Consider the following 121864-nt stretch of genomic DNA (forward strand, 5'->3'; position numbering starts at 1 on the left):
AAACTGAGGAATGAATAACGATTATGCTGCTGAACAAACGAAGGTCTTCATTCCACTGGCCTGTCACAAGCTCTAACAAAGTTCAGTTTAATGAAATCTTTCCGTTTTTCCAGAATGCAATAGATTTGAACATTCATACTCATAGTCACAAGCAAAACGACCTTAAAAAGAGATAAATTTTAGCTAATGGTGTCCAAATAAATGTCAGGGAGAACAGGGAATGTTCAGAGCTGTCAGTAAACATGGAGAGATAGAATAAGACCAACAACTATTAATTCATTTAACATTAATGGGGTGAAAGATAAAGGAATCTTTATTCAAAGATGCAGTAGCAAAACATGTAGAAACAGAAAAATAACAAAAATATGAAGTACAGATTCCAAAATTAGATGTGTTTGATCAAAATGAATGAATAGTTTTGAAGTAAAAAAAGATATAGATAATGTAGTAGACATAATATACTTGGATCTCAACAAGTTATTTAATAAGGTATTGCATGGTAGACCCATGACTAAGGTCAGAATGTGTGTGGGTGTGTATGTAAAGAAAAACCTGAACTCAATATCTTCAAGAGGGTTTCTTGTGATATCGCCAATACTTGCTATTTAACTAGGGAAATAGCTTTAAAAAGTATGCATACCTCATGCACTTAGTACAGTTAATTATGACTTTGGTCATCTAATTAATCATAACTAATGAAATAGCTGCAATGGGTGGGGGGTGTTTGGAGTCAGAAATATAAAGTAGCCATTCATACTTTCAATGCAGACTTCAGAAGAAACTTCTTTCCTCATGGAGCTCTTTGAACGTTGAACTCAATACCTCAAGAGCAACTCAGGAAGATTGTAGAGATACAGTTAAGAGGAAGCCAGATAAACAATTGAGGGAAAATATAATAGAAGGTTTTGTTTGATGTGAATAAATGAGAAACAATTGGAAGAGGTTTAAGAATAATAATGGATCTGCTCAGTAGAAAAGCCTGTTTCTGCATTATGAATATGAAAAAGAAAACCTTTTAAAATCCATCTGGATGGTTAAGCTTTGTGAAGCTGTGTGAAGACCAACTGATCCAAGTTAATTCCAATTGCATATTGGAACAATACCAGTTTCATGGAAAAAAAAAGAACAATTTTGATATTTTTATTTTCAGGAAGTTCTCCGAATCATACTGAATCATATTCAAACTTTATTTTTTTTTAAACTACAGAAAATAAGGCAATGGGCAACATTAATATATTCAGCATGATCAACAGTATACAGCTAAATATCAAGCTTCAGCATTTTGTAAATTTCAAATGGCCATGGTAAACAAAACGTTTACCCAGTGGTAACATGGCAACTTAACCAATGAATTATTTCTGTTCGTAAACACTATATCACACTTTGGTTAACACTTATCCAGATGTAATGACAAAATAAACATATGGTTTCACTGCTGGCTTTTACATTCAACAAGCAGCTCAAACTGAGTGTCTTGAAACTTGTGCAGATTCTAATTGTAAACAAATGCTTGCTATTGTATTGCAAACGTTGGAACAGACCAGTTTCTTGTATGCCCAGAAAAGCAATACTTTGTTATATAACTAAATGTTTTTTGTTCTTTTTACAGCATATCCTTGCACTGAGCTGTTTTCCAAATTAAGCCATTATCTATTATTGTTATTTGGATTCTGCACAAAGTTGATGGAGTATGAGCCAGAGTTGGGATCCTTGTTTAACAGGAAGTTTTCAGTGGACAGACCAAAGGGTCGCAGAACCATGTTGCCAAGATCTTTCAGCTTGCCTACAATAAAAAAGAAAAAGGGTAGGGCAATATCTCAAATTAACATCAAAAGGACTTGGGTATAGACAATTTTAAAAAGTACAAGATCAGTGATAAGTCTTTTTTTGGAAACATACAAACCCTTAATCAAAACATCTCTATTTCAATATTCAGTATGTTAAATAGCCCAACTGCAAAATTATATTGCAGCAAACAGACTACAGGTACATTATGAATTCAAGATAATATAGTAGTCATGTTCTATAAAAGGGACACGACCTGTCAATTTTCTTCATTTCAAACCATAGCTATGAGACAAGACATATTGCCTCCCAAGCAAATTATATTGACATTAAAAGGTGAAATACTAACAGCTGGAGAAGAGATACTGCAACAAATTAAAAGGTGGTGATAAGGGCAGAAACAACTACATAGGAGTGAATAGGTGGAAGAAAATGGTTGAACTCAAGAGATAAAAGATTTCTATTCTCGTTTGTCCTCCACCTTTCAACCACCTAACCCACCACCATCAATACCAAATGATCCTTTCTCCAGATAATTTTTCTCTCCGATGTACTCAGAGTTGACTCCTTGACTGGATGTGGTCTTAAAGTATAGTGGTTTCTCTCCAGTGCAACAGCAAAGATACAATTCATTATGTTGGAGGTGTGCCTTAGTTTGCTGAGTAGGAAAAAATCTACAAACAAATAAACTATTTTTCTTTATTTATTGAATTTAGTTGTTTTCAATCACAAGTGTAATGTTATGGCTCTCTGCTGGCCACATTACAAACTGTGGTCCAACATGCAAATGGATCACATGGTGCAGATACTGAAGTGACCTTAAACTTACCGAAGTAATCAATAAGATCCTATTATAACAGGGTTATGAGGCTAAATGCATGGCCTGCAGTTAGGTGCAGTGGAGAAAACTGTATTAAAGTGCAAGGCTATGCAACCAGTCAGCCTGAGAAGGAAACTCAAAGGTGGGGGAGGCATTACTTTAGCAACCGTGATTTACAACACTGCCACATGGTTAGCAGAGAACAAAACAGATTTGTGGGCACAGATGGACAATTCTAGTCAAAATATATAGTGTCATTAACAATTTCAGGTGGATTGTTTAAAAAGAATTCACAGGCTCAAAGTCTTCTGCACTGTCATTAATTATTTCATGCACATCCATCAGCGTGTGTTAACGACAGAATTTTGAATCATCTATTTAAATGTTAAAATTGAAAAATGTAACATTCATAGAGGGGACATTATAGGCTTAAAAGCATTCTAACCATTGTGACTGCTACTGAGAATTTAATGTTGCAATTTATTTATTAAAAAAATAATTAACTTGCTGTGCTAAGTGATGATGCCCCTTGATCAACTAAATCTCTATTATCTTGGCATAGAAACCCTTACAAGTAAGGTGTTGGTAGGGTCAATCAGGGTAGGACTTATACACTTAATGGTAAGGTCCTAGGGAGTGCTGCCAAACAAAAGGGTCTTGGACCGCAGGTTCACTGTTCCTTCAAAATGGAGTTGCAGGTAGACAGGGTAGTGAAGACAGCATTTGGTCCACTTGCCTTCATTGGTCAGTGCATTGAGTACAGGAGTTAGGTGGTCATGTGCACAATATTAGGCCATTTTTGGAATACTGCATTCAATTCCATTTGCCTTGCTATAGGAAGAATATTGTTAAAAATTGAAAGGGTTCAGAAACGATTTACAAGGATGTTGCCAGGGTTGGAGAGCTTGAACTATAGGGAGAGGCTGAATAGGCCGTGGCTATTTTCTTTGGAGCATTGGAGACTGAGAGGTGACCTTAGAGAGGTTTATAAAATCATGAGGGGCATGGATAGGGTGAATAGACAAGATCCTTTCTCCAGGGCTGGGGAGTCCAAAATGAGAGGGCATAGGCATAAGGTGTGGCGGCGGGGGGAGGATTTAAAACTGACCTACAAAAGGTATTGTGTGTATGGAATGAGCTGCCAGAGGAAGTGGAGGAGGATGATACAATTACAACATTTAAAAGGCATCTGGATGGCTATATGAATAGGAAGAGGTAAGGGATCTGGGCCAAATGGCACGAGAGTGATTTAGGATATCTGGGTGGCATGGACTTGTTGGACTGAAAAGTCGGTTTCTGTGCTGTTTCCATAGAGGATGTACATCTCTATGACTCTCTAATTATAAATCGTTTGGGTAACAAAAGAAAGTCACAATTAAATTAATGCATTCAATCATCATCTGAGCCCTCAACAAACCGAGATAATTTTTTATTCATTCACTACCATCTGTTAGTTTGTAATATGTAAACATTTCTTCAGTAAAAGAATGAGAGCTAGGTCAAAATTATATTGATCAATGTTAGGTGAGGGATAATTATTTTACAGCATGCCTATGGTAGTGGTTAATCACTGTTATCATGTATATTCAAAAATACTGAAATGAACCGCCATAAACACCATTCTTTAATGACTACATTCCTCTAACAACTTTCAAAGGCTGAATCAGACTTTTGCTGGTGACTGTCTCCGCTTCAGTTCATTAAAATAGAATTACATTGGATATATAGGACAGAAATGGGCAATTTCATTCAACATCTATTGCTAAATCTTACCTACATGCCTTTGTCACCTCTGTACTTAGAGTCACAGAGTCATACTGCATGGAAACAGACCCTTTGGTCCATCTTATCCATGCCAATCTGACTTAGCCAGCTCGACTATTCCGTTTCACCCTTGGTGGGTCTGAAAAGCAACCATTCACCACAATCCTACTGATGAATCAACTTTATATCCATGCTACCATGTTGCAAGATGGTGATAGAGTAAGATGCTCCAACCGGAATTCATCCACTCGCTCTGCTTCTTTCTCTTCGCTTTTTCTACTTCCTGGTGCGATTTTCCTTCCCCTTCAATTCCCACCCTCTGGAGACCTCCAGTAAGTGACAAACCCCAGCCTTCGGCCAGCAAAAATTCCTAGCCTCTGGAGAAGACTCCTGGCCTTCCGCAGCAGCCTCATGGTGGGGTATGGCGACCATCCGGCCTCTTGCAGTGGCCTCCCAGCATTGTGTGCCGCTGGCACAGAGTGAAGCCAGGGCCCAGTGCCAGCGTGGTCTGCTATATTGAATGTTTTTCTGTGATGCTGGACATTTTACTTTTATATTGTCTAAAATCTTGTAACTAAAGAAGCTGTGCCTAGATACTTTTGTATCTTAAGTCGACACTGTAATTAGCGTTGTATAAACTTTTAACTATACTCATTGAGTTTGTGTGACAATAAATTCTACTGTACATTTAATCCTAGATTTCATCCATTTGTCCCTAATTTGCTGCTGCTTTGTACTTGCTAAATTTCTTCCTCAGCAAAGCAATTCTGGTCAACCCTGTAACCCCACATTTGCCATAGTTAAACCATCTAGCTGCGCATCCCTGAACAATAAGGGGCAATTTAGCATGGCCATTGTTCACCACCTAACCTACACATTTTTCGACATGCAAACTTCATACAGTCACCCAAGGCTGGAATCAAACCGAGGCTCCTCGCTTTGTGAAGCAGCAGTGCTAACCACTGTGCCACCATGCCACTCCAATACTATGACCACTATTCAGTCACTGACATCTTTCACTTGCCCCACTTCTCAAGGATTAGCTCAAGCTATACTTCATTCTCCAATGGATTGGAAACATACAGATTAAGTCTACTGAACATACATCAGAAATCTATTGGTTCATTCACCCATAACACAATCAATGCTTCCACTTAGTACTGGGGTGGTTGAAGGCTCCCATTATCATTACTCTGAGGTCCTACATTTGTCAGATATCATTACAAAATCTACTCCTTTTTCAAGTTCACACTGTTCTGAGGGGCATATAACATACATGAAGTTGCATAATAACCCATTTATTGTTTCTTAATTCCAACCAATTGGATTCTGTAACTGACCCTTCAAGACAATCTCTCTTTCTAACACTGTTGGTCAGTAAAATACTTCTCCAATTTTTTGATGTACTTTCTCACTTCGACCAGTACAATATTTTTAAACAATGAAAGCACAAATTAAACGTACAAATTAATCTGATGAAATTATCTGCCCCCATAATGAAAGAGAAAATTTTATAATAGCAAAATTACTGCTTAAAAAAAAAGAGAAATAATTTTAGCCAACACTGCAGAAAATCTCAGGCGTTCCCCTGGTAACCAAACTGGTACAGAATAGATGTAAAGCAACTAAAACCATCCCTGTTATTCACACCATGAAAACCAAATAAGTTTTTATTGCTGTTCTAAAAGAGATCACAGTTTCACATTTTCTACAAATCATCTTGACTTATATATATATATATATAAGAATGAAGGGTCTTGGTTGATATAATATTTAACAATTGCATGACCTTGACTGATAAATGATGTATTGCATCCACGAGTGTCATAGATGCTCTTAAGGCATAGTGATTGTGTCCTTGCCTCTGGACCAGGAGGCCTTGGTTCAAGCCCCACTTGCTTCATTGGTATGAAATAACATCTCTGAACAGGTTGATTAGAAAAAATAGGTTAAATATAAAGAAAATGTAGTGGATCCATCCATAAAGACATTGGTTTACTGGTTTAAAAAAAAGAAATTCATTTAACTGAAGGAAACGTCTGCTTGAGTGGAATATTGTTTTCCAATTAAAAACATTGTTATTCTTCCTGAAATATTTTCACTTTGCACAGATATTAAGAATATTATAGTTTCTGTTGTTCAGTTATGTGCACATAATATTGATGCAGACTTGTTGCATATTGAGGTGATATATATATATATATATATATATATCACCTCAATATGCAACAAGTCTGCATCAATATTATGTGCACATAACTGAACAACAGAAACTATAATATTCTTAATATCTGTGCAAAGTGAAAATATTTCAGGAAGAATAACAATGTTTTTAATTGGAAAACAATATTCCACTCAAGCAGACGTTTCCTTCAGTTAAATGAATTTCTTTTTTTTAAACCAGTAAACCAATGTCTTTATGGATGGATCCACTACATTTTCTTTATATTTAACCTATTTTTTCTAATCAACCTGTTCAGAGATGTTATTTCATACCAATGAAGCAAGTGGGGCTTGAACCAAGGCCTCCTGGTCCAGAGGCAAGGACACAATCACTATGCCTTAAGAGCATCTATGACACTCGTGGATGCAATACATCATTTATCAGTCAAGGTCATGCAATTGTTAAATATTATATCAACCAAGACCCTTCATTCTCTGTAAAATTTTGGAATAAGTTTTCTAATTAATTTGTTCTTCCCCCAGCATCCAGGAGTTTGGCAAATGAGATAACTCCAAGTTTCGGCTGTTACTGCCACTAACTGGAAGTGAAATGCAAGATCAAATCTACCAATAATCTTCTGAATGATTCAAATAGAAAAGGATTACTTTGTTAATAACACTTTAGTGACACAATCTACATACAATTTCATATCAACCCACACTTGGTTAGCCAAATATTTCACCCCCGATATATGCTGAAGACATATGTTGGACATTTATTGCAGCTACTTCTCTCAAAAGTCCACTATTGATGAAAAGATCTAATACAGAACTGTTGCGACATTCAGCCTTCCATAAACTGCCACAGCAAGTCAACTACAGCCCCCATCCACACAGCAGTTGTTGTTGCAATACTTGACTACCATGAGACCTGGGCTGTGCATTAGTGATACTTCGAGAAACTCCATCAGCAATGCCTCCACCACAATATTTGGATTTAATGGGAGGACTATCAAAGACTACTGTCCTTTCTGAACTCAGTTCCACAAGTATTCAGGCAAAATCAACTATGTTAGAAGAGACAGAATCTGGCAAGTATAAAAATTGCCTCTCCCCACCAGATCTTATCTCTCAAGTGGACAGCATTCGAGGGGAGGACTTCCACCGTCTTGTTTTAATACCTGGGAATTGTTCATGTCCGGTATGGCCATGAGGACTAACTTTTACAGATGCACCATAGAAAGCATTCTATCTGGTTGCATAACAATAGGGCAGCTGTCTGCCTAGGAACATAAGAAACTACAGAATATTGCATGCACAGCGCAGACCATCACAGAAGCCAACCTCCCATCCATGAACTCCGCTTACGCTTCTCGTTGCTGCAGAAAGGCTGCCATCATCAAAGACCTCTCCCACCCCAGTAATACACTTTTCCAATGTCTTGTCAGGCAGAACATACAGAAGCTTGAACACACACAACAGGTTCAAGAACAGCTTTTCCCCTGCTGGTATTAGACTGCTGAATTGACCTCTCTAAGATAGGACAATAAAAAATATTCTATATAAAGGATATTCTAATATCTAATCTAATGCTGATCTTGCTTTGTGCACCTCCTGTGCAGCTGTAACCTTGTATGCCTTGCTCTAGGCACCTGATGATCTGTATACCCTTGTTTGCTTTGATCTGCCTGTACTGCTTGCAAATCAGAACTTTTCACTGTACTTAGGCACATGTGACAACAACAAAAAAATCAAATCAAGCCTTTGGTGGACTGAAAAGGTTTTAAAGAGAAAATCACTGTCTTAAAATAGTCTCAACAATCACCTGGCCAAGTTTGGCCAGGTCATGAGGCCACAGTACAATAAACAAAGACAGGCATTGGTTAGCTCTGTTAGTTGGATGGCTGGTTTGATGTGACTGTTGAGTGATGCCAACAATGGGTTCCATTCACATACTGGCTGTGGCTGCCATGACGAAATCTCTTTCTCAACATCTCCCCTCAACTGATGCTTGGGCGGCACGGTGGCACAGTGATTAGCACTGCTGCCTCACAGTGCCAGAGACCTGGGTTCAATTCCCACCTCAGGCAACTGCTGTGTGGAGTTTGCACATTCTCTGTGTCTGCGTGGGTTTCCTCCGGATGCTCCGGTTTCTTCCCACAGTCCAAAAAACGTGCAGGTTAGGTGAATTGGCCATGCTAAATTGCCTGTAGTGTTAGGTGAAGGGGTAAATGTAGGGGAATGGGTTTGGGTGGGTTGTTCTTCGGAGGGTCGGTGTGGACTTGTTGGGCCAAACTGCCTGTTTCCACACTAAGTAATCTAATCTAAAGTAATCTAATCTAATCATTAGTCATCTCTATAATGAGAGTGTATCCCTATGGTCTGGTAAGGTTATTGTGTCTTTATTTAAAGTAAGGTAAAGTCAATGTGAACCAAAATGAGTAATTATCAAAAGGGTCTGCACAGAACCCAGTCTGATGTGTAAAAAGCCTCAGCATTTTTGATCATGCAAATTTCCACAGATTGAAGATGGAACCTCACATTTATCAAGTGTAGAAGAACATAATTCCCAAAAACAGAATATAAAAGACAAGCTGAAATTTCAAGGAAATGTTTTTGGCACAGAGGATTTTTAACTGTAACTAAAACAAAAAAAGCGATCACTTGACCACTCAAGGAAAAATGCCTGGTAACAAAACTGGTTAAGGACACTGTGAACTTAAAGAACAAATGAAATAATAGCTGGCTCTAAGATACAAAATATCAATAAAAATACAATGACCTTGTTAAAACTTTACATGCCAAGAATGCCATAAGTAGTTTAAACTTCAATATGTGGATGTACCTACAAGAGAAGGTGCAAAACCTGACCTACTCTTGGGAAATAAGGCAGGGCAGGAGACTGAGGGGGAGCACTTTGGGGCCAGTGACCATAATTCTATTAGTTTTGAAATAGTGATGGAAAAGGATAGACCAGATCTAAAAGTTGAAGTTCTAAATTCGTGAAAGGCCAATTTTGACGGTATTAGGCAAGAGCTTTCAAAAGCTGATTGGGTGCAGATGTTCGCAGGTAAAGGGACGGCTGGAAAATGGGAAGCCTTCAGAAATGAGATAACAAGACTCCAGAGAAAATATATTCCTGTTAGGGTGAAAGGAAAGGCTGGTAGATATAGGGAATGCTGAATGACTAAAGAAATTGAGAGTTTGGTTAAGAAAAAGAAGGAAGCTTATGTCAGGTATAGACAGAAGAGATCAAATGAATCCTTAAAAGGAATATAGAGGCAGTAGGAGTATACTTAAGAGGGAAATCAGGAGGGCAAAAAGGGGACAGGAGATAGCTTTGGCAAATAGAGTTAAGAAGAATCTAAAGGATTTTTACAAATATATTAAAGACAAAAGGATAACTAGGGAGAGAATAGGGCCACTCAAAGATCAGCAAGACGGCCTTTGTGTAGAGCCACTGGAGTTGGGGCAGATACTAAATGATTATTTTGCATCAGTATTTACTGTGGAAAAGGACATGGAAGATATAGAATGTAGGGAAATAGATGGTGACATCTTGAAAAATGTCCATATTACAGAGGAGGAAGTGCTGGATGTCTTGAAACACATAAAAGTGGATACATTCCCAGGACCTGATCAGGTGTACCCTAGAACTCTGTGGGAAGCTAGGGAAGTGATTGCTGGGTCTCTTACTGAGATATTTGTATCATCAATAGTCACAGGTGAGGTGTCGGAAGACTGAAGGTTGGCTAACGTGGTGCCACTGTTTAAGAAAAGGTGGTAAGGACGAGCCAAGGAACTATAGACCAGTGAGCCTGATGTCGGTGGTGGGCAAGTTGTTGGAGGGAATCCTGAGGGACAGGATTACATGTATTTGGAAAGACAAGGACTGATTAGAGATAGTCAACAAGGCTTTATGCGTGGGAAATCATGTCTCACAAAATTGAGTTTTTTTGAAGCAGTAACAAAGAGGATTAATGAGGGCAGAGTAGTAGATGTGATCTATATGGACTTCAGTAAGGTGTTCGACAAAGTTCCCCATGGGATGTTGGTGAGCAAGGTTAGATCTTATGAAATACAGGGAGAACTAGCCATTTGGATACAGAACTGGCTCAAAGGTAGAAGACAGAGGGTGGTGGTGGAGGGTTGTTGTTCAGACTGGAGGCTTGTGACCAGTGGAGTGCCACAAGGATCGGTGCTGGGTCCACTACTTTTCGTCATTTATATAAATGATTTGGATGTGAGCACAAGAGGTATAATTAGTAAGTTTGCAGATGACACCAAAATTGGAGGTGCAGTGGACAGTGAAGGTTACCTCAGATTACAACAGGATCTTGATCAGAGGGGCCAATGGGTTGAGAAGTGGCAGATTGAGTTTAATTTAGATAAACGTGAGGTGCTGCATTGTGGAAAAGCAAATCTTAGCAGAACTTACACACTTAATGGTAAGGTCCTATGGAGTGTCGCTGAGCAAAGCGATCTTGGGAGTGCAGGTTCAAAGTTCCTTAAAGTGGAGTCGCAGGTAGATAGGATAGTGAAGGCGATGTTTTCCATTATTGGTCAGAGTATTGAATACAGGAGTTGGGAGGTCATGTTGTGGCTATACAGGACATCGGTTAGGCCACTGTGGAATATTGCGTGCAATTCTGGTCTCTTTCCTATCGGAAAGATATTGTGAAATTTGCAAGGGTTCAGAAGAGATTTACGAGGATTTTGCCTGGGTTGGAGGATTTGATCTGTAGGGAGAGGTTGAATAGGCGAGGGCTGTTTTCTCTGGAGCGTCCGAGCTGAGGGTGACCTTATAGAGGTTTATAAAATTATGAGGGGCATGGATACGATAAATAGGCAAAGTCTTTTCCCTGGGATAGGGGAGTTCAGAACTAGAAGGCATAGGTTTAGAGTGAGAGGGGAAAGAGATAAAAGAGACCTAAGGGGCAAAATTTTCACTCAGAGGGTGGTACTTGTATGGAATGAGCTGCCAGAGGAAGTGGTGGAGGCTAGTACAATTGCAACATTTAAAAGGCATCTGGGTGGGTACATGAATAAGAAGGGTTTGGAGGGATATGGGCCAGGTGCTGGCAGGTGGGCCTAGATTGTGTTGGGATATCTGGTCGGCGTGGTTGAGTTGGACCAAAGGGTCTGTTTCCGTGCTGTACATCTGTATGACTCTATCTTCCTTTTGTACTGAACATTATCCCTTTTAATTAGATAGCTGTGTGTAAGCTTGCCTTCATGTCTTCAGCTTTCTTCTTGGGGTTAACAGATAATAAAATTGCTCTTTTTTCACTCTAGAAAATATTGTTTTTGATCCCTCATTAGGGAGAGACAACAGGCGATGGTTTAACCAGAGAGTAACCACGGCTCAGGTACGTGGAGAGATTGAGAAAGTAACCTCAGCTGGTGTGGGAACGAAACCCACATTATTGGCATCACTCAACAGTTACATCAAATCAACTGTTCAGCCAACTGAGCTAACCAATGCCCAACTTTACCTTTGCTTTCATGACCTGGCTAACCTGTGATCATGTGATTGCTGAGGCCATTTTAAGATAGAGATCTTCCTCTTTCAAATCATGTCAGGTCACTACAGTCCCAGGTATTCAAATAAGATGATTCAAGTCCTCTCCTAGAATACTGGCCACTTGATAGGTGTGAAAATGGGACCTTTTTTGAGGGAGGTGGAGGAGGGATAATTTCTAACTTCCCAGATTCAGTACCTTCTATAGTCATTGATTTTGCCTGAGTTTTGCTTCAATGCTTGTGGAGCGGAGTTTAAAAAGGACAGCAGCCTTTGATAGTTTTCCCATTAAATTTTTGAGGTTGCAGCAGAGGCATTGTTGTCATAATCTACGTATCACAGATGCACAATCCAGGTATCGCAACAGTCAACAAACATTGGATAACTACATATTATATCAGAGAGAGGTATATTTTAAACATTTGTTGATGCCAACTAAAGAGGGTGAAGAGAGGTGAGTCAGTTCATTCCTCCTTACATGGTTGCAATAAAAGCAAATAAAGTGTATTACACTACTAAATTACAACTCCCAAAACATATACATTTTTGGGTTGTTTCTCTCAAAGATTTGAAAGACCAACTTTGTTTCAAGTAAGCAGAAAGCCCAAGAAACCTCAGCTCTTCGACAAATCTTTGAAATGATGAGACTAAGAATCTAATTTGTGTTTTGAGGCGGAGACGAAATAGGTGCAAAAGCATACGTGTTAAGAAATTTGGTTTATAAAGTAATTGTGTTCATTGCAATTTTAATTCTAATGTTAATACCTAAGACAGTATAGTTATTCATAGAATAATAGAATCCTTGCTACGTGGAAGCAGGCCATTCAGTCCATCAAGCAAACACCAACCCTCGTGAGACCACCCCACCCAGACTCACGCCTCTACCTATCACTGTAGTCCTATTAGATTAGATTCCCCACACTGTGGAAACAGGCCCTTGGGCCCAACAAGTCCACACCAACCCTCTGAAGAGCGACCTGCCAAATGGCGACCCACCCAGACCCATTCCCCTAGATTTACTCCTGACTAATCCACCTAACACTACGGGCAATTTAGCATGGTTAAATTGCACATCTTTGGACTGTGGGAGGAAACCCACGCAGACACGGGGAGAATGTGCAAACTTCACACAGACAGTTGTCCAAGGCGGGAATTGAACCCGGGTCCCTGACGCTGTGAGGCAGCAGTGCTAACCACTGAGCCACTGTGCCGCCCTTTTTTTTGTATCAACCTTTTCGTAGTCCTGTATTTCCCAGGGCTAATCCACCTAGTCTGCACATCTTGGCCATCTTAGTCTGCAACCTTGTGACTTCATTCTTTTCGTAAATACCTGGATTTACCAACTTACAAACAAAAAAAATAAGTATTACTCATCTCTACCAAAATCCTAACATTACAGAGAACTATTGGATACAATTGCGTCAAAATGAAACATTGTACTTCTAGCAATATTATACTTTTGCATAAGTATTTACCTAGCATTTCTTCTTTCATTTTCTCATTTCTTTCTTCAATCTGTTGTGGTAATCGCTAGAAAGGAAAAGAGCAAATCGAGAGTAAAAGATAGCAAGTAACAGCATGCATAGTTGTACTTTCCCCAATAAACATTCAAACATAAATGCATATGGCCATTAGACACTGGGGCAGAATTGAACCATTCATGTCTGATCGCCATTGAAGCGTGCCAGATATGTTTCTCAACATGCTCCTACCTTTTTCCTGTAACCCTCCATTCCTTCCCAATCAAGAACCAGTTTTACTAATATTCAATGGCTTGGCCTCCACAGTCCTTAGGGCATTGAGTTCTGTAAATTATAACCACTCATTGGCTGAAGAAACTTCTCATCTCAATTCAAAAGAATTATGCCTTCATTCTGAGGCTATGCACTCAGGTCTTAGTCTGTCTGGCTGCTGGAAACACCTTCTCACATTCACTTCATTCAGGCCTCTCAGTATTCTGTAAGTTTCAATCAGATACCTCCCTCAACCTTCTAAATTTCGAGTATGGCCCAGAGTCCTCAACTGCTCCTCATATGACAAGCCTTTCAATTCTAGGATCAGTCTTGTGAAACTCCTTTGGACCCTCTCTAACGCCTTCCTTAGATACAAAACCAAAGCACCTCACAATGCTCCAAATGTGGACTGACTATAACATTTTAGATCCTCAGCAGTACATTTCTACTTTTGTATTATAGCCCTTTTGAAATGAATGCTAACATATCTTCTGCCAATTGACCTGCATACTAACCTTAAGAGAATTCTGAACTAGGACTGTGAAATCTCTTTGTGCTTAAATTTCTAAAGCCTTTCCCAGTTTAGAATATGGTCTACGCCTCTATTCTTCCTACCAAAGTGTATAACCTTAAAGTATCCCATATTGTATTCCATTTGCCACTTCTTTGCCCACTCTCCTAGCCTGTCCAAGTCCTTCTGCAGCTTCCCCATTCCTACCTATCCCTCTACCTATCTTTGCGTAATCTGAAAATTTAATGACAATGCCCTCAGTTCCTTTGCCCAGATGGTTAACTCCATTATCATGTGGAGTTAAAAGAACTAACAAAAGATCAAACATGACTGATTTGCAGATTATGGATTAGGAAAATAATGATTAAACTTCATTTGTTCATATTAAGATTTGGAATCTAATACAGGTGAAACAAATAATATAGACTTCACATCACAGTTCAGTTTGAGAATCTCTGCTTAGCATGCTCCCTGCAGTTGGTTCCATCTCAACAAACTATTTTAGATAAAGATTGCATTTCAAGACATCCATTTTATGCTCCAATGCCAAACTAGATCAGTGTGTAAGCAATGTGTCTTTTTTTAATAAATCATTTAGTTACTTCAAAATAACTGCAAGAAGTTGAACAAAGTGCTTTACTGCTGACTGCAAACTCAATTTGTGTTTTAAGAGCTACCATTATTTGTCTTGTTTAGTGCTACATCAAAATTAAAACGGAACTGATTTTGCTACTCAGAGATGGTTAAATTTGGAATAGCAGCATTACAACCATTACAATTGAGCAAATCACTTCAAAACAAGCTGCCAAGTATTGTTCCCTTCAAAGAGGAAGATTTGATGAGTGGAATGAGATAAATGCAACACCACATTGAACTGTGGGTTATGTTAGTCCAACACAAGCAACATGGTCAAATTTTTAACAGTTAATAAGGTTTTAATAGTGGTCAAAAGACAAAATATCAAAGCTGTTGGAAATCTGAACAACAAAAAATGCTGGAAAATAACTGAATTATCACTTGCCTGCTCTTCTATGAGCCTTTCTCCACATTGTTACATTTTTATAATTCAACCATGTTCCACTTTTCTGTGTTTACACATCCTCTTGATCTCATATGCATCTTTTGTTTCTTTTTGCTTTATTCTGTCATGCTGTTACAACTCTTTCGTTTACTTAAGTACATCCTATTATTGCATCAGCTTTGCTTCTTTTTGCACTGGCTTAGATCCTTCTTCTAACCTATTCATCTCTAATATTCCTCCAGTGTGGCAAAATGTTATAATGTGAAATATAAACTTAAGTCCTTGTTCCACAATATGACCAGACTGCACATTTCCAGGATTTACGCTTGTATCCAGCCATGAAGTGCTGATGCAATAAGTGCTAGATCTGGCATCACAATTCCCCATCCAGACTTCCAGCTCAAACCATTAACTCGTGTGAATTTTAGAGGGAAAGTGAGATTCTGGTTAATTGGAAGGAATAAAGGTAAGTCACCAACAATTACTTAAACAAATGTGAGGTGAACTGGAGCTTCAAGAAGGAAGTGAAGAACCTTGGATAGGTAAAGGATGGTAATGATGAGATGTTGAGAAAGACTGTATATGGATGATCTTTTCAAGTTCAGTGAAGCGACGAGGAAAGGTGTTTTGTGAAAAATGGTTGTGGAATTTGAAGCTGAGCAGGATGGGTGCTAAGGTAAAAATAACAATTTTGGTAAGCACGTGGATCACAAGATAACTGAACGATTAAGAACTGAGTGGAAATGCAGTGCGGTTAAATTGTACAAAACAACTAATATTCAAAGGGCTTTTGGATGGTGAGACCAAAAGTGACAGGGTTAAAGTAAAAATGGGCATATGGAAAACTTCGGACAGTAATAGAAGACAGGTAACACCAGAGGCAGCACAAATGGCATTAGCCAGAGAGTCATAGAGATGGACAGCATGGCAACAGACCCTTCTGTCCAATTCGTCCATGCCGACCAGATATCCCAACCCAATCAAGACCCATTTGCCAGCACTTGGCCTATATCCCTTCAAACCCTTCCTATTCATTTACCCACCCAGATGCCTTTTAAATGCTGCAATTGTACTAGCCTCCACCACATCCTCTGGCAGCTCATTCCATACACGTACCACTCTGTGTGTGAAAACATTGTCCCTTAGGTCTCTTTTATATCTTGCCCCCCTCACCCTAAACCTATGCCCTCTAATTCTGGATTCCCCCATCACAGGAAAAGAAGGACTTTGTCCATTTATCCTATCCATACCCCTCATGATTTTATAAACCTCTATAAGGTCACCCCTCAGCCTCCGATGCTCCAGGGAAAACAGCCCCAGCCTGTTCAACTTCTCCCTATAGCTCAAGCCCTGGCAACATCCTTGTAAATCTTTTCTGAACCATTTCAAGTTTCACAACATCCTTTCGATAGGAAGGAGACCAGAATTGCAAGCAATATTCCAAAAGTGGCCTAACCAATGTCCTGTACAGCCACATGACCTCCCAACTCATGTACTCAATACTTTGAAACAGTCTAAATTAACAGGTTCCTTGCAGCTGACGATACAAGAAACAGGTTTCAGAAGTCCTTACATTATGGCAAAACAGTTTTGTAGGTTTATTCTACCTTCAATGGTAGTCATGAAGTATTAAGGGGATTTGGTTGAGACAGTGAAGAACAACAGAGCTTGATTTAGTCTTGCCAGTTGTGTGCTAAGTGCATTTAAGTTTGTGGCCAGACTTAAGAAAAGTAACTACTGCATTCAGTTAACATCAGAAGTGGGAGACTAAGAACTGATGAAATATTAGAACTGAGAATATCACAGCAGCAAATTCTCCAATGTAGACCGTTTTCATATTAAAAACCAGGAATTCAAATATTTTATACTGATATTTTGCCTTCCTTGCCCCAAAGTGAAAGGATTGCTTTTGACACAATTTTTTACATTAATTAAAATTTTAGTTAGAATATGAATTTTTAATTTAGTTATTTCAATTTGAAATTTAATTTTTAATTGCAAAATCTTATTTTAATTTTCATATTAGTTCACATAACTGATTTTTAATTTGAGTGAAAATTTGCTGATATGCAATAACCTAATTAAGCATTAGAGCAATAATAAATTATTTAAATCAGTTTATAATCTAATTGATTTATAAAAAATATTCATTAATTCTAAATCAAGCACTCATGTCAATGGCAGCTTAACCATTTCACAAGAAACTGATGGCGTTAAAAAAACTAGGAACATATAGGACTTTGACAACTGACTTTAATTCTTATTAAAGGAATGTATCATGATAACATTATAAAATATTTATATTGAACAGAGGAGACAGGATATGGTCAATATCAGAATGATATTGACATGAACAGTGCCCATCATGAAATGGATTTTCCACCAGGCCGGAAGCAAAACATTTATGATGAGTCAAAAAAAATCAATAAAGGATAGGATAAGGTCTATAATAAGTACAGAACTACAATATAAATATTTCTTATCAAGCTGTCCAGACAAGAACCCCTCAGTAAAGGACAATATGCTCTTTCAAAACGAATGAGCAAACTTGGGTCAATAGTCTTATTTCTATCCATCTTGTGAAGTACCAGTGGTTACATGGTTCCAGGTTGGCTCTAAAACATCTGCAAAATGCAACGGGACACAGGTTAACTGATTTCCTGAAGAAGGGCTAATGCCCGAAACGTCGATTCTCCTGTTCCCTAGATGCTGCCTGACCTGCTGCATTTTTCCAGCAACACATTTGCATCTCTGATCTCCAGCATCTGCAGACCTCACTTTCTCCTCACAGGTTAACTACTTCCAAAGAAAAATATACAGATACTGATAACAATAAAACCTGGGTGCAATTTGAACATTTTTATGCTATTTATAAATGTTTGAAACATTTGTGTATATACTTGTAAAATTACAGTATATAATTTATAAATGTTCTCATATAAGGCTATGTGCACAATATTATCAATATACTTTACACTGCCTGTCCACTGACTCGCCTGCAAGCTAAGTATTCTTATGCACTGCAATATAATGAAACATAAACGCTGCTCCAGTGGGAACAGTTGAAATATTGCTCTTGTAATGATACTTCTAATTATGTTTCCATTTACAACCAATATACAACTGCTTCACCAAGCACTCTCCTTCACATCCATGTACTGATTGGACAATTTCTCATTGTCCCACTTCAGAATGAAACAAGATTGGTTCATAGAACATAGAAGAAGACAGCGCAGTACAGGCCCTTCGGCCCTCGATGTTGCGCCGATCCAAGCCCACCTAACCTACACTAGCCCACTATCCTCCATATGCCTATCCAATGCCCGCTTAAATGCCCATGAGGGAGAGTCCACCACTGCTACTGGCAGGGCATTCCATGAACTCACGACTCGTTGAGTAAAGAACCTACCCCTAACATCTGTCCTATACCTACCCTCCCTTAATTTAAAGCTATGCCCCCTTGTAATAGCTGACTCCATACGTGGAAAAAGATTCTCACTGTCAACCCTATCTAAACCCCTAATCATCTTATACACCTCTATCAAGTCACCCCTAAACCTTCTTTTCTCCAATGAAAACAACCCCAAGTGCCTCAGCCTTTCCTCATACGATCTTTCTGCCATACCAGGCAACATCCTGGTAAACCTCCTCTGCACCCGTTCCAGTGCCTCCACATCCTCCCTATAGTATGGTGACCAAAACTGCACACAATACTCCAGATGCGGCCGCACCAGAGTCTTATACAACTGCAACATGACCTCAGTACTCCGCAACTCAATTCCTCTACCAATAAAAGCCAGTACGCCATATGCCTTCTTCACCGCACTATTTACCTGGGTGGCAACTTTCAAAGATTTGTGTACATGGACACCAAGATCCCTCTGGTCATCCACACTACCAAGTATCCGACCATTAGCCCAGTACCCCATCTTTTTATTACTCTTACCAAAGTGAATCACCTCACACTTAGCTACATTGAACTCCATTTGCCACCTTTCTGCCCAGTTCTGCAGCTTATCTATATCCCGCTGTAACCTGCCACATCCTTCCTCACTGTCTACAACTCCTCCGACTTTCATATCATCCACAAACTTGCTCACCCAACCTTCTAACCCCTCCTCCAGGTCATTTATAAAAATGACAAACAGCAATGGTCCCAAAACAGATCCTTGCAGAACACCGCTAGTGACAGCACTCCAAGATGAACCTTTGCCATCAACTACTACCCTCTGTCTTCTTCCAGCCAGCCAACTCCTAATCCAAACCTCCAACTCACCCTCAATGCCATACCTCCGTATTTTTTGCAATAGTCTACCATGGGGAACCTTATCAAACGCCTTACTAAAATCCATATACACCACATCTACTGCTTTCCCCTTGTCCACCTCCTTAGTCACCTTCTCAAAGAATTCAACAAGGTTTGTGAGGCACGACCTGCCCTTCACAAAACCATGCTGACTTAATCTGATATTTTTACAATTATCAAACAAATCCTTTTTGCCCCTGAAAGGCTACAGAATAAGTGTTAAATTTGTAACAATTGCTCTGTGGTTCTAATTTCAAAGGATTTGACTGGGCGTGTAAGAAGATCGAGAGATCACAGATAATCCTTACTTTCTACACCAGCTGTTGAAATGCTGGAAGTACCACAGCTGGATTTCCCTTTACCCAACAAGAATACTGCACATACAGCTAGGGAGAAAAGTTAGAAGCAGCCATCGTGTATTACAAAGACTTTGTTGTTCTTAATGAACCTCAAAATTATTATAAGAATAAATTTTGGAAATACAGTGGATGTATTGACTTTAGAAAAGCATTTAACATAGGAGATCACTAGGGAAAGTTAAGGGATCTGGCAGAGCAAACCAGATTGTTAACTGGTTTGAAGGATGAAAGTTAGGAATTAAGACATATTCTCCAAGAGGGATTCTACATTTTCACTAGTGTTCTGTGTGTATTGATTATGTACATTGTGATTTGGATACAGACCAAGAAGGATTGATTCTGAAATTTGCAGACGATTACAAAGTAGAACATTGCTTGCTATTTAGTAATTCAAAGAAATTGCACAGGTATTGATAACAGAACAGACTACATGTGACGAGCAGTCTATAGTGTCATTGTGAGGTAATGCATTTTAGTTTAAAAAGAAAACAGTAATTATATGCTAAATTGAATTAAGAAATCAGATTTGGGTTACAGGTTCCATGAAATTAAGAACAGTATTTCCCGGTTGATAAGGATATTAAAAAAACTCCAATAGAATTCCAGGTTTGGTCTAAGGGATGCCACAGAAATGAAAAAAAAAACAAGGTAACAGTGAGCCTATAAAGAACCTTAATAAATGTTTTTCAGCTGCCAATGGTTCTCTAATAATTAATATGTCCTCTTTGGTATCAAGAGCAAAACAAACTCATTTTCAATGAAGTTATTGATATACATAGTGAACAGAAATAACAGTGAAATGAACCCATGTACAGTATTGAAACTTTAGAAAAGGGCATTAGGAAAATTCGTTTAATGTTAGAATTCAGACAGGGTGAGTGAAGTCAGTCAGATAATTTACACATATGGAAGGTTAACATTAATAGACTGATTGGGCTAAATAGCCTGCTGTCATATGGTGTTCCCATATATTACAATTGTCAGTTTGCTCACGTAAAAGTAAATAAACACCATTCACTATGAAAAACAGAATCATTTCCTACATTGCCAACATAATCATAATTAACAGACACTATTCAGTGTCTCATTTTTCCGAAATATTAAGACTTCAAATGATGGAATTTGTTTATTTGTTTGCATAATCTTAAGCGTATAACTCTACAGAGCTAGAATCTTTGAGTTAAAAGATCCAAACATACTGTAACCAAAATCCCTCATACCACCTCGTGGTTCTGACCTCCATAATTGCAAAGTGCTTCAAGAGGTTGGTCATGGTTCACATCAACTGCAACGGAGACTGTCCCCATCCCCACCCTCCTATTTATCTCTCAGTACCCTGGTTGCCCCCTCCACACTCCTGATGAAGGGCTTATGCCTGAAACATCGACTTTCCTGCTACTCAGATGCTGCCTGACCTGCTGTACATTTCCAGCACCACACTTGTCAACTCGCATCAACTGTAGACAACTTTATTGTCTTGATCCTTTGCAATTTACCTACCTGCACGACAGGCCAAAGGCAGATGCCATCTCCCTGGATCTACCTACATTGGAACATCTGGATAACAAGGATGCCCACATCAGGCACCTACTTATTGACAGCATCCCCGCCTTCAACATCATAATTCCAAATTAGCGCATCTCTAAACTCCGAGACCTAGGCCTCTGTTCCCCACTCTGTAACTGGATGCTTGACTTCTTGACCCATAGACCGCAATCAGTAAGAATAGGTGACATTTCCTCCACTGTCGTGTTCGTGACTAAACACTGGTGTCCCAGAAGGCTGCATAATCAGCCCCCTACTATATTCCTTATACACTCACGAGTATGTGAACAAATTCTGCACCAACTCCATTTACAAGACTGATGACACGACTACTGTAGGTAGCACCTCAAACAACGAGATAGAAGACAGGATAGAAATTTGAGTGCTTAGCGGCATTGCGTAAAGACAATAATCTCTCCATCACCGTCAGTAAAACAAAGGAGCTGGTCATTGACATCAAGAAGCAGAGTGGAGGGGACATCCCTGTCTGTATCAATGGTACTGAGGTGGAGATGGTCAAGACCATCAAGTTCCTGGTAGTGATTACCAATAAAGGCACAATGTCACTACTTCCTCAGCAAATATAAAACCCCGAGTGTGGAAGGAGGCTATTTTACCTAATGAGTGCGCACTGACCTTTCCGTATCCCATAGTCTCATGTTTATCAGTATTAATCCACCTGGCCTATACATCCCTAAATAATTGGACAATTTCAGTATGGCCATTTCAGCTAACCCGCACATCTTTCAACTGTGGGAGAAACCAGATCACCCGGAGGAAACCCACACAGACAAGGAGAGAATATGCAAACTCCACAGGCAGCCACCTGAGGCTGGCATCAAACCCAGGTCCCTGACACTGTGAGGCAGCAGTGCTAACCACTGGGCCATCATGCTGTCCTAAGACGAATAAGGAAATTCGGCATGTCCACAAGGACTCTTAGCAATTTTTATAGATGCACCACAGAAAGCATCCTATCTGGGTATATCACAGCGTGGAATGGGAACTACTCTTCCCAAGAGCGCAAGAAACTACAGACAGTCGTGAATGCAACCCAATTCATCACGCAAACAAGCCTTCCATCCACTGACTGCATCTATACTTTCTGTTACCTTGGAAAAGCAACCATTAGAATGCAAGAGCCCTCCCACCCCGGTTATACTCTCTTCCACCACGCAGAAGATACAGAAGTGTGAATACATGTACGAACAAATTCAAGAACAGCTTCTTCCTCACAGTTATCAGACTTCTGAACAGACCTCCCAAATGTTAATTCTGATCTCTCTTACTCTGCAGCTGTAATACTGCATTCTACATTCTGTTCTACTACCCTGATGCCTGTTTAAAAAGCAAAGCACTAATTTTCACTGCATCATGATACACGTGATAACAATAAATCAAATCAAAATCATAACTACCAGTTTTTGTGAATGACTGCTAGCTACAATTGATAATTGTAAACAGCTGCAAAACATTCTCAGTCTGAAGGCCATTATCCAAAGCATTCAGCTGAGTAAATGGAACAGAGCAGTAAGGCAACAAGATGCCACAGACTGCATCTTTGGATAATACACAGGGAATATTGACATTTGCATGTCACACCATCAAACTGTTCCCATCAAATAGAAAATCAGTCATAACTGGTTTTGTATCGCAACCAAAAGACAACAGGCTTTTAACGTTACATGTGTTATTTTGATGATGCAAAGTAAGTCCCAATTAAAATTGACATCCTTGTCAGATGCTATAGGACTGGAAAACAACTGGTCATGCAATCGTGGTGTTGTACATAACACCGACCAACATCTTCCCAGAAAGACAACATCGGATTTTCACAGAAGACAAACTTGAGGGAATAACAACAGCTTAACTTTTTGCACAGAGACATGGGAAGTGTGTATCACTGGCTGGGTTTACTGCTCTTCCTCATTGCCCTTCAGAAAGTTGTGATGAAGTTGCCTCCTTAAACCATTGCAGTCACGGAAACAGAAAATAGAAGCTATTTAGTCCTTCATTCCTGCTCTGCCATCTAATATGATCATAGCTGATCATCCAAATCAGTACCCTGTTCCTGCTTTCTTCTCAAACCTTTTGATTTCTTTAACTATATCTGTGTCTAGAAAACATTCAAGCTCTGTCTGTGGCAGAGGTTAAATAAAGATGGTAAAACGGAACCAGATGTGCATGGCCTAATTCAGTTGGATGACGGTGACAAAGCAAAGGATGCCATGGTCAACTGTATCAAATCCTGTAGGCAAGTGGACAAGCAAACGACAAGAATGCTTTTCACAGTAACATAGGTCACCATTCTCTCATTGGTAAGGCCAGTTTGAATCCCATGGCAGAAACCCAAAATCTGATTGGAAAGATGGACATCAATTTGGAGGTGATACACATTAAACGACTTTGAAGGGAAAAAATGAAGTGGGAGACGATAAGATGGTAGTTTGCAAAAACAGAAGGGAGCCAAGACAACATTTTCGGAGTTGGCTGATGGCAGATTGTAAAGAGATATGGACAGTATTGAGAACAAACCATTGACTGTATCAGGCAGCACTGAGGACGGGAAAGAAACTTATGTAGTCAGTGTTTTAGTTGAATAAGCTTCAGAACTAGGAGATGGATTGCACAAGGCAAGCTGAACTAGAGAGATAAAAGCACTAGAAAATGACGAGAGCTCAGGGATAGGAACAAAAATCAATACAAAGTATATTTGCTGAACCACTCAGACAAATATATCCTTCTTCAGATAGATAGCAAAATCATAGCAGTACTCTAGATGCTGTCATACCAAAGTTCTTTACAATTGCAGCAATATTTTTTAACCTCACAATAAAGTCTAATGGACAATTTGCCTTTCATCAAACCGTTTGCTGTTTTTGCATGTGAACTTTAAATTTCATGTGTCATTGTGGATCTAGCCTACAGCAAATTGACCACAGCTCACTACCCAGTCTTAAGAGTGACTGGAAATGAACAATACATGCTGGCCCGGCCAATGACGCCACATCCTGTGAATGAATATTTATAAAGTGCAAGAACCTGCAAATCCTTCTGCACATCGACATTTATAAGTCTCTCATTGCCTAGTTTCAGTTTCCATTTTGGAAGAAGGATATACTTGTTAAAGTGGGAGTTCAACAGAGGTTCACGAGATTAGACCCTGGGATGACAGGATTGTCTTATGAGGTCTGAATGAAGAAACTGGGTTGGTATGCTGTAGTGTTTCAAAGAAGGATAACTGATCTCATTGAAACTTCAAACTCTTATAGTATATAACAGATTGAATGCAGATCAAATGTTTTCCTTGGCTCGTGCGTCTAAAAGCAGGAGACATAATCTCAAGATAAACAGCAGGCCATTTAAGACTGCGATGAGTAATTTCTTCAGAGGGCAGTGAACCTAGGAACATAGGAACAGGAGTAGGCCACTGAACCCATTGAGAATGCTCCACCAGTTAATAACATCGAACACTATGCTTTTTATTCATACGATCCCCCTAACAGTTTATTCTATGGTAATCCAAAATCTGTCTCTACTTTCAACATACTCAAAGCCTGACTTTCCACAGCCCTTTGGGATAGAAATTTTCAAAGATTCACAATGCTCCAAGTTCAAAACAAAACTTTCTCATCTCAATCCTAAATGCCATTCCCTTATTTTTAAATTATGCCTTATCCTTGAATTTCCACCTAGGGAATACATTTTACCTGCATTCACCTGGTCTATCCCTTTAAGGATGTTGCAGGTTTCAATTAGATCACCTCTCATTCCTTGAAACTCTATAGAATACAGGCCTCCTTACCAATAGCACAGTCCTGCCGTCCTGGAACAGATTTGCTGAGCCTTCATTGTACTCACTCCATGGTTATATTATCTTTACTGATTTAAGGAGACCAAAACTGCACACAATATCCCCGGTATGGTCTGATCAATGTTCTAAGCAAGTGCAGCAAGATTTCACTATTTCAGTACTCAAAACCTCATCATAAAGAATCATAGAATTCGTATGGTGCAGAAAGAGACCATCTGGCCTATCGAGTCTGCACTGATCCTCCAAACAGCATCCTACCCACGTACACCCCCATTGCTAACCTACCTAATCTGCATATCCCTGGACAGTACTGGATAGTTTTATTTTAGCATGGTCAATCCACTTAAGCCGCACATCTTTAGATTGTGGGAGGAAACCGGAGCATCTCAAGTTAACCCACTCAGACATGGAGAGAATGTAAACTCCTCACACACAGTTGCCCAAGGCTGTAAATGAAAGTAGGTTCCCAGCAGCAGTGCTAACCACTGTGTCAGTGCATAACCCTTTCATAAGTCTTCTCAACATCTTGCTGAACCTGCATGTTAGCTTTCAGTGATTTATCATGAACTAGGTCACTCTATACATTCACACTTTCCAATCTATATTAACATTTAAGAAATACTCTGCACAAGTTTCTCCTACTAAAATGGATAACTTCACATCTTTCTACATTATATTCCATCTACCACATTTGTGCCCACCCATTCAGCCTACACAAATCCTCCTGAAGCTGCATTACATGTTTCTCACGTTACACATTTCTACCTTACTTTGTATCATCTGCAAATTTCAAAATGCTACATTTGGTCCCGATAACCAAATTATTGATATATATTGTAAACAGCGGAGCTCCAAATACTGATCCTTGCAGTATCCTACAAGTCACAGCCTGCCAACATAAGAATTATCCATTTATTCCTACTTCCCCGCCCCCCCCCCCCACCACCATTGTGTGAACCTTAGTTCATTGCCTTTTATCCCTTGTGCATTAACTGTGCTAACCAACCTCCAGTGGGGAACCTTGTCCAAATCCTTTTAAAAATCCAACTAATACACATCTCTTGACACCCCTGATCAATTTTGTTAGTAACATTATCAAAAAACTTCAAGTGTATCAGACATTCCCATGTGCAAATCCATGCTGATCAAGACCAATCCGATCACTATTACCCAAGCATCAATTTATCACATTCAATCTTTGGAATTCTAGTCCAAAGAGCTGTAAAATTTCGATCAGAGCATGTTCATGACACAAATTCATAGGGTAATGTAGACCAATAATACTGGAAGACATGGATACTATATAACGTGGGAAAGTGGCACTGAAGCAGACGTTCAAGCATTATATAATTGAATGGCAGAGCAGGATCAGTGGGCTTAACAGACTATTTCTGTTCCAATGTTCTAAACAACATATTACGCTTCTGATTTGAAGGCTTCCTTGCCTCAAGCACCATCCACCTATCTTTAGAAACAGTTATAACACAGCTTCAAATCAAGTTAACCTTAAACTATCCATCCTCTCCAACAAAATTGAAATTTTTTTAATCCCCATTTTTCCTCAAACAGTCCTTATACTACACTCTCCCAACCCAGTGCTAACTCTTGGAAATCTTTGTTTGAATCTCCCTGTCCAGTTCAGTATTTTTTTTAGAAACATAGCAACAGAAGCACGCCATTCAGACTTTCAAGTCTCCCCCCACCCATACCCTTCGATTCCTTTAGCGCCAAGTGCAACATCCAGCTCTTTCTTCAAATTGTACAATGTTTTGGCTTTGACTGCCTTGTGTGGTAGCGAATTCCACAGGTTCATTATCTGGGTGAAGAAATTCCTTATCTTTTAGAAGCAGCCAGCAAGAATGACGTTCTTGGTAACTGTGAATCTTTACCCCACTTTGACCACTTGTACAACATTCGACACAGCTCATCCGGCACCCTCCCCCGACACGCTCATCCGGCACCCTCCCCAGACACAGTTCTCGTTCTATTGAGCTGAATACTGCCAGAATATCCTCTTCAACTGCTGCTCAGCCAAATCTCAGTGCCCCCACCCACCATGACATCAGTCATTGCCAGATTTCCTCAAATGATTTATTTGCCTCTTTAGCTACAATGTTACCCTTCAGTGATACCATTTGCAGATACAGCTTCACCTTGCACATACATGTTGATAATATATTGCTTCTTCCTGAGAATGTGTATAGGTTATAAGCAGGCAGGGAAACAGTTAAATTCTGAGTTTTGTGAAACAAGAGGTTCAGCTGAGCATGCCTCAGATCAGATAAGAACTTGCAGTTAACAATGGGGTGCTGGAGGCGAGGGTAATGGGTTAACAAGGTGGAAAAGCAGTCATGTACAGCCATTTAACAATATTGGTAGCATTCAGTATGCAAGGTCAGCTAACAAGGGGAAAAGTATCCATTGTATGAATCCAGTTAACAAGGTTAACGACATTCATTCTATCACAGTAAAGGACTTGGTCTTGCTATTGACACTTGCTGATTGTAACGGTCACCCAATTACATGTTGCCTTATCTGGATGCGCCTCCCTGTAAACTGACTGTATAGTTCATTGAGAAACTGCTGTTCCAGAGAAGACTGAGGTTACAAGTGGAGTTCCGCAGGGATCAGTTCTGGGTCCTCTGCTGTTTGTAATTTTTATTAATGACTTAGATGAGGGAGTCGAAGGGTGGGTCAGTAAATTTGCAGATGATACGAAGATAGGTGGAGTTGTGGACAGTGAGGAGGGCTGTTGTCGGCTGCAGAGGGACTTAGATATGATGCAGAGCTGGGCTGCGGAGTGGCAGATGGAGTTCAACCCTGCCAAGTGTGAGGTTGTCCATTTTGGAAGAACAAATAAGAATGCGGAATACAGGGTTAATGGAAGGGTTCTTAGTCAGGTGGAGGAACAGAGGGATCTTGGGGTCTATGTACATAGATCTTTGAAGGTTGCCACTCAGGTGGATAGAGTTTGTAAGAAGGCCTATGGAGTATTATCGTTCATTAGCAGAGGGATTGAATTCAAGAGTCGTGAAGTGATGTTGCAGCTGTACAGGACTTTGGTTAGGCCACAGTTGGAGTACTGTGTGCAGTTCTGGTCGCCTCACTTTAGGAAAGATGTGGAAGCTTTGGAGAGGGTGCAGAGAAGATTTACCAGGATGTTGCCTGGAATGGAGAGGATGTCGTACGAGGATAGGTTGAGAGTTCTCGGCCTTTTCTCGTTGGAACGGCGAAGGATGAGGGGTGACTTGATAGAGGTTTATAAGATGATCAGAGGAATAGATAGAGTAGACAGTCAGAAACTTTTTCCCCGGGTACAACAGAGTGTTACAAGGGGACATAAATTTAAGGTGAAGGGTGGAAGGTATAGGGGAGATGTCAGGGGTGGGTTCTTTACCCAGAGAGTGGTGGGGGCATGGAATGCGCTGCCCGTGGGAGTGGTAGAGTCGGAATCATTGGCGACCTTTAAGCGGCATTTGGATAGGTACATGGATGGGTACTTAATCTAGGTTAGAAGTTCGGCACAACATCGTGGGCCGAAGGGCCTGTTCTGTGCTGTATTGTTCTATGTTCTATGTTCTATGTCTCTGTGCACATGGGCCATTGCTCTCTCTTCCTGCAGTACACAGAATAAAGATGAAGGAGGTAAACTATACTGTTTCTCTGAGTGTTTTGCTTTGACTGAGGAGGGGGGCAATGGTATGACATTCCAATCTTTTGACAGGCTTGCTGTTGTCAGATTGCCTTGTACATTAGCTTGAATTAGCATTTTTATTTTGCAGTTGAACAGATTAATAGCAGACCAGTTCAAATGACTGAATGGCTTATTCCTGCTCCAATTTAGCATGTTTCTAAGATTACACTGATATTTTAGGACAGAATCATAAAGCCTAATCTGATCACATTGATTTCATCACTCTCTCCAGCCACATAATCTCAACTTGACTTTAAACACATGCAAGTCATTGTTAATAAACTAACTTACACTACACTCCTTAACTCGATTCCAGACTACCAAAACACTCTCCTACAATTTAGTGACCTCCAGATTTGATTACTGTAGTACCAATCTTTATCCACCCTTTCAAATATCATCTTGGCTAAACTGTAAAGTCTCATGGGAGGCTGCAAGATCTCATTCACATCCAAATTAAGCCATACCATTCTCTCAAGACAGCACACATAAAATCCTTTTCATTTGCAAAGCTTTGCATGACTGTGTCACCATATCTCTGAACTCTCTTGGAACCCTGTGTTCTTTCCCAAAATGTGACACACTTTGAATGCTGACCTTGTGCACTTAGCCTTGTTTTGCCAAGTCATTGTTGGCAGGACTTCCACACACCTTAGCACTACTCTTGAAATTCTAAATCGAGACCTACAAACCCTAACAAGTTTTGAGAAGGCCAACAAATTCTCTTTCCTGCTCAGCAATGTTTCCTCTGAACTATGCGATAGTGCAACAAACCAGAACATATCCTGTATAGCAACGAACAGACTGTGCTCAACCAAATTTCCCTTTAAGATGCACATGTGCACAGAAATCTTAAAAGGATCATAACTGTATATGAATTAGTTGTATACAGCAAACATGAATTTAGGCGAAAAGTACTAGTCAGAGACCATTTGTGAAACATTCTTTTCTGCATTACCGAGGTGCGATATAAATGAAAGTATATTCAGGAAGAAATAGGTTTGCTAAAAATGTGTCCTTTTGATTATTTTAATTTGATACACCAAACTACCATTGGAGATGATAACTCTTTAAATTATTATATTTACTTTGGCTGAAAGACACCGATACTGGTCAAAGAGTTAAACAAAAGGGTGCTCAAGATTTTCATTTGATAAAACATACAATAAAAGCTGACAATTATTGTGGGGGAATAATGACACACACAGTTGATGTTATTGAGTCATCCAGAATGTTCAGCTCTTTTACCTGTCCCAAGTAACTATCCTATGTTACATAGTATGCACATTTTTTCTGATATAAAAATTACTGAAATAATTAAATATCTTTATTACTACTTTTATTTTACTTAGCTAATGGGAAGTTTGTTGCTAAATCAACAATTCTGTTAAGATGTGGAGATATGTTCAACGAACACACATCCATGCCACTGTTAACGGACCGTTCCCTCTTCCACTCTTCCTTCAGTCCCAACACCTCACCCCACCCCCCCAAAGCACCTTCCCCTACATCTACCAAAGGTGTAACACCTACCTATTTACCTCCTTCCCCCTCAGTATCCAAGGACCCAAACATACCTTCCAGATGAAGCAGTTTACCAGCACTTTTCACAATCTAGTCTACTGCATTCGCTGCTCACAATTACAATAGTCTCCTCTACATTGTGGAAACAAAGAGTACACTGGGTGACCATTTTGGAGAATACTTACGTTCTGTTCACAGAAAAGACCGCAAACTTCCAGTTGCCTGCCAAGTTACCACACCATCCTGTTCCCGCGGCCAACATCTGTCAGGCTTGCTGCAGTGCTCCAGCAAAGCTGAGTGCAAGCTGGAAGAACAGCTATTCACCCTCCTAGCCAGATTGTTATCGAATCCTTTGTCTGTCCAATTGCTCTTCTCTCTCTTCGGGCTCTGTTCCCACCTATCATTTACTTCCTACCCCCTCACCCCACCCTATCTTCTGCATGTAAACCGACATTTCCCTAGCAACCATCAGTTCTGAGGAAGGGTCACTGGACCCAAAAACGTGAATTTTGATTTCTCTTCACAAATTCTGCCAGACCTGCTGAGCTTTTCCAGCTACCTGTTTCTGTTACGGTTCATCCTGGATTAGTGATTACTCAGAGAAGTAGGGGGATAATTTGCTCGGGCCAGTGATTCACCTTAGTGTCTGCCCACCTACTGTTTCAAGGCTTCAGTGGCATAAGGTATCACGACAGTAAGGTCTAGGTGAGGACAATTACTACCATATCAAGGCTCGGGCATAAGGTGCAATGAAACGCTGCAACTGAGTATTCATGCCTTTACATCAGAAGCAAATTTCAGTTACTGGACTCTGTATGAATCAAATGGCCATGGGGGTCAAGCATGAAGTTAAAAATTCATAAAGACATAGGCAAATTTCATATGTTGATTTATTCTCTGGTTAATTTGTGGATGCTCCCTTGAAATATTCCTGCAGAAGCCCATTTGAAGACCCCTGATATATACAGAACTTGCACTCTGGACAAGAGACAACATAATTTGGCTTAAAGTATCTCCCACTATAATCCAATGTGCTAACATATGGCATTGCATATTCAGCATTTAGTGATTTACTAATGTCCTTCAGGGAAGGAGATCTGTTATTTTTACCTTGAACTCCTATATTCAATTCCAGACCCACAGCAATGTGTTTAGCATTCAACTGCACTAAAAACCCAGCAAACGACTCAGCTTTATCAAAACTGATATGAAGTCTAAAGAAAGAAATGAAACCGGACAGTCAACAAGACATGGCCTGGGCATCAAAATCAATAACAGTAAAAATCGCCCTGTTGACGCTGTGAAGTCGTCTTGTTAAACGTTTGAGACTTGTGTCAAAATTGCGAGAGCAGTCTCACAGACAATCAAGCAACAGTTGCACATGGTCATTCTCATTAAATTGTACTTTACGATAAATGCTGTAAATGTGTTGCTGGAAAAGCGCAGGTCAGGCAGCATCCAAGGAACAGGAGAATCGACGTTTCGGGCATAAGCCCTTCTTCAGGAATGATGCTCCGGTTTCCTCCCACAATCCAAAAATGTGCAGGTTAGGTGAATTGGCCATGCTAAATTGCCTGTAGTGTTAGGTGAAGGGGTAAATGTAGGGAAATGGGTTTGGGTGGGTTGCGCTTCGGTGGGTCGGTGTGGACTTGCTGGGCAAAAGGGCCTGTTTCCACACTAAGTAATCTAAAAAAATACCAAATCCAACCTTCACTACCCTATCTACCTGCAACTCTACTTTCAAGGAGCTATGAACCTGCACTCCAAGGTCTCATTCAGCAACACTCCCTAGGACCTTACTATTAAATGTAAAAGTCCTGCTAAGGTTTACTTTCCCAAAATGCAGCACCTCGCATTTATCTAAATTAAACTCCATCTGCCACTTCTCAGCCCATTGGCCTATCTGGTCAAGATCCCGTTATAATCTGAGGTAACCTTCTTTGGTATCCACTGCACCTCCAATTTTGGTGTAATCTGCAAATTGTACCTCTTACGCTCACATCAAAATCATTTATATTAATGATGAAAAGTAATGGACCCAGCACCGATCCTTCTGGCACTCCACTGGTCATAGGCCTCTAGTCTGAAAAACAACCCTCCACCCTCTGTCTTCTACATTTGACCCAGTTCTGTATCCAAATGGCTAGTTCTGCCTGTATTCCGTGAGATCTAATCTTGCTAACCAATCTCCTATGGGGAACCTCGTTAAACACCTTACTGAAGTTCACATAGATCACATCTACCACTCTGCCCTAATCAATTCTCTTTGTTACTTCTTCAAAAATTTCAATCAAGTTTGTGAGACATGATTTCCCACGCACAAAGCCATGTTGACTACCCCTAATCAGTCCTTGCCTTTCCAAATACATGTACACCCTGTCCCTCAGGATTCCCTCCAACAATTTGCCCACCACCGACTTCAAGCTCACTGGTCTATAGTTCCCTGGCTTGTCCTTACCACCTTTCTTAAACAGTGGCCACCACGTTAGCCAACCTCCAGTCTTCCAACACCTCACCTGTGACTATCGACGATACAAATATCTCAGCAAAAGGCCAGCAATCACTTCTCTAGCTCCCCACAGAGGTCTAGGGTACACACCTGATCAGGTCCTGGGGATTTATCCACCTTTATGCATTTCAAGACATCCAGCACTTCCTCCTCTGTAATATGGACATTTTTCAAGATGTCACCATCTATTTCCCTACATTCTATATCTTCCATGTCCTTTTCCACAGTAAATATTGTTGCAAAATACTTGTTTAGTATCTCCCCCATTTTCTGCAGCTCCACACAAAGGCCGTCTTGCTGATCTTTGAGGGGCCCTATCCTCTCCATGGTTACCCTTTTGTCCTTAATGTCAACCATGGGAATTGAAATTTTCTGCTTACCAACTAATGCACCTCACTTGGCTGAAAAATCAGTACTCCTCCATCATTTGGAGCAAACATTGAGGGCAGCAAGCAATCATAATGTACTCCGGATGGGGGACTTCAATTAAAAATCACTGATTATCACCTGTAGACCTCAACCCCACCCAATTCGCTCCACCCCAGCTAAGTCTATCCCCTCCTCTGAGCTAGCGAAGCATCAGTGTCCATATGCAGCATGATCATGAATAATATTCTTGCTTGGACTGTAAGTACCAAGTAAGATTCACGCCATCTAAGTGCCAGACAATGACCATCCCTAACAAGAGAGAATTTAACCATCACCCCTTGATATTCAGTGGCTTTATCCTTGCTGAATGTTCCACTGTCAACATTCTGGAGTTACTATCGACTAGAAAAAGAACCAGATCAGCCATATAAATACAGCAGCTCTAAAGCAAAGAATTCTGCAAGGAATAACTTACCTCCCATCGCTCCAGTGCCTGTCCACTACCAACAAAGCACAAGTCAGCGGTATGATGGGAGACTCTCCACTTGCCTGAATGAGTACAAATCCAACAACCCTCAAAAAAATTAACACAATCCAGGCCAAATCAACACACTTGACTGGCACCCCAACATCACCTTCAAGATTCACTCCATTCACTATCAAGGCACAATGGTAGTAGTACTATCTACAAGGTGCACTGCAGAAATTCACCAACACTCCTTCAACAGCACCTTCCAAACCCATGACCTCTAAAAATCAGAAGGACTAGGATAAAAGACACATTGAAGCACCACCACTTGCAAGTCTGGAACAATCTGGACGGCCTCCTCCTGTACCTGTGGTGACACAGGTGAATTAAGGCCATGAGATGCAGCAAACTGTTGATTGTAAAACTGAACTCAACCTGAATTTAAAAAAAACTCTGCAAAGGAAAGAATGTAACCAAAAGTAAATGACATTTAGGGGAAGCTTGTGCATTAAACTAGAATTTGAGAAATTATGATTGTTTTAAACACAGCTGTGAGATACACTGCACCACAGTGACTTACTAAAATTACTGATAGTTTATTTATTTTGTAAAAAAGCTTGCAATCTGATGCTGTCATTCATAGGACAAAATATTCTACACAATTGAAACAATAACATCTCATTTACAATGTTCAAAAAGGGTGTATTTGCAGCTTAAACTAATGGCAGTCTTAGAAAGAAACAAGTGGAAAATCTTCATTGGTTTATAAAGTTCTACTAGAAGTTTATTCTGTTCACATAAGTTACAAACAATAAGTGTAAAAATATTAGTGTACAATCTTTCACGAAGTTCAACCTAACATCTAACTGAATAGAAGCAAAATTAACCGTAGCTGCATATTATTAAAAAGTACTTTTTCCCTTGTTACAATTGTTAAATTCACTAAGAGTAAAAGGGTAATAGAAATTTTAATTCAGTGCCAGACTCTTAACAAGCCTGCAAGAAATAATTTCAATCAAGCTGGTTCTAGAGCACTCAATTGGTGTAGAAGAGTCTCCCCCCGACCCGCTGCTCAGGCAATCTTTTAATTCACTATATAGTATACTATATAACGTGGATTAACATTTGAAAAAAGTTACTATGAAATATCAAGAGCCAAGTAAAAGTTTATGCTTGCCTTGAACAGCTGAAGGAGGCAGCATGCAGCATTTCCACAAAGCGCCAAATACCTAGTCTACCCAAACTTAACAGATCCCATCTAAGAAGCCACTAGCATCATCACAATATGGACCTAAGCTACAAAATATAAGTGTGTGCATTCCTAATGGAAATGAAAACAATAGCATACTATACTTCCTGCATGCAACAAACTGCTCATAATACTTATGGAAGGAAAGTCCAACTGAGCACAGTTATGAGCCTCTACATGAATTAAGTAACATATCAACATACAACATCAAAAGATAATATTGAGAACTGTCATTACATATTGGAGAGCTGCTGGTGATCTTGGGTTGTAAGGCAGACATCCCATTCAGGAAATAAGGGAAAGGGAGCAAAAGCAATTATCTGCAGAGTTACCTCTGAACACAATGACCCTCACCACAGCAGAACTGCACCAGAACAACAATATTCAAGAAGCTTGACACCATCCATGAGAAAGCAGCCTGCTTGATTAACAGCATATCCATAAACATCTACTCCGTCCAGTGATGCTCAGTAACTGCAATGTGTACCATCTACAAGATTCACTGGAGAAATTCACCAAAACTCCTTTGACTGCCCCTTCCAGACTCTTTACCAGTTAGTAGGACAAAGGAAGCAAATACCTAGGAACACCACCAAGTACGTTCCCTTCCAAGCCACACTCTATCCTAACTTGGAAACAAATGCCATTGCTTCGGTGTCATTGGGTCAAAATCCTTGAATCCCCTCCTTAATGGAACTGTGGGTTTACTTACAACACATGGACTGCAGCTGCTCAAGACGTTCACCACCTTTTCAAGAGATGGGCAATAAATACTGGCCTAGCCAGCAACATCCACATTCTAGGAATGGATTAAAACGAAAACAAAAGCAGATTTGTATCTATTATTTGCAGAGCAGGACTTGGAATGGGTGGATGCGGATGATGAGTCAAGAGTACAATAGGAGATTTGAAGGAAAGGATTATGTTTGACGTTAAATTGTATCGACATGTCTAAAACTAATTCAATTTAGAAGTGATTGCCAGTTTGAATTTCAGAAGCTGAAGTAATCTATCAGGATTTTTAATCTGGCTGGCTTTATGGAAAATAGCTGAAGGGGCAGTCAAATTGCACTAGCTGCATAATCAGTTCATAGATAAATATCAAACATAATGTGATGTGCAGTATACAATCCTCGAAGTACTTATAGAATATAAGATAACCTCCTGCAGCATTGCAGTTTGGGAGGCAAGAACAAATGCATTCAGCCTTCTGGTAAAATGGGCTAGAGAGAAAGGATTAATTGGAATACGATATGCAAAGGTAATTTGGATCGTTACCTTAAAATCCTACATTCTGCATCATTTCGTGGTACTTTCATTTGTGATTATTTACAGTTAAATAACAAAATTTGCAATGATTTCTGAAGCAGACTTTCCAGGTGCACATTCCAGCTCAATAACTGACCCACAGGGATTGGTGCTGGGACCTTTGCTGTTTGTGGTGTACATTAATGAACAAGTGGGGATGTGATTAATAAGTCCATGGATGACACAGATTGGAAGGGTGGTAAACAGTGAAGACAATAGCTGTAAACTGCAGGAGGCGATTGACAGACTGGCTGATCAAAGAATTGTCAAATGGAGTTCGGTAAAGTGTGAGGTAATGCACTTAAAAAGGGCTAACAAAGCAAGAGTTACACTATGAATTGTAGGACTCTGAAAAGTAAAGATCACAGGAACATTGGTGTGCATACCCACAGATCTCTAAAGGTAGCAGGGCAGGAGATAAAATGATTAAGGTGGTAGATGGGATACTCGCCTTTAATAGCCGAGGCACAGAATACAAGAGGAGAGAGGTCATGCAACTGTACAAAACATTGGTTCGGCCAGCTAACTGTGTGCAGTTCTGGTCACCACATTACAGGAAAGATGTGACAGCATGAGAGGGTGCAGAAACGCTTTACCAGGATGCTGTCTAGGAGAGTCGCAGCTATGAGAAAAAGTTGGATAGGTTTTCTTGAAGTGGCAATGGTTAAGCAGGTACCTGACTGTACTGTATAAGACAGAGCAGCATAGATAGGTGGGGAAAGGAAAGCATTTTCCATTAATAAAGGGGTCAACAAACAAAGGGAATAAATTTAAGAGAAGGTTAAGAGGAGATCGATGAGAAATTGGTTTGATGCAGACAAAAAATTAGCTTACTATTATAAAGTCAGTTAAAGTTTGGCTTTCTTAATAAATTATGAGGAATTTAATATCAGTACAATACAAAATGGTAAGTTCTCATCAGTTCGTTCTCTCAATTATTTTTCCACTATATAGACCTCCAAGGTCCATACGCAAAGTGGTTTCCAGAAGTAATGCCTTTGAGTCGGCATGTGCAGTGTATGTGGAATCTCTGAGTAGCTGCACAGCATGCAGCTTAGAGGGAACCCTGCTCATTGATTTAATGATTTCTGAAAGATTGCCTGCTATCTGCAGGAACTTTAACAATGTACCATCTGGAGGAACAAAAAATTGCTGACTGCCAACTTCTGGATTTTGGTTTAACTTTGCACGTGCAAGGATCAGAACGTGATGACAGTTTCACACGATAATGACAGGAATCACTGACAATTCCAAGTCTAATGAAAAGCTTTACTGAAAGGCTTATATGACAATATACTGAATAAATTTAAAGTAATGAAAGACAATTTTCCATGATTTGTTAAATTCTTAATTGAGATATGTAGAATTTCATTCTCCATGGACAAAATTGCAATTAGAAATATTTTCCACAAAACAATTTGTGATGAAACCATGGTGCCACTCAGAGGCCAAAGCATGCAACTACAGAGGTCAGTCGCTTCTAAGTCAAAAAGTGAAATATACTTTTAAATGGAAATGCTGGTAGATACAGGTAGTTCTTCTGTAACACAATGGTTGCGTTCTTATGCAATCCTATGTTCCAGAAAAACAACATTTTAGAAACAGCAAGTAAAGTATCAGCGATCTAATCACGTTACAGCCAACACATACTTTAAAAGTCTGCACTTTAGATAGTGTCCTCAATTCGCCAATTGTGTTAGCAAAATGTGTGTCATAGCTAACAACCTGTATATTATTTATATTATTAGAAAGACCTCGGTTTTTGTTAGTATTTGACTTTATTATTGGAAATAACATTTATATCAGGATGCCATAAATGTTTTAAAATCTTTTTCTACAAGTTTGTTCAGGGCTTGCTTAGGATACATATGGATTTAGTTATAGACCACACACTGCCTTTTTTCATATAGAATATGATACTTTGTTCCAACTACAGATGTGCATATGTTTCTCAAGCACTCCATGCAATTCTGAAATAAAAACAGAAAAAGCTGGAAATATTTAAGCAGGCCTTGCAGCATCTGCAGAAGAGTATCAATGTTTTAGGATCACGAGTTCAGAATTGAGTTATCAACCTGACACTTTCTCTGCAGGGCTTGGAAGTTTCCAACAGATTTATTTCAGATATCCAATTTCCAAAGTATTTTGTAATTAGATAGAATGCTACTATATAATGTACAAATGGTCAGACTTGTAAATTCAAAACAAAAAGCAGGCAATACCATGGAGTTTGTCAATAGTAACAAGGACAATATCATTAAGTCAGCCAGAAACCAGGTTTGTTCCTTCATTTTTACTTTAAAACATTATATATTAAAACATCGTGTAGAAGGGAGATATATATGCCTGTTACAATTTCTTCCTTACATCATTTGGTAAAAACGATGTGATAAAATAAAGAGAAGCTTGAGAATAAAAACATCTGGCAGGTAACACCAAAATAACACATCCATTCTGACACACAAAGATAAAAGATGTTATAATTATAAAATCTTTGAATAACATCAGTGAAATAGTTCAAATCACAGGTGAAAGCAATAAGGAAAGAACCAAAAAAATGCAAAAAAAAATTAAGGAATTTCAGAATGAGGATTTTACAATCATTTAACCAAAACCTTGTTCGGATTTTAAAACAAATTTCTTCTTTTCTATTAAAATGCACAATTTTCAATGCACCATATTGGCTTTCTCCTAACGTGGACACTTAGAACATAGAACAATACAGCGCAGAACAGACCCTTGATGTTGTGCAGACCTGTGAACTAACCTAAGGCCATCCCCCGACACTGTCCCATCATCATCCATGTGCTTATCCAAGGATTGTTTAAATGCCCCCAATGTGGCTGAGTTAACCACACTGGCAGGCAGGGCATTTTACACCCTTACCACTCAGACTAAAGAACCTGCCTCAGACATCTGTCTTAAATCAATCACTCCTTAATTTGTAGCTATGCTCCCTCGTACAAGCTGATGTCATCATCCGAGGAAAAAGACTTTCACTGCCTACTCTATCTAATCCTCTGATGTCTCTATCAAATCCCCTCTTAGTCGTCTTCTTTCCAATGAGAACAGACCCAAGCGCCTCAGCCTTTCCTCATAAGATCTTCCCTCCAGACCAGACAACATCCTGGTAAATCTCCTCTGCACCTTTTCCAATACTTCAACATCCTTTCTGTAATGGGGCGATCAGAACTGTACACAATATTCCAAGTGCAGCCACACTAGGGTTTTGTTTAGTTGCAGCAGGACATTACAACTCTGCAACTCAATCCCTCTGCCAATAAAACCAAACACCGTGTGCCTTCTTAACAGCACTATCAACCTGGGTGGTAACTTTCAGGGATCTATGTACATGGACTCCAAGATCCCTCTGCACATCCACATTACCAAGAATCTTTCCATTGACCACGTATTCTGCCTTCTTGTTATTCTTCCCAAGTGAATCACTTCACATTTATCTGCATTGAACTCCATTTGCCACCTCTCAGCACAATTCTGCAGTTTATCTAAGACCCCATGCAACATTCTTCCATAGTGTCTACTACTCCATTGACTTTAGTGTCATCTGCAAACTTACTAACCCATCCACCTATGCCTGCGTCCAAGTCATTTATAAAAATGACAAACAGCAGTGATCCCAAAACAGATTCTTGTGGTACACCACTAGTAACCAGACTCCAAGCTGAATATTTTCCATCAATCACCACTTGCTGCCTTTTTACAGAAAGCCAGTTTCAAATCCAAACTGCTAAAGCACCTTCAATCTCATGCCTCTGCATTTTGTCCAAAAGCCTACTATGTAGAACCTTATCAAAGGCTTTACTGAAGTCCACATACACCACGTCAACTGCCCTACCCTCATCCACATGCTTGGTCACCTTCTCAAAAAAACTCAATGAGGTTTGTGAGACACGACCTGCCCTTGACGAAACCATGCTGACTATCTGAAATCAAATTGTTGCTTGCTAGATAGTTATAAATCCTCTCTCTTATAATCCTTTCCAAAACTTTTCCAACAACAGACATAAGGTTCCCTGGTCTATAATTACCTAGGTCATCTCTTCTCCCCTTCTTGAACAAGGGCACAAAATTGCAATCCTCCAGTCCTCTGGTACTAAACCTGCAGACAATAACAACCCAAAGATCAAGGTCAAAGGCTCCAGCATCTCCTCCCTAGCTTCCCAGAGAATCCTCAGATAAATCCCATCTGGGCCAGGGGACTCACTCCTTCCAGAATTGATAATACCTCCTCGTTACTAACCTCGATCCTTTCTAGTCTAATATCCCATATTTCATTCTTCTCCTATGTAATATTTTCCATTTCCTGAGTGAAAACAGATGAAAAATATTCGTTTAGCACCTCTCCAATCTCCAGTGTCCAGACACTTCTGTCTTTGATTGACCCTATTCCTACCCTAGTCATCCTTTTATTCCTCACATACCTCTAGAAAGCTTTATGGCTCTCCTTTATTGTACTTGCTAAAGACTGCTCATGTCCTGTCCTTGCTCTTCTTAACTCTCTCTTTAAATCCTTACTAGCCAACCTGTAACTCTTCATTGCCTTATCTAAACCATCTTGTCTCAACATCACATAAGCCTCCTCCTTCCGCTTAACAGATGCAAATTGTTTAGTAAACCACGGTTCCCTTTCTATTATCACTTCCTCCCTGCCTGACAGGGAGATATTTATCAAGGTACATGCAATATCTGTGCCTTAAACCAGCTCCACATTTCGACTGTCCCCATCCCCTGCATTTTGCTACCCCATGTTATGCATCCTAAGTCTTGCCTTATAATTGCCCTTCCCTCATCCATAACTCTTGCCCAGTGGTAAATGCCTATCCCCTTCCATCACTAAACTGAATGTAACTAAATTGTGGTCACTCTCTCCAAAGTGCTCACCTACCGCTAAATCAAACACTTGGCCTGGTTCATTACCAACCACCAGATCCACTGTGACCTCCCCTCTTGTTGGCCCTTTGATATACTGTGTCAGGAAACCCTCCTGCACACATTGGACAAACATTGATCCATCCTACATACTACAGTAATAGTATTTCCAGTCAATGTTGGGAAAGTTAAAGTCCCTCATAACGATCACCCCCAACCGAATCATTTTGCCGATACTCTCCTCCACATCCCCGGAACTCTGCGGAGGCCTATAAAAAACTCCCAGCAATGTGACCTCTCCTCTCCTGTTTCTAACCTCAGCCCATACTACCTCAGTGGACAAGTCCTCATCAAAAGTTCTTTCAGCCACCGTTATAGTCTCAAGGCCACAACCCCCCCCCCCTCTTTTACCACCTTCCGTGTTCTGAATGCAAGATCTAAATCCTGGAACCTGCAACATCCATTCCTGACCCTGCTTTATCCATGTCTCCGAAATGATCACAACATCGAAGTCCCAGCTACTATTCTTCCTGCAAGCTCACCTACCTTATTTTGAGTACACTCAAAGTTATCCTACTTAAATTCAAAGACCAATGGAAAATTAAGCAACTGTCTCAAAATCCAAGTATGAACCTCATTATTGCATTCAAAACAACTTCACCGTCAACATCAAATACTAATGCTGTCAGTTCAATTTCATCATTACTTTGAAGAGTTCATCACAATTTGTAAATAGTTTTAGACATTTTCTTTAGACCTTTACTGAAACAGGTAAACCTCATAATAACTGACAAACTAAACCTTTATATTAAAGCCCATGTGATAGTGGGATTTCACTGCTGAATACATGAAATGTGATTCCAAGGTGTTACACACAGATACCATGGTATCTGAAAGTCAACCAGAGAGATGTCGAATGCTTTATTAATATATACAACTCAGACTACCACAGCGTAATTGGGAGCCCCACTACTTAAACTCTGCTATGCAAATTTTTCAGTAATGAAAGAGACTCAAGCATTGTCAGTTCCATAAGCAACAAATTTAGTACTCCTTGTGGGCCAGGAATAATGCTTCCTGCCCCCTGGCAAAGCAGCTTCTGGTCTCTCCTCTACCAACTGCAGCCTCAATTTTGACCCCAAACTTTCAAAATCTCACTGCTATGTCTTTTCCCCCTACACACACCTCAGCGCACAAGCACTTAATTATAGTACAAGTCCTGCCTTGTTTTTGATATTCCCTCACCCATGTACATAATAGGGCCCCAAAGGTCTTTGTCACAGTCAGGGAGTCATTTAGAGATCGACCTACATGATGGTAGTTATGAAAACGACTGCGCATGTGCACCAAATTAATGAAGAAATTATATTCAGCAATACATAAAAGCTACTGTGTTCAGGAACTAAACTCAAAAATATTGTACAAAATGTATGCACAGCTTTCTTTCAAGCAAGAAACAAAAACATCAAGATATAACTATTGAAGCTTAAACATATTAACAGCCAATTATTTAGCATGCTGAAGACATAATAAGGATTAAACAAAAATCCTGAAATCAGCAATCACAGAAGTCCAAGTAGTCTCAAATACACTTCAGATGTATGCACTTAGCAAAAACAAATGTAGAATGGCACAAACATGTAATTAACATAGAGCAATGGCTTTTATTGAAACATGAACTGTCAATGTTTAACTCCTTACATTAAATCTAAGCAACTCTCTCAAAATCCAAGCGTGAACCTGATTAGCCAGTCTTTGGATTTGTCATGAATCAAAGAATTTTCAAAGGTGGCAATAGTCACTAGTTCTGTGCTACGACATGCAGCAAAGGGCAAGGATGGAGATTCAACTCCAATTTCCTCCACATGGCAAGCTTCTAATATTCTAAAAACTACAAGCAAAAGCAGCACTCTCCTATAACATTCATTTTCCATTTTAAGGAGAGGGAGACAAATAAATTACTTGTCTTATTGGAATACAAATGCTGAAAAATGAAAGAATGAATACTGTATTCCTTGATACCAAATGCAGTGATACAATATGAAGCAACTCTGAATTGACAAATGAATCAATGTTTTATACTTTATTCTAAGATACAATGAACAACTGTGTACAACTTGAATTTACTTATATCATACCTACCATACAGGCTTCCCTGGCTTGTCCTACTGATGGATCTTTTTCGATAACAGTTTTATAGTCTTGCAGAGCTTCATCAAGTTTTTCAGTTTTCTCATACAACTCTGCCCTTCTCAGTATTGCACGTATGTAATTGGGATTTAACTCAATAGCTACAAATTAAAAAAAAAAGAATATCCATCAAAATAATATAAACCGCAGTTCAAATACTTCAGTTTCATGGAAACAAGAACAAAAATGCAAGTGGAAGAATATTTTTACAAGGTTCTAAAATCCAAGATAGTAATCTTATATCATCTAACAATTTGCTTTCAGAAAATAACTAAATATAAAACTTACCTTTGGTGCAATCAGTTATGGCTTCTTCCTTATTATCCTGAAATAAGAAGAGTATTAGAGAAAAAAATTCACAAGGACAATGATTTAATTAAAAAATGTTTTGTAACAACCTCTTCAATGCAAGTTAATTGCAACTGGACAACACCTGTGAATTTCAAAGCAGAATTTTCCCTCAATTTCTTTCTAAATCTGAATTGTAGAATGCACAAAATAATTGAAACTTAATTTGGAAAATGCAGGATTGAGTTCAGTTGGTTAACAGGAAAACTGCTCCACCACTTGATGCATTTTATATCCTGCAATATGTATGTCATATGCTGATCTTTCATTAGTCAAGAAATTTACTATAGAAGTAGAAAATGATATTATAAGGAATTTTTAAAACAAAAACAAAATTTCACATTTTCTTCATTTCCAAAATAGTAAAACCAACTCATTTTGTTACAAAGGATTGACACGTTACATTCTTAGCAGGCCTGTGCCCATTTCCCAGATAAATGTGAATATTGTTGACCAGTCTGCACAACACCAATATTTTTATATTACATGTGCAAACCAAATGTTCCATTTTCACTTGTGTCCTCCTTGAAGTAGGATGATCAGATAAATTTATAAGAATGGACTTAAAATCTAGTGAAAAGATCAATTCTTCTCCCATGTCAACAGCAGGATTATGATTAGCTACATCATTTGTTGGTTAAATTATTGTCAGTATTTATCATTAGGATCACAACTAGTAGTCAATTCATGGAGTGAAAGTAGTTGATGTTATTGGAATTGTAATTCAATATAGAGTTAGCTGAGTTGAACACTGTAACTAGTTAAATTTCACACAGACCTGAATCATCACTTCACTGGAGTCATCGAGATGGACAGCACATAAACACCCTTCGGTCCAACTTCTCCATGCCGACCAGATATCCTGAATTAATCTCATCCCATTTGCCAGCATTTGGCCCATATCTCTCTGAACTCTTCCTATTCATATACCTATCCTGATGCCTTCGAAGAAAGCCTAATTTGTCCATCAAATGTTAGGACAATGACTAAATTTACTTGCAGACACTTTCTGGTACCTAAGTATTTACTTTGCAAAAAATAAATAAACTGCAATGCTAATGATCTTACTGCTAGACCAGTGTGACCAAATGAAAATATTTTATCTCACAATTGCCCATATATTTCCACTTAAGGACCAGCAATGTAGCTGAAACAATAGGGTCAGGATATTTATTAAATGAAACAAAGATCAGGAAGGAACAACAATTTGACAAACACTTTTGAACAAGTCACTGGGTGGATGTGCTGGTATCTTATCAGTCCTTACAGCCAAGAGGCTTGTGAACAAGATCTTTCATTCTTGTGTTCACAAACATAGACCATCTGATTTCCTGGAGGAAAATTGCGTTAAAATCATTGTGGAACAGACATCAACAACTAAGATTTTGTATTTCAAGGAAATGAATTTCTAATATTATATGAAGCAGTCAGCCAAGTCTACAGTTAGGTGCCTGTCAGAGAAGACAAGGACATACGTTAAAACACCAATTGTAAAGATACTTCATGGCAAATTTATTCTATGCAAATCTGAGTATGTTTGGTTTCACCTAACTCCACTCAATTTGCAAACATTACTTGTCAATAGTTTACCCTTATTATTGATGCTGGGAAGCAAAACTCAACTCACCCTCTCAGTGGTAATATCACTAGATTATTATCTACTTGACTATTAACCCAGAGACCCAGGTAATGTTCTAGGGCTCTGAGTTCGAACCCCACCATGGCATAGATGGTGGAATTTGAATTCAATAATATCTGGAAATCAGATGACTGCCAATTATCAGGAAAACCCCACCTGGTTCACTAAAGTCCTTCAGGAAAGGAAATCTGCTGTCCTTACCTGGTCTGGCCTATATATAACTCCAGACCCACAGCAAGGTGGTTGATTCTGCTGTCCTCATGGGATAGACACCACATCCCATGAATGAAGAAAAAAGAAATCTGTTAATCAAGTCAATTTACTATGAATAGAGCACTGCTCCCTCAAACAGATAACATGTTTTGTTCTCCGCGCTTAGAATTTGTGTTGCAGACGTTTCGTCACCTGTCTAGGTGACATCCTTAGTGCTTGGGAGCCTCCTGTGAAGCGCTTCTGTGATCTTTCCTCCGGCATTTGTAGTGGTTTGAATCTGCCGCTTCCGGTTGCGGCTGATTGTGGTTAGCACTGTTGCCTCACAGCGCCAGAGACCCGGGTTCAATTCCCGCCTCAGGTGACTGACTGTGTGGAGTTTGCACGTTCTCCCCGTGTCTGCGTGGGTTTCCTCTGGGTGCTCCAGTTTCCTCCCACAGAGCAAAGATGTGCAGGTCAGGTGAATTGGCCATGCTAAATTGCCCATAGTGTTAGGTAAGGGGTAAATGTAGGGGTATGGGTGGATTGTGCTTCAGCGGGTTGGTGTGGACTTGTTGGGCCGAAGGGCCTGTTTCCACAATGTAATGTAATCTAATCCAAAAAGCTTCTCACAAACTTTAAAGATAACATGTTTGCCTGAAAGTCAATAAATTTAACCTGCAGAACATTATAAGGCATAACAAAAGGTGTGCACTTACCAGTTTCATTCTTGCAGCAGCTCGATTGGAATAAAGGATAGATCTGTCCTTCTGGTAATATGCTGGACAAACACCAAGAGCTTCTGTATAAGAGTTTTCAGCTTCTAAATACTCTGGAAGTAAAGACAACATAGACATCAGATTAGTTTATGGCTGTTTTCCATTAAAGTTGTAAAAGAATTTAAAGAAAAGTTGGATCTGCAGAAGGGACCCAACATGCATCAATTTTTCATTGACCAGGAATAGTGAATGCCTGGCAACATGATGCAATTCATGAAAATGATTAATCAGATTTCCAATTATTAGTCACAGTCATTTAACGCTTACTGGAAGCTACACATATTCATATGTAAGGCCCAATTCTTTACAAACAGAAAGACTGCACCCAAGCATTGTATCTTCTTCAAACATAAGCCTAGCAGATATCTATTCCCGAGGGTATACTGTCCATGACAATGGCTTGACCCCAGAATCAACTTGCCATCCAATCATCCTTTTTTTTTGTCATGCTGTGCAAGTTGTCCCCCATGAAATTGTGGATTCCTGCATCCATCCTGATGAGAAGTCTCTCTCTTTCAGCAGAAAATCAAAAATTGATTACCCATACAGGAGACATTTTCACCATAAGATTGTGATTAATGAGCAGTTTCAAAACTCCAATTTTTTGAATTGTTTAATATTTAATTAACCATGTTCTAAGCTATAAACTTGGATACCAATTACTGCGCACTACAATATTGTGATGAAATCCTCTAGTCGCATCAATTTTTTTTGTTCATGGAGAAACCCTGCAAATTATGTCATGATCCCAAAGCAGACCACCAAATTTATTTTAAAATCCCAGATGAGCCCGTTACTATATTGTTAGATACTAGACAAAATTACTTAAGATATTTAAGATTCAGGAGTCTTACTAAGAAAATAAGATGTTTTGAACAAACAACACTTTAAAAGTCAGAACAATAACACATTCTAAATACAAATACCCCAATATAATTTTAACACAGAATGAACGTGGTAAACCTGAGTCATATAGAACCCATCAAATAACAAATGCAATCAAGACGGATTCCATAATTTGTTTATAACTTTTCAGACATTAAAGATGTGATGGGTTATCAAATTTTGCTAAACTTCATGATGAATTATAATTCTTCATTTTTGCAATATGGCCTTGTACCACTCTCTCAAGAACGCTTCCATCATTGACTGTCTCAACAACAGCTCTTGTTCTGGTTGATCTCCCTCCTGCTCAAAGTTCATGCTCCTGTGAACTCCAAAACTCCCATACAGCAACAGTGAAGAAGTGCCTACAGATTTCGAAATCAGTATGCTATGTGCCTGGAGAGAAACTTATAGGATGTGGTATTTTCAAGTATCCTGCAGCTTTGATGCATTGCTAAAGTGCACTTTGTAGAAGTATATACTGCTTTCGCTATGGACCCAAGATAGACAAACTAAAAATTTAAGGTGATGAATGCAGATCAAATAGGTTGTCTTGATTTGGATGGTTGGAACTTCTGTAGTATGATGTAGCTACGCCAACCTAGGCAAGTGAAATATATTTTTCAGACTTTCGCATGGTTAATAGTTTTGCAGAGTCAGGAAATGACTTACTCGCCAAAGAATTCCCAAGCCAGACTTGTGCAGGCACAGTATTCATAGACTGATCTAGTTGAATTTCTGATCCATGGTCACTGCCCTGGTTACTGCTGGTAGGAATTTCAGTGATACTATCAAACCTCAAGGGGAGATGTTTAGATGCTCTCTCATTGGAAGCTATCATTGTGTGGCATTTGTATGGCACAAATGTTACTTAGCATATACAAGCCCAAGCCTGATGTTCAGATCTTGCTACGTGCAGTCACAGACGTGAGGATTTGCAAATGGAATCAGCAAACATCCCACTTCTGACCTAATGAAGGAGAGATTATTGATGGTGCAGCTGAATATGGACATGTCTTGGGCATCATCCTGAGAAACTGCACAATGACATGCTTGGGCTGAGGATCAATGTTCAACAACCACAACCATTTTCCCTTTTGCAAGCTAACACTCCAACCAATAGAGTTTGCCGCAATTCGCATGGAGATGAATTTTACTAGGCCTTTTGGTGTCGCATTCAAATCCTGTCTTAATGTCAAGAGCAGTCATTCTAACTTTCCCTTACTAGTACAAAGAGAGCCAAATAAGGTTGTCAAGACTGAATGAAGAACATGAATGGTCTATGATAATTTGCAACTTAAGGAATATCAGAGAGGCAAAAAGGCACCGGAGTAATTGAATTCAGAGAAAATAATGCTGTGGTTGAGACTTTCCAGTGATGGTGTAGATGAGGATCATGTAAAGATAGAATGGAACACTGCCAAAGAGGCAGAATTCTTGCCAATGGCAAAAATATTTAACTTGACACTCAACTGAAAGTCACTAGTGCCTATACACAATTTAATGCAGTCTAGATGTTAGCAGCATTTATGAGGTGCTGTTTTAAAATCTACAAATTGTAAATACTGTATCTTTTTCTTTCTGAATGTGGACTGACTTATGAAAAGACTGTTTTACAATAAAGAACAGAGGAAAGAATTATTGTACTTTTAAAAAATAAGTGCTTACACTGCTGCTTTATTCAAGCTTGGGGGAGGTGGGGGGGGGGGGGGCGGGGGGAGAGATGCTTGTACAAGTCCTGACTCTTGGGAGTGTATAACATTCTACAGAGTCACATTTTGCCAGAAACATGTTGCTGATTGGTTTGTGGAACTGCAACCAGTTGTGGACACCAAAGACTATTGGCCTGACAACAATTATCTGATTGGTTCCTGGGTGGCTTAACAGGTTGTGGGTGCGAACAATACTAGCATCCTCTCGCCTGTGGAAAAGGCACATGGTGTTGTATCTCTCCCTCCAGTAAAATATCTAAAACTTGACAAAAACAGTTATTTTCTCCCAGCAGTTGCTGTAGGCTGTTCATTTTAACCGTTATGTTACAGTCTTTATAAATCATGTAAAGAAGTGAGAATCTAAAGGGAAAAAGACAAAGACTTCACGAACTTAAGAAACTAAAGGAACACTACATAAAATCCTGAGGATTGGTGCTTTTGAACTGTTTCCTCAGTATTCTTTTGTATGCACCCACAACACCAATGTTTTTGTTTATGTGTTTACCTCTGCGTGCAAAGAGGCTTTAGACATTGATTTGGCAGCTCAGGGGTTAGCACTGCTGCCTCACAGTGCTAGGAACCCGGATTCAATTTGATCCTGCCTGTGTGGAATTTGCACATTCTCCACGTGTCTGCACGGGTTTCCTCCAGGTGCTCTGGTTTCCTTCCACTGGTCCAGAGATGTGGAGATCAGGTGAACTGACCATGGGAAATTGCCCATCGTACCCAGAGATGTCTAGGTTAGGTAGATTAGCCATGGGACATGGAGGGTTACAGGAATAGGCAGGAGGATGGGTCTGGATGGGATACTCTTCAGAGGGTCAGTATGGACTCCATGGACCTAATGGCCTACTTCCAAATTGTAGGGATTCTATGGTTAAAGTATTAACAAGTGGAATTACATGTCAACAGTTCATAGTTGTTTACCTGTGACTGGAACACAGTTATTTGCAATAAATAGCTGTTTTTGTTAATTATAGAAATCTGGTCCACATTTTCTGTCAAGCTGGTTTTATCCAACAGGTAAATTGGGACTTTGCATACTTTTATTAAATGTTTAACTTTCGAATGACTGCCTACTCTAGTGCACTACCCCAATAGGTACGACTAAGTGATGGAATAATGCTGCAGCTGCTCAAAACCATGGTAAAAAATCATCTGTCCAGTTTTGGTCTCTATATTTGAAAAAAGATATAATTGCATTGAGTTAGGGGAATGAGAGGTGATTGTAAAGAAATATACAAGATCCTGAAAAAAAAAACTTTAAATGGTGGCTACCAAGAGGATATTTTCTCTTGCCAGAGACAGTAGAACTTAGGAATGCAATTTGAGAATAACAGTAATTCTCAATTTTTAGTATGTGGAATTCTCTTCCCCAGGTTGTGGAGGCTGGGTCACTAAATGCATTTAAGGCTGATTTTTGACAGAGATAAGGCAATCAAAAGGTTATATAGGATCAAACAGCATGTGGCATTGAGTCTATGACCAGATTAGCCATTAACTCACTGAATGACAGAGCAGGCCTGAAGGGCCAAATGGTGGTAAAAACAATGACTGCAGATGCTGGAAACCAGATTCTGGATCAGTGGTGCTGGAAGAGCACAGCAATTCAGGCAGCATCCGACGAGCAGCAAAATCGACATTTCGGGCAAAAGCCCTTCATCAAGAATAAAGGCAGAGAGCCTGAAGCATGGAGAGATAAGCTAGAGGAGGGTGGGGGTGGGGAGAAAGTAGCATAGAGTACAATAGGTGAGTGGGGGAGGAGATGAAGGTGATAGGTCAGGAGGAGAGGGTGGAGTGGATAGGTGGAAAAGGAGCTAGGCAGGTCGGACAAGTCCGGACAGGTCAAGGGGACAGTGCGGGCTGGAAGTCTGAAACTAGGATGAGGTGGGGGAAGGGGAAATGAGGAAGCTGTTGAAGTCCACATTGATGCCCTGGGGTTGAAGTGTTCCGATGCAGAAGATGAGGCATTCTTCCTCCAGGCGTCTGGTGGTGAGGGAGCAGCGGCGAAGGAGGCCCAGGACCTCCATGTCCTCGGCAGAGTGGGAGGGGGGAGTTGAAATGTTGGGGCGGTTTGGTTGATTGGTGCGGGTGTCTCGGAGATGTTCCCTAAAGCGCTCTGCTAGGAGGCGCCCAGTCTCCCCAATGTAGAGGAGACCGCATCGGGAGCAACGGATACAATAAATGATATTAGTGGATGTGCAGGTAAAACTTTGATGGATGTGGAAGGCTCCTTTAGGGCCTTGGATGGAGGTGATGGAGGAGGTGTGGGCACAGGTTTTACAGTTCCTGCGGTGGCAGGGGAAAGTGCCAGGATGGGAGGGTGGGTCGTAGGGGGGCGTGGACCTGACCAGGTAGTCACGGAGGGAACGGTCTTTGCGGAAGGCGGAAAGGGGTGGGGAGGGAAATATATCCCTGGTGGTGGGGTCTTTTTGGAGGTGGCAGAAATGTCAGCGGATGGTTTGGTTTATGCGGAGGTTTGTAGGGTGCAAGGTGAGCACCAGGAGCGTTCTGTCCTCATTACGGTTGGAGGGGTGGGGTCTGAGGGCGGAGGTGCGGGATGTGGACGAGATGCGTTGGAGGGCATCTTTAACCACGTGGGAAGGGAAATTGCGGTCTCTAAAGAAGGAGGCCATCTGGTGTGTTCTGTGGTGGAACTGGTCCTCCTGGGAGCAGATACGGTGGAGGCGGAGGAATTGGGAATACGGGATGGCATTTTTGCAAGAGATAGGGTGGGAAGAGGTGTAATCCAGGTAGCTGTGGGAGTCGGTGGGTTTGTAAAACATGTCAGTGTCAAGTCGGTTGTCACTAATGGAGATGGAGAGGTCCAGGAAGGGGAGGGAGGTGTCAGAGATGGTCCAGGTAAATTTAAGGTCAGGGTGGAATGTGTTGGTGAAGTTGATGAATTGCTCAACCTCCTCGCGGGAGCACGAGGTGGCGCCAATGCAGTCATCAATGTAGCGGAGGAAGAGATGGGGAGTGGTGCCAGTGTAATTACGGAAGATCAACTATTCTACGTAGCCAACAAAGAGACAGGCATAGCTGGGGCCCATACGTGTGCCGATGGCTACCCCTTTGGTCAGGAGGAAGTGGGAGGATTCAAAGGAGAAATTGTTAAGGGTGAGGTCCAGTTCGGCCAAACGAATGAGTGTGTCCGTGGAAGGGTACTGTTGGGGACGTCTGGAGAGGAAAAAACGGAGGGCTTGGAGGCCTTGGTCATGGCGGATGGAGGTGTAGAGGGATTGGATATCCATGGTGAAGATGAGGCGTTGGGGACCGGGGAAACGGAAGTCTTGGAGGAGGTGGAGGGCGTGGGTGGTGTCTCGAACGCATGTGGGGAGTTCCTGGACTGGGGGGATAGGACAGTGTCGAGGTAGGTAGAGATGAGTTCAGTGGGGCAGGAGCATGCTGAGACAATGGGTCGGCCAGGGTGGTCAGGCTTGTGGATCTTGGGAAGGAGGTAGAACCGAGCAGTGCGGGGTTCCCGGACTATGAGGTTGGAAGCTGTGGGTGGGAGATCTCCTGAGGTGATGAGGTTCTGTATGGTCTGGGAGATGATGGTTTGGTGATGGGGGGTGGGCTCATGGTCGAGGGGGCAGTAGGAAGAGGTGTCCTCGAGTTGGCGTTTGGCTTCAGCGGTGTAGAGGTCGGTGCGCCAGACTACCACTGCGCCCCCTTTATCCGCTGGCTTAATGGTGAGGTTGGGATTAGAGCAGAGGGATTGGATGGCTGCGCGTTGTATGCTTCTCAGTCCGAGGTGCAAATGTTGCTATCAAGAGCGAACATGGAGACAAAGAAAGCACTTCAGAGCAGGAGCGATAAAAACTTTTGGAAACATGGTATTCTATCTGAGATACAAACCAGGGAAATATAGGCTTTTATTCTCAATAATACTTTCAGTCTCAATATAATACATTAACAGGCAAGATTAGTAAATGGACAAACAATTAATGAACAAAACTATTTATTAATTTCTCTGAATCTTAATTTTGAGCTAAATGACCATTATGGTTGTCTAACCTCAATACACTTGAGGCTAAAATATGCTGCAAAAAAACATACCTCCTTTTTTAAACTGCCCATTTCCAACTTCTTTCAATGTTCGACTTGACTTTTGCCTTCGCTGTAAAACAGAAGGTTGGTGAGAGTCTAAAAATCCAGAGGTATGAATATGAAGTGCAGAATTTCCAAATATAATGCTGTAACATGAAAAGTGGTCAATTATATACATCTACACACACTCACTCACCAAACCCCCCACCCTACCCCTTCAGGTTCTACATCATTCACTTACGCTTTTGAATGCCCTTAAAGAAGTTAAAGATTTTGAATTCTAGTATTGTCATATATTTTGTTACAGTATAAAAAGAAAATCCACAAAGAAAGACTTCAGTTCTCCATTCTGTGTTTCACATACCAGAACATACAGATCTTCTAAATTCTATGACTGTCACTGAATATTTGTTGAGTGTAGACTGACAACTAAAATGTCTTACATATGGGGACTGCTCAGAGGTTCAATTTCAAATCCTACAGTTGACTAAAAATATCCATAAAATATGTTAGATATAAAGTTGACTGTGTTGTCAGTTATTTTTATCCTCCAAAACCAACAGCCTTACATGAAGCATCAGAAAGTGCTAAGTTTTAAAATGATTTGACTAATGGACAAATATTGCACATCTAGCCCAAGAGCAGTCATCCGGAAGCAGGTCAGTCTTTACAATAGTGGGCCAGAGATACCAGATTTACCATACAACCTTTTTTTTAAACTGAAGGACATAGCCATCACTGGCTTGGCCAGCATTTATTTTCCATCATTAGGTGCCCTCAAGATGCTAGTGAACTGCCTTCCAGAAAATGCTGCAGTCCATGTGCTGCAGGTGCACCCACAGTGCTGAGGGAGATTTTGACTCAATAATACTGAAGAAACAGCAACATATTTCCCCACAATTCTTCTTTTTTCTCAACCTAACACACTTTTTACACAAAGATTTTACTAAATTTTAAAAAGCACAAGAAAATTTAAATTTTGGTATGATTTCTCCTCATATCATGAGCATGTTGTTTCACTGGACCATTTTTATGCAGTCAAACCTGAAATCTTCTAGTCTAAACATGACTTTAATAACCAACGATCCTTACTATACCTGATCAAGACGAGCAAACAAACAATTCTGCACAATTACTACAGACTGCCTATTTTTATATATTTGCTCAATTCTACCACTATCTGATCCCAAACAAACCCTCATCCATGTCTTTATCATCTCTAGACTTGATTATTCCAACATACTTCCACATTTTACCCTGCACAAACCTGAGGTCATCCAAGCGTCACTGCCCATGCCTTCACCTGCACCAAATTCTGCACACCTATCACTCCACCCATGTACTCACTAACCTACACTAGCTTTCACTGAGGTAATACTTTGATGCTAAAATTACCAATTTTTCCAAATCTCTCATTAATCTCACCCATCTGCAATATTAACTATCTCCAGCTCTACAACTGAAGATATCTACATTCCTCTAACTTTGGATTTGGTTGATCATTGCATCACCCACTGACAGCCATGACTTTACTTGCCTGAACTCTGAACTCTGCCTGAACTCTGGAATTATTTCCTTATTTTACTGCTTTATTCTTTCCTTTCACATATTTAAACCAAAGTCTTACCAAACTTTTAGTCATCTGCCTTATTATCACCATATGTGGCACAAAGTAACTTTCTGTTGTAACATGTCCATTAAGTGCTTTGATAGGTTTTATGTTAAATGTACTCTTACTGAAATTTGTTGAATAGACACCAATTGGCAGCACTTGAATTTTCATTCCACACCTACTACTGCAGTCATCGTTCTCTTCCCCACTCAAATATCCACCATTTATTTTTTCAACGGGTATGACTTTTGGTCCTCACTACTTGTAAATTCAGTTTTGCATCATTATAACTTGAATTCCATATCTCAAAGTTTTATCTAAGTTAAACCAATCTGCAACTCCTCCCCAATTGAAAACAGTACTTTTTCTAGTGCTCTCTTACTCTCGCTTCTTACCAATTCCATTAAAATCTTTGTACATCTTATTTTCCAATTGTAAATTACACTAAAATGCTAATAATTTCTTCTCTTTACAGTAGTACATTAACTAATTGCACGTTTCAAATGTTTTCCAGTTTTCCTTCACATTTGATTTGTCTCCTCACCCATTGTTGGGAAAGCATGATTCTAATATAGTTGCAACAGCAACAGAAATGGTGATTATGCACAGTTCTTTGATCATTAGGAAGAGGCAAGCTGAGAAAAGAGGAAAAAGATAAATAATTTCAAACGCAAAACAGGTGAGAATAATGAGCATGCTTGATGGAGGAATAAACTAAAATATGTAGAAAACAGAAAGAGGACAGAGGCTTTTCTATGAAATGGATCAGTCAAGTATGCAGATTTCAAGATAGGCTCATTTTTTGCGAGAATGGGAAGCACGACAATATGCGAATAACAAAGAAACAAGTATTCATAATAAAAGGGAATGGCCAAACATGGCTTTATCAACTGGATGCCCTGTAAATAACAGATCATAAGATATAACTTACAACATTACTCCATTGTTAACCAAATGGTTGCCAACATTTAGAAATGTAGTCTGGCGATAAGCACAGGGATGAACCAATAATTTAAGGAACAGCGAATTGGATGATTCACCATTTATGGTTTGAAAGAAGAAATACTTGAAACAAAATGCATCATTGAGAAAGGACATTACTGTGGCATTAAAACAGAGAATATTTGAAAGAAATACTGTTTAACATGTACTGAATACAAATGTAATTCACAAAAAGTAAATTTCAATTTGACAGCAATGGATATTTTATAATCTTCCAGAGTTGTGGATGTGTGGAACAGATTCCATAAATAACAGCTTAACTGAAGGTTTGAAACACAAGTGCAGATGGAAGATTGAAGTCTGGTGTCTCCTGAAATCCTGGGACTATGGAAATGCCAGCTTTCCCACAGATATTATATTGGATTTAAAATTAGATAGGGGGCACCGAAATTTTGTTGTCTAAAATTTTGGAAAGGGGACTGGAAACATTTATAATGAGTGCACTTTTGGATATAACGGTCAAATGACAGATTTTGCAGGGAGATTTATAAACACACACATTTAAGTATAAGCCATTCAGTCCTTCGACCCCACTTCACCATTTGATCAGATCATGGCTAATTTATGGCCTCAACTCCACTTTATTGTCTACCCTCTATTCCCTTTGACTTGTCAGTGCTCACAATCGTTACCCCTCTGAATCTGACAGCAACATCAGCACAATTGCAGATTAAGACAGGAAACAAAGTACATATTCAATGCACTGCCATAAGTGACATCAGCCCATTCCACTCTGAGCCAGCATCCATTGACTTCAATTATGTGGAAACAAATTCCCTTTTCTCCTTTCACATTGCAGTTATGCACTCCATTAAAACATTACATTATTTAATAAGGTGTAACTAAGGTTTTAAACAGCAATAGATGATTTAATTTTAATGCTGTTTATTTCTTGGTTGTTGCCTTTGAGAATATTTTGTGGGATTGATTTCTTGGGACAGCTTGAAGACAGCATCGCAGGTCCACACCAGGAATCCATATTGAAGAACACAACAACCCACAAGCAAAATGAAGCCACAAGAATGTTATCCTTTACAATAAGAAAAATGGAACAAAGTAATGATGTTATACTTTAGTTATACATAGGATTGGTGAGTTCACATCGCAAATATAGTGTTCAGTTTTTGTTTCCTTATTTAAGGAAGGATGTAAATATGAAGTCAGTTCACTAGATTGATAACTTGAAGTGCTGACTGTCTATGAGGAATCAAACATTATCAGGAGGAGTTGGGTATGGAATTCGGAACACAAACAGATCAGACATTATTTTGATGAATGGTAGTCTCCACGGGCCAAATGGCCTACTTCAGCTCAGTACTTTTACATTCTCACTGCAAAGCTTACTTAGATAAATGCGAGGTGCTGCATTTTGGGAAAGCAAATCTTAGCAGGACTTACACACTTAATGGTAAGATCCTAGAGAGTATTGCTGAACAAATAGACCTTGGAGTGCAAGTTCATTGCTCCTTGAAAGTGGAGCCGCAGGTAGATAGGATAATGAAGGTGGCATTTGGTATGCTTTCCTTTATTGGTCAGAGTACTGAGGACAGGTGTTGGGAGGCCATGTTGTGGTTGTACAGGACATTGGTGAGGCCACTTTTGGAATACCGCATGCAATTCTGGTCTCCTTCCTGTTGGAAGGATGTTGTGAAACCTGAAAGGGTTCAGAAAAGATTTACAAGGATATTGCAAGGGTAGGAGGATTTGAGCTATAGGGAGTGGTTGAATAGGCTAGGGCTATTTCCCTGGAGCATCAGAGGTGACCTTAGAGGTTTATAAAATCATGAGGGGCATGGATAGGATAAATAGACAAGGCTTTTTTCCTGGGATGGGGCAGTCCAGAACTAGAGGGCATAGGTTTAGGGTGACGGAAAAAATGTAAACGAGGCCTAAGGGGCAACTTTTTCACACAGAGGGTGGTATGTGTATGGAATGAGCTGCCAGAGGAAGTGGTGGAGGCTAGTACAATTACAACATTTAAAAGGCATCTGAGGTAAGTATGGAAGGGTTTGGAGGGATATGGACCGGGTGCTCGCAGGTGGGACTAGATTGGGTTGTGATATCTGGTTGGCATGGACAAGGTGGACCGAAGGGTCATTTTCCGTGCTGTACATCTCTATGACTCTACACCTCTGAGGTTTTCATAGAATAAAATCCCTACAGGATGAAAGCAGGCCATTTGGTCCATCAAGTCCACACTGACCTTCAAGGAGCATCCCAACCCAATCCCGTAACTCTGTATATCCTGTGGCCAATTCATTTAACTTGTACAATTTTGGACAGTGGGAGAAAAATGGAACAGCCAGAGGAAACCCATGCAGACATGGGGAAAATTTGCAAACTCCACGCAGACACCTGAGCATGGAACTGAAACTGGATACCTGAAGCTGAGAGGCAGCAGTACTAACCTCTGAGCCAACTTTCCTTGAGGTTAGCAGCTATCACCCTTGGTTTAACTCGTGCCATTGTCACAGCCCAAAACAATGTATTGAGATATATAGCTGTAGTTATGAACAAATGGCAACTGCATAAGAAAATGACGACTGCACAAAATCTTATATTTGGATTTCAGAACCTGAAACACACTAGCAGAAACGTTGTAATGCAAATTGAATGGTAAAACAAAAATAATGCAGTTTATCATTCACAATACTGAAGACCAGGTTCAAATGGAAAACAAATTATCTGATGAACTCAAGTCACATGGATTACCTGTTTTTCTTCTTCAGGCATATCTTTTTCCAGTTCTCTTAAATATTCTTCATCAAACTCAAGCTTCTTGGTTTCTTTTATTTCAGAATCATCCTCTAACTCGGAATTTGTCACGCCAACTTCTGTGTCCACAAAACCACCAGTCTCCAGTGATTCTCTGCATTCAAAGAAGCGCTCTTCTGTTGTCTCTTCATCATCAGCAATGTGAGCAAATCGGAGCTTCTCAGCATTACCGCTGGCTCCTAAAGTTTCACACTCCACAGGTGTTCGCCTGCTTGAAGTTGACTCACTACTTAAATGCCCTGATGATGGTTTCTGTGTTGCTCCCTCACCACCTGAAACATTTAGAAAAGTTCCCAAACTTTCAGAAAGCTCGGTGTCTTCTGATTCCCGATCCATTTACTGTTCTGATCCACTGAAGCAAAAAGAAAACAAAAAGCTTATCACAATTTGGAAAAGCAAATCAGAGCAGGACTTGTACACTTTATGGGAAGTTCTTGGGGAGTGTTGAAGAACAAAGAGACCTTGGAATGCAGGTTCATAGTTCCTTGAAAGTGGAGTCCTAGTAGTTACGATAGTGACGGCGGCATTTGGTGTGCTTTCCTTTTTGGTCAGAGTATTGAGTATAGGAGTTGGAAGGTCATTTAGCGGTTGTACAGGACATTGGTTCAGCCATATTTGGAGTATTACGTGCAATTCTGGTCTCCCTCCTATAGGAAGGATGTTGTAAAACTTGAAATGATTCAGAAAAGATCTATGAGAATGTTGCCAGGATTGGAAGGTTTGAGCTATAGGGAGAGGCTGCATAAGCTGGGGCTATTTTTCCTGAAGTGTCAGAGGCTGAGAGCTGACCTTATAGAGGTTTATAAAACCATGAGGGGCATAGATAGGGTAAATAAGCAAGGTCTTTTCTCTGACATGGGGAATCCAGATCCCAGAGGGTAAGGTTTAAGATGAGAGGGGAAAGATATAAGAGGGCCCGAAAAGGCATCTTTTTCACACAGAGGTTGGTACAAGTATGGAATGAGCTGCCAGAGGAAGTGGTTGAAGCTGGTACAATTACAGCATTTAAAAGGCATCTAGATGTGTATATGAATAGGAAGGATTGAGAGGGTTGTGGGCCAAATGCTGGCAAATGGGACTAGATTTATATAGGATATTTACTCGGCATGGAGAAGTTGGACCAAAGGGTATACCTCTGTGACTCTATAACTAAGGTAATTATTCTGTATATTTAACTGTGTAGGAATAGAACCATAAATACACAGCATGGAAGGTGTTTCAGTGGGAACATACTCAAACTTATTTTGCTCGATGAGAAGCCGATCTTGAAAGGCGATTTAATTCAAAATGAACTACATTAGTAGAAATCTTTTCTTAAATGTTCCTCATATTTTAACTTTGAAGCTATGAAACTTTGAACACATTTTTTAAAAATCTGTTTTCATCACAGATCTCCTTCCAATGTTAAAAAGAAGTAATTTTCATAAAGCAGTCAAGCTGATTTGAGAAAAACACATGGATGCATCAATCTCGGCTGAGTGCTGCATTCTTTCGGATTAGATGTTAAACAATGATCCTGTCTGCTTTTTCCACACAAGAATGCACTGTCACAAGGAATTATTTTGAAGAACAGAGAAGTTTTATTGAACTAAAATTTATCACTTGACCATCATCTCTAAAGTTGATCATTTATCTCACTGTTATACAGTCATAGAGCATGGAAACAGACCCTTCAGTCCAACCAGTCCATGTCGACCACAATCCCAAACTAAAATAACCCCACCTACCTGCACTTGGCCCATATCCCCTCCAAACATTTCTCACTCATGTACTTATCCACATCTTTTAAACATTGTTCTCATATCTCAAATTGTTGAGAGATCTTACCCCTGCAATGCTTCCCAATTAATTATTTACAATGCACACAAAGAACTGAACTGAAAGCAATTCTTAAGTTTCTACATATGGATTCTGTGTCACCTGAACCCCCAAAGATATCCTTGTACTCTCCCATTACTAATATCGACTTCCAGTCTTAGCCACGAGATCATTTTGTATGTTTAAACATAATCATTGATTGTTGGAGACCATCAGACTGAGTTGCAAAAGTGGTCAGGCATGGGAAGTTTTTGTTTGTCAAACTTTGATATAAACAACTATCTTTCACATTTTTACATATTATACCAGTGGCAACACATCTAAAAACTTTGTAAAAGTCCAAGGATGCAAAAAGCACTACATAAATGGAATTGCTATCCTTCAGTTGTAAATTATAATTTAAACCTGTAAAGTCCTTCACACTATTGTGCAAATAATGGGAGTAAAATTGGGTAAATTCAGTTTTTCATAATATTCCTTTTAAAAAGCTTACCTACTGCTAGGGGTAATTTCACTTGCATACCCTTAAGGAAAATAGCCAGTGGAGCCTTTATGCAAGATTTCCCACAAGATTAAAAAAATTGAATATTGTTAAGAAGAGATACTTGCTGTCAAAACTTTGTGTCTTGCATTAATCAGCACAAATGCAAGAAATGTCAAACTTTGAACAATTTAAATGTTAACAGTTTATAACATAGACCATGGTTCTGATTGATTGGTAAGCTGATTTATTGGCTGAGGGACAGTCACAAACAAAATGACAACATGACTCCAAGCCCCTGGTAAATCAAAAAATTTGGAATATGTGAATATATTTGTTGTTTGCAGAAGGCAGGTCCCTACACAAGAATGCATTTTGCTTCTAGCATGCACAAATGAGCAAATTACAAACTTAACTGATTATCTGAAATCCACAATGCAGCCATTAGCATACTTGGATCGTTCAACAAATTCTGACCATCAGAATTACATTTAAAAGTGTTGCCCTGTATCTTATAAGTATGGTCTGGTTGAGTAGTCTGGACTCTGGCCATTGTAACCAGTCAGACAGATATGTTGTCTGATTTGATCAGTCAACCACTGGAACGTTTGGCTTGCAAGCCCAGCACTGCACTAGTACAGAAATTCAATGCCTACTGCATTACTAACTACTGATAATATCATAGTCTTTTTCAATCTTAAAATCAGTTACTTCAAAAAAGTCTGCTTATGGTTTATTCAGAGAAGGTCAGCACTGGGAAAAGTTTAAAGCCAAGAAGTTTGTTGAAAATTTAATTCAGGATCTACTATTTGAAAAAAATATTGCCCTGACTGCATACAGGAAATAACAACATACAATGACCAAAACTTATTTGCAGCCAGATATAGCTTATCAAAAAATCATAATCTATACACATGATAGATTTGCATGCTGTTGCTTTCATGTCCATTTCAATTTAAACCAGCTCAAACCCACTAGGGCCAAAGTGAAATTAGGATCATGTACTGTAAGTCCCCACCCCTGCCAAAAGTCTACAGTATAGTCTCTGATGCTGGTTTAGGTTCCATTTCAGGATATAAATTTATAGGAGTAAACAAGTGTGGTTTTGCTTGTATCAACTTACAATAAAGACTGGACCACCAAATTTCAGCAATATTGGGGGAGTATTTATTCATTTTCTTCCCATGCCTGAAGCCTTGGGTAATAGCAATTCCCCTGCCCCACTATTTATAAATTTGCACTAATACTTACTGATACATTAATCCTATTTCTTCTAATAAGATAAAAATCAAACTTCAAGACTCAATGATTATCCATTGTTGAACACTAAAATGCATTTTTAAAACATGGAATGCACAATAAATTGACAAGTATTCTATTCATTTGCAGATCCAAAATATCATTATCCGAATGCATGCCAGTCATATAATTCTCTATTGAGTAATCTACTTCTTGTTCAATTTTGTAGTATTCAAAACCTATCAGAAACTAAAGGCCCTGAAAAACCATCTCAAAAGTTGTTTAGAAGGTAAATTAATTTGCATCAAACAACTGTCAGGCAGTCATTATAGTGTGGCCCAGGTTTAAGTTGAAACTTTATTGCTGGAACAGCACAGCAGGTCAGGCAGCATCCAGGGAACAGGAGATTCGACGTTTCGGGCACAGGCCCTTCTTCAGGAAACTGAAGAAGTTTCCTGAAGAAGGGCCTGTGCCCGAAACGTCGAATCTCCTGTTCCCTGGATGCTGCCTGACCTGCTGTGCTGTGCCAGCAATAAAGTTTCAACTTTGATCTCCAGCATCTGCAGACCTCACTTTCTCCTCGGCCCAGGTTTAAGTCCAACCTGCTCCAGAGATGCGTAGTAACATATCTGAGCAGACCAATGAGACAAAACAGGGTGGATAGATGACACTGCAACAAAGTCTGGAAGATTCCAGATTTGGTCCACTTCAGTGCTTTTTTTTAAAAAAAAACTTTCTTTCTGGATCTTAGATTTTCTACAAAGAAATAAAAGCAAAATAAAACTATAGATGCTAGAAAGCTGTAATTTAAAACATTAGAAGACTGCTAGATATACTCTTTAGTTGAAGGAGAGGGTCACATTCGACTCGAAAGGTTAACGTTTATTTTGTCTACACTATATATAGATGCTGCCCTTCCTCCGGGGCAAGAAACCGGGCGCCTCCGGCTGGGAGGCGGGTAAAGATATTTGGCATTTCTGGAAGAAACTGACGGCGAGTCCAGATACCAACCTTACTCGCCTGAAAAACCGGGCTCAAAGCCTTGGCTAACCCCCCCCCCCCCTTAACCGAAACTACGATGTCACGTCTCCATAAACCCCCTTCACTCACCTGCTTCTCTCTTCAATAGCTGCGCATGAACCTACCCGGCGGAAACAGCAACACCAACTTCCGGTAAGATTATCCAATCGAAATGTGTGGGTACCTCTTGGAAGCATACCGGGAGTTGTAGTTCACAGGCTTGATGGAACCGGGCGGACTACATATCTCAGCGGCCAGTGCAATAAAGAGCATGCGCGTTTAGTCTTCGCCAGCTCTCAACCCTCCCTCAAAAAACTACGCAAACATAGCACCCTCCGGACGCCCCCTGTTGGCCAACTCTGAGTTCAGCTCTTCTTGCAATCAGCTTCTGCTGCAGAAAATACTGGAGAAACTCAGCAGGTCTGGTAGCATCTGTGCAGGGAGAAACAGAATTAACATTCGGAGTCCTGGGTCACACCAAAACAAAAACAGAAATTGCTGGAAAATCGCAGCAGGTCTAGCAGTATCTGTGAAGATACATCAGAGTTAAAGTTTTGAATTCAACGACCCTTCTTCAGAACTGATTGGAGCCAAAAAGACAATGGTTTTTACACAGAGGATGGGTAAAAGTAAACAATAGATTACCAAAGAGAGAGAAAAATGGTTGGACAAACAAAGGAGTGTTAAAGGACAGTCTGGGAGAATGAAGAGCTGCTAATGGGACTAATGAATATGCTAATGGATAGTGTGTGATAGCAACGGTCAAGATTAGAGTGGTGCTGGAAAGGCATAGCAGGCCAGGCAGCATCGGAGGAGCGGGAAAATAGATGTTTCAGGCAAAAGCTCTTCATCAGGATCTGAGCAAGGCCGAGTATGTGGGGTGGGGGAATACAAGAGCTTAGATGCTCAAGGCCTAAACTTGTTGAACTCGATAATAAGTCCAGAAGGCTGCAGGGTAGCCAAGTAGAAAATGAGTTGCTGTTGTTATAACTTGCGCTGAGCTTTGTTGGATCACTCTAGCAAGCCTGAGACAGATGTGTGGGCCTGAGAACACGGTAGTTTGTTTAAGTAACGAGCAACTGAAAGGTCAGGGTCCTTTTTTGCAGAGAGAATATGTGTTCTGTGAAGTGGTCACCCAGTCTGCACTTTGTTTTCCCATTGCAGCGGAGACCACATTGTGAGCAGCAAATAGAGTAGATTGAGTGAAATACGGGTAAGGCATTGCTTCATCTGGAAGGTGTGTTTGGGGCCTTGAATGGTGAGGAGAGAGGAAATACACAGGCATAGGAAGATGGTTGTGGTTGTTGGATGTCAGTCATGTCATTTCCAGGAACTTTCCTGATTAAGAGCTTCTGCTTGAAACATCGACTTTCTGCTCCCTGAATGCTGCCTGACTGGCTGTGCTTTTCCAGAATCACATTTTTCACCTCATCTCCAGAACATCTTTGCAAGAGTTCCAGGGTAGTGTCCAATGCTTAACGATTTTCATCTGCTTCATCAAAGACTTTTCCTCCACAATAAAGGCAGAAGTGGGGATATTTCCCAATGATTATGTAATGTTCAGCACCATTTGAGACTCCTCAGATACTTTAGCAGTCTGTTCAAATACATCGCGTTTGAGCTGACAAATGGCAAGTAACACTTGTGCCACATAAATGCTAGGCAATGGCCTAGAGACAATCTGTGGTGATACAGCAGTGAACCCCTCTGTTAATTAATCCAAACACCCAGAAAACCTCACCTCGCCTCAACTATTTAAAGAAAATAATATCAATTTATTCTTTAACTCTAAAATATTAGACAACAACTATTCACAACTCTAAGCCCCCCCTTTCTCTTAACCACTTATTATCTACCTCCAACTCTATAACAATATACTGTTCCAATAAGACACTTATTAAAATTACATCGGCTTAATTTCACCACCACATAGCTGCTGTTGTCTTCAGTGTCTGTCATCTTCTAACTGAAGATCTCCCTGGGGTCAAGAGTTTCATATGAAAAGGTTGGGAGTGTGCTGCTAGGAAAGCACAGCAGGTCAGGCAGCATCCAAGGATCCTGATGAAGGGCTTTTGCCCAAAACGACGATTCTCCTGCTCCTTGGATGCTACCTGACCTGCTGTGCCTTTCCAGCACCACACACTCAACTCTGATCTCCAACATCTGCAGTCCTCACTTTCTCCATCGAGAAACATCTGAACTTGTAAGTTCTCAGTTCAGAATAGCATTCACTCTCTCTTAAAGGTACAGTACATCCTTCAACTTCATTACAAATCTAACCACTACTCCTTGACATTCAAAGGTGTTACCATCACTGAATCCCCCACTGCCAACGTCATTGGGATTACCATTGACCAGAAACTCAACTGGACTTAGCATATAATTGCAGTGGCTACAGGAGCAGGTCAGAGGCTAAGAATCTTGAAGCAAATGATTGACCTCCTTATTCCCAAAGTCTGTCCATCATCAACAAAGCATAAGTCAGTATTATGATGGAATACTCCCCTCTTGCCTGAATGTGTGTGACTCCAACAACACTGAAGATGCATGATGCCAAGCTGTTTAAGTACAGTTGCAACACTGCCACCAAACTAACAATGTAGAAAATTGTCCAGGTATGTCTTGTACACAAAAAGGAGAATAATCCAGTCTGGTGAATTAAACTCTATCAGTCTTCTCGAGATCATCAGTAAAGTGATGTAGAGAACCCAACAAGTGTTATCAGACCTTAAAGTCCAGCTCAATGCAAAAGTTAGAAACAACATTAACCTTGAAGCTGATGAAAACTGAGCTGTTTGTTCTCACCAGTCATATTTCTTTTGATTAAATGATTTAATTTACCAAGTTGGCCAGCTATTGCAGATTGTCTTACGAAATAGTGATTTTTTTGAAAAATGTTAGTCATCTTTTGGTCATGATTAATGGGCTAGAATTTAAGATTTCTGATCTGGTCTGCAGCTCCACTGATTTGACAAAGCAGAACTCATTTGACAGGAAAGCAGCCCGTTGATTGGCACAACATCCACAAGCATTCAATACTTCCACCACTGATGCTCAATAACTGCAGTGCGTACTATTTACACTGCAGGAAAATCATCAAAGATCATGAGATAGCACTTTCCAAACCCATGACCGCTTCAGTCTAGAAGGGAAAGGGCATGTGTCACATGGGAACATGTTCATCTGCAAGTTCCCCTCCAAGCCATTTACCAACCTGATCTGGAAATATATCATTGTTCCTTCATTGTTGCAGGATCAAAATCCAAGAATTCCCTCCCTAAGGATATTGTAGGTTACAGCATGTGGATTGTAACAGTTCAAGAAAGCAGCTTTCCATGAGCAGCTAGGTCAGGCAATAAATACTAGCTAACTTGCAACATCCACAATCCATGAGTGGTAATAAAAAAAACTTCAGTACTATTGCTGGAGTGTTTTCTTGGTGCATAACCTTTGAAGTATCTGGAACCTTCAACGTGTTTTTGATAATTATGTGGAATGAATTAAATTAGTTGAAGACTGACATCTGTGATGCTGGAGACCTCAGGAGAAGGTACAAATGATTCATCCACTTGGCATTTCTGGTAGAAGATGCTTGAAAATGTCTCAGTTTTGTTTTTACACTGATATGCTGGATTCCCCCATCGAGTATGGGGATATTTGTAGCGTGTCTTCCTTCTCTTAGTTGTCATGTGGCAGAACTGCATACCTTTGATCTGATCTGTTGGTTCAGAGGCTTAGCTCCATCTATCACATGCTGTTTCTGTTTGTCATACAAGCAGTCATCTGCTGTTGCTTCACCGGGTTGTCACCCCATTTTTTAGGTATGTCTGATGCTGCTCCTGCCATGTCCTCCTGTACTCATCACTGAACCAGGGTTGGTCTCCTGATTTGATGGTAATGGTAAAGTAGAGGATGTGCCAAGCCATAGGGCAGAGTATGAATCTGATGCTGCTGATGGTCCACAACTCCTCATAGATGCCCTGTTTTGAGTGCCAAATCTGTTTCAAGTATATTCCACTTGGCACAATGGTTATGCCTCACAATACAATGGAGAGTGACCTCAATGTGGAGACAGGCCTTCATCACCACAAGGACTTTGCAGTGATCATTCCTATCAGTACTGTCAGGAACTGATGCATCTGCAACAGGTGAATGGGTGAGAATGAAGTCAAATAAGTTTTTATTTTATTTTGGCTCCCTCCTCACCTTCCACAGACCTAATCCAGCAGCTATGTCATTTAAAACTGTCCATGGCTTATTTGGGAAATTGAGGATAGTATCAAACTAAAAGAAGAGGTTGATAATGTGAAGAACAGGAAGAAGTGTGAGGATTGGTAGAATTTTAGAAAGTAGCAAAAAGTGGGAGGAAAATGTTTATTTAAAAAGCAGCAAATTAGATCTGACAATACACTCCAATATACAAATGGAGAGAATAGATTGTAACGTTGGTTCCTTTGAGGTACAGCCAGGAGAAATTATCACAGGAATTGAAGAAAGGGTAAAAATGTTGAACAAATGTTCGTCTTTATTTTAAAAGAGTCAAATTTCATATCAGAAATAGAGGGTAACCAGGGACCCATTTATTGTAATTAATTCAAGTCCATGACTCTTATCAGGAGAAACTAAGTGACCAGTAGCTAATAAATTCCATCCCATATTAAAAGTGCCTGCAGAGCTAGCAGATGTACTGAATTTCCCAAAATTCCCAAGAGTCTAGAAAAGTTCCTGCAAGTTGAAAATTAGCAAATTGCTATTCAAGAAAAAGAAGACAGACTGAAAGAGAGAGAGAAAAGTAAAATGAACTACAGACCTGTAGGAGCGAAACCTCTCACCAAGGACAAAGACTCAGGAGGCAGGCAGAATTCAGGCATGTGGCAGGTTTTATTTAAGCAGTCAATGGATCATGCAGGGAGAGAGCCACAGACTCCTGTTGAATCTGGCCTTGTGAGGACATAGTTGTGCCCTTAATCTTTAGCTCAGATCAGAAGGGTGCTCAATGATGCTCTGATTTTCACTGTGGGATACACTATTTTTATACATTTTGTGTTACAGTAATCAGATACAACACAGTCACTGTACCCTTCCCTTTATTCTATACATCCAAACCTGTGAAACAACTAATCAATAATGGACAGCTCTAATTTCCCATGATCTCATGATGTTTAACAGACATTGTAATCACCAGGCTTTGAGATCTTTCCGTGCATCCTATTAATTCACATTCCAAAGTTACTGGCTGTACTTCTTCTGATATGTCCAAGGCTTACTTAACTCAAAGGACTGTTTGGATTCTGGTGTTTGATATATTCATTTGCTACCTCTATCAAATTCTGTCACTCCTCTTATATTTCCCACTGTCCTAATTATATTTTAAAAAGTTGATTTTTAATTACTATAAGATTCATAATATTAATTTCTATTATAAGGTTAGTTATATGTAAAGTTTTATATCTACCCCTACTGTTAGCACGCTAACTAATGAGTTGCAAGCAATTTGTTTCTTACAGGGTATACCAGGCATTCATTTAATGATAAAGCTTCCCAAAACTAATTGACTTTCACATCTATATTTAAATCTTTTCCCTTAATGCTTTTAGTGACCTTTGTATTTAGTTATATATGTGTATTTAGAATTACATTGAAATCTGTCTTTTTGATTACCTGAAGAATCTTTAACTAGAACTTATTTCTTAGTATTGAATAATTTCAAAGGAACAACAAATTGCAGCAAAATGTCATTATCTGCTGTTTTCACAGCTGCACAATAAGCTTAATTGACCATTTGCTGTCTTCTGGACTGAGGTTTATTGTCCTTATCCTGACTAACTCTTTTCACCTAAAGGGACAGCGTCCTTTCATTGATGAGACTAGAATGAATTATTGTCGTAGCTTAATGAACTTGTTTGATCCTCCAGATCCTTATGAACCATAATCCCATTAGTTCATCTGTGTTTGTTATTGCAGGAGTTTACTTTCCCCTTCAATGTTTGTTTCAATTTTTTTAAATTTCAAAAATATACTTTATTCATAAAATAATTTGATGGTCTGTACAGTTGGTCATGCCATACATATGTAAACATGTACATACAGAGATCAGAATTTATCATTTTTATACAGGTCTGTACATTTTTCAATCATATGCCCATATAATTAGCTGAGGCGTCAGCAGAGCCCAAATGACTGCATGGGCCCCCTGTTCTTCGTTAGGCAGGCAGACTTTACACAGTGGTCTTTCCCCACCGCGCCTTGGCGGCAGCTGCCCAAGCTTCAGCACATCCCTCAACACGTAGTCCTGGACCTTGGAATGTGCCAGTCTGCAGCACTCAGTCGGGGTCAACTCCTTCAGCTGGAAGATCAGCAGGTTTTGGACCACCCAGAGAGCGTCCTTCACCGAGTTGATGATCCTCCAGGCACAGTTGATGTTCGTCTCGGTGTGTGTCCCGGGGAACAGGCCGTAGAGCACGGAGTCCCGCGTCACAGCGCTGCTCGGGCCGAACCTCGACAAACACCACTGCATTCCTCTCCAGACTTCGTCTGCATAGGCACATTCCAGAAGGAGGTGTGTGACAGTCTCGTCCCCCCCGCAGCCGCTTCGAGGGCAGCGTGCAGTGCGGCTGAGAGTCCGGGCGTGCATAAAGGATCTCACAGGCAGAGCCCTTCTCACCACCAGCCAAGCCATGTCTTGGTGCTTGTTGGAAAGTTCTGGCGATGAGGCATTCTGCCAAATGGTTTTGACAGTCTGCTCAGGGAACCGCTCGATAGGATCCACCCTCTCCTTTTCCCGAAGGGTCTCAAGGACACTACGTGCTGACCACTTCCTGATGGACTTGTGGTCAAAGGTGTTTTTCTTCATAAACTTCTCCACAAAGGACAGGTCCAACTACTCGGAGCGTTCCGCAGCAGCGAGGCCAGGCCCATCCGTCGCAACACCGGGTACAGGTAGAACCTCAGTACATAGTGACACTTGGTGTTTGCGTACCGGGGATCCACGCACAGCTTGATGCAGCCACACACAAAGGTGGCCATCAGGGTGAGGGTGGCATTGGGTGTATTTTTTCCCCCGTTGCCCAGATCTTTGTACAACGAGTCTCTTCGGACCCGGTCCATCTTTGACCTCCATATGAACTGGAAGATGGCCCGGGTGACTGCAGCGGCACAGGTTCTGGGAATAGGCCAGACCTGTGCCACGTATAATAGCAATGACAGTCCTCACACCTGATGACCAGGTTTTTTCCCACGATGGAGAGAGACCGTAGCATCCATCAGCCCAGTTTCTGCCTCATTTTGCTGATACGCTCCTCCCAAGACTTGGCGCACGCCCCAGCCCCCCCGAACCAAATACCCAGCACCTTCAGGTGGTCGGGCCTGACGGTGAAGGGGATCGAGGATTGGTCGGCCGAGTTCCCAAAGAGCATGGTCTCGCTCTTGCCTCGGTTTACCTTGGCCCCCGAGGCCCGTTCGGACTGGTCACATATGGTCATGAGTCTGCGCACGGACAGCGGATCCGAGCAGAAAACAGCGACGTCATCCATGTACAGGGAGGCCTTAACCTGCAGGCCCCCGCTGCCAGGAATAGTCACCCCTCTCAGGCTCGCATCCTTCCTGATGGACGGCAAATGGCTCTATGCAGCACACAAATAAGGCAGGAGAGAGAGGGCAGCCCTGCCTGACTCCAGATCTGACTGGGAAGCTATCTGATTCCCACCCATTGATTGAGACTGCACTGACAATGTTGCTGTAGAGCAGTCTGATCCATTTGCAGATTCCCTCCCCAAAGCCCATTTATGTGAGAACAGCTCTCATATAGCTGTGTGATATCCTGTCAAAGGCTTTCTCCTGGTCCAGGCTGATCAGGCAGGTGTCCAACCCTCTGTCCTGCACGTAGGCGATCGTATCTCTGAGGAGCGCGAAACTCTCAGCGATCTTCCTGCCCGGCACAGCACAGGTTTGGTCAGGGTGAATCACCGACCCTAGAGCAGACCTGACCCGGTTGGCGATTACCTTTGACAGAATTTTGTAATCCGCATTCAACAGTGAGATTGGTCTCCAATTTTTGAGTTCCTCTCTCTCCCCCTTCCGCTTGTAGATGAGGGTGATGATGCCTTTCCTCATGGATTCACTCACGGTACCTGCCCGAAGCATACTGACATAGACCTCCAGCAGGTCCTGGCCAATCAAGTCCCACAGAGCGGTATAGAGCTCGACCGGTAAGCCGTCGCTTCCGGGAGTTTTGTGCTTTTCGAAGGACTCGAGGGCCTTGGTCAGCTCGTCCAGAGATAGCGGCTGGTCCAGCCTCTCTCGTGTTCCGTCGTCTAAGACCTCCATTATAGAGGACAGGAACGACTAGGAGGCCGCATTGTCGGTTGGCTTAGAGTCATACAGACTGGCATAGAAGGATTTGCTGATCCTCATGATGTCAGCCTGAGGTGACATCATCTCTTTGTGCACCTTTTGGAACGACTGGGAGGCCGTGCTGTCGGTCGGCTTCGTGTCATACAGACTGGCGTAGAAGAGTTTAATGATCCTCATGACGTCAGCCTGAGATGACGTTATGGAGCCATCTTCTTCCTTTAGGCTGCTGAGCACAGAGCTCTCTTTGTGCACCTTCTGGAAGAAGAAACGTGAGCACGTCTCGTCCTGCTCCACCGAGCGGACCCTGGACCGGAAGATTATCTTGGAGGCCTCCGAGGCAAAGAGCGAGGCTTGCTGGTCCTTCACCTCCTTGAGGTCCTCCGTGACATCGACCCCCATCGTCTGCAGCAGGAGCAGGTTCTGCATACTTTCTTGGAGCGGGGACAGTTTTCCCCGACTCTCTCTCGCCTCCTGAACACCTTTGAGGATGAAGAACCTCTTGATGATCCCTATTACTGCTTCCCACCAGTCCGCTTGGGACTTAAAGAGGAGCTTCACGGTTCTCCAACCTGCGTAGTCCCTCTTGAGCTCCTCAATGTTTCCCGGGGTCCACAGCTTTGTGTTCAGCTTCCACGTTCCCTTACCAGCCCACTGCTCGTCCTGTAGGTGACAGTTGGCCAGCAGGAGGCAGTGGTCAGAGAAGAACACCGGCTTGACGTCGGTGGATCTGACCGAGAGCGTTCGGGACACAAACAGGTAATCTATCCTTGAGCGGATAGACCCGTCTTCCCGTGACCAGGTGTATCTACGCTGCGCTCTGTCTGCAGGGGTGCTGAAGACGTCGTGCAGCTTGGCATCTTTTACCGTGTCCATCCGGGCTCGGGTTGTGGCATCCAGTTTACTGTTCCCCCCCGCCGGATCGTCCATCTGCATCAATGATACAGTTGAAGTCTCCGGCCAGAATGACCGGCCTGGACGTAGCCAGCAACAGTGGAAGCTGCTGCAGGACGGCCAACCGTTCACTCTTACCCACTGGGGCGTACACATTAATCAGTCTCAGGGGAGCATTCCTGTACATGACGTCGGCGACGAGGAGGCGCCTGCCCACGACCTCCTTAACCTCGGAGATGGTGAAGTTGCCTCCTCTCAACAGGATACCCAGGCCAGAGGCGCGGCTATCGTTGCCCCCCCGACCAAACTGACGGCCCATGGGCCCACAAGCTCAACCATTTCCTGTAGCTGCTGAGGTGCGGTATCCCACACTCCTGCAGAAACAGGACGTTGGCTTTAGCGTTGGCCAGGAAGGCCATCGTAGAAACACATCGCGTAGCCGATTTGATGCTACGCACATTGATGCTGGCAATTTTTAACCCCACTTTAACAGTTTACAAGGTTAACAGTGTCCATTTGCTGCTGGTCTTGCCCCTCTGGGGTAGCTGTGTGCATTCCCGTGGTGACGGCAAACTGCTGGACCCTCCCAAGGCTGAGGTAGCTGTCCGGCTCCACGATGGAGCCATTTCCCCGCTCTGGTGTCTTCGGGTCAGGCCCAGGGTCCGCATAGTTCAGTTCTCCATCTGACAGCGGGGCTGTCACAGGACCGCTGCTCCCAGTTACCTGGAGCTGTGGGCCGGTGGGTACCTCTTGGTTCTCACCGGATGGGGGGAGGCCTTTACCCATCCCCTCAGAGGGATCGTCTTTTCCTGCTTGGGCGGTGCTGCCCTCCTTTTTCCCCACGGCGCTCTGTCTCTACCTCTGGTGACGACCCTCCTTGCGCCCGTCCTCACCGTCGGAAGAGCTGCCTGTATCCTCGTCACGTAGGTGTCGCTTCCCCCCTCGCTGGGTGGCTTTGGGAGGTTTCCTCTTCCTGCTTTTCACAGTAATCCAATCCTCTGCCTCCTTAAATCCCTTCTCTTCCATTTCCTTCGTCTGTCCTGAAGGAGCTTGGATCGGCTGCTGCACCTCCCCGCTGTCTGCCGTCTGCTCCGCTACAGCCTGCCCTTCCTTCTGGGTGCCTCCAGACACTGTTCCCGTGATGTTTTGTGGTACCTTGCTGGTCTTAGGCGGTCCACGGCTCGTGTTGCCACCTCCGGCCATCTGTGCGTAGGTGGCGGCCCCTCGTCTTGGGCAGGCCTTGTACATGTGGCCCGCCTCTCCGCACAGATTACAGTTCTTGGCCTCCTTACATTCCTTGGTCGGGTGGCCTTCCTGCTGGCAGTTTCGGCAGACGGTCACCTTGCAATCCGCCGCCATGTGGCCTGATCTCTCGCAGGTTCGGCACACTTTTGGCTGCCCTGTGTATGTCAGGTAACCTCTGCTTCCTGCTATGGCAAAGCTGGAGGGTGGGTGGAGGATGTTCCCACTGGCATCGACCCTCAGGGTTACGCTGACCTGTCATTTGCTGGTCCAGATCCCGAAAGGATCAACCACATCGGTACTCTCTCCCTCGACCTCTCTCCTTCTCAAGAAGGTCAGGACATCTGCTGCTGGGACGTGAGGGTTGTAAATCTGGATTGTTACAACCCGACTCCTTTGCGCAGGAAGCACACACAACGGGACCACCGACAAGATGGAGAACAGAGGTTCCCCTTCCTTCTCCTTGAAGACCTTCAGGAGCTGCTCGCAATTCTTCACGCTCTTGAAGGTCACATCGAAATAGCCTGCCGCAGGGAAATCCTACAGGCAGTACACGTTCAATGTTTGTTTCAAATCTTCAAAATGTCTATCCTTGGACGCTTTTTATCAAACTGTCTCTAACAAATCTCCTTGCAGCTGTTTATGCAAAGCTCCTTTTTGCCTCAGAGTGACCCCTTTTCAAAATTCCTATTGCGTCTCACTTAAATGCTGGAGCAGGCTTTTCATTCTATTTAACCACTTGCCTGCCATTTTGTGCAGGACGAGAAGGACAACCTAGCTGCCAGCCATCTTATGTCTCTCAAATAAGGGCATCCCTAACAAGGCCTATTAGACTATCATCAGATTCCAGGAAAACACTGGAGTTTATCTTCAAGGATATCTTAATGATGTACCTGGAAAAGTATAGAATGATCATGGTTTTATGAATGGAAAATAGTGTTTGACAAAATTAGAGTTTTCTGACACTGTAGCAGGCATAATAGGTAGATTTTATAAACAGAGTTTCTCAAAGGTATTTGATAATGTGCAACTTTAAAAGTTATTGGGCAAAATGAGACTCAGAATTGAGGGAAATATATTAGCATGGATGAAGAATAAATCAATGGACAGGAAGTAGAGAGTAAAGATAAATTACTATTTTAAGTATTTTTTACAACTCTTTCAAGGGATATAGGCATCACTGGCTACATTGGCATTTGTTGCACATCCCTATTCACCATTGAATGGATTGGCTTGCTAGGCAATTTCAGAGGACAGTTGAGAGTCAGCCATATTACAGTGACTCTGGAGTAACATATGTATCGGACCAGAAAAGGCCAGTAGATTTCCTTCCCCAAAAGATGTATGCACAGGAAACAGAACAGGGAATGTTCGTTTAATTAGTTCTTGGAATTTTGAAATGAAATGATTGTCTTGTGAGAACATAGAATATAGAAAATTACAATGCAGTATAAGCCCTTCAGCCCTCGATGTTGCGCCGACGTGTGAAACAAATCTGCACATTCTCCCTGTTTCTGCGTTGGCTCCAGTTTCATCCCACAGTCAAAAGATGCACAGATTAGGGTGGATTGGCCTTGTTAAATTGCCTATAGTATCGAGGAACTAAATAAATGCAGCCTATTCTCTCTGGAGTTTACAAAAACACAATGTGGTCTCATTGACACCTCCAAAATGTTGAAAGATGCTGGAGGATTTAGAACATGGGTGTTAGGATAAAGGGTCAATGATTTAAGATTGTGATGAGTAAAATCTTTTTTCACTTAGAAAGATTGTGAATTGTTTGAATGGTCTAGTCTGATGGATGCTCCATTGTTGAAGGTATTTAACAGTGAAATTGACAGATTTTTCTCTCAGAGAACAAAGGAATATGGAGAACAGGTACAGTGCAGCAATGGGAAGAAAATTGCCTGATGTGCTGCGAGCAGAGTTTGGATGCAGAACCTCAATTTGTAGAAAATACACGATCATTCTGCAAGGTTCAGGAAATGAGACCATAGTGAGGAAAAGAATATGAATCAGCAGATTCCCTCATAACCACATAAAATGCTAAGGTTGTTGTACAAGCTTAACAACAAACTTGGGCTGTTACATATGCTAAAGGTTGCTGCCACCATCCTTTTTAATGTGAAAAACTAACAGGACCTGCTTCATCTAGTGTAGTTGAGGATAACCACTTCCTCGTCTAACTAGAAGAATATCCAATAGTTAAGAAATTATCGTTATTGCATTTTAACAATAAGTTACAGGTTATATTGGATGACTCAAAAAAAGGCCTAGTTCAATTAGCTCCTTTAAAATAGAAATTCATTTTGTCTCGAAGTAACAAATGTTATGGAGAATAGAAGGGATCCTTTGTAAATTACCTTGATTATAACCAACCAAAGGGCTGGGTGATTAAAGAAAGGCAGCCTCCACACCTGGAAAGACGACAATTTATTGTATCCTGCCTGGATCTGTAATAAATTGATGAACCTCACCAAGATCTCATTGTAACAATTGATATGATAAGCATTATTACAAAGGATTTGAGAAGGACCAGATGTTAGGTCTCACTTCTTAAAGATTCTAAACTGCTTTACCTATAAATCTATACAGATTTGGATATGGTATGGGTTTAGGGTAGTGCTGACAGCACTTTCCAATATTAATCTTATCAGTACCGTCTACAAAGTTGTGGATCGTCTGTCTTAGCCAGAGATAGAAGCCGGTGAATTACGTTCTTGCTGCATTTTAACCTCCTTAATTCCCTGTCCAATCTAATCTTCAAATTGTCTTCTTTCATTTTCCATGTATACCCTAAAAAAAATCAGAATGTCATACAGCCCTTATAGTCAGCTTTGCCATTCATCAATATCAGCTTACTTTATATACATTTTCCTGTTTGAGTCACACAACTTGGGACTGAGAGTTTGAAAGTCTCTTGCTCTCATCCTTGAATACACCCATTTATTTAGCTTAGCTCTTCAAAATAGTAATTTGAAATATTCAAAACTGCAGCCATTAAAAATGAATTCCAAAGTTGCACAAATTCAAACATTTCGTTCCTATACCCTGGTTATGTTAATTCAATAACTACAGCTTTTAATATTTAAAATAAAAACTAATTGGCAACATTTACCACACAATCGCATATAACTTTCGTATTCCCTCTTGAAAGTGATGTGCACCATTCCTTAGTGAGACAACCACTGATCTGTCACTGCTAATGCTGCTGTGTACTTTCACATGATCTCAATGACATGACACCAAATGTTCCCTCCCTTTGCATAGAAAATGTCTTCTCTTGTGTAATGGAATCTCCAGCAACAGTTGGTGATAGTGAGGGACTTGAGCCTTTGTGCTGAGACCTCCACAGTGGGCAGCAACAAGAAGGCAAGGCAACTAGAGCAGTCAAACAGATCCTCTCTGGAAAAAAAAAGAATCTTTGGGGTACAAGGCCTCTTGGGAATGAGGAGTAGGTAGACAAAGGATTTCTTAACACAGTGTAAACCACTGGCTTCATTCCATATATACACAGTCAATTTCCCTTCATGTTGTCATAACTTGATGCCAGTGGAATAACAATTTCTCACTTCATCTTTGGGCCTTCCATGTGTTCAAATCCCCAGTTGCATTAGAAATAGTCAAGGACCAACTGTTGCTCTGTTGACAGTCCTTATTCCATGTCAGTAATATTCCTGGATTCAACTTTTGTATTCACAATTAGTTCATTACTGATTGCTTTAGATTTCTCATTAGTAACTGTTCTTCAAAATGTTCCAACAACAAAAGGTGGTTACACATAAATAGCAGAAAAGGGTTACAAGGATTGCTTACAATTTGCTGACTCTGATATTTCCTTCTCAATGCATTACAGTGAGACACAACTCAGTAGGTGATGTCAATGAGTTCAAAGCTACTTCAGCTGGCAGACGTGCTGATTCCCTAATAATGATATGGACATGCTGGTGTTGGACTGTGGTGAACAAAGTCAGAAGTCATATGACACCAGGTTTCAGTTCAACAGATGACCATCTTCACCTGACTAAGGAGCAGCCCTCTGAAAGCTTTGATTTCAGATGAACCTGTTGGTCTGTAACCTGATTCTCTAATAACACATTAGGATAAAGTCACATTTGCTACTTCAGGTGAACACAAGAGTCTGTGGCACTATCTGAAGCAAGAACAGACATGTTAACCCTAACACTGACACTAATATTTCTCTCTCAATGAAGCATTACAAGAACTAGTTATCTAGGCATTGTGTGCACATTCTGTTTTGATGTGCTTTCTAGAACAGAGAGGACCAGAGAAAAGTGAGCAAGGAGGACTCTTGGGGAAGTTGGCTCAGTCACCAAAATTGAAAAGAGGATCGCAGATGACCTGGTGCTCAACAGGAGGAAGAGTATCCAACAGAGGGCGCCAGTGAGATGTGACCAAGGAAGTTTCAGAGAGAAGTTGCTGCAGTCACCACAATTGCTTGTTTCAAATAGCAGCCTTGCCTTGATCAGCAGTTGGGAAGTAGAACCAGCATGTAAAACCTCAAGCACAGGGAGGACCCTGATCCATTACAAGGGTAGAATCATAGAAGCTGCATTTAGTCACATCACATGATCTAAAGTAATGTTTTGGACAGAAGGTATCCTGATTGGTAAGCAATGGTTAGGTTAGAAGTTAGATTACTTACAGTGTGGAAACAGGCCCTTTGGCCCTTCAATTTTCTTACATTCAATTTCCATTAATGTTTTCATACCCTAAGCTTTAAGAGTAGTGGGACTTAGGCTACTGGTAACTGGTGCACTACTGGGAATTAGAGTAGTACCTAGACCGTAGTTTACAGTAAAGTATTTAGTAATTTTTTGAGAGAAAGTAACATTAGGGTCACCCAGTTAGCTGTAGTTTGAAAAATATAGACTCTCTGCAGTATGGAAACAGCCCCTTCAGCCAAACAAGTCCACACCAACCATCCGAAGAGTAACCCACTCAGACCCATTCCCCACCCTATATTTATCCTGACTAACGCACCTAACACCACGGGCAATTTAACATCGCCAATTCACCTAACCTGCACATCTTTGGATTGTGGGAGGAAAGTGTTGAAAAATGTGGTGCTGGAAAAACACAGCAGGCCAGGCAACATCCGAGGAGCAGGAGAATCGATGTTTCGGGCATAAGCCCTTCTTCAGGAATGAGGCTGGTGTGCCAACCGGGCTGAGATAAAAGGTAGGGGGGAGGGAATTTGGGGGAGGGGCGCTGGGAATACGGTAGGTGGAAGGAGGTGAGGGTGAGGGTGATAGGCCGGAGAGGGGGTGGGGGGGCGGAGAGGTCGGGAAGAAGATTGCAGGTCAAGAGGGTGGTGCTGAATCCGGGGGTTGGGACTGAGATAAGGTGGGGGGAGGGGAAATGAGGAACCTGGAGAAATCTACATTCATCCTGTGTGGTTGGAGGGTTCCTAGAAGATGAGGCGCTCTTCCTCCAGGCGTCATGTGGTCAGGTCTGGTGATGGAGGAGGCCAAGGACCTGCATGTCCTTGGCAGAGTGGGAGGGGGGAGTTAAAGTGTTCAGCCATGGGGGGTTAGATTGGTTGGTACGGGTGTCCCAGAGGTGTTCCCTGAAACGTTCCGCAAGTAGGCGGCCTGTCTCCCCAATGTAGAGGAGGCCACATCGTGTGCAGCGGATACAGTAAATGACGTGTGTGGAGGTGCAGGTGAATTTGTGACGGATATGGAAGGATCCATTGGGGCCTTGGAGGGAAGTGAGGGGGGAGGTGTGGGCGCAAGTTTTGCACTTCTTGCGGTTGCAGGGGAAGGTGCCGGGAGTGGAGGTTGGGTTGATGGGGGGTGTGGACCTGATGAGGGAGTCGCAGAGGGAGTGGTCTCTCCGGAACGCTGATAGGGGTGGAGAGGGAAATATATCCCTGGTGGTGGGTCTGTTTGGAGGTGGCGGAAATGATGGAGGATGATACGATGTATCTGGAGGTTGGTGGGGTGGAAGGTGAGGACCAGTGGGGTTCTGTCCTGGTGGCGATTGGAGGGGTGGGGTTCAAGGGCGGAGGTGCGGGAAGTGGAGGAGATGCGGTGGAGAGCATCGTCAACCACGTCGGAGGGAAATTGCGGTCTTTGAAGAAGGAGGCCATTTGGGTAGTTCGGTAGTGGAATTGGTCCTACTGGGAGCAGATACGGCGGAGGCGAAGGAATTGGGAATATGGGATGGTGTTTTTACAAGGGGCAGGGTGGGAAGAGGTGTAGTCTAGGTAGCTGTGGGAGTCAGTCGGTTTGTAGTAAATGTCTGTGTTGAGTCGATCGCCCGAGATAGAAATGGAGAGGTCTAGCAAGTGGAGGGAGGAGTCGGAGATGGTCCAGGTAAATTTGAGGTCGGGGTGGAAGGTGTTAGTACAGTGGATTAACTGTTCAACCTCCTCGTGGGAGCACAAGGTAGTACTAATACAATCATCAATGTTGTGAAGGAAAAGGTGGGGGGCTGCTGCCGATGTAGGTGCAGAAGATGCCGATGTAGGTCCACATATCCAACGAAGAGGCAGGCATAGCTGGGGCCCATGCGGGTGCCCATGGCTACTCCTTTGGTTTGGAGGAAGTAGGAGGATTGGAAGGAGAAGTTCAGAGTGAGGACCAGTTCAGTCAGTCGAAGGAGGGTGTCATGGAAGGGTACTGGTTGGGTCGGCGGGAGAGGAAGAAGCGGAGGGCTTAGAGGCCTTCATGATGGGGGATGGAAGTGTATAGGGACTGGATGTCTATCGTGAAGATAAGGCGTTGGGGGCCGGGGAAGCGAAAATCATGGAGGAAGTGGAGGGCATGGGTGGTGTCCTGAACGTAGGTGGGGACTTCTTGGACTAAGGGGAACAGGACAGTGTCGAGGTATGCAGAGATGAGTTCGGTGGGGCAGGAGCAGGCTGAGGCAATGGATCGGCCGGGGCAGTCGGGTTTGTGGATTTTGGGCAGGAGGTAGAAACGGGCAGTGCGGGGTTGTGGGACTATGAAGTTGGAGGTGGTGGATGGGAGATCTCCTGAGGTAATGAGGTTATGGATGGTCTGGGAGATGATGATTTGGTGGTGGGAAGTGGGGTCATGGTCAAGGAGGCAGTAGGAAGAGGTGTCCGCGAGTTGGCGTCTAGCTTCAGCGGTGTAAAGATCGGTGTGCCAAACTACCACTTCGCCTGCCCTGTCTGCCGGTTTGATGGCGAGGTTGGGTTGGAGGGGAGAGAGTGGAGGGCTGCGCGTTGTGAGGGTGAGAGGTTGGAGTGGGTGAGAGGGGTGGACAGGATGAGGTGGTCAATGTCGCGGTGGCAGTTGGATATGAAGAGATAGAGGGCGGGTAAGAGGCCAGCACAGGGTGTCTAGGTGGATGGGGTCTGTTGGAGGCGGGAGAAGGGGTCATCATAGGGTGGGCGAGAGTCCTGGTTGAAGTAGGCGTGGAGGTGAAGGCAGCGGAAGAAATGCTCGATGTCTAGCCGCGTGTCGAACTCATTGATCCGGGAGCGTAGGAGGATGAAGGTGAGGCCTCTGCTAAGGACTGATCGTTCATCCTCAAAGAGGGGGAGTTCTGGAGGGATGGTGAAAATACGGCAGGGCTGGGAGCTAGAAACTAGGACCTGGTGTATGGCTGGAGCTGGGAGTGGGGGCGGAGTTGGTCGTGGGGGCGGAGGTGGTCATGGGGCGGAAATTGACATGGGGGCAGAGATCGACATGGGAGCGGAGATTAACATCGGGGCAGAGATTAACGTGGGGGCGGAGATTAATGTGGGAGTGTCGTAGCGTGCGGTGGGGTCCTTGAGCAGGTGCGTGGTGTCATTGGGGGTGGAAGTGGTTGTGGCAACGGCAGCTCCGGGGACGGAAGTGGCTGCGGCGACGGCAGCTCCGGGGGTGGAAGTGGCGCACCGGGCAGAAGCGGCGCTGGTCCCGGTGGCCGCGTATCTGTCGGCAATGGTCTTCCTTGCGATCGTGGAGGCGGTTGTCTGGGCGGCGATCGCAGAGGCTGCATGGTCGGTGGTGGCTGTTGTCCGTGTGGAGGTGGGGGCGGAAATGATGTCACCATTCGCCGCGGTGGTGGTGGCTGCAGCAGCCGCATGGGCAATGGTGCCCGAGCGGTTCCGGAGGAGGCGAGAAAGTTCAGGAACGGTCGAGGAATCCGGAGTGTGGGAGAGAGTACATGAAAGTTTTTTGTACTTACTTTCTTTGATGTTCGACATGGCTAGGAAAAAACGTTTGTTCAGTGTATGAATTCTTCTGAGGATGAAGAACAGCAAAGGTCCTTTGCAGGTCCGGGAGAGTGTTGTCCTGAGCTGGGGCAAGGCTGACTGCAGGGAGTGTAGGTAGCGGCGCATGGCCGCGAGCGTGGAGCAGAGGATCCGGAGGGAGGTCTGTTCCTGGAGGCTTCAGATTTGTTGCACTTCCTCCATTGTGGAAACCAGAGCATCCGGAGGAAAGCTACGCAGACACAGGGAGAACATGCAAACTCCACACAGACAGTCGCCCGAGGTGGGACTTGAACCCTAGCCTCTGGCACTGTGAGGCTACAGTGCGAACCACTGATTAAGGATACTGATTAAGGATGATCAGCCATGATCATATTGAATGGTGGTGCAGGCTCGAAGGGCAGAATGGCCTACTCCTGCACCTATTATCTATTGTCTATTGTCTATTGTCACGGTAGAATTTGAAGTCAATAAAAATTATCTTGAATTTACAATCTACTGAAGACCAGTAAACTATTACCAATCATCAGAAAAATTCCTCTGGCTCAGCAATGTCCTTCAGGGAAGGAAATCTGCCATCGTCTCCTGCCCTGGCTTACATGTGAATCCAGTCCCACAGCAATGAGGTTGACTCAACTGCACTTTGAAATGGCCTAGCAAGCCACTCAATTGATCAGTCACTACAAAGTATCAAGAAAGGAATGAAATTGGTCAGAAAGTGAAGTCACATGGGATCCATGATAAGCTGGTAAAATGGATGCAGGCCTTATTCATTACAGAAGATAGAGAGTAGTGGTGAAAAGTTGTTTATCTGACTGGAGATGTATAACCAATGGTGTTCTGCAGAGATCAGTGCTGCGACCCTTGTTTGCGACCCTCATTCAACCAATGACTTGGAGGAGAACATGGAGCTCAGTGGTTAGCACTGCTGCTTCACAGTGCCAAGACCTGATCCAATCCAGCCTCAGGCAACTGTCTGTGTGGAGTTTGCACATTCTCCCTGTGTCTATGTGGGTTTCCTCTGGATGCTCCAGTTTCCTCCCACAATCCAAAGATGTGCAAGTAGGTGAATTGGCTATGCTAAATTGCCCATAATGTTCAGGGATGTGTAGGTTAGATGCATTAGTTAGGGGTAAATGTGGAGTAATAGTGTAGGAGAATGGGTCTAGGTGGATTAGTCTTTGGAGGTTCAGTGTGGACTTTTTGGGCCAAATGGCCTATTTCCACACTGCTGGGATTCTATGAAAATGTAGATGGTCTAATTAGTATATTTGTGGCTTTGGGGAAAATGTAGATAATGAGGAGGATTGCCAGAAGAAACGGTGATATATTTCTATGTCCAGATGTTGAGTGGCTTGGAGGGGAGTTGAAGGTGGTTGTATTCCTACAAAGCTGTTGCCCTTGTCCTTACTAGATGGAAGTGGGTTTGGAAGTTGCTGTCTGAGGATCTTTGGTGAATTTCTTGTAGATGGCACACACTGTTCCTACTGAACATCAGTGGTGGAGAATGAATGCTTGTAGATGTAGTGCCAATCAAAGGAGCTGTTTGTCTTGACTGGTGTCAAGCTTCTTGAGTGTTGTTGAGGCTGCATTTATCTGGCAAGTATGGAGTATTCCATCATACTGCAGCCTTGTGCCTTGTAGATAATGGACAGGCTTTGTGGAATCAGAAGGTGTGTTACTCACTGCAGTATTCCTAGCCTATGTCCTGCTCTTGTACCCACGGTATTTATGTGATGAGTCCAGTCCATTCTGGTCAATGATCATCCCCAGTATATTGAGAGTGGGGGAATTCAGTGATGCTAACACCATTGAATATGAAGGGGTGGTTATTAGGTTGTTTCTGATTGGTGATGGTCATAGCCTTGCATTTCTGTGGTATGGATGTTATTTACCAATTGTCAGTCCAAGCCCGTATCCAGATATTTGTTGCATTTGAAAATGGACTGCTTCTGTACCTGAGGAGTCACAAGTGGTGCTGAACACTGTGCAATCATTGGCAAACATCCCACTTCTGACTTTATGGTCCTATAATCAAACAGGAACTAGGATAGTTTGGTATGGAGTGAGGCTGTAGGCTGTTTCTTTAAGCCTGCTTTTTCTGTCAGAGCATGGGACAATAGATTTTACGGATCTCTCCGAACATGCTGAATATCATTTGAAGTTCAAAAATACTCAAAATTCCCTGTTGGTATATAACTTCCCATTGTCTATAACCAACACTTCCAGGAGCTCGTGTATTACAACAATGCTCGCAGATTTTCAATCAACATCCCCGCATTTGCCAAATGAATTCTATGCACTTCTAACCACTTTGAATGGGCATCTATAATGATCAGCAATATTGACTTCATGAAAGGACTGGCATGGTCAACATGTAACAGAGTCCAGGGTTTACCTGGCAATTCCCATGAATATGGGGAGATGCTGGTGGTAATTTGTCATTGTTGACTTTCCTGTGGGCATTAGCACTGCCCACCAATGCAGTTAATCGGCATCCACCATTGGCCAATAAACATAACTTGTTGCCAATATCTTCATTTTGGAGACCCCTGGATAACCCTGGTAGAATTCAGCCAGTATCTGGCAGCAATCTTTACTTGGGACAATCACTCTTGCTCCCCATAATAATATGCCATCCTTTACAATGATCTGGTCTCACTGGTCCAAAAAGGTTTCAATTTTGATTGTGATGACCCTTTTCATTCTCCCATCACCTACAGCTGTTTGAGTTTTGCCAGGACAGGATCGCTGTATGACCACAGTCGGATATTGTCAGCAGTGACTGAAAGGCTGTCCAGAAAATTTAAAACCAGGCTGGGACTTTTCCAGGGGAGACACCACCAATGGTGTATCTGCCAGTGGGATGTGGCTCAAGGTATCCACATTTGCCACTTGGCTCCCGCACAATGTTCCAATTTGTAATTATACCCACTGAGAATAAGGGCCCTCCACTGAATTCAACTTGAAGCTACAGGTGGTATGACTTTGTCTTCTTTACTTACCCCTAGCAGGCAGTCGTGGTCTGTCACTATTACATCTGTAAAAGGTATTGGTGGAACTTTCTCACACCAAACATAACCGCCAGACCTTCCTTCTCTGCGTGTATTTGCGTTTGGCATCAACCGAAATCTGGGAAGGATTTGCTATCAGGCATTCCTCTCTGTTGGGCCACTGGCCAGCAACACTATCCAGATACCATATGGGGAGGCATTGCATGTCAGTACCACATCTCACTTAGGATTGTATTGGCCAATGCCTTAGATAAAGATAGCTGTCTTTTCACTTCCCTAAAGGCTACATGACCATTTTCAAGGCTGACCATTTTTCAATGGCAGGTGTAAGAATTTCAAGATGGAGGTCAGGTTACGTATGATTATCTGTAATAATTCACCAACCCAAGGAAAGACTTAAATACCAGTGCAGACGTGGGAGCCAGGGCTACCTTTGATCATCCTCACTTTATTTTCCAATGAGTGTAACTCAATCTGGTTGATTCTGAAAGAGAAAGTGAGGACTGCAGTTGCTGGAGATTAGATTCAAACAGTGTGGTGCTGGAAAAGCACAGCAGGGCAGACACAGCTTCCAACCTTATTTTTCCCCAGCATCCCTGTTGTGTGTGAAAGGCACAAGGTGTACAAATCTTTATTAAATTTCCACTACCAGGAAGAAAGGAAACATGCAAGTGGCCAGTGACAAACAAACAGTCATAGCCTTCTTAGAGGGCAATGCTGTATGATCAAACTGTGAAGGGGAGGGTAGAGATTAAATAAAAATAGAATTGGAGTGGTGAAGTAATACACTCCGCTCCCTGCAGTGCCTATTTCTCCCTGAACAGCTCAAGCATGTTGGTGGGCAGCCAGGCTCTAACATAAGGCTGATTACCTGCCCCTCTTCCGCATTTAACAACACCTTCCACAGCCTGCTGTCTGGACCTATTTCGGGCCAGGAGTAGACACTCAGACCTGCCCTCCCCCCACTCCATACAGTTGCCCAAAAGATCAGAGACAGACAGACTCGATCAATCGATCAACTCAAGCTCAATATACCTGTAATGATACATATAGTATACTAATTGTTGTGGTTCTGTTCGCCGAGCTGGGAATTTGTGTTGCAGACGTTTCGTCTCCTGTCTAGGTGACATCCACAGGAGGCTCCCAAGCACTGAGAAGTGCTTCTGTGATGTTGCCTCTGGCATTTATAAGTGATTTGGATCTGCCACTTCCAGTTGTCAGTTCCAGCTGTCCGCTGCAGTGGCTGGTATATTGGGTCCAGGTCGATGTGCTTATTGATTGAATCTGTGGATGAATGCCATGCCTCTAGGAATTCCCTGGCTGTAATAAGTACTTAGTAGCCACACAAGCAACATGAGTTCGACTGGGACAACACTACTATTATAGGACAAGCCAAACTGAGAACAGCCAGGGAATTCCTAGAGGCATGGCACTCATCCACAGATTCAATCAATAAGCACATCGACCTGGACCCAATATACTGGCCACTGCAGCGGACAGCTGGAACTGACAACCGGAAACGGCAGATCCAAATCACTTATAAATGCCAGAGGCAACATCACAGAAGCACTTCACAGGAGGCTCCCATGCACTGAGGATGTCACCTAGACAGGGGACGAAACGTCTGCAACACAAATTCCCAGCTCGGCGAACAGAACCACAACAACGAGCACCCGAGCTACAAATCTTCTCACAACCTTTGAATAGTGTACTAATACCACAAGGCTAAAAAGATTTTTTAAAAATTAAGTCATCTTTGTGTAGTGATGGGTTTTTTTCAAAAAGGCAGGAAGTGTAATGAGACTATGGCTTTAAGAGATGTATTTTGTCCTTTTGTTTGGGAGAGGTTTTAAGACAGAGGTACTGAGTTGTCTCTTTAAATCCAATAAAGTAAACATATTAAAAACCTCTAGGTTTCACAAGCTGTTGGAACAATAGAAGCAGCCTAAATGGGGGGGGGGGGGGGGGGGGGTTCAAGATTCCACAGAACCAGGATTTTTAGTTTTGGTTTCCTAGCAACAGCTGGTGAGGTGCTGTAGTAAATCTCTCCCTGCTACTCCATTTCAGCTTGATATTTTTCCTCCTGGACTGGAGATTTAAATGTGACACAATCTATTTAAATAAAGTTGCCTTTGCCAAGGGTGTGTTTAGTTTATTAATAATATCCCATAAAGAGTAAAACTGATTATTGGAAAACTTTACATTAGAAGTTATTATTTTTTCCTCTTGTTGTATTAAACTATAGTGTATGATTAAAGTGTGTTTTGCTTTATGACCGATAGTTTAACCACTTGAATTGCACCCAGAATGCAGTGCCCAGCACTCACCTTTAAGAAGGAGGAAAAGTTAGTGTCAAAGCTATCTTTTCAGTACAGTATATTGTGGAGGGGGCTTGGTCTGATCCATAACACTTGCTTGTTTTTTGACTGACATTGACAATGGCCAAAAAGGGTATTTCCTCCCCCACCCCCACTCTGTGTTGTAGATCTCAGACTCTGAAGCACAATTTGACATTTACTTAAGAACAGAAATGATGTGAGCAAATAAATAAAATCATGTGGCTAATGAATCAAACCTACTAAAACAAACACACTCACTCAGATGCTAAGATAAAATATAATCATGCAAATAGTGATAGCTTTAAATGTTTCATTGTTTGAGTCCAAAAGATCTATTTTTGTTTTTTCAAAAAAAAAAATAACCTCATGCGGTCACAAAATAAACAATGTCTTAGAAATTTAGCTGTAACCTACCTACCACATGTATGAAACAAACTATTCGAGCAAGTGGGCCCACTATCCTAAAATGCACAATAAAAGAGACAGCTGCAGATTTCTTAGGTGTCCATAGTTATTAGGTTAGATGAGAAGGTCAAAAAAAAAATTGCTATCCCCACTAGGCTAACTCTCTCCACAATGATCATGAAAATCTCCTCCAGTACATAGTCCAGGACCATTCAACAATGAAGGAATGCAGAAAAGAGAGAAATAAGCTTAAGAGCAGTCCACATTTAAAAAGACAAAGTGGCCAATTAAGGCATAAATAGAATAACAAACAAACCGCTCCAGCATTTAAAAGGTACCATTGTGTTTCACTTAAATAGGACTACTCCAAGGTGAGTGGGAGGCCTACAAGCTACCATCCAAGATAGTTTGATAAGAGAATATCTCAGGATAGATACAAGTTCATTAAAAACAAACAAGTGGATGATTCAAGCCTTATTAAATGAACAGATGTTGTCCCATTTAGGTGAACAGCCCCAGTTATAAAATCAGGGTGGAAATCATTGGTTCATGCAATCAGCCTAACTAATTAAGCAGCTATGAAAACACCTGCTAGTTATTTTGTAGTACTCAGTTGCTTCTGACATTATCTGAAGAATGTTAAGAAACATAATCTAGTTAATATTGTGAATAATCATGGAGATAGATTTCAACATCCTTATAGATACACATAACCAAATTATAGTAGAAGCATTAGAAGGAAGCCATTTAAACCTATATGTGAAACTCCATTAGTCTTATGAAATGCTTTCCTTAAATCGCTGAAAAAGATGCCTGGCAAGTCCTGAATGAAATAGATTGTTCACAACTTCAGTTAAAAATTACAACTAAGTTTATACTGGGAAATTATTACAAATCTTAGTTAAGATCAACTATCTTTTGTATGTACATAATTGGGACAGTGGAAATTAGAAGAGGATTAACAGAATTCAATAGAGATAGCACATAGAACTTAAACAGTCCTTCTTAGGGATAAGGAAGTCCGAGACAGACTCAGTAATTTTGGAATGCAAATTAATAGGGTGCATAGAAAGATCCCAAGGCCTGGAGATTACAATGCCTATTAAATGCCATGAGATCATGGGACCCTGGGGCTCCATCACATTAAGTTTTTCGCAGGATTGGTTGTATAGATTATGGGGAGTGTGTGATCATTGTTACAATGTTGTATTTCACCAAAAAAAAGTGTATCATAGATCTCTTCCAATCAGAGCCATACATTTAGAAAAATGACTGTTCTCCCACCTAACCAAATTTGTGGAAGGTCTTTGGCCCTCTCTCTGCACTAACCACTTGTATAAAAGTCTGCCACTTGCCTGAGTCCTGCCTGCCTCCTGTCTTTGTCCCCAGTCAGGGCGCCTTATGCCGCTATAGTGCTACACCAGGACATCTGGAGTAATTCAAGATGGTTTATATCATACATCAATTCAGCAAACGTAAATAGTGAATAGCTGGGTCATATTGACCAATTCATAAATTTTACATCCTGTAGGGCTGAGATGAAAATTTATTGGGTTGGATGTAACAGACTAATTAACTTAAGGATATCTGCATTAAAAAAAGAAATTCCAGGATTCACTCTATTTGCAAGTGTTGATATGGAGTAATTCTAACAAAGAGCATAGGAGTAGATAGGAGAAAAGGAACAGACTCAGATGTGCGATCTTCTCCAATTAACAGTGGAACCTGCTAACACTTAGTTTGTAAAACCAGACAAATAATTGCTCTGTCAGAAAAGTATCGGAAAATCTGGTGTTTGCATGGTTGCAATTTCACCAGGAAGCAGATCTTGCATGCTGAAAGTGAAGGAAGGGAGAACCAAAAATAATCTGACAAAATGTACTTGTATAAGGTGTTGCCATATGGCCACTGAAATCAAAATAGAAAGTGAACAGAGCATGAATAGTTGAGGTGTGAGTCATCACTATAAAAAATGTAATTAGCCTATTTTAGAACATCATATTCTAGACCAAATAAAATGACTGTAAAGAAGCTTTACAACTGTACAATAAAACAAACTTAAATGACAGCTGTTAGCAGGACCTAAGTTGCACAATTCATAAATTTTAAACATGAACCCAAGTGAAGATAAATAAGTAAGTCTCAATTTATAGCCATAGCCATTTCTGTCTCTGTGGACAAGCTAACAATGGCAAAAGAAAATTGAAAATAGATCATTGCAGTAAATGGATAGACAAGACTTTAATATGTTCACTGCATAATCAATTGGCATCTTTTAATATCTCTGGTCTCCACAGCCACATGAGACAGATGTTCAGTCCAGACTGCGATGCATCCAGATACAAATCCATCATCTCCCTAGCTGGGCAGATCACTTGCACATTATACATAGCTTGAGAAGCAAGAACTTAGTGACAGTGAATTAATACTCAGCTTTAATAATTCACTGAGTATCTTGGATCAGTTCTTCTCAAATTTGTCAATTTTCCTTCTAATGTTGTTTCATCAATCTTTGAAGCCCAACCTTGTTCAGTAACCCATTTGTTCACGCCAGAAACAGAAAAATGTAACATTTGTGGCACAGAAAATAAACATTTGCATTTCTTAAATGTCAGGCTGTTCCCAATGAGGAATTTCACTTCATAATCATATTATGATAGTTGGATCCCACAATAGGCATCCTGAGGGCTTACCATTGTCGAGAAAAATTGAAAATCTAACTACATCTATAAATACTATGGCTACAAAAGCTCAGATGCTTGGAACTTTGCAACATATTACTCACCACCTGATTCTCCATTGTCTGTCCATCATTTACAAACCACAAGTCTGAAAAGACAGATGGAATAATCTCACTTGCTGGAGGAGTGCAGCTCCAACAACCAACAAGAAGTTAGACTCCGTCCAATCTCCTTAATTGATACCCCATTTATCACCTTCAACACTCACTGCCTCTGCCAGCAATGCAGTTACAGAGCATACCATTGACAAGGTGCATTGCAACAAATCATTAAGACGCCACCAACAGCACCTTCCAAAACCAAAACGTCTACTACCTAGAATGGCATAGACAGCCAATGCATCAGAACTCCAGCACCTGCAAGTTATTCTCCAAAGCACACTCAATCCTAAACTTAGAACTATACCACAATTTCTTCACTGTTACAGCATCAATATCCTGAAACTTGCTGATGTTGATGTATTGTTGATATTTCTACTCTACGTGGCCTTCTGTAGTTCAAGAAGGTAGCTCATCACTTTTTGAAGTATTATTAGTCAGAGTCATAGGATGAAGCTCAATAATGAGTTTGAAAATAGGTAGGAGTATATGGAATAGGAGTAAAAGTAATAAATTACATAAATGTACAAATTGTGCCCCAAATTATGAGTGTTTGAACATCCATTGAAGAAAAAAAAAAGAGGGCCAGAAAATTCAAATTAGAACATAGAATAAATCACTCACTTAGAAGTTTCCCATCTCTGTAAAATGAGTTCCAATATTTCTACTGGAAAGATCACAGTAACGAGAGATTAAAATTAGAGCTAGTTAAAATTATGAATTTTGATTATGGAATGACCAACTAAAGAACAATTCCTTCCAGTTGTTGTGGAAACAGGTGATCAATTTCTGATAGTCACTAAAAGAACCAAAACACAATCAGGGAAATGTTTTTTCCATGGGAAGAGTTAGACAAATGGGTTCCATTTCTAGAGAAAAAGTATGAGAGATAAGTTGAGAAATATTTAAAAGCAGAGGAAGATACAAGACTATGGAAAAGGGATCAGATTAGTTTTAGACTGCTTCAAAGATTCAATGCTGCCAATTGATGACAAACAGCTTCTTGTGTGTTCTAAATATTGACAGTTTGTAGCCAGAAAATAATGCAATCAACAGCCAACAAATTAAGTCCTTTTAATGTAGTAAATAATCTTGAAAATATTTTCAAAGTACTCACAAATTCAGGAGCCAAATTAAAGGAGATGTCAAACACTTGGACAGAGAGGAAAGAATTCAATAGACAGGCTAAGCAGTTTTTCCCTGAAATAAAAAGACCAGTTCCACACAACAAAAAAGTTGTTTCACACAATTTCAAACCAAATCTATCAGACACTCCCTTGAGTATTTTTAACATAGCATTACAATGTAACACAAGATACAGTGTGCTTTTTAAAATTGAGAATAAATCCATTTTATAAGACAAATTAATATTTATTCTGAATGTCCAATTTAAAGCTTTAAGCACATAATGAAGAGAGATCAAAACAATGATCAAAGTTATTTCACAAAATGGATGAAAGTTTAACAGAAAGGAAATTATAATTATAACTAATGCTCTTTTTCTTGCAAAATGACCCATATTTATAGAAGAAACATCACCAAATATTTTGAACCACATTGGTGTTATTGCTTTGCTCTTTAAAACCACCTACAGCACTGGGACACTTTCACCAATATCAACACCCCATTGTTTAATAAAACACAAGTTTTCAATAGATGAAAAAAAAAAGTTCTTTATTGTAGTCAAAACATATCGAACAGCTTTATGCAACAATCATGTTGCTGCCCACGGATTTTGCTCATTTGGCTAAATGGGGAGATAGTCTTAACGTGACAGTGTTGCAAGATGTGTATTCTGTCTGGTGCTGTCTGACAAGTTGTTATTTTGGCAATTGTTGGCCAAAACCTTACAGCCAATTACCATGTAGAAAGCTTGCCGGAAAGATCGATTGAAGAAAGCATATAACAAAGGATTGAGAGTTGAATTAACATAACCCAACCATAAAAAAACTTCAAGAAGAACATGGTGTGCTGGGTATCCAAGCAAAGGGTTGATTATATTCATAGTAAAGAATGGCAACCAGCAGATCAGGAAACATCCCATGATGATGCCAAGAGTTTTAGCTGCTTTCCTTTCTTTCTCCATGGAAGAATTTTGGAACCTCGTCAAAGTGCTTCTTCCCTGTATCCCATTTTCAATGCTATATATCTGTCTGACTTGGAGCCTTGCTACTTGGAAAATTTTTCCATATGCCACTAGCATCACCAACATGGGAAAGTAGAAGGCAATTACTGAAGCAGAGACAGCATAAGGAATATTGACCATAAACACACAACTTTGTGGATCGAGGGGTTGTAGAATGGCCTCCAAACCCCTCAAATGGACATCTAGGAACAAGGGCACAAACGACACCAAAGCAGGAACAAACCAACAAATCAGAAGGAGGATGGTCACTCTTTTCTGAGACATCCTGAACCGATATTTCAGGGGGTAACACACGGCATAGAATCGATCGAAGGCAATGCAGCTGACGTTCATGATGGAAGAGGTGCACAGCATTACATCCATGATCGTGTGGATTTTGCAAAACGTTTTTCCAAAATACCATCCAAAGACCAGTTTGCTCATACTAAAAGGCATTACAATAATGCCAACGAGGAAATCTGCAACAGCCAGGGAGACTATAAAAGCGTTAGTTGGAGTCCGCAGTTTGGTGAAGTAGGCGATTGAAGCAATTACCAAAAGGTTTCCAAAGATAGTTCCAGCTATGATCATGGTGAGAATACTGAAGACAACAATCTGATTTATGACTTGCCATGTTGCAGTTGATTCTTTTCCTGACAAGTTAGAGTGTGATGTCCAGTTATCAAACTGTGTAGTGATCATCTTCTGTGACGATGTGCTGATAATAATCGCCAAGAACGTGATACACTCACCAAGACAAGCTCGAGTTGTAATGATTCATTCTACAGATTTTACCACTACCTTGCCGACTGCACTGAATATTTCTAGTCATTAATTCTTGCTAACATTCGTTTTTTTAAAATCTTCTTCCGTATAGATATTGAATATAGGATCTAGGAATATAGCAAACAGATAAACTAATACGCGCTTCTTTCCTCCAAAGGTCAGCTGATGTGTTTGCTCCTCATCCATCACCGCCCGCTAGCAGATAAGCTCCGCTGTAAATCATTAACCTTAGTGACAATTATTTATCTCTCATTTGTATCTTGTACAACTGTGTATTGAAGATACTAAACGGTTGTTCAATATTATCCTTGCTGAGTAAATGGGATATTGAGATATTGAGTAATGACCACTAAGCAATCAGTGTTATCCAAGTCAGCTGCACAATTCGAATAGAACCGATTGCAAATCAATGAACATGCGAAAACACTAATACGAATTGGAGGCGGCAGCTGGTAGAATTCAGTAGGAAAACCAACGTTAAAATTTGTAAAGTTATAAACTCAGCGGCATTTATTAAAATACGTGCTAATAAATACGCCCAATTGAAGATAGTCCAGAATGCATTTAATTAAGTCAGACTTTAAAGAGAAAAGTATTCAACCATTAAAGAACATTTGGGTTTTACACTGGTAGTTTGTCACTTTCCTCAAGTTGAATCAACTAAACAGCAATGATAGTCTCATCGTAATCAACTTGGGGGGCGGTACAACAGGCTTCCCGCCCATTTAAACGGTCAGTCATATATCAGATAGTGGAGGTCTTTCCATTATTCTCTCCATATTCAGGGTGTGGGATAAAATCACAGATGCTCTACTTCAATAGAGCTTTATTAAATTGGAGTTAAGTATGTTTCAAGGATATTCTGATTGTTTTGAAAGGTCGCTGTAAAGATATGGGTTCCAGGTCAGATTGTACGTCATTCCAGGGAGAATAATACAGAAGAAGAATGTCAAACGTGTACAAACAAAAATAGACTTTCGGGTGAATAAGATTTGATTGCTTTGGAAGTCGATATTAAGGGAAATAACAGGAAACGTACTAGTAATACTCCGATCAGGCAGTGTCTGCAGAGAGAAACAGGTTGGATTTTTTTTCGAGTAAGATTACCTTTCAGAACCAAGAAAATTATAGCGCAGTGACAGGCCTTTCGGCCCTCCAAGCCGATGCTATCCAGACCCTCTATCTAAACCTGCCGCCTAATTTCTAAGGATCTCTACCACTCTGCTCACTGCCTATTCGCGTATCTGTCGGGATACGTCTTAAATGATGCTATGGTCATTTAAGAACTCCGAATGTTGCATTTTTTCATAAGTGCATGAAAAGTAGCAGCATCGTTATGTGGGTGGGTTATGATTTTGTTGGGAATCACTCAGTGCTGTAGATATTTAATAAACGTTGTGCTTTGCTCTATAGGGGAAAGTCGAAATGAACTTGGATGAATACCTGGAAAAAGGTTCATTAAGAACTACCTTTTTTTGAAAAAAGTAAAGAAATTGGGATCAACTGATGTGTTCTTGAGTATGAAAGGATATTGGAGAGGAAATAATTGGAACATGAGCTATAATTGTCAAGCATTTTAGGTCCTGGAAAAAGCTAAAATATCCATAAAAGGATGCTGTGAGCCAGCGAGTCCTACCTTTTTACATTTGATTACCTATAGTGTGGAAATAGACCCTTCGGCCTAACAAGTCCACACAGACCCTCTGAAGAGCAACACACCCAGACCCCTTCCCCTAATGCACCTAATACTATGGGCAATTTAGCATAGCCAATTCACCTAACCTGCACATCTTTGGACTGTGGGAGGAAACCCATGCAGACACAGGGAGAAAGTGCAAACTCCACAGACGGTTGCCTGAGGTGGGAATTGAACCTGGGTCCCTGGTGCTGTGAGGCAGCAGTGCTAGCCACTGTGCCACCCAGTAAACATTTCTGGGTCTTTGAACTAATGGTCCGATAATAATGCGACTAGGCCATTGACCTCCCCTTCTCTATGAACAAAATGGATAAACTTCTTATTGAGGGAAAAACCTGGGTACAAGGTTTGTTATGTAACTGTAAATCAATGCCAAATTCAATTATGCTTCATCAAGAAATCACTGAGTATAGACAAGGAGAATGCAGTGGCAGCTGCTGATTGTGGTGGACTGTACCTCCCTCTGGGATGGAAGATGTTCTAAAAATGTGGCTAAAGAGGTTATTGTCAGCTGATGCATGCTTTTGAGCATGCCTAATCCTGGACAGAAAGAGCATGAGTTAGCCCTTTTTCAGAAGCCAATGCTTATTAAAATATTGTGTAATTTGACCACAAGTGGGGACTAATCCATCAGCAGTCCATCACTTGAAAATAGGTTTAGGCAAAAAAAAGGACAGAAGAGGTTGTAAATGTGAATTTACTTAAATCTTTAAAAAATTATTAATAAAAAGATTAACCTTAACATTACAAGTTTGAAATTCATTTTTAAGTTTTCTGGATAACAGTCTTGCAGAATCGATTACTTATCATGTGTAAAATCTGAGAGATTTTCATTTTATTAGTTTAACACTAATCTGATGAATTGGCTGTTGGTATGTTAGCAGAGGGATTAGGCAAGTGATTGGTCAAAGCTGGCTTAGGAACCTAACTAGATCCTTCCTCTGAACTACATTTGCAAGAATAAAAATAAAACTCCAAAATGAATGGTCTCTCCCCTCTATCGAAATACCAATTATGTGAGAGACACTCCAACTCCTTAAAGAAAACAGCACCACAGGATTGTAATTTTAACACCTAGAAATGTTTCTAATGTAACCAACATGCATTGCTGTCTCTAACATTAGAGTGATAATAGTTGCATCTGCTTAACTGAATTTCTACAAATAAACATGCGGTTCTAATCTGCAACTAGATCTATGCCTCACTTCCCTGGTGTGGGAAGAATAATGGTGAAAAATCTGGAAAAAATCAATGAGATTCAGAAATATCACATTTTCTATCACTGTTTTATTTTAATCATCCCCTCAAGCTTTAAATGCAAGTTCGGCATGGGTAGGGTAAATAGACAAGGTCTTTTCCCTGGGGTGCGCAGGGTGGGTTTCCCTCTCCACCCCAATCTGTGTTTTGGAGAGATCATTCCCTCTGCAGCTCCCTTGTCAGGTCCACGCCACACCAACCCACCTTTCCCTCCAGGCGCCTTGCTCTGCCACCGCATTAAGTGCAAAACCTGCACCCACACCTCTCCCCTCATCTGCGTCCAAGACCCCAAAGGATTCTTCCACATCTGACAGAAATTTACCTGTACTTCCACACACGTTGTCTGCTGTATCTGTTGTATCCAATGTGGTATCCTCTACGTTGGGGAGACAAGATGCCAACTTGTGGATTGTTTCAGAGAACATCTCTGGGACACCTGCACTAACCAACGCCACCACCCTGTGACTGACAAATTTAGCTCCCCGTCCAACTCTATCAAGGACATGCAGATCCTGGGCCTCCACCATTGCCAAACCCTAACCACCTGACACCTGGAGGAAGAACGCCTCATCTTCTGCCTTGGGACCCTTTGACCACATGGGATCAATGTGGACTTCACCAGTTTCCCCATTTCCCCTCCCTCCACCTTATCCCAGTCCCAAACTTCCAATTTGGCATCGCCCTCTTGAACGGTTCTACGTGTCCATCTTCCTTCCCACCTATCTGCTCCACCCTCCTCTCTGACCTATCACCTTCACCCCATCTTTATCTATCTATCACATTTTCAGCTCCCTTCCCCAAGACCCACCCCTTCCCATTTATCTGTCAGCACCCCCCCAGCCCGCAAGCCTCATTTCTGATGAACAGCTTATGCCTGAAACGTCGATTCTCCTGCTTCTCGGATACAGCCTGACTTTTCCAATACCACACTCCTCGAGGTTTCCCTGGGGTACGAGAGTCCAGAACAAAAGGGCATATATTTAGGGTGAGAGGGGAAAGATATAAAACAGACTTAAGGGGCAACTTTTTTATGCAGAGTGTGTGTATGGAGTGTGTGTATGGAGTGAGCTGCCAGAGGCAGTGGTGGACAACATTTAAAGGCATTTGGATGGGTATATGAATAGAAAGTATTTAGAGGGACACGGGCCAAGTGCTGGCAAATGGGACTAGATTAGGTTCGGATATCTGGTTGGCATGGACGAAATAGGCTGAAGGGTTAGTTTCTGTGCTGTACATCTCTATGACTCTATGCTGTGTTCTAATTACCTAATTTCTGTTTGTTTGTGAGTCCATTTAAAAACTTAACTCTCCCTATTTTTTCTCTCACTTCAAATTTCTACTCCTTCGCTCAGAAATTATATGGCACAAATTCCTAACCAATAACTGCTGGCTGCAGCTCACAAAATGCTTGTCTCAGTCATCATGCAACTGTACTTTTCTGAATGATATTGCTGCATTCTCCAACTTCCCCAACTTTCATTCACCCATGTCAATGTGGCACTTGCTAATGTTGGTAAACTCCTCAAGCTTACTGAGTACTTCTAGAAAACCTGCCAGGTGTTAATTTGCCTGTCTCTGCAGGTCAATCAAGTCATTAATGACTGAGAACAGAAGCATATATTCTACCCGAGCTGAGCAGGTGCCTGGTCTGTGGCAGTGTACGAAGTGTCAGAGATGTGAGGTACTTCCTCCTCAACCAGTTTTGGTAGTAAGTTCTCCAGATTGTGCTCTGGAGCACAATGTAGATAGAGTGCCCATTGAGGTGAAAGTCTCTGAGCTGGTGGACTGCATGGTGAAAATCTTGCTGGTGCTTCCTCTAAGAATTCACTGGCTTCCTCCTCAGAACTCAAAGTAAAACTGGGGCATTGGTCTATTTGAGGAAGTTTGCTGTGTTCTGCTAGTCTTTTCTGTCCTGATCTAATATTTTCTTCTTTGCAGGGAATGAAGAGCCTGTCTGCTGTCTGCAGCACCACCCCTCTGCCCTACCCAATAAATATTGAGCCTCTCAGCTGCTAATGAGCCAGTTTATCCTGCAAGACACAGGGAGACTTGGAGTATATTTGAAGTGGATGCCAGAACAATTGGTAGTCATATATGAGCAGGAGAGATGTCCCCAGTGAATAAGTAGAAATGCGGAGAGGAGGAGTGTTGATAGTTTGAAAGCATTAAGAGAGTGTGAGTCTTTGAGGTGATATGGAAATGCAATACTGAGAGTTGTAGACCATGAGCCTGGATGAGAGATGTGTACAATAGGAAAGTTAGAGTGAGTGCTCATCCTGTGAGTATGAGATACCTAAGAAGAAATAGTGGGAGCTAAGTTTGCATAGCATTGACCTTCTTTCTGCATTTTTGGGCATTCCTTTTAATTGGGACAGAATGGTGACCTGTGCTTTTATTTTTATCTAGGCTGGTTGGTGTGATCTCCTAAACAACCAATGGGGAAATGGACTATCCTTCTTTCTATTTGGCCATCCACCTGCACCTCCAGATCTCTATCCATTAAGTGGTGAATGAGCTTGCCTTTTGTTTGTGACATTGTCAGATTCATGACTTCTATGTGAAGCACTGTTCCTAGTTGACACCATCAGAGGTGATGTGCAGCTAGGCTTTAAATATAATACTCGAGGTGCGTACATCAGAAGGTTTTGCTGGTGGTGAGTCCATCTGCCTTGCTGGCTGTGAGATTCCGAGAAATATGCCCAATAGCTCAGTTGCATAATTAATGAGGTGAAAGGCTGAAGATTGCACTAGAAAAATCATCCTGACCAATGGGAGATTGGACAACATGAACCACACCTACCAAAACGCTTGAACTGCAAATGAGAATGTTTAGCCCTAGGAGAACAGCAATCATTTATAGAGGTATAAATAGAGCGTAATGGAGGCTTCATATTGAAATTTTCGATCCTTTGAATTTGGAGAATTCTCCCTATATGTCTATTTCGGTTGCATATATTACAATGATGCCACCTTCTACTGGTCTGCCTCCATGTAGGAGAAGGAAAAACCACTTTGCCTACAGACCGCTTGTTTACAGACACTATGGTTATCTTTAGCCAAAGAGGGCCTACCCATAATACCACTGCTACGTAAACTTGGCCATACTCAGGAACAGACAATAAAAGAGCCATGACCTAAGTCCTTGCTGACTGAAGGAACATGTTATCAAGATGACCTGCTAATGAGATTCACTGCCTCACAATGGCATTGCAGCTCCTGAAGTCCCAAGTGTGCTCCCTGTCTCCCCAGGAACCCAGTTACCACATTACCCAAGCAGACTAAAATGACACCAGGATACTTAGGATGAATGCTCACTGACCTATGAAACTATTGCAACCAGGATGCTGAATATTAGAACCCATTTCTGTACATTAACTAACCTCCTGTTACCATTGTTAACTGACCGATACTGCCAGACTAGCAGCATTGTTCCTATCAACTGTGATTGAAACTATATTGTCTTGTAATTAACAGTAATCTCTTGTAACCCTATAAGAACTGACTGTACCTGAAGCTCAGGAAAGAGGGCTTTTGACTCAGCTGCGCAAAGTGTCCGTTTTGCGTATGTAGATCGCTTCTCAGCCTTTTGGCTAAGATCAAGTGTCAGTTCTTATCAGAACGGGTGTTGGAGTTGTGGGTCATCAGAGCCAGTTGAGATCATCGCTGGATTGTGATTGGACGTTGGAGGATCGTTTGGTTGTGCTGACCTGCTCTTGGTGGATCTTCATGCTTTTTATTATTTCAAAAATATACTTTATTCATAAATACTTTGACCTGTACAACTGGACATGCCATACATATGTAAACATTCCATTTGTTTGCATACCGAAACAGAGTAATCATTCCTATTTACAGGTCTGTACGATTACATTTTTAGCTGAGGCGTCAGCAGAGCCCAAATGACTGCGTGGGCCCCCTGTTCTTCTTTCGGCAGGCAGATGTGGTCTTTCCCCACCGCGCCTTGGCGGCAGCTGCCCCAAGCTTCAGCGCATCCCTCACCACGTAGTCCTGGACCTTGGAATGTGCCAGTCTGCAACACTCAGTCGGGGTCAACTCCTTCAGCTGGAAGATCAGCAGGTTTCAGCTTGCCCAGAGAGCGTCCTTCACCGAGGTGATAATCCTCCAGGCACAGTTGATGTTCGTCTCGGCGTGCGTCCCGGGGAACAGGCCGTAGAGCACGGAGTCCCGCGTCACGGCGCTGCTCGGGCCGAACCTCGACAAACACCACTGCATTCCTCTCCAGACTTCCTCTGCATAGGCACATTCCAGAAGGAGGTGTGTGACAGTCTCGTCCCCCCCGCAGCCACTTCGAGGGCAGCGTGCGGGGCGGTTGAGAGTCCGGGCGTGCATAAAGGATCTCACAGGCAGAACCCTTCTCACCACAAGCCAAGCCATGTCTTGGTGCTTGTTGGAAAGTTCTGGCGATGAGGCATTCTGCCAAATGGCTTTGACAGTCTGCTCAGGGAACCGCTCGATAGGATCCGCCCTCTCCTTTTCCCGAAGGGTCTCAAGGACACTACGTGCTGACCACTTCCTGATGGACTTGTGGTCAAAGGTATTTTTCTTCATAAACTTCTCCATGAAGGACAGGTGATACGGAACGGTCCAACTATTCGGAGCGTTCCATGGCAGCGAGGCCAGGCCCATCCTTTGCAACACCGGGGCCAGGTAGAACCTCAGTATGTAGTGACACTTGGTGTTTGTGTACCGGGGATCCACGCACAGCTTGATGCAGCCACACACAAAGGTGGCCATCAGGGTGAAGGTGGCGTTGGGTGTACTTTTCCACCGTTGCCCAGATTTTTGTACAGCGAGTCTCTTCGGACCTGGTCCATCTTTGACCTCCATATAAACTGGAAGATGGCCCGGGTGACTGCAGCGGCACAGGTTCTGGGAATAGGCCAGACCTGTGCCACATATAATAGCAATGACAGTGTCTCACACCTGATGACCAGGTTTTTTCCCGTGATGGAGAGCGACCGTAGCTTCCATCTGCCCAGTTTCTGCCTCACTTTGCTGATCCGCTCCTCCCAAGACTTGGCGCACGTCCCCCCCGAACCAAATACCCAGCACCTTCAGGTGGTCGGTCCTGATGGTGAAGGGGATTGAGGATCTGACTGGGAAGCTATCTGATTCCCACCCATTGATTGAGACTGCACTGACAATGTTGGTGTAGAGCAGTCTGATCCAATTGCAGATTCCCTCCCCAAAGCCATTTTGAAGAGAACATCTCTTATATAGCTGTGTGATATCCTGTCAAAGGCTTTCTCCTGGTCCAGGCTGATCAGGCAGGTGTCCAACCCTCTGTCCTGCACGTAGGCGACATCCACCCCCATTGTCTGCAGCAGGAGCAGGTTCTGCATACTTCCCTGGAGCTGGGACAGTTTTCCCCGTCTCTCTGGCCTCCTGAACACCTTTGAGGATGAAGAACCTCTTGATGTTCCCTTTTACTGTTTCCAACCAGTCCGCTGGAGACTCAAAGAGGGGCTTCACGGTTCTCCAACCTGCGTAGTCCCTCTTGAGCTCCTCAATGTTTCCCGGGGTCAACAGCTTTGTGTTCAGCTTCCATGTTCCCTTACCAGCCCGCTGCTCGTCCTGTAGGTGACAGTCGGCCAGCGGGAGGCAGTGGTCAGAGAAGAGCACCGGCTTGACGTCGGTGGATCTGACCGAGAGCGTTAGGGACACAAACAGGTAATCTATCCTTGAGCGGATAGACCTGACTGCCCGTGACCAGGTGTATCTACGCTGCGCTCCGTCTGCAGGGGTGCTGCACGGTCTTTTACCGTGTCCATCAGGGATCTGGACGTGGCGTCCAGTTTACTGTCCCCCCAGCCGGATCGTCCATCTGCATCAATGATACAGTTGAAGTCTCCGGCCAGAATGACCGGCCTGGACGTAGCCAGCAACAGTGGAGCTGCTGCAGGACGGCCAACCGTTCACTCTTACTCACTGGAGCGTACACATTAATCAGTCTCAGGGGAGCATTCCTGTACACGACGTCAGTGACTAGGAACATAGAACATAGAAGAATACAGCGCAGTACAGGCCCTTCGGCCCTCGATGTTGCGCCGATCCAAGCCCACCTAACCTACACTAGCCCACTATCCTCCATATGCCTATCCAATGCCCGCTTAAATGCCCATAATGAGGGAGAGTCCACCACTGCTACTGGCAGGGCATTCCACGAACTCACGACTCGCTGAGTAAAGAACCTACCCCTGACATCTGTCCTATACCTACCTCCCCTTAATTTAAAGCTATGCCCCCTTGTAATAGCTGACTCCATACGTGGAAAAAGATTCTCACTGTCAACCCTATCTAAACCCCTAATCATCTTATACACCTCTATCAAGTCACCCCTAAACCTTCTTTTCTCCAATGAAAACAACCCCAAGTGCCTCAGCCTTTCCTCATATGATCTTTCTACCATACCAGGCAACATCCTGGTAAACCTCCTCTGCACCCGTTCCAGTGCCTCCACATCCTTCCTATAGTATTGCACACAATACTCCAGATGCGGCCGCACCAGAGTCTTATACAACTGCAACACGACCTCAGTACTCCGGAACTCAATTCCTCTACCAATAAAAGCCAGTACGCCATATGCCTTCTTCACCGCACTATTTACCTGGGTGGCAACTTTCAAAGATTTGTGTACATGGACACCAAGATCCCTCTGCTCATCCACACTACCAAGTATCCGACCATTAGCCCAGTACCCCATCTTTTTATTACTCTTACCAAAGTGAATCACCTCACACTTAGCTACATTGAACTCCATTTGCCACCTTTCTGCCCAGTTCTGCAGCTTATCTATATCCCGCTGTAACCTGCCACATCCTTCCTCACTGTCTACAACTCCTCCGACTTTCGTATCATCCGCAAACTTGCTCACCCAACCTTCTAACCCCTCCTCCAGGTCATTTATAAAAATGACAAACAGCAATGGTCCCAAAACAGATCCTTGCGGAACACCGCTAGTGACGGCACTCCAAGATGAATCTTTGCCATCAACCATTACCCTCTGTCTTCTTCCAGCCAGCCAACTCCTAATCCAAACCTCCAACTCACCCTCAATCCCATACCTCCGTATTTTTTGCAGTAGTCTACCATGGGGAACCTTATCAAACCCCTTACTAAAATCCATATACACCACATCTACTGATTTCCCCTCGTCCACCTCCTTAGTCACCTTCTCAAAGAATTAAGGTGCCCTTTTTTTATTTCAAAAATATACTTTATTCATAAAATAATTTTATTGTCTGTACAATTGGTCATGCCATACATGTGTAAACATGTACATACAGAGATCAGAATTTATCATTTTTATACAGGTCTGTACATTTTTCAATCATATGCCCATATAATCAGCAGAGCCCAAATGACTGCATGGGCCCCCTGTTCTTCATTAGGCAGGTAGACTTTACACAGTGGTCTTTCCCCACCACGCCTTGGCGGCAGCTGCCCCAAGCTTCAGCGCATCCCTCAACACGTAGTCCTGGACCATGGAATGTGCCAGTCTGCAGCACTCAGTCGGGGTCAACTCCTTCAGCTGGAAGATCAACAGGTTTCGGACCACCCAGAGAGCGTCCTTCACCGAGTTGATGATCCTCCAGGCACAGTTTTTTTTTTAGATTACTTACAGTGTGGAAACAGGCCCTTCGGCCCAACAAGTCCACACCGACCCGCCGAAGCGCAACCCACCCATACCCCTACATTTACCCCTTACCTAACACTACGGGCAATTTAGCATGGCCAATTCACCTTCCCTGCACATCTTTGGACTGTGGGAGGAAACCGGAGCACCCGGAGGAAACCCACACAGACACGGGGAGAACGTGCAAACTCCACACAGTCAGTCGCCTGAGGCGGGAATTGAACCCGGGTCTCTGGCGCTGTGAGGCAGCAGTGCTAACCACTGTGCCACCGTGCCGCCCACTATGATGTTCGTCTCGGTGTGCGTCCCGGGGAACAGGCCGTAGAGCACGGAGTCCCGCGTCACGGCGCTGCACGGGACGAACCTCGACAAACACCACTGCATTCCTCTCCAGACTTCCTCTGCATAGGCACATTCTAGAAGGAGGTGTGTGACAGTCTCGTCCCCCCCGCAGCCGCTTCGAGGCAGCGTGCGGTGCAGCTGAGAGTCCGGGCGTGCATAAAGGATCTCACAGGCAGAGCCCTTCTCACCACCAGCCAAGCCATGTCTTGGTGCTTGTTGGAAAGTTCTGGCGATGAGGCATTCTGCCAAATGGCTTTGACAGTCTGCTCAGGGAACCGCTCGACAGGATCCGCCCTCTCCTTTTCCCAAAGGGTCTCAAGGACACTACGTGCTGACCACTTCCTGATGGACTTGTGGTCAAAGGTATTTTTCTTCATAAATTTCTCCACGAAGGACAGGTGATACGGAACGGTCCAACTACTTGGAGCGTTCCGCGGCAACGAGGCCAGGCCCATCCTTTGCAACACCGGAGACAGGTAGAATCTCAGTACATGGTGACACTTGGTGTTTGCATACCGGGGATCCACGCACAGCTTGACGCTGCCACACACAAAGGTGGCCATCAGGGTGAGGGTGGCATTGGGCATGTTTATCCCCCCGTTGCCCAGATCTTTATACATGCTGTCCCTTCGGACCCGGTCCATCTTTGATTTCCACATGAAGTGGAAGATGGCCCGGGTAACTGCAGCGACAGAGGTTCTGGGAATAGGCCAGACCTGTGCCGCATATAACAACACTGACAGTACCTCACACCTGATGACCAGGTTTTTCCCGTGATGGAGAGCGACCGTAGCTTCCATCTGCCCAGTTTCTGCCTCACTTTGCTGATCCGCTCCTCCCAAGACTTGGCGCACGTCCCCCCTGAACCAAATACCCAGCACCTTCAGGTGGTCGGTCCTGATGGTGAAGGGGATTGAGGTTTGGTCGGCAAAGTTCCCGAAGAGCATGGCCTCGCTCTTGCCTCGGTTTACCTTGGCCGCCAAAATCCATTCAAACTGGTCACATATGCACATGAGTCTGCGCACGGACAGCAGATCCGAGCAGAAAATGGCGACATCATCCATGTACAGGGAGGCCTTAACCTGCAGGCCCCCGCTGCCAGGAATAGTCACCCCTCTCAGGCTCGCATCCTTCCTGATGGATTCGGCAAATGGCTCTATGCAGCACACAAACAAGGCAGGAGAGAGAGGGCAGCCCTGCCTGACTCCAGATCTGACTGGGAAGCTATCTGATTCCCACCCATTGATTGAGACTGCACTGACAATGTTGTTGCAGAGCAGTCTGATCCAATTGCAGATATCCTCCCCAAAGCCCATTTTGGAGAGAACATCTCTCATATAGCTGTGTGATATCCTGTCAAAGGCTTTCTCCTGGTCCAGGCTGATCAGGCAGGTGTCCAACCCCCGTCCTGCACAAAGGCGATCTGCCTGCCAAAGAAGAACACGGGGCCCACCCAGTAATTGGGCTCCGCTGACGCCTCAGCAGAATATATGAATAGTCAATGTACAGATTAGTACATACGAATGATATATCAGAATAATTTTATGAATAAAGTATATTTTTGAAATAAAAAAAATACGTGTACTGCCTGCAGGATTTCCCTGGGGCAGGCTATTTTGACGTGACCTTCAGGAGTGTGAAGGAGTGCGAGCAGCGCCTGAAGGTGTTCAAAGAGAAGGAAAAGGAGCCTCTGTTCTCCATCTTGTTTGTGGTCCTATTGTGTGTGCTTCCTGCACAGACAAGCCAGGTTGTTATGAATCATATGTACAACCCCCATGAACCAGCAGCTGATGTCCTGACTTTCCTGAGGAGGTACGTCTAGGTTGAGGGAAAAAGCACTGATGTGGTCGACCCTTTCGGGATCTGGACCAGCAAGCGGCAGGTCAAGGTAACCCTGAGGATGGACACCAGTGGGAATATCCTCCACTCACCCTCCAGCTTCGCAATCAAAGGGAGCAGGGGTTACCTGACGTACGCAGGGCAGCTGAAAGTGTGCCGAACCTGCTTGAGGTCCGGCCACATGGTGGCGGACTGTAAGGTCACTATCTGTTCGGAACTGCATGCAGGAGGGTCACCCGACCAAGGAATGCAAAGAGGCCAAGAAGAGGCGGGCCACGTGTACAAGAACTGCCCAAGATGAGGGGCTGCCACCTACACACAGATGGCCGGAGGTGAAAATGTGAGCCGTGGACCGCAAAGGCCAGAAAGGTACCACAAACCAGCAGAGGAACAGAGTCTGGTGGTGCCCAGAAGGAAGGACGGGCTGGAGCAGAGCAGGCGGCAGCCATTGGAGCGGTACAGCAGCCAATCCAAGCTCCTACAGGACAGACAAAGGCAATGGAGGAGGAGGGAACCAAGGAGGCAGGGGAGTGGATACCTGTGAAAAACAGGAAGAGGAAAACCCGCCAGGTCCCCAAAGCCTCCCAGCAAAGAGGGGAAGCGGCAGCTGCAAGGTGAGGATACGGGCAGCTCTCAGATGGTGAAGACAGGTGCAAGGAGGGTCGTCACCAGAGGAAGAGGCAGAGCGCTGCGGGGAGAAAGGAGGGCAGCACCTGCCAAACAGGAAATGACGAACCTTCTGAGGTGACTGGTAACGACCACTCCCCCACCCGGTGAGAACCAGGAGGTGCCCACCGCACCACAGCTCCAGGTAACTGGGAGCAGCGACCCTCTGACAGCCCCGCTGTCAGACTCAGAACTGGACTGTGCGAACCCTGGTCCCGGCCCAATGACACCAGAATGGGGAAATGGCCCCAGCGTGGAGCCGGACAGCTACCTCAGCCCTGCGAGTCTCCAGCAGTTCGCCTACACCACAGGGATGCAGACAGCTACCCCAGAATAGCTGGTTAATGTGTACGCCCCATCGGGTAAGAGTGAACGGTTGGCCGTCCTGCAGCAGCTTCCACTGTTGCTGGCTACGTCCAGGCCGGTCATTCTGGCCGGAGACTTTAACTGTATCATTGATACAAATGGACGATCTGACGGGGGGGACAGTAAACTGGACGCCACGTCCAGACCCCTGATGGACATGGTAAAAGATGCCAAGCTGCATGACGTCTTCAGCACCCCTGCAGACAGAGCGCAGCGTAGATACACCTGGTCACGGGCAAATGGGTCTATCCGCTTAAGTTTGTGTCCTGAACGTTCTCGGTCAGATCCACCGACATCAAGCCGGTGTTCTTCTCTGACCACTGCCTCCTGCTGGCCGACTGTCACCTACAGGATGAGCAGCGGGCTGGTAAGGGAACATGGAAGCTGAACACAAAGCTGTTGACCCCGGGAAACATTGAGGAGCTCAAGAGGGATTACGCAGGTTGGAGAACCGTGAAGCCCCTCTTTGAGTCTCCAGCGGACTGGTGGGAAACAGTAAAAGGGAACATCAAGAGGTTCTTCATCCTCAAAAGTGTTCAGGAGGCGAGAGAGAGGTGGGGAAAACTGTCCCAGCTCCAGGAAAGTATGCAGAACCTGCTTCTGCTGCTGTCGATGGGGGTCGATGTCACAGAGGACCTCAAGGAGGTGAAGGGCCAGCAAGCCTCGCTCTTTGCCTCGGAGGCCTCCAAAGTAATCTTCCGGTCCAGGGTCCACTCCGTGGAGCAGGACAAGACATGCTCACGTTTCTTCTTCCAAAAGGTGCACAAAGAGATGATGTCACCTCAGGCTGACATCATGAGGATCAGCAAATCCTTCTATGCCAGTCTGTATGACTCTAAGCCAACCGACAATGCGGCCTCCTAGTCGTTCCTGTCCTCTATAATGGAGGTCTTAGATGACAGAACACGGAAGAGGCTGGACCAGCCGCTATCTCTGGATAAGCTGACCAAGGCCCTCGAGTCCTTTGAAAAGAATAAAACTCCTAGAAGTGCTGGTTACTGATCGAGCTCCATTCTGCTCTGTGGGACTTGATTGGCCAGGACCTGCTGGAGGTTTATGTCAGTATGCTTCTGACAGGTATCTTGAGCGAATCCATGAGGAAAGGCCTCATCTACAAGTGGAAGGGAGAGAGGCAGGAAATCAGAAATTGGAGACCAATCTCACTATTAAACGTAGATTACAAAATCTTGTCAAAGGTCATCGCCAACCGGGTCAGGTCTGCTCTGGGATCGGTGATTCACCCTGATCAAACCTGTGCTGTACCGGGCAGGAAGATCGCTGAGAGTCTCGCACTCCTCAGGATTACGATCACCTACATACAGGACAGGGGGGTCGACACCTGCCTCACCAGCCTGGACCAGGCGAAAGCCTTTGACAGGATATCGCATACTTATATGAGAGACGTTCTCTCCAAAATAGGCTTTGGGGAGGGACACTGCAATTGGATCAGACTGCTCTACACCAACATTGTCAGTGCAGCCTCCCAGTCAGATCTGGACTCAGGCAGGGCTGCCCTCCCACCTTGTTTGTGTGCTGCATAGAGCTATTTGCCAAGTCCATCAGGAAGGATGCGAGCCTGAGAGGGGTGACAATTCCTGGCAGTGAGGGGCTACAGGTTAAGGCTTCCCTGTACATGGATGACGTCGCCGTTTTCTGCTCGGATCTGCTTCCGCTGTCCGTACACAGACACATGTGCATATGTGACCAGTTCAAATCGGCTTCGGGGGCCAAGGTAAACCGAAGCAAGAGCGAGGCCATGTTCTTCAGGAACTGGGCCGACCAATCCTCGATCCCCTTCACCGTCAGGACTAACCACCTGAAGGTGCTGGGTATTTGGTTTGGTGGGGCTGGGGTGTGCGCCAAGTCTTGGGAGTCGTTCTCCATCACGGGTAAAAACCGGGTCATCGGATGTGAGGTACTGTCATTGTTATGTGTGGCACAGGTCTGGCCTATTCCCAGAACCTGTGCCGTCGCAGTCACCTGGGCCATCTTCCACTTCATGTGGAGATCAAAGATGGACTGGGTCTGAAGGGACAGCATGTATAAAGATCTGGGCAATGGGGGAAAAACACTCCCAATGCCACCCTCACCCTGATGGCCACCTTTGTGTGTGGCTGCACAAGCTGTGCGTGGATCCCCGGTACGCAAACACCAAGTGTCACTATGTACTGAAGTTCTACCTGTCCCCGATGTTGCAAAGGATGGACCTGGCCTCGTTGCCGCGGAACGCTCCGAATAGTTGGACCGTTCCATATCACCTGTCCTTTGTGGAGAAATTTATGAAGAAAAATACCTTTGACCACAAGTCCATTAGGAAGTGGTCAACACATAGTGTCCTTGAGACCCTTCAGGAAAAGGAAAGGGCGGATCCTGTCGAGCGGTTCCCTGGGCAGGCTGTCAAAGCCATTTGGCAGAATGCCTCATCACCAGAACTTTCCAACAAGCACCAAGACATGGCTTGTCTGGTGGTGAGAAGGGCTCCGCTGGTGAAATCCTTTATGCACGCCCGGACTCTCAGCCGCACCACACGCTGCCCTCGAAGTGGCTGTGAAGGGGACGAGACTGTCACACACCTCCTTCTGGAATGTGCCTATACAAAGGAATTCTGGAGAGGAATGCAGTGGTATTTGTTGAGGTTCGTCCCGAGCAGCTCCATGACATAGGACTCCGTGCTCTACGGCCTGTTCCCCGGGACGCACACCGAGACGAACATCAACTGTGCCTGGAGGATCATCAACTTGGTGAAAGACGCTCTTTGTTCTGCCCGAAGCCTGTTGATCTTCCAGCTAAAGGAGTTGACCCCAACTGATTATTGCAGACTGGCACATTCCAAGGTCCAGGGCGACGTGCTGAGGAATGCTCTGAAGCTTGGGACAGCTGCCGTCAAGGCACAGTGGGGAAAGACCACCGTGTAAGGTTTGCCCGCTTAAGAAGAACAGTGGGCCCACTCAGTAATTGGGCTCCGCTGATACCTCAGCTAATTATCTGGATGGTCAACATACAGATTTGTACATACGAATGATTAATTCTGATCTCTGTATGTAAAGAAATGCAATGTATACATATGAATGGCATATGAATTGTATAGATATAAAAATATTTTTATTCATAAAGTATATTTTTGAAATAAAAAATACCTTTGACCACACACAATTTCTCTTCCCATCGTGAAATTAACTAGTATTTGTCAATTTCACAAGATCCATTTGTGGGCCTTATTTATAATTGGACAATTATCTGACAGTTTTGTGTAGCTGGCAGATCCCCTACTTTATACGGGGCCACCGACCAGACCTAAAGTTTAAATATTTGGCAATTTATGTGCTCCACACCTCTCCAAGTGGACTGTTCCTAAAGGAAAGGGCAGACAACTTGTCACCAAGGTAGATAGGAAGAAGGGTCTAAATTTTAATCTCACTAAATTGTTTTACAATCCGGCCACTAGAGCATTCCTTACCTGAACCAGCGGGCTTGTCCTGGAAGAGCACAGACGACTAGGTAAGACAGCAGACTGGACAGATCACCTACATTCACTCCCTCCTAAATTTCTCTTAATTGGTTTTTTGCATGATCATGACCTGAGCTAGATTGCTGATGTACACAGAAGACACGCACCTAGTAAGAAGGAAGATTGGAAAGGTCACCCTTTAAATTTCTCAACATCAGAGTCCTGAGATCTTGGGAAATTGACCAGAGTGCCTTTGCTTGTTCTGTTCATTTCGTATAGTGCACTGTATTGTTTATCTGTCCTACCAGTTTAAGGGGTAAAAACAATGTCTGCAGATGCTGGAAACCAGATTCTGGATCAGTGGTACTGGAAGAGCACAGCAATTCAGGCAGCATCCGACGAGCAGCAAAATCGACGTTTCGGGCAAAAGCCCTTCATCTGGAATAAAGGCAGTGAGCCTGAAGCATGGAGAAATAAGCTAGAGGAGGGTGGGGGTGGGGAGAAAGTAGCATAGAGTACAATAGATGAGTGGGGGAGGAGATGAAGGTGATAGGTCAGGGAGAAGAGGGTGGAGTGGATAGGTGGAAAAGGAGCTAGGCAGTTTGTCTTGTCTGTGTCTGTGTTCATCCATGCTGCAGCCTGTTCTTTATTCTCAGCTCGATCAGCCAGAGGGGAATGGAGTTGCAGAATTTGAAACTGTCCGGAGACAGACTGCCCCCGAGGACAGCTCTGCCTCCTCCTGCCAGTGAGAGTTGTCCGCGGCCATTGATTCTATCATGGAAAATTCAGAGGAGCCATAGTAAATACATGTGCTGCAAGTCACTGGCAGACATGGTTTTGAAGGAAACAGGAGACAGTAGATATCTGATCCCCTTCAGTGGCAATTTGTACACATGGTCACATGGGAATTGCCCATATGGAGGCTCCTTTATGATAGATAAAATTGACTGTTGGAGGACGAGTGTTGCGGCTGGACACACGGATCCCTCCTTGGACACTGAGAACATGCTTCAGTGCGTAGATAAACTTAAAGAAGTCGCACAGGACCACCAGCCCCCTAAAATTAAAGAGCGCCACCAGGCTCCAGATACTACAATCTCCCTGGACTCCCTGCCCACTGCCCGCCACCATACACACCCAGTATCCTAAAGTTCCCCTCCCAACCCCAGAACCAGACCCACTCATAATGAGGTTGCTGCTTTTGTTGCCTCACAACCCCAGAAGGAGGCACGGGAAGGGATGCCAGGCATAGAACCCAGCACCAATAACCCCATGCAAAGCATAAAAAGTACCTGCAGTGGCATCACTGTTTTGAGATTGGAGACCCTCAAGCACCAACACTCCTGCATCATGATAGGCACAATGCCTTTTGACGAGCCCTGGACTCATGCTAAGGTCCTGGATGCCCTGGAATTGCTGAAGCGTCCGATAGCATTCCATAATTGGCTATTTCAAATCTGCACTATTTACAATTGTTTACCTCAAGACATCTAGTCTCTATTGTAATTGGCCTACGGGAGTCACTGTGCACCTGTCCAACCATCGCTTTAATTTTCCACCGAGCTTTGGAAGACTGCACGAGTGCAATACCTGGTTAGAAAATAATGTCAAAGGTGCCATTAAGGTAGTTGCAAGGCAACAGGCTGACTTCGGAGTCATTACCCATTGCCTGGAGAAGGCAAATGAGCCCGTCCCTGATTTCATTGCCCACTTCAAAGATGTCTGGGACTTTTCCGCAGGCAAACCCTTACTAGAAAATGAAAGATTAGCTGTCCAAACACTCGTAAACTGCCCTGGCATGCTCAAGTTTACAAGTCACAAAATTTTGACCTAGCAGACAACTGAGCAGGGTGGGGGGGGGGGGGGGGGGGTTATACTAACCACTCTAAACAATTTGTATAGACAGGGGCTGTTTGAGATTAAGAAAGAGAGGGAGGCATACCCCGCGCTCATACAGCCAGAACACCACAGAGGGAGTCACAGCCAGGCCCAGTGGCATCATGATAGAACTAGGGACCAGTGTAGAATCTGTGGAAAGTGGGGTCACTGGGCAAACGATTGCTGGGCAGCTGCCACTTAGCAGCAGCCGAATGCTTCCACCCTCCCCCTTCCCTCATAAGCACAATGAAATCAGGCTCCTCCGTGGTAGCCGCCTCAGCAGGCTGCCTATATAATATGAACGAGCCATTACCCCACCCCCAGAGACCCTAGGGTTGTCATGGGAGGAAGGTTTTGTAGGCTGCCTCTATACATCTCTCACACCCCCTGTCTGAGAATCCAATGATGGATGTGGAGGTAGGGAGTCGGTTTTGATGGACTCTGGGGGCACCCACCTGTCTGCACCTCCCTCTGCGGAACTTCCCCTCAGTTCTGAAACAGTCCACACTGTGGGTGTCTCTGGCATACCCATGGTAGATTCTGGATTAGTGGTGCTGGAAGAGCACAGCAGTTCAGGCAGCAACCAAGGAGCAGCGAAATCGACATTTCGGGCAAAAGCCCTTCATCAGGAATAAAGGCAAAGAGGCTGAAGTGTGGAGAGATAAGCTAGAGGAGGGTGGAGATGGGGAGAAAGTAGCATAGAGTACAACAGGTGAGTGGGGGTGGGGATGAAGGTGATAGGTCAGGGAGGAGAGGGTGGAGTGGACAGGTGGAAAAGGAGATAGGCAGGTAGGACAAGTCCGGACAAGTCATGGGGACAGTGCTGAGCTGGAAGTTTGGAACTAGGGTGAGGTGGGGGAAGGGGAAATGAGGAAACTGTTGAAGTCCACATTGATGCCGTGGGGTTGAAGTGTTCCGAGGTGGAAGATGAGGCTTTCTTCCTCCAGGCATCTGGTGGTGAGGGAGCGGCGGTGAAGGAGGCCCAGGACCTCCATGTCCTCGGCAGAGTGGGAGGGGGAGTTGAAATGTTGGGCCACAGGGCGGTGTGGTTGATTGGTGCGGGTGTCCCGGAGATGTTCCCTAAAGCGCTCTGCTAGGAGGCGCCCAGTCTCCCCAATGTAGAGGAGACCATATCGGGAGCAACGGATACAATAAATGATATTAGTGAATGTGCAAGTAAAACTTTGATGGATGTGGAAGGCTCCTTTAGGGCCTTGGATAGGGGTGAGGGAGGAGGTGTGGGCACAGGTTTTACTGTTCCTGCAGTGGCAGGGGAAAGTGCCAGGATGGTAGGATGGGTTGTAGGGGGGCGTGGACCTGACCAGGTAGTCACGGAGGGAACGGTCTTTGCGGAAGGCGGAAAGGGGTGGGGGGGGTGGTGGTGGTGGGGTCTTTTTGGAGGTGGCGGAAATGTCGGCGGATGATTTGGTTTATGTGAAGGTTGGTAGGGTGGAAGGTGAGCACAAGGGGCGTTCTGTCCTTGTTACGGTTGGAGGGGTGGGGTCTGAGGGCAGAGGTGCGGGATGTGGACGAGATGCGTTAGAGGGCATCTTTAACAAAGTGGGAAGGGAAATTGCAGTCTCTAAAGAAGGAGGCCATCTGGTGTGTTCTGTGGTGGAACTGGTCCTCCTGGATGGCATTTTTGCAAGAGGTAGGTGGGAAGAGGTGTAATCCAGGAAGCTGTGGGAGTCAGTGGGTTTGTAAAAATGTCAGAGTCAAGTCGGTCATCATTAATGGAGATGGAGAGGTCCAGGAAGGGGAGGGAGGTGTCAGAGATGGTCCAGGTAAATTTAAGGTCAGGGTGGAACTCCCCTTCCTGGACCTCTCCATCTCCATGAATGACGACCGACTTGACACTGACATTTTTACTGACTCCCACAGCTACCTGGATTACACCTCTTCCCACCTACCTCTTGCAAAAATGCCATCCCGTATTCCCAATTCCTTCGCCTCCGCCGGATCTGCTCCCAGGAGAACCAGTTCCACCACAGAACACACCAGATGTCCTTCTTCTTTAGAGACCGCAATTTCCTTTCCCACGTTGTTAAAGATGCCTTCTAACGCATCTCGTCCACATCCCGCACCTCTGCCCTCAGACCCCACCCCTCCAACCGTAACAAGGACAGAACACCCCTGGTGCTCACCTTCCACCTTACCAACCTTCGCATAAACCAAATCATCCGCCGACATTTCCGCCACCTCCAAAAAGACCCCACCACCAGGGATATATTTCCCTCCCCACCCCTTTCCGCCTTCCGCAAAGACTGTTCCCTCCGTGACTACCACGCCCCCCCCTACAACCCACCCTCCTATCCTGGCACCTTCCCCTGCCACTGCAGGAACAGTAAAACCTGTGCCCACACCTCCTCCCTCACCTCTATCCAAGGCCCTAAAGGAGCCTTCCACATCCATCAAAGTTTTACCTGCACATCCACTAATATCATTTATTGTATCCGTTGCTCCCGATATGGTCTCCTCTACATTAGGGAACATCTCCGGGACACCCGCACCAATCAACCACACCGCCCTGTGGCCCAACATTTCAACTCCCCCTCCCACTCTGCCGAGGACATGGAGGTCCTGGGCCTCCTTCACCGCCGCTCCCTCACCACCAGATGCCTGGAGGAAGAAAGCCTCATCTTCCGCCTCAGAACACTTCAACCCCAGGGCATCAATGTGGACTTCAACAGTTTCCTCATTTCCCCTTCCCCCACCTCACCCTAGTTCTAAACTTCCAGCTCAGCACTGTCCCCATGACTTGTCCGGACTTGTCCTACCTGCCTATCTCCTTTTCCACCTATCCACTCCACCCTCTCCTCCCTGACCTATCACCTTCATCCCCTCCCCATTCACCTATTGTACTCCATACTACTTTCTCCCCACCCCCACCCTCCTCTAGCTTATCTCTCCACGCTTCAGGCTCTTTGCCTTTATTCCTGATGAAGGGCTTTTGCCCGAAATGTCGATTTCGCTGCTCCTTGGATGCTGCCTGAACTGCTGTGCTCTTCCAGCACCACTAATCCAGAATCTGGTTTCCAGCATCTGCAGTCATTGTTTTTACCTCGTTGATTCATACCCATGGTAGAGCCACTCTCAAATCCAGTCCCCTTTAGCATCAGATCTGTGGCTGTCACTGACCTAACTATAATTTTCTCATCCTGTCCTGTAGCCCTGCTGGGCTGTCAGACACTGTAAATTAAACGGCACCATTCACTGCTCTCCCCAGGGTCTCACTTTAGAGATTCCTGAATTTCATTACTCTATGCTACCAGCTGCTATTGCCAGCAGGCGGATCCACACCCCCCTGTCAATAATATTTTCACTTGGTCATGCGTGCCCTCCTTGACCCGCTCTTTTCCCTCTAGCTCACCGCCCCTCCATCCCCCAGTACCTCCTTCCTGCACTGGGCAGTTCTGATGAGTCACTTACTATGTCAATTTCACTGTACTGCCTTAGTCCCACATGAACCGAGATCATCCAACTCTGCACTTGCTGACGCCTCACCTCGCTTTGACTTCCCAGATAGTACAGACTGGACTTTGTTTGGTGGACTCGAGGGAGTAGCTGTGGAAGTCCTGCTCAATACTGAATTGACAATATTGTTCTACCACGACCCTGCCTCGGTTCCACATATCCCCATTATCATTAAGGTGCCTTGACTTCCCAAAGACATGGAACCCATGATAACTAGATTATGACAATGACCCCTGCACATTGCACCCCTTTACCCTAGAAAGCCCCTCTTAACTCAGGTTCCCCGGTTAGGGCAGGAAGAGTTTTGCACGCGCTGCACCTTCACATCAGTGGAGGCTACCTTCACTAAACAGCCACCTGTGACTGCCCCCTCCTATGAAAACCTCTTGCTGCTGACTGAAGTCCGGCCTTGCTGTGGGCACAGCATTCGCATCATATGGACTTGGTGCTATCCGCCCCACCACATATGGTCACAGTTAAAGGGGGAGCTGTACAACCGTCAATATGGCAGTACCTTCTGCTGCCAGAAGTAATGGAGTGAATTAAGCCTGTCATTGATTCCCTCCTACAACAAGGCATTCTAGTGCCTACAACAAGCCCCTGCAGTACACCCATCCTGCCTATCCCTAAACCTGGCAGACTAGGAAAATGGTGTTTTGTTTAGGATGTATGGACAATCAATTCTATCATTATTCCCTGCTCCCCAGTGGTCACCGACACAAACTCCATCCTCACCAGCATTCCTGCCTCAGCCATTTGCATTTCCATGCCTGATCTCTGATCAGCCTTTTTCTCCATCAAGTTGTCCACTGAAAGCCAATATCTTTTCGCCTTTAGTTACAGTGGCCACCAATACACATGGACACGGCTTCCCCAAGGGGATATGGAGAGCCCCATGGTATATGCTTCCGCAGTCCACCGGATGCTCAGACCCCTACACTTGCTATGTCAAAGCACCTTGCTACAAAACACTAATGATCTATTATTAGCCTCCACTTTCACTAATGCTTGCATGAAGGACACTGTCACCCTGCTTCACTGCCTGGCACAGGATGGACACAGTCTCCATCGATAAAATGCATCTTTGTAAGGGCACAATACGCTACCTGGGATATAAACCTTCCCATGGCCTCAGAGCACTGTTGAAGGAGTGCATAACAGCCATTACTAAGCTCTCCCCACCTACCACACAAACTGAACTGCTCGCTATCTTGGGCATGATCAACTACTGCAGACCCTGGTTACCTGAGCACCATGCCACGATGCCTATGCAAGGCATCCTCGCCAAAGCAACCAACACCTGAAATGGAGCACGCTTTTAAAGAACTCAACCAACTTTTAAGTACTGCTCTTGCTCTAGGGGTCCTTGACTATATACAGCCATTTCAACTCAATGTGACTGAAAAAGAGGGATATGCATCTGGCATTTTGACCCAAATGCATGGGGATCTCCAGTGCCCTGTAGCCTTTTACTCTGTACAATTGCCACCTGTTCTAAGGGGAATGCCGGCCTGTTTAAGAGCTGTGGTGGTCACCGCTGTAATGGGAGAGAAGTCCACCTCTATTGTGCTGGATTATCCATGCACTGTTTTGGTTCACCATTCAGTCTCCCTGCTGCTTAATTTCGCAGAAACTCAACATTTCACAGCCATTAGGAGAACAGGCTATGAGGTCACACTACTATCCTGTACTACCCTTTCCCTTCAGAGTGCCCCCACTTTAAACCCCGCTACCCTTCTTCCTGTCACCCATAAACCCCCAAGCAGAAGACCATGACTGCTTAGACCTATTTCAATAGGTTGGCACCCCACGCCCTGACCTCTTTGAGACACCATTAGACAACCCTGACCTAATCCTCTATACTGACAGGTCCTCATTCAGACCCTCAGACCAACAAATGCTAGCGGGATATGCAGCCTGCACTCCTTTTGAAACCCTTGAGTCTGCTGAGCTACTGGATGGAACATTGGCACAAGGTATCGTGAAATAAACCAGTATTTGTCAATTTCACAAGGTCTGTATACGGGCATTATTAATAATTGGATAATTCTCTGACACTCCAAAACAATGTCCTTTTTCTTCAAACTGATTAATTCCACAACCCTCTCCACCCCTGCCACCATAGCTGGCAGTAGGCAGGCAGGAGGCTGAAAGAACACAAGCCAGGCAGCATCCTCCTGATGGTTCTCCAGCTCTCTAACCATGGGGTTGGCATGACAAACAATTATGTCTGGCCCATCTCCAGCATTTTTGCTCTTATCCTTCTCCCATCCTCCCAGAATGATGGTGTTTTCCTTCTCCTCATTTTCCACCTCATAGGTTTCTGAATTCAATAGATAATTCTTTCAGCTTCACCACCTCCAGCAGAATACCACCACCAAACACCTTCCACTGTCAGCATTTCACCAGGGCCATTCCCTCCATGATATAGTTCAGTTCTCTTTAAGTTCTCTTAAAGCTTCCTTACTCCCTATGGCACCTTGCCATGTAATCAAAGAAGGTGTAATACTTGCCTATTCAAGACCCGAATCATACTTTCCAGGTGAAGCTGCGTTTTACTTATTTCAGTCTGGTCTACTGCACTCCCTGCTCACAATGCAGTCTCCAATACATTGGTGAGATCAAATGCAGATTGGTGTCAGTGTTGCAGAACACCACTGACCCTGATCTTGTAGTTGCTTGGCATTTCAATAAATCATGCTTCTATGCAAACATTTTTGACTTATGCCTGCAACAGAGTTCCAGGGAGGCCCAACACAAGCTGGAAGAACAGCACTTTATATTCAACTTAGGCACTTTACAGCCAATTGGACTCAATATTGAATTCCACAACATTGTTGCATGACCTCTGTACCCTAGATGTTTCTTACATCATTCCAACCCCAACACACATATACCACCCATATACATACAGTTGTATTTTGTTTGTATCTTGTTGACTTTACTGTCAGCAGAGACAACTCATTTTCTCCTTTCCACACCTTCATTTATACCCAATGTACATCTCTATCTCTTCTTCACCACCATTAGGAACTCTTTTGTCTTTTGCTCTGGGCACCCTAACAACCTGTTCCACTGCTCTTCCTCCCACTCTCCACAGCACACAAAAAACAATTCCAATGGGTTTTAGTTCTGAAGAACAGACTTGCTGAACTACTGCAATACTTTGTTTTTACTTCAGATTTCTAGCATTTGCACTATTTTGCTTGTCCATGATAATGAAAGAGCACAGCCATGAGAGGATAAACCATGGCCAGTGTCAGAACAATACAGTTGGTGAAACGACAAGTAGGCATCACGCATGCAATTATCAACCTCATAAGAGAAGAAAAATGAGGATGATCCTGAGTGTGTGGCGACTGTAATATGGAAATACATGGGCAAAGAAATCTTCTGATAATCATGTAGCATCCTACCTCGGCTGATGATACTCCCCTTTGTTGAACAACACTTAGAGGAAGCACTGAGGATGGCAAGGGCACAAAATGGACTCTGGATTGGGATCTTATCGAGTGATAGAGGAGTACAGCATGGAAATAGATCCTTCGGTCCAACTCATTCACACCCACCAGATATCCTAAATTAATCTAGACCCATTTGCCAGCACTTGGTCCACATCCCTCTAAACCCTTTCTATTTATATACCCTTCCAGATGACTTTTAAACATTGTAATTGTATCAGCCTCCACTAATTCCTCTGGCAGTTTATTCCATACATGCACCACCCTCTGCATGAAAAAGTTGCCCTTTATGTCACTTTTAAATCTTTCTCCTCTCACCTTACACCTATGCCCTCTAGTTTTATACTTCTAGAGAAAGGACCCCGTCTATGTACCTTATCTATGTCCCTCATGATGTTATAAACCTCTATAAGGTCACCCCTCAGCCTTTGGTGCTCCAGGGAAAACAGCCCCAGCCTATCCAGCCTCTCCGTATAGCTCAGACCCTCCAATCTTGGCAACATCCTTGTATATCTTTTTTTTAACTCTTTCAAATTTCACAACTTTCTTCCTGTAGGAGGGAGATCAGAATTACACACAATATTCCAAAAGTGGCCTAACCAATGTCCTGTACAGCTGCAACATGATCTCCCAACTCCTTTACTCAATGCTCTGACAAAAAAGGCAAGTATACCAATCACCTTCTTCACTATCCTATCTACCTATGACTCCACTTTCAAGGAACTGTGAACCTACACCCCAAGGTCTTTTCATTTAGCAACACTCCCCAGGACCTTGCCACTAAGTATGTAAGTACTGTCCTGATTTGCCTTTCCAAAATGCAGCACCTCACCTTTATCTAAATTAAACTCATCTGCCACTCCTCAGCCTATTGGCTCATCTGATCAAGATCCCATTGTACTTTGAGGTAACCTTCTTTGCTGTCCACTATACCTCCAACTTTGGTGTCATCTGCAAACTTACTAACTATGCCTCCTATGTTCACATCCAAATCATTTATGTAAGTGATGAAAAGCAGTGGACCCAGCACTGATTCTTGTGGCACATTCAGTGGTCACAGGCTTCCAGTCTGAAAAACAACCCTCCACCACCACCTTCTGTCTTCTACCTTCGAGCCAATTCTGTATCCAAATGGCTAGTTCTCCCAGTATTCCATGTTTTCTAACCTTGTTAATCAGTCTCCCATGAGGAACCTTTCAATGTCCACCACCAAGTGGTTTGGTAGTAGTACTACTGATCAAGCTGGTTGGGTCCTAAAAGACATAGTTGACAGACTGGGTCTGCAGCAGGTGGTGAGGGATCCAACAGGAGACAAAGACATACTTGACTCATCCTTCCCAACTTGCCAGCTGTAAATGCATCTGCCCCAGATAGTATTGGTAAGTTACCATCGTACTTTCCTTATGGAAATGAAGTCCATCATATTGAGATTAACCTCCATTGTGCTATGTGACAATATCACCATGCTAAATGGGACAGAGTTTGGATAGATATAGCAACTCAAGTCTGGGCACACTTGAGGTGCTTTGGGTCATCAACAGCAATGGAATTGTAATCTCAGAGCAAAGTTCTACAGATGCTGGAATCTGAACTGAAAAGAAAAAGTGCTGGAGATCACAACAGGTCAGGCAGCTTCCATGAAGAAAAAGTAAGCTAACCTTTCGAGGCTAGATGACTGTTCACTGAAGTGAAGTATGGAGGGGGTAGCATTTCTGCAAAAGTGGGGGATGCAGTGTTTGGAATGCTGGGGGAGAAATTATGTTGATAGTTCAGATTAAGTGATTGGAATGAGAGAATGGTAGAACAATGGTGTGTCTAACTGCCAGAGTGGAAAAAATAGACAGTCCCACTAGGGTAGAGAGAATGGAGAGAGGATTACAGAGAATGCAACAAGCAAAGCTAAAAGTGAAGGAATGGGTTCACAATTTGAAGTTGTTGACCGCAATATTGAGCACAGAAGATTGTAAACTGCTTAGTTTGAAGATTAAATGTATCTCCTCCAGTTTGAGCTGTGGTTTGCAGGAGCATTGCATCATGCCAAAAACAGACAAGTGGGCATAGGAGCAAGATGCTGTGTTCAAACGACTGGCTATGGGAACGTTGGGGTCTTGCTTGCGGACAGACCGAGGTGTTCTGCAAAGCAGGCACCCAGTCTGCATTTGTTTCTTCAATGTAGAGTTGGCCACATTGGGTGCAGTGAATACAATACACAAGATTGGAAGTAGTACAGATGAAATGCTGCTTCACCTGGAAAGATTGTTTCGTCCATTGGATGTTTAGCAGGGAGGAGGTGAAGGGGCAGGTGTTGCATATTCGGTTACATGGGAAGATGTCATAGGAAGGGATAGTGGTGTTGGTGGTCAAGGACTGAACTAGGGTGTCTCAGAGGGAATGATCCCTGTGAAATGCAGACAGTGGGTGTGAGGGGAGCATGTATTTGGTGGTGGCATTCTACTGGTGTTCTCTGAAATGGCCGAGAGTGATCCTTTGAATGTGGAAG

General features: G+C 42.9%; 2 protein-coding genes across 2 annotated transcripts; both read right to left on the reverse strand.

The window, feature by feature from the left end:
• Window positions 1-1166: 1166 nt before the first annotated feature.
• On the reverse strand, window positions 1167-63273 carry ttc1 (tetratricopeptide repeat domain 1). The gene is made up of 8 exons (XM_043703884.2): window positions 63187-63273; window positions 58476-58890; window positions 53159-53219; window positions 46440-46552; window positions 43833-43869; window positions 43497-43645; window positions 13529-13583; window positions 1167-1783 (listed from the first exon to the last, which is right to left on the reverse strand). The coding sequence occupies exons 2-8, from the start codon at window positions 58872-58874 to the stop codon at window positions 1647-1649; spliced, it is 951 nt and encodes a 316-aa protein (XP_043559819.1). The 5' UTR covers window positions 58875-58890; window positions 63187-63273; the 3' UTR covers window positions 1167-1646.
• Window positions 63274-92022: 28749 nt separating this feature from the next.
• LOC122556760 (5-hydroxytryptamine receptor 4-like) lies at window positions 92023-93345 on the reverse strand. The gene has a single exon (XM_043703886.2). It carries the CDS (start codon window positions 93194-93196, stop codon window positions 92135-92137), a length of 1062 nt encoding a protein of 353 aa, XP_043559821.1. The 5' UTR covers window positions 93197-93345; the 3' UTR covers window positions 92023-92134.
• Between the last annotated feature and the right edge of the window lie 28519 nt (window positions 93346-121864).

This window comes from Chiloscyllium plagiosum, unplaced genomic scaffold (genome assembly GCF_037043375.1).
Source record: "Chiloscyllium plagiosum isolate Xiang-an unplaced genomic scaffold, Cpla_swu_hap1 HiC_scaffold_16, whole genome shotgun sequence".
Classification (NCBI taxonomy): domain Eukaryota; kingdom Metazoa; phylum Chordata; class Chondrichthyes; order Orectolobiformes; family Hemiscylliidae; genus Chiloscyllium; species Chiloscyllium plagiosum.

Coding starts and splice junctions, on each gene's coding strand:
- ttc1 (XM_043703884.2), bottom strand. CDS start 58,874: ATGGATCGGGAATCAGAAGACACCGAGCTTTCTGAAAGTTTGGGAACT. Junction 43,646..43,832: donor CATAACTGATTGCACCAAAG/GTAAGTTTTATA, acceptor TTTAATTTGTAG/CTATTGAGTTAAATCCCAAT. Junction 13,584..43,496: donor AAGCCAGGGAAGCCTGTATG/GTAGGTATGATA, acceptor TTTCCTTTCTAG/CGATTACCACAACAGATTGA.
- LOC122556760 (XM_043703886.2), bottom strand. CDS start 93,196: ATGATCACTACACAGTTTGATAACTGGACATCACACTCTAACTTGTCA.